At 37.4% G+C, this 106,397-nt stretch overlaps 8 protein-coding genes across 13 annotated transcripts; 3 read left to right on the top strand and 5 right to left on the bottom strand.

The window, feature by feature from the left end:
• Positions 1-415: 415 nt before the first annotated feature.
• Positions 416-7,039, top strand: pcgf6 (polycomb group ring finger 6). Its single transcript, XM_039672679.2, has 10 exons — positions 416-742; positions 1,014-1,113; positions 1,235-1,331; positions 1,605-1,660; positions 1,783-1,842; positions 1,949-2,069; positions 3,218-3,245; positions 3,470-3,568; positions 5,004-5,090; positions 6,371-7,039. The coding sequence occupies exons 1-10, from the start codon at positions 608-610 to the stop codon at positions 6,413-6,415; spliced, it is 828 nt and encodes a 275-aa protein (XP_039528613.2). The 5' UTR covers positions 416-607; the 3' UTR covers positions 6,416-7,039.
• A 2,139-nt stretch (positions 7,040-9,178) lies between these two features.
• inaa (internexin neuronal intermediate filament protein, alpha a) lies at positions 9,179-12,274 on the bottom strand. Its single transcript, XM_039672657.2, has 3 exons — positions 11,157-12,274; positions 9,998-10,122; positions 9,179-9,897 (listed from the first exon to the last, which is right to left on the bottom strand). Exons 1-3 carry the CDS (start codon positions 12,195-12,197, stop codon positions 9,654-9,656), a joined length of 1,410 nt encoding a protein of 469 aa, XP_039528591.2. The 5' UTR covers positions 12,198-12,274; the 3' UTR covers positions 9,179-9,653.
• Positions 12,275-15,586: 3,312 nt separating this feature from the next.
• On the top strand, positions 15,587-28,946 carry nt5c2a (5'-nucleotidase, cytosolic IIa). 4 transcript variants are annotated; one of them, XM_089117065.1, is made up of 19 exons: positions 15,587-15,620; positions 16,634-16,751; positions 17,728-17,766; positions 19,334-19,407; positions 21,211-21,328; positions 21,417-21,512; positions 21,775-21,866; positions 21,972-22,029; positions 22,113-22,206; positions 22,319-22,372; positions 22,504-22,587; positions 22,686-22,727; positions 23,849-23,956; positions 24,040-24,106; positions 24,197-24,367; positions 24,886-24,937; positions 25,192-25,252; positions 26,740-26,916; positions 27,013-28,946. In XM_089117065.1, exons 2-19 carry the CDS (start codon positions 16,651-16,653, stop codon positions 27,241-27,243), a joined length of 1,719 nt encoding a protein of 572 aa, XP_088973191.1. In that variant the 5' UTR covers positions 15,587-15,620; positions 16,634-16,650; the 3' UTR covers positions 27,244-28,946. The 4 variants fall into 4 exon arrangements, with proteins under 4 accessions (XP_088973191.1, XP_088973193.1, XP_088973192.1 ...); XM_089117067.1 differs by lacking the exon at positions 22,686-22,727; XM_089117066.1 differs by lacking the exon at positions 17,728-17,766 and having other exon boundaries at positions 15,593-15,620; positions 16,632-16,751.
• A 4,869-nt stretch (positions 28,947-33,815) lies between these two features.
• On the bottom strand, positions 33,816-50,155 carry cnnm2a (cyclin and CBS domain divalent metal cation transport mediator 2a). Of its 2 annotated transcripts, XM_039672649.2 has the most exons (8): positions 48,495-50,154; positions 40,862-41,005; positions 39,788-39,925; positions 39,493-39,662; positions 38,304-38,397; positions 37,916-37,978; positions 36,434-36,612; positions 33,816-35,218 (listed from the first exon to the last, which is right to left on the bottom strand). In XM_039672649.2, the coding sequence occupies exons 1-8, from the start codon at positions 49,942-49,944 to the stop codon at positions 35,021-35,023; spliced, it is 2,436 nt and encodes an 811-aa protein (XP_039528583.2). In that variant the 5' UTR covers positions 49,945-50,154; the 3' UTR covers positions 33,816-35,020. The 2 variants fall into 2 exon arrangements, with proteins under 2 accessions (XP_039528583.2, XP_039528584.2); XM_039672650.2 differs by lacking the exon at positions 37,916-37,978 and having other exon boundaries at positions 48,495-50,155.
• A 2,247-nt stretch (positions 50,156-52,402) lies between these two features.
• On the bottom strand, positions 52,403-53,951 carry borcs7 (BLOC-1 related complex subunit 7). Its single transcript, XM_039672680.2, has 5 exons — positions 53,788-53,951; positions 53,487-53,549; positions 53,351-53,394; positions 53,033-53,053; positions 52,403-52,949 (listed from the first exon to the last, which is right to left on the bottom strand). Exons 1-5 carry the CDS (start codon positions 53,917-53,919, stop codon positions 52,898-52,900), a joined length of 312 nt encoding a protein of 103 aa, XP_039528614.1. The 5' UTR covers positions 53,920-53,951; the 3' UTR covers positions 52,403-52,897.
• Positions 53,952-55,165: 1,214 nt separating this feature from the next.
• On the top strand, positions 55,166-58,763 carry cyp17a1 (cytochrome P450 family 17 subfamily A member 1). The gene is made up of 8 exons (XM_039672656.2): positions 55,166-55,594; positions 55,821-55,959; positions 56,056-56,285; positions 56,918-57,004; positions 57,255-57,464; positions 57,552-57,721; positions 58,192-58,295; positions 58,369-58,763. The coding sequence occupies exons 1-8, from the start codon at positions 55,202-55,204 to the stop codon at positions 58,650-58,652; spliced, it is 1,617 nt and encodes a 538-aa protein (XP_039528590.2). The 5' UTR covers positions 55,166-55,201; the 3' UTR covers positions 58,653-58,763.
• Positions 58,764-61,926: 3,163 nt separating this feature from the next.
• Positions 61,927-73,084, bottom strand: wbp1la (WW domain binding protein 1-like a). Of its 2 annotated transcripts, XM_089117064.1 has the most exons (5): positions 72,861-72,996; positions 68,197-68,281; positions 67,649-67,751; positions 64,661-64,822; positions 61,927-62,885 (listed from the first exon to the last, which is right to left on the bottom strand). In XM_089117064.1, exons 2-5 carry the CDS (start codon positions 68,221-68,223, stop codon positions 62,155-62,157), a joined length of 1,023 nt encoding a protein of 340 aa, XP_088973190.1. In that variant the 5' UTR covers positions 68,224-68,281; positions 72,861-72,996; the 3' UTR covers positions 61,927-62,154. The 2 variants fall into 2 exon arrangements, with proteins under 2 accessions (XP_088973190.1, XP_039528606.2); XM_039672672.2 differs by lacking the exon at positions 68,197-68,281 and having other exon boundaries at positions 72,861-73,084.
• A 6,484-nt stretch (positions 73,085-79,568) lies between these two features.
• Positions 79,569-105,353, bottom strand: fbxw4 (F-box and WD repeat domain containing 4). Its single transcript, XM_039672671.2, has 9 exons — positions 104,965-105,353; positions 103,807-103,902; positions 103,208-103,393; positions 102,507-102,639; positions 102,255-102,349; positions 90,443-90,508; positions 83,179-83,319; positions 80,176-80,317; positions 79,569-80,089 (listed from the first exon to the last, which is right to left on the bottom strand). The coding sequence occupies exons 1-9, from the start codon at positions 105,147-105,149 to the stop codon at positions 79,955-79,957; spliced, it is 1,179 nt and encodes a 392-aa protein (XP_039528605.1). The 5' UTR covers positions 105,150-105,353; the 3' UTR covers positions 79,569-79,954.
• Between the last annotated feature and the right edge of the window lie 1,044 nt (positions 105,354-106,397).

Here is a 106,397-nt window from a genome sequence, read left to right as displayed (position 1 = left end):
CTACCTAAATGTTTTAGCATTGTCCACTTGGTCGTGTGTGTATTTATTATATTTTATAATATTGTGTGTTGGTCATAGACAGTAAAAGGTGTTGATGCAGTTCATTAAAACACAGAGTAGATTTCGTTAAAGCTTTTCAAATTAAGTCAGTTTTTTAACACAACAACCGTAAACTTAAGTATTTTGTAAAGACTTTGTCAGTTGACCCTCAATCTCATAAAGCATTGTTTTGGTCTGGATGTGTGAAGTAGATGCGAACTATGAAAGAAAATATAATACTATTTTGTAGTAATAGTTTATAATATATTTGTTTATTTATTTATATTTTTTTTAATTGATACATTTATTTATTATTTATTTATTTTTTTCATTTGGGGACTTTTATTCTACCCTCATTAAATGACGTCACTGGAGTATTTTGCGCGCTGCCGCGCTCACCGTGAAGGTGTATGAGGTGCACAAGTGATCTGAAGTGAAACTTATATCTGAAATTAACTTCTTGTGGTTCATCTCGAATAAGTTCACTCAGCCCCTAAATATAGACCAGGCAGGCGTTTGTATTAGTTCTCCAGCAGTTGTTTTAGGGGCTTCACTCTTTGCGTGCTCTATGGACGGAACTGTGGACGGAGTTGTAACATTAGTGGAGGAGGAGGGATCCACGCGTGGGGGCTTTCAGACAGACGCTTCCCTCTGCGAAGAGGACGAGAGCCAGAGAGCTAATGAACAACATCGTGACGACGAGGTACAATGCTAAAGTAGCAAATTAGTCGTGTTTTTATTATGAAAGTCCTTTAACTTGTATGTAAGCTATTGTATTATTGCATATAAGAACTACTCACCTATTATAAATATGTTTGTTTTATATGTAAGTTATCCAAATAATATACTTAGGTTTTCATGCGTATATAAGTGTTTAAATTGCATATTTGAGTAAATACTGTATAATGTGCATTATTTACATCTAAATGTGTATAACAAATATAATAGTTTATATCTGTGTGTTTTGTTTATAGCGTTCCCTGCCTCTTAGGGATTTTTATCCCTATATTCGCTGTGCCCTCTGCAATGGGTTTTTCATTGATGCCACCACCATCACAGAGTGTCTTCACACTTGTAAGTTCACATTTCCTGCAACTGACCCACCAATGTAGATATCAAAGTTTTTTTGTTCATATAATCCATGACCTACAACACGCCCGTTTATTTAACTTTCACCCTTTTTCCTCCTCCTTAGTTTGTAAGAGCTGTATTGTCAAGCACTTTTTCTACAGCAACAGGTGTCCTAACTGCTCTATTGTCGTACACCAGACACAGCCACTGTACAGTATCAGGTAAATTTACTCTCATTCATTTGTTTCTTTATTATGTTTCTTGTCAATTTCATCCTTGGTGAATTATGTATTTAGGGTGTAGTTTTGTTTACCAGTTTTGGTCTGTCGCTAGAGATTTAGTCTAGCTATTATGTTCAGGACAATCCCTTGTGTCTAATTAGCAATAATAGCCTTACATATGTCCCAGGGTGTTTAGGGATTCGTATTAATCACTGGTCATGTTTTAACATGATTGCCAACCTCAGAGCCAAATTTCATCCCTTTTTCTTTTAGACCTGACCGACAATTACAAGACATTGTTTTTAAGATGGTTCCATATTTGGAAGGAGGTTAGTGAAGTTAGTTTTGAACTCTCTTCTGCTACACATTTGTTGGCCCAGTTTGTCATTCCAGATATGTGTGAGAAACATGATATTTCAGAAAATAAGTTGTTTGTGTTTTTCCTCTCAAGATGAAAGGTCACGTATATGTGAATTTTATAAACGAAGAGGACTTGACATTCCTAAACCAGGTTTGTTCAATGCAATCACTTTACTAGTGTATTATTTGAATATAAATGAGAAATATTAAGATTTGAATGTGCTTATGATTCCTTTTTGTATTTTTTTTCCACCTAGTGGCAGCTCCATCTACTTACCCAATGAAGCTGCATCACAGACAGAAGAAAGACATGCTGCCTCAGTCTGTTTTTACTATTCCCTCTGAGCTAGATGTGTCTCTGATGTTGGAGTTTGTGGGGTCAGTAATGTTGATTGTGATTTTGCTTATACAAGTGATTTTATTCTGTTTCTAGTGCTTTCAGTCAGTGCATCTCGAGTCTGTCGGAAATGCTGCAACTTAATTGCAAGATTATAGCATGACATGGCAATATTTAAGAACTGGAAAAGAAAGGAGACACTGACCTGTCAAAAGGATTCTAGTTCGAGCTTGACAGATAGAGACCGAGATATTCTCTCTGTCGGGAGTACGGCCCCACAACATCACCTCCATTCAAAATGTTTTACAAACACTCTTCTTGGTCGGGCTTCAGTTAGCAAATGTTGGGAATATTCTCCACGACAGAGCAAATTGCAACTCATGTCTCCATATCCGCGGTCGTTTTCGATTTCAACAATCTTAAACTCGGCGCTTAACGTCTGCGTCACAGCTCTCAGCCCGCCCTCTGTTCATTTGATTGGATCGTCTGTTTTCGGTTCGAAGGAAATCAAAGAGGCGAAATTAAATGGAGCTGAAGTATGAAGTCTGACGTCAGGCTAGTAAACTCTCGGACTAAATCTAAAACATCTTAATCTGTGTTCTGAAGATGAACGGAGGTCTTACGGGCTTGGAACGATATGAGGGTGAGGGAGAATTTTTGGGTGAACTAACCCTTTAAGAAAGTAAAAGGTTGGTTTCAATTAAAATTGCCTGAATGCCATGTAGGTTATGTTCACTAGATGGAGCTAAACTGTTTAAAATCAAAAGAGACTGTAAAACAGCAGTTCTCAACCTTTTTGACTCCAAGGCCCCCTACTGTCCAACATAATATTCAAAGTATATTGGCTAAGATATTTTCTCGGGTATTTCTGATATTTATAGTTGTTTTCAAGGTTTTTTTATTAACAGAAACTGAGAATATTGATGTAAAAATTAATTAATAGGGATTTATCTTGTGATTCCAGAATATTCTGTATGGTCTTCAATAAAAACAATAGATATTCCCAACTCCATGGTTGAGAGGCCATGTGTTGTTTTTTTTTTCTTGATTAAAAATGATCTGATTTTGCACAATTGTAAATGCTATATGATGTATTATTTATAAATTATATTTCATCTTATTACACAAGCACAAATGTGATTTGCAAATGTTTCAGCTAACATTTTTTGTGCATATCTTTGATTTATAGAGCTGAAGAGGGTGTTGAGAACTATAAGGTAATATTCAAAATTTTTCAGTTCTATTTTTGCTTCTAAAAAGAGTGGCACATTACTGGGATTTTTGTGGTGATGTTTTTCCTGTATCCACATGAGATAATGCATCTTATATTAAAATATTATTTGTTCTTATAAAATGTAAACAGATGAATCATTGCATAGAATTGGTCTGAAATTGTTGAAGGTCTTGCTGAATTTTTCATGATTATATTTTCACCCTCAAGCCTCTTGAGAGGAAGTACGTGCGTGTGTCAGGGGAAGCCACTGTCCGTCACGTGGAGCTTTTTATCAGGAGGAAGATGGAGCTGAGTCAAAACTGCATGGTTGAACAGCTAATTTTTTCCCTTTATATTTAATCTCCCCCACAGATTTTGAATGCAATGTATGTTTTTAATTATTAACCATACTCTGTATCAGGGTAAAGTCTTGTTCTTAAACAGCTTTCTTTTCATTAAATCCTGCCTCAGACAGTCTGCAATGTCAGAGGTCTGAAAGATATATGGGGTGAACATATATCATATATCCCCCCCAGCTGTGCCAGTCACTCAATCATTCATACTGACTGGATGGGAACTACCCTTCACACCGAGTAAAGCTATGCAGAGTCATTTAGTGCAAAAATTTCATTTTTTGCCTCCTTGCCTGACTAAATTCAGCAAAATGTTTGCTTGCCGTCTTTAGGGTTTCTACCATAGGTCATCGTATGAAAGTGTGGTTAAAGAAATTATGTTATTAGGGTGTTCCTTTTCACTCTTAACACTTCAGTGACTCTGTCACACTTAACAATCCTGCCACATTGTTGTTTAATTACTTTTCTTCTAACCCCAATTCTGGATAAGGATTTGAGTCCTTGAAAAGAACCACAGCTCAGTCAAGCATAGAAATGAGTGTCTGCCGTTGTGAATAACAGTGTTTCTGTTTGAAAAGAAAATCTAGAGCCGTGTTTTCATTATTCAGCTGCCACTGACAGAGCTGTCTCCAGTTTGAGATCCATATATTTCAACGTTAACACTATTTTACAGTGTCCTTGTTATAAGTTACAAGTACTTACTATGATAATAACAGGAAATTATGGCAACTAACCCTAAACCAAACACTTACCCCATAGTAAATAGTAAATGCATGTTTTGTTTTATTTTTTTTATTTTTAACATGTATTAATTAATTGTATGGTTTACAGTGCATCCCAAATAGTAGATTTATTACAGATCAAATAATACACAAGTTTTAATATTCAAATTATTGTGCTATTATAAAATTACAAGTTTTCCATTTCTGCTATTAAATGCTGCTCTGCTCACAAAGTCAGTTCTGAAAAAGGGATAAGTTGAAGTTTTATTTTTTGGTAATAAACATTAATTGCAATACATGCAGCAGTTGTTAGTGAAGGCTGCTTGCATGTTGCAAGGCTAATAGTTGTATCTGGATTACTGGCTTAAGGTTTTTTCCTGGCTAAATCTGATCTGGCCCGGCGTTGAACACCTCATAGTGCCAGGGATAGAGGTGAAAGAGGAAACAAGTGTTTTTGCTCCAGGACAGCCTGCTATGCTCTGCTCCACATATTAGACTCTAAAAATTGTCTAATCATTTTGGGGGTAGACTGAGGCTGTGTTGTATACACTATACATATGGTGAATTGAAGTTCATTTCCATCTGGCATTTTAGGGTCACTGAAAAAAAAAAACACTGTAGAGGAGAGGTGTGCTATTTTCCAAATTGATCAGATTTAAAGCATTTGCATTGTGGTTTATTTGGCAGGTTGATGTTGTGTGTGGTGATCATCTTCTTAAGCAATACCAGTCCTTGAGAGACATTTGTAACACCATGGGACAAAATGCATTACAGGTGAGTTTCTGATATAACATACCTTTTTCATATTTTTGCTTTTTGTGCTATTTTTGCCTATGAGTGCATACAATTAAATGTGGATAATGAAATATGGCCCGGCTCCTGGGATTTGCTCAAGTCTGTAGCGGTTTCACTGAGATGTTTTTAGAGAGATTGAGCCTGAAGTAAGCTGTTAATAAGTGTGAACTACAGGCGCCTTACACAGTTCCTGTCTTGCTCTTCACACAGAATTACATTAGAGCCTTACCTGCAGCTTGAAGTGCTGCTGCCTCTCAGAAAAGCATTTTACAGTAAACTGTTTTTGAAAACTGTATTTTTAGCAGTTTCAGTTGAATTAAGGATTTGTTTTTATCTTAGGGAATAAAAACACTTTTTTTGATACAGGAAACTTAAAATGTGTGGCTATCTCTTGCTTAGTTTTGTATGTGTTGTAGAGGCGTCATTAACAGTCATAAAGACATTTTACGCTTTCCATTGTGAATTAACATTCATCAAAAATATAGTACAAATTTTTATATTTTAAAATATATTATTGAAATTTAAAACACAGACTTTCTATTTTAATATATTTGAAAATTTAATAGAGTGGTGCAGGTCTGACGTGACTTTGTAGGCCAATCGGCAGTTAGTATCGTACTGGTTCCCTCAACAAAACCCCCACAGGGTTTTCCCATAAGTTTTCGGATTAGCTGCAAAAACAAGCTCTGTGATCAACAAAAGTTTATGATACTTCCTCATTTTGTCCATCGAGATAACCATCACAGATAAACACCAGTTTTATGAATTTTGAAGCCTAAACGTAGTCGCCAGAAGTAGAAAGCTAAAGGTAGGTTACAAATGAACTGCACCATAGTCCCACAACTTCAATGTCACTATCACTGAGCTTCTGACAACTCTTCAGTTTTTTATCTAAAAACATTTTCTCAGAACGTAAGAGTTAGAATAATTCACGAAAGCACAATTATAAGGCTGTGCAAGTGGACCAGAAGTGCTAAAATGCTAACTCGTGTCTGCGTTTTGTTCTACAAAGTGATGTCACACATACACCACTCTATATGCTGATTTGATGTTGTATCTTGTATTTTACATTTCTTCGTATTGTTTTCCATTTTTTTCTGCTTAATGTTTATGTATATTTTTTTGTATCAATCTAAATGTCTTTTTTGATCAATTTAATGCACACTTGTGGAATAAAAATAGCAATTTCTTACGGACTCAAAACATTACTGTATACGTTGTATTCCTTATTACACACATTTCTTATTCTCCCCTTTTAGGATGGCATGCTAGTTCTGCACTTCGGACTCGTTCTGCCTGCTTAGTAAAGAGGGAAGATACAGAAAGACCAACTACTGTGAAAATTGCAATGCACAGTAGTTTTATTTCAAGGGCTAACCTGAATTTTAACATACAACATTTATCTTGTGCTATGATTCTTTTCAATGAGTCTTCCTGGATGCCCTCTCCTCAAAAAGATTAAGAATATGATGGCATTCTCTCTGCCAAATGCATTAAGAAACATAAGCACTGATGAGTTATTATTTTCTGTAAATTCTTATTTCCACTGCCCGTAAGGTTTCTGTAGATGTTCTTTTATATGTTTGTTAGGAAAAAACAAAGTAATTTTTTACACCTTGACTCAGAGGATGTCATGAATTGACGTGAATGTAATTGCTTGGTTTTTGCATGTCATTTTGTGGTGAAATGTGTTGTGCATTAAAGTAAATTGATACTAAAGTACCTGGACAATACCTAAATTGTTAGAAGTATTTCTTTGCAAGAATGTTTTGTTTATTTCTGGTTGTTCTTTTTTTCTTTGTTAATATCATATGGAAATCTTTTTGTATTTGTTTTTAGCCATATTGTGTAATAACATGGAAAAATTACCTTTCAAATGTTTTTTCATTTTTGGAATATTAAAATTGAAATCTTTGTTGTTTTTAAAACAGCTTCACAACTGAATGTTAATCTGTGCATGACCACACAAGAACTTAATGCAGATAAATAATATGCAACTAATATACCCTGATTTTCATTCTGTCATCTTTTTAGTTTTGCAAAATATTTTGACCAATTCTAATTTGTTTTTATTTACACTTAACACGACATTAGAACATTAACTGTTAGGCTATTAGCCTAACTGTTATGAATCATCTTTCACCTCAGGTAATGCTAGTCACCTTTAGGAGATTCTTTGTTGAAACCATTAACAATAAATACTCTGGAAAGTCTCATGGAAGATGCTGCTGAGTGCTCACTAACCCTGTTGAAAATGGTTTCCAAGAGAACCGCCTCAAACAGCCTGCAGGATTTCGGTTCAGACATCATTTATCACTGTAGTGCTGTAGGAGTGCAGGTCCAAAACTGTTTTATCTGATATCGCTTTTTAATGTTATTATAACATTAACCATGATTTGATGATCTGATTTAGTGCATCCCTATCTCTTTTTTCCTCACTTGTGTAAATTTTAGATCCAGGGCTGTCTTTGTGATTATAATGGGAATTTACTGACTTTTTTAATAGGACAATGATTCATGAATGCATCTGCCATATTTTTCATTGATTGACAGTCCTTCCTAACAATGCAAAGCATAGCCTTTTCATGTGGAGGATATAGTCATTTCTTTAAATTCTCACTGTTGTGTGTGGAGAGAAAGAATCAATTAGCCTTTAATAGGACACCAGCTTTCTGCTATTGAACAGGCAAGTAAGCTATTTTAGTAAACATGTTGAGTCAATACACATTTTTTTAAATTAAAATACCTTTCTTCAATAAGGATTCTCAAAGAACCAGAGATTTGATTAACCCATACACCCAGAGGGTCATTTTTGGCCCAACGTTTTTTGAACTAGCTCAGAGTTGCTAATTTATCCAAAAATAATATAAAACGCACTTCTAGACATTCTGCAAGCTAATATTAAATAAATTAACAAAAAAATACACAATTTTGCCAACCTGACGTTTGCTGAGAAGACGATTTTGTTTGAAGGGTTTCCAGCTCAACAAAACAGCATGTGGTCAGCCATCTTGTAACTACCAATCTGACTGGCACTTGTGAGTTCAATATTCATCCACTGGGTGTCTCTATGCAGGGACCAGAAGTGGCACTCTAGGCTTTTGAGGTTAAATTCATAGAGGGTTAATTTTGACTTTATTTTATTTTTTTATTTTTTTTTTGGATAGCAGCAATTAACAGAGGCCAAATTTGACCCTGTGGGTTCTCCAGTTAATAGGGGATTATCACGCTGATACGTACTTCCGGATTCTCGGATCCCATGGCATTGATTCTGTATGTTCATTGAAATTCAAAATAAAAAAATAAAAAAAAATCTTTGTGCACTGCCACTTCCGTTGAATCACCGATCTCGCTGGCAAACTGATGAAGGACTACACTAAGGTTATTTATACAGCATTCCTGGTAAATTTGTCTGATTCACTAAAGTGCCGGCTGCAAACAAACGTGTCTAATCCGCGGGAATCCATGAAAACTGAAGTAGGGTTGGCGTTGTTGGTTAGATTTACAAAGTGTAACAGGGTAGTGACATAAATAGCATTCGTCTCAGGCATTGTTGAACTGCGTCGGAAGTGGACATGCACAAAGTTGACGATTTCTCAACCTAGAGGTCCAGCGGGGCTAGCTAAAGGGGCGGGACTTACCAGCTCTGGGTGAACATAACATAACACACTCAGAAATATGGCATGCCCTTTTTTTTTTTTTTTTTTTTTTTTTACATATTCCGGAGGGAGGGTTGATGCAAATGTGTGGGTTAGTGACGTCTAAAACTCAGCTGTAGTCCCACCAATCTAAAAAAAAAAAAGTCGTTTTTGTAGAAAAAATTAGTCATTTTAGTAGGCAATGCTTCCTGATTTTTAAAAGACAATATCTCTGCTTACACTCTTTCAGCACTGCAACTTTGCAGATACTGCTCATGCCCCAACAGCAACATTACACACCATTTAAAATGAAAAAAAGTGAAATCACAATCAACCCCCCTTTAAGCGCTGTAAAATTAACATTCAATGGGACAGAAACGATCAGTGATGTGAGTGATTTATGAATGAAAAGACATAACTGAACAAACATTTTAATTACTGACTTTATTGTAGTTAAGGCATTTGTTACAGTTAATTAAGTGGTTTGATCCCTTATTTGTAATATGCCATAGTGCTTTCAAACAAGATATAATTCCAACAATCATAAATAATTGTGCATTTGTCCATATTCGTTTGATCAGTGTTAATGCTGGCTATATCTTGGCCATCCTTCCATACTGAGGCTCATTTTTATAGTCCTAACATCATCAAAAGGACAAAAATACTCTCTGAAACTACAGTTAAGCAACACACAGTAAATATTTTAGGCCTATGTTCTGGAGTATTAAACTGTAGAGATGGTTTTTGAAACAACATATCAACATAACAATTTCTTAAAGTGTGTTACCAATTACCATAAACAACAAGTGGCAGTTTTCAGCTAATAGCAGTGATTGCTGTGCCAAACACTCAAAATACTGCTGGGAAAATTGCTATGAAAGCTAGATTTAACAACCATAATATTCTAGTTAGAGTTAACATCAACAACCTCACTCTTTTCAGCCTTCTTAATCACAGCGGATTCCTCTGTGTTTTCCTCCCGCTTGGCTGTTGCCTTGGATTTGCCGTGTACCTCCTCCTCTTTCTCTTTTTTGGGATTGCGTGTTGAGGCGAAAGCAGAGCGGCTCTGATACCCATAAGTGATGCTGGGTGTGCTTGAGAAAGTCACTCCAGAACTGAAGTGGGTTTCTTCACCCTCCAGTAACTTTCTATGAGGACATCGACAAAGACTCGTCAGTTATTATTCATTTTCATTCTCATGCATCAGTTCTTTCCATGTGCAATAACACTGAATCATTGGTGCTTTACCTGTACGCGGCAATTTCAATGTCTAAAGCCATCTTGACATTCAGAAGGTCCTGATACTCTCTGAGGTGACGGGCCATTTCACTCTTAGTATTTCTAAGGTCAATGTCCAGCTGCCCAATTGTTTCCTGGATAATTGGAATTGAAAAAAATACATATTAGCATATTAGCGATATTAGCATTAGGACAAAAATATTGTAATAAAATTACAAACGTAAGGATATGCATTACATGAAACCATCTTGCACTTTTCACATTTACATAACCATCTCACTGTTGAGTATTTAACTTAGCTCAGCACCTAAATTAGACCATCCTGCTTCTAAAAGCTGATTTGAACCTTTATCTCTTGACATTGACTTGCCATCTCGGCACAAAGTTCAGAGACGCTAATCTGATTTACTGTGGCACTTCTTTCACTCTTAGGAGAAGAAAGGTCATAGATCACATCTGGGAAAAACCTCACGTCACTATGTATTGGATAATTTATAAGGCAGAGTATTAACTAAAGATATCTTTCAGGTTTCTGTCGGCAAGTGAGCATGACCTTGCAGAAATCTCCCTTGCAAAATCCTCTTTATCAAGAGACTCCTCTTAGTGGAATTAACCTCGGCCACCTCTTGTGTGCGATTAGTTCAGCACCATGGACAGAGACTGGATAGTTGGCATGGTATTTCAAGCAGTTTCAGCCGTCTCATGTGGTATATTTCCTCTCAAACTATTTTAAACAACATTTTTTATTGAGCTCCTTACATTTGTCATGAGCTCATAATAATTAAATTACATATTTATATGTTAAACCTTTATGCGTCACACAGCAGGACCATTTAAATGAATTAGTGAAGGCAAAGGGGTTATTAAAAATGGTGCAAAAAAGTCACATCAACTAAAACATAAACTTTCCCTTATATATTTATAAGAAAATCATGTAAAATCTCAATGTTGTGTTTAAAAAAGGTTAATTATGTCAACAAACCTCCAGAAACCATTGAGTTAGTCTACATGACTCGATCACTTATTCAACTATGAGTTAGATTTAAATGTAAAAATACAAAAACTTAAATACATTGTTTGTTTGGATAGATAGATAGATAGATAGATAGATGTTTCTCAATACTATTATTAGCAAGTTGTTAACTTCAATATGAAATGTAATATTTACCTGATAACCTGCGACCTCGGCATTGTGCGCATCTTCCATCTCGCGGATCTGCCGCTCAAGAGATTCGTTTGTGCCGCGCAAGGTTTCAATTTCAATGGTTTTGGACTGTAGTTGTCGCCGGTAGTCGTTGATCTCCTCTCTGGTGGCTCTCATGGCCTCGTTGGTTCGAGTGGCTTGTTCATTGAGACTGGTAAACTTTGATTTGTACCATTCCTCGGCAGACTGAAGGTTCTTCGACGCGAGTGTTTCATACTGCCCACGGATCTCTTTGAGGGCCGAGGTCAGATCAGGCTTGGATAGCTCCACTTCCACAGATATCTGGGCTGCCTGGATCATATTAGTCAACTCCACCACCTCTTCATCATGCACCTTCCTCAGAAAATTGATCTCGTCCAGGAGGGACTCGACCTTTCTCTCCAGGTCCACGCGCACCATGGTGGCATCATCCACATCTTTCTTGTAGGATCTGAGCGTCTGCTCTGCCTCCTCTCGCGCTCGCATCTCATCCTCAAACTTCCCTCGAAGTTTCTGCAGTTCTTCCTCGATACAGTCTCGTTCAATGGTAATATGTGACTTTTCATTGTTTATCTCGTCCACCTGAGCTCGCAGATCGCGGATCTCCTGCTGATAGAGGTCCGCGAGTCTGGACGGCTCGTTCTGCCTCTGGCGCAGACTCACGAGCTCGGTCTCCAGCACTTTATTGTGCTGCTCCAGATTGCGCACTTTCTCGATAAACATCGCGAAACGGTCATTGAGACCCTGAAGTTGTTCTTTTTCATTGGTTCGGACGATTTTAAACTCGTTGTTTAGCACGGATGTTTGAGAGAAATCGACGCTGTCGAAATGGACCGGTGAGAATGAAGATGACCGGCCCGATCTCCTGTAGCCCGCGGGAGAGGCGCTGCTGCGGGATAAAGAGTGAGACCTGAAGCCGCTGGAAGACAAGGAGCTCATTCTAGAGGTGGAACCGGTAAAACGAGGGGTTTCCCCGAACATCTTTCTATAGGAAGAGGACATGTAGTGATCCGATCCGTAACTCATCTTCGTCACAACTAAAGGAGTCTAAAACGGGTGTGCTTGTCATTATATAGCCTACTCGGCGGCGGACTGTCCCATTCAACAGCCCTCATCATGTTCCCTCTGGTGGTGACAGTTAATATGAAAATAAACCTTTTTCGAGAGCATTACAACATTAATTTTGTTATGTTTTCAACAGGTTTGAAATTTGCACTTAAAAAGAATATTGTCTGGCCATTTAAAACAGTCTTGTGTGTGTGTGTGTGTGTGTGTGTGTGTGTGTGTGTGTGTGTGTGTGTGTGTGTGTCGATGGAACTGTCCAGGTTTGCGCAGTGCTGAATGGACCAGAAATTCAACAGTTAAACACATTTAGGGCCTAACCTTGAGATCTTGTTTTTATTTTTGGCTTAAATGTTTTGGATGGTCATGCCATTTCAGTCTGTGCATTACAAATAAATCACTTCACCCAAACTAAGGCTACGTTCACACTGCAGGCTGAAACGACTGTCATTTTGCCCCTATGCGACCTGTAGGCTATCTGATTTTTTCATGACAGTCTGAACGACACAGATCCGATCTTTTCAAATGCGACTTGGGTAGGCTATGTGGTCTAAAGCCGATATGAATCCGATCTTTTGAAATACGACTTCAATCTGAACGGCCAGGTCACATATATATATATCCGACCCGCACCGCACGTCATTGCACGCACCTGTAGCTAGCCAATACACGCTAAAACTCCAACGCGTTTCTGCACTGTTATGGGCCGCTGCAGACTTGTCTCTTCCTCAGAGTCGTGCCTGAACGCGTTCAATGAACGATAGCGCATGAACGCGTTCATATAGGCTACTGTATGATGAACATTACTGTGAACATGTTCATTCTGTGTCTGTGAACGTGCGCTCTCTGTCAGTTTAACTTCGTACAGTAGGGTGCCAGATTGATTTCTATAGAGCCTTCCAGGCGAAAACCTGGCGAAAACACATGTATACATGCCTTAAAATGTAGCGAAAAAACACCCAATCTGGCAACACCAGCCACCAGTGTCGCACCGCGGCCGCCGGTGACAAAGCAAGGAGCGCCGAGGACGCGCACTGTCAATTAAACGGGTTTTATGACGAGGTCGGTGAGGATCAGAAAAATCTTACATTTATGTGCAAACTTTGCCCGTCGATAAAATAATTGTTGTCTGTGTTATGGGCTGTGGCAATAATAATAATAATAATAATAAAACAAAAGCTCGCAACAATATGGGAAAAAAACAAACTATTCCGCAAACAACAAGTGACGTCGTTGACCGTTGCTTACTCTTCTGCGCATGCGGGTCACCTCTGGGTCATTACACGTTCACACAGGAGATCACAAAAGGTCGCATTTAATTGGAAATGTGAACGGCCTTGCAAAAAAATCGAATTTTTAAAAAAAATCGGAATTGAGCATTAAGGCCTGCAGTGTGAACGTAGCCTAAGGCTACTTTTAAGTAGCCGATCACTGTACTCTCTATTAAACTTAAGACCATGGTTTTAGATGGCTACATGGGAAACCGTCTTGACCATTAAACAGATCAGGCTGGGCAGCTGGGTTACAAATGAAATATTTCAGACGTTTTTACAATTGATTTTAATGAAGAAAAAAAAAACATTAAATGTAAATTGCCCTCAGTCCTCCACCTGCATGAATTCCTTCCCTCCACTGAATAAGGAAGAATGGTTGGTTTACGACGAATGTTAGACAACATTAAATGACACATTTCATAAAATGTTACACCTTTAAATATATTTTAGGATTAAAATTGTACAAAAAGGTTTTTTTTGTCATGTAGCTCTTGATTCCTGATAATGAATACTCCAAATCATATCAAAACTCTTCTTGTTTTATAAATCTAGCAACACGTCTAAAGTTGTGACCACCAGTAGATGGTGATATTTCTCTCCAAGCCAATCTTTTCTGTGATGAGTGTGCACCCAGCGGCAACCTCCCTTAGACAGTAAAATAACTATCTAACTGCATTACAACGTATTACTGTCAGTTACACTTTATACGCATTAAACGTATACACCTGTCTATACGCCTTTAACGCCCTAACTGGGCAAAGGAGGCCTATGCTTTCCTCCTCATTATGAACCGGTAGGGCATAACCTGGGCCCTGAATGGTGTGTTGAGGGATTTAGGCACATATCCGTGTCTTGGTTTGAGTATGACTTTTGAGTCATTAGGCCCAAATTCCAGACACGTTGCGCTTATGAGAATGCTAGTAGATCCCCTATGCATTTTACTGACACAAGAGCCAAGAAAGAGTCATTTTACTGACACAAGAGCCAGAAACACTGTTTTGAAAGACAAGTGTTTTATATCCGACGTCTGGATCGGCTCAAATGGGGCTCCTTTCAGGGCTTCTAGCACCATAAGTCCCACATGGGGATAGAGGGGGGTCAGGGAGGATTCATCCTCTTAGCTCCTTTTAGGAAACAAATGACCAGACCATTTTTCCCCTCATGTGACAGGCCAGGCGCAGGTTCTGTAAATGCAGTTATGGCCTTCACAGACTTTGAGCGTGGATGAGGACCTTCCCTTATCCAGTAGCTATTGAAGGAAGGAAAGTACTTCCGTTACCCCAGTGCTTGTGGGTGGAAAACCTCGGGTTTTGAGGCATAGAGACGTCTGGTACATCGATCCAGTAGCACCTCAATGCAGAACATGAGATCCACGGGGAGGAGTCGGATCACGATCCAAGGGATGGATCGTGATGGGTAGGATTAGGGTTGGGTTTAGGGATTAGGGTTGGGTTTAGAGATCAGGGGGCAGAGTTGGTTAGGTTTAGGTGTATGTAAGGTGGGAGGAGTTGGATCTGGATCCGACTCCTCCCCGTGGATTTCATGTTCCTCAGTGAGCAGTGCACCATCAGCGGCGGCCGGCTGTTGACCGTCACTGAGCGAGCTGAGAAGCTGGCGGGCGAACCGGCGAGCAACTGTGCTCGACTGTAGAATCCAATTTTTTGACATGTCAGCATGACAATCAGAAAAAGTCCTGTAATAAATTGTCTCTGCATCAGAGCATGTCGGACCGCACTCGGACACATTTAACCGGCATGCATATCGTTGTGATCACCGGTGATCAGTTCTACGCAGATTTTGCTCATCTCAGACTTAAACAAGCCTATTTTCAACCATGTGTCCATTTTTCAACCAACAAGCCTATTTTCAACCATGTTAAATGTGTCCTGTCAGAATGACAATTACTGTCCAGTGTCCACCTCTGCTTTTAGATTCATTTTTCGGTTTACATTAGATCATGCAATCTATTATTTGAATCATATCACTTACACACACTACCAACAATGAAGTGTTCATATAAATTGTATTTAAATGAGCTCATTGTTTTTAAATGCATCATCTGCGCATGCGCAGTTTGTAGATAGCGCAGAGCTGCAGCTGTTGGTGTCGAGAGGTAAGTAACGTACTGACTGTGTGCAGAGATATAATGCGTTTCAATAATTAGTAGTTCTGTGATTAAATCGTTGCACACTACTGTGTATATAAGTGTTATAGCGGCATTCGTAAAGCATTTACCTCCCTTTTATACAGTAGTATCCAGTTGATCAAAACTAAAGGAATGTTAGTTAACGTTAGCTAGCTGGTGTGCTAACTTTACCATCACGGAACTCCATGAACAAGAGGAAAGATCTGCTCACATTTATAGCTTAATATTCCTTAGTAATTTTTTACACTGAAGATTTAATATGGTCTTTATTTGGATGAAACGACAATGGCTTTGAATTCAAATAAATGCATGAGAACCGTTCATTGTCTCTTAGATAAGACAAAAATGCCTATAATGTGCACAATATATTTTTTAAAGTATGTCATATTTTATCATTTGTGCGTATTTCATAGGCGGTCCTCACTATTTGTAATTACAGCCAAAGATTAATGTAACGTTAGAGAATGAAATATCACACGACATTCATTTTGGTTTTTGAGGGGGGAAAAAATCATATTGTAGAATATTGTGTGGTTTCTGCGAAGCTGCCCCTCGGTGTTAAACTTAGAAAATAAAGATTAGTTCAGTTTATGGGGTATTGAAAGAAACATGAAGCTGGCACTTTGCAATGGATTTAAACATTGTTTCAGGCAGCTGTCTGTGGTTATATCTGTTCTTCCTGTTCACGACTGTCTATCTTTTAGACAGGAAATTATGTTACACTGACATTATACATGGAGCATTGAAATAGATTCCATTAACATTTTGAGATTCTGTTAAAAATGTTTCATATCATATCTTATCTGCAGGGCCAGACTGAGCTATTGTGCAACAATTTAATGTGGCAAACAAATTCACATTCATTCTATTGTCAAGTCTGCTTGCATTGCATTAGCCTATAGTTTATTACTATTATTATTATTTATTAAAAGGCCTATAACCATTATTTGCATTTTAGAAAGTGTTGGTATTGTTCTCAGATTTATAACGGTTAAAGATGACGACCTCTTGGAGTGATCGGCTCCAGGATTATGCAGACCTTCCAGCCAACATGGATGGTTTATCCATGAAGAAGTACAGAAGAGAGGTGCATCACAGGTATTAATACATTTCACTTATGCCTTCAGCTTTGAGGCCATTACCAATATATTGGTCAAATCAGATTATGTAGTCTCTTGTTGACTTGAAAACCAATCCATTGTGATACCTAAATTTACTAGTTTCAAGACAAAACAAGTAAATTCAGGCATTTGGTGAAATGACTTTAAATGACCTGCTGGTCTGCCTTCCAGTTTATTATTGTCCATAATGAAGAAAGACAAATTCACATTGAGATATTTTATGCTCACTATTGTTTTAAGTAAAAGAAAAATTGGTGTCCATCCAATAAATTTTTAGATTTGTAATTGTGTTTTAATTACAAAAACTAGAATAAAAAAGAGATACACACATGGATAGTAGCATGTTTAACTGTTGCCGTGCCTTTTAGCTGCTTCATGTGCAGACATGTCTGTCTGTCAAATTCTGTCAACTTCATTTTTGAAATGATGTCAGCTTGCGTGTTTTGTAAGAAAATATTTTAAATTGCAAGCTTTTTTCTGAATTGAAAGAATATAGCGTTTTCTGGTTGTGCTCACTTATTGAATATTTAAAGAAGTATTACAATTATTTATTTTAAAACAACCATTGTAATATTGTATATGCATGCACATTCCAATACTCATATCTCATATTTTAGTAGACTAAATTTAATTATGCCCTTTGGCAGTTTAATCTGTCCTGTCAGCATAATACTGGAAAGTTCCTAAAATACTGTGTTTGTCACGGCAAACAGTTGTTTCTTAAGAGCAATCCTTATTTATATGCAACATTAACATGCAGATTTTTGCAGAAAAAAAAAAAGACACGTCATGGAAGTCACAAAGTGCAATATTAAAAAAAATCACAATGAATCTAATGGTAAGAAGTCTTGAATTGTCAATATTAGCAATCTGGACACAGTTCATTATGTGGTGGTATTAGCTGGTTTTATTACTGTTATAATATGTAGTCCATGTATTCCTTTATTACAAAGCTTACCACAGGAACTGGCCCACTGTCATCCCTATATGAGGTATGCCAAAGTTTTGTCGTCGACCTGCAGTGCTGATTGATCATCTCTTGTAATTGATGGTTTTTTCACCAATGTACTCATCACAGCACAGCACTAAAACTGTAAGATGAACAAAACCATCAATGCTTTTGCACTGTGCTGTGACTGTATATAGGTGTCCATGGGAAGACCTGTGATGGGAATTTAATCTGTGAGATCATTCCTTCATTCTCCCTTCCTCTAGCTGTATCTCCCTCCTTCATGCTTTTAACACATAATTTCACATAATTTGTAACGTAACACCTCATTTGTTCCTAGTGTAAATGCAGCTTTATTTTTAATGTTTCACTTCAGATATAGTTGGTTAAAGATCAGGGGAACTAAAATAAAATGAATTGTAGTGCACTGCTTTTAACATAATTTAGAAAACAACTGACAATTGTACCGTTTTAAAATTTGAAAGACAATAACAGATATGTTTTATACTTAAAATACAGTATTATTTATCGAGGTGTAAATCTTTTTTATCTCTTAACATAATGAAATGTAAAAAAGCTTCTCAAATGCAGATATAAGAGCACATATTTTGCAAGTAATTGTGATGAATCATAAATTGGTATTATTCATATATCAGTCTAAAGCTACACTAATGAAATTTATTTTGAAAGAAATGAATACTTTAATTCAGCAAGGCTGCATGAAATGAATAAAAATATTTTCAAATAAATGCTGTTATTTCGAACTTTCTGTGAATCAAAAAATGCTCAAATTTATTATGCTTTCCACAAGAGAAATATTAAGCAACACAACTCTTTTAAAAACATTAATCAGAAATGTTTCTTGAGTACCAAATCAGTATATTAGATTGATTCAAAGGATCATGTGACTGGAGTAATGACTGCTAAAAATTCAGCTTTGCAGAAATAAATTCGAAAATAAAATTGAACACAGTTATTTTAAATATTTCAAATTATTACCGTTTTTGCATTATTTTTGATCAAATAAATGCAAATGGAAATATGAGACTTCTTTCATAAGCATAAAAAAATCCTATCGTCAAACTTTTTAAAAGGTATACTAGAGTTTATTCCCCAGATGAGTGGTGTCACTGTCATCAAAAAATAAAAAGGAAAACATGTTTTTCAGGTTTGTAAAACAGATTAAACAGCAGACTACAAGGATGTTTTCTCCTGATTTTATTGTATTTTATTTCAATCATTCTGTTTTTGGTGTGTCATGTTAAAACAGTGGCCAATCACCTGCTAATATCCACCTGGAATACTTGATTTAACTGGAAATCAAGGAATATTACCTTGCCATTTGCTCCACCTCATATTTTGCTGCTGTTGGCTGAACTAGGAATAGATATAAATTAACCGTAATGCATAAATTCAGATTTATTGCTTTCACAGGTCACACTATGTCAGTGTAAATCAATATCTACACTAACCTAAACTCCCTGAGAGCTGAACAGCTCACAGGTTAGACTCAAGCCAATAGTCTGTTGAATTTAACACTGTTTGCAAATAAGAGAATATTGAATATGCATGGCATTACTCTTAAATTGATTGTGTTTTTACGTCCACAGAGTTTTTGTCAATAGAAGTTTGGCAATGGAGAAGATAAAATGCTTTGGCTTTGATATGGACTACACTCTAGCAGGTAAGAAGTACTAGTCTTCTTTCTATGAACTACCTGTGTGACAGATGAGGTCTGCATCATGACTTGTTTTCATTTGTGTAATCAGTTCAAAAGGATTGCGAAATGGCAGTACCATTGGCTGGTACTGTAAGCTAATCCTTGATCTCATATATTTGGTGGTGTCATGGCTCTGCAAATAGCACCTCTGTGTCTGAGGACACGTGCTTGATTCCTTCCTCTTAAAGCTATAAACATCTTAGATGGATGGATGCACTGACATCCATGATATGAAATATGGTGCTTTTGATTGGTCAATTTCCTGATGGGTCTGTAATGATAAACAAGTGATAATGTTCACTGGAAAAATGTTTTAAGTTCTTTTCCAGCACGCAGCCTAATATTAACACCAAATGTGAGCTGCTTAGTCTGAAAGATCAATGCGTGTTTGCTGTGTAACTTCCTTCTAATTGCAGTGCAGTGAATTTGCTTAGTATGGCAAATGTTTCAACAGATAAAAAGTGAAGAGAAGTGTTTGTAGCCAGACTTTGATCTAACTTATCCATTTGAAGGGGTCACCAAATAGGTTTTATTGCACAACTATTTTGACTCCATGTTGGTTAGTTTCCAAGTGTCTTTAGTTAAAAGTAGTCTCTGATACTTGGTTGAACAATGAAAGCGTCATGATAGGACAGACAATTTGAGATATTCGTGAAGCTTGACCACAGAGGGTCGACTGTGTTTTATCAATGTTGACATTTACTTCCTCTCTTTCAAGCAGAAGTCTGTAATTTCTTTGGGAAAATGTTCATTTAGCTGATCTGGCTAATGTTGGGTTTTTTGAAAAATGGCACATATTAATGTCTGGGGCCTATACAAGTCCTGAAAAAGGTTCACTTAAACCTTTTTGTTTCTACAGAATATTAAGCAGTTCATTTGTCAACTTGAAGTCATTCACATAGCAGTCATTCCAAATCCATTTATAGATTCATCCTAATTGAAGATGGAAATAGTGTGCTGTGAAAACGGGCTTGGTTTAAAATAGGAAATGAGAGGCACCATGAGCTAAAACAGGGTTCCCAACCAAGAGTTTATTAAAAAAATGGCAAAGTCCTTCATGAGATTGATAGAAATGCTAATGATGATGATCTTTGTTGTAATATTTTAAGTTCATTTTGACATGGAAATTATAAATGGGTTCTAGAAATGTCTTATACTTTTACCAGCAAATGGAGCATTTGGCAACAATCATACCGTTTTTCAGTTGTTTTTTAATATATACACTACCGTTTACATGTTTGGGGTCAGTAAGTTTTTATTTTTTGAAAGAACTGAATACTTTTGTGACAGTAAAGACATTATAATAACACAAAAAAAGTATTTATTTCAAATAAATGCTGTTCTTTTGAACGTTTTATTCCTGAAATAATCCTGAAAAATAAATTACGGTTTCCACAATAATATTGAGCTAAAAAACTGTTTTCAACATTGAGACTAATAAGAAGAAAAATTTATTGAGCACCAAATCAGCAGCATATTAGAATGATTTCTGAAGGATCACGTGACACTGAAGGCTAAAGTAATGATGCTGAAAATTACAGGTAATGGAAAATGACATTGTAAATTGTAATACCGTATTATTAATACCGTATACTATAAAATAACTGTTAGTACTGTATTTTTGATCAATTAATGCAGGCAGCCTATGTGAGCATAAGACACAAAATATCTTGCCGATTTCACACATTTGAACAGAAGTGTATACGATAACATTTGTCATTTACTGCTTTCAGATAACCTTGCCTCTGTTCTCTCCTCTGTTAATAGTGTATAAGTCTCCAGAGTATGAATCTCTTGGCTTTGATCTGACTGTGGAGCGACTGGTTTCCATTGGTTACCCACAAGAGCTGTTAAATTTTGTCTATGACCCTGCATTTCCCACAAGGTGATTTGAAAGTTAATTTTCCCAACATGCTACTTTTCTGTATTTCAAGTGCGTGTTTTGATTCACACACATTTTTTACATCTTTCAGAGGCTTGGTGTTTGATACAATGTATGGAAACCTGTTGAAAGTAGATGCATATGGAAACATCCTTGTGTGCGCTCATGGTTTTAACTTCATGCGTGGGTGAGTCGGCACTCATGATTCAAGAGCTACTGATTAGTGAAGCGTGGTGCTTCCTTTGTTTGTGTTTATTTGTTGACAGATAATAAAATCTTAATTTTTATGATTTAGTTTTTATTAGAACCCCTTTTTATTTGCAAGAAAATGCACTTGTGCGTTATTCCCAATGTGCATTAAGCAAATTTATAGTGTAATTTCATGTAGACTTTTCTTGGTCTCACCTTCAGCAAATGTGTGTGTTGTGTATTTGTATTTTTTGTTTTAGTCCAGAGATAAGAGAGCTGTACCCAAACAAGTTCATTCAGCGTGGAGATACAGAGCGGTTCTACATCCTCAACACACTCTTCAACCTCCCAGGTCAAAATCTTTTATCAACTAATATCAAAAAGCAAAAGAATATATTGAAACTATAGCATATTATGTATAGTCAACAAGTTAAGTTTGGTTTTTTTGTGTTATTAGAGACATACCTCTTTGCCTGCCTGGTTGACTTCTTCACTAGTTGCTCCAGATATACAAGGTTTGTTTTTGTGCCCTCCTTTTAATGCTTCGGTTGAATATCTGAATTCCCATTTTATAAATAATTATTTTCTGCCTCCTCAGTTGTGAGATGGGCTTTAAAGATGGAGATCTTTTCATGTCCTACAAGAGCATGTTTCAAGATGTCAGAGATGCTGTGGATTGGGTCCATTTCAAGGTAAAGGCTATTTTTAGGTGTCAAAATATTCATTTATTTAAAAAAAGAAACCCCTTTCTGCACTCTATATGAATGTCATACTTTGAATAATCACTTTTGTGTGATATTTTAGGGCTCACTAAAGGTGAAAACGGTTGAAAACCTGGAGAAATATGTTGTAAAGGATGTAAGTCCTCTTGCAGGCCAGCATTTTTTGTTACCTTATGTAGATTTGTATGTTTTTTTATAATAAATTATAGTTTATAGTTTACTGGCGTAATGTTTTGCTTACATATCTTTTTTGTCTTCTTCATTTAGGCCAAATTGCCATTGCTTCTAAGCCGAATGAATGAAGTTTCCAAAGTGTTCCTTGTTACCAACAGTGACTACAAGTACACAGATGTGAGTTTATCAACCATCTGACATTCATCATTTAAGATGTGACCAAATATGTTGGACTTACATTAGAAATCATAATTTCTTCTCCTTTATTCTTTCAGAAAATCATGACATACTTGTTTGATTTTCCACATGGTCCAAAAGTAAGTGTTGTTTTTATTTATCATACTGGTACACTAGCATACCAGTGGTACTTTGTTCTTTTTATTTGTCTCAGATCCCCAATGAAAATGTCCGGCAGCGACAAAGAACCGTACACATTTCACATATCATTTGTGTAGCAAGCTGCCTTGTGTAGAAAACCCCCCTAAGGGTCAATTCGCCGGCTATTATGTGTCTATAACACCATCAGATTTTTCATTAAAAAATTTGCTATTAACAAATACTGGGAAAAGGAATATGAACATAAAGACAAGGAGTATCATAGCACAGGCCACATATGAACTCATTGTGTTGCGTTTGTACTGCATACACAAAGACAGTTAGGGCCAATCCCAATTCTACCACTTTCCCCTTCACTTTCCCCTTCCCCTCCGTGTTGCGCGTCCACGTGAAGGGGTAGGGTTGTCCCAATTCTCTTTTGGTTGGAGGGGGAGGGCCAGGGGGAAGGGCCAGATAGCCCTTCAAACAAAGATTTTTCGGGAGCACACTTTAAACGAAGGGGTATGAGAAGTGTCACTGCTAACCCAGGCTGGCTGCCCAAGCGACAAAGGAGACCCATAAATTTAAGTATTTGTGGCTTTAATAAGTATTGTAACGACAAATAATGATTTGCTTTATGGTACATTCAAAATTGTGTTCATATTTACGGTCAGTTTCTTCACAGAAACGTTTGTAAAAAAAAAAAAAAAAAAAAAAAAAAAAAAAAAAAAAATCGCTAAAATTACTGTAGTTTGCTAACGATAGTCCTGCAACATATTTTCGTCGTCTCCGTTGTTTCCTGCGAATTTCACAAGATAAATGCAAGAAAATAGCTGTAACCCACGCGACTGAGATGACTGCAGCTGTCGACGGCATCTTGGACGTTGTGATAAACATCAGCGCATCTCCTGTGACGTAGGCGCTAGCGACGACTTATAATGACGTTTAACGGAGGCGTAGTGGTGTCCCATTTCTTAGGGGAATATTTTCACCCCTACGCATTGCCACTCTGTTTCAAGGGTCAAGGGGAAGGCGAAGGGGTAGGGCTAGGGGAAACTGAAGGGGTAAGGGGTAGAATTGGGATTGGCCCTTACTGATTGAATGTATTATTTGTTTATTACAGGCAGGTACACCCCATCAGCCCTGGCAGTCCTACTTTGACCTTATTCTGGTGGATGCCAGGAAGCCAGTGTTTTTTGGAGAGGGCACAGTGCTCAGACAGGTGGACACGGTAAGCTCCGCTAGACTCACTTGAGTAGATTCCTGTGATGAACTTGTTCCTGTGATTGATTCAGCCACGTGTCTGTTCTGTAGACCACTGGGAGATTGAAGATCGGGACATACACTGGTCCTTTGCAGCATGGCATTGTGTATTCTGGTGGTAAGAGAAAAAATTAATGTCAGTTTTCATATTTTTTTAACAGTCTTTGTCTGAACTGCTTGATTAAATTTGTTTACTGTTCCTTCTCAGGTTCCTCAGATATAGTTTGTGACCTATTGGGAGCAAAAGGAAAAGAAATCTTGTACATCGGTGACCACATTTTCGGAGACATCCTGAAGTCTAAGAAGCGCCAGGGCTGGAGAACGTTCCTGGTCATTCCTGAGCTGGCTCAGGAGCTGCACGTGTGGACCGACAAGAGCTGTGAGTCATTATATTATAGTTAACTAAAACTAAAATCATTAAAAAAAAATGTTTCTACTTGAAATCAAATAAACGTTAATTAAAATGAAATAAGTTTCATTGTTTTATTTATTGGTTTATTTGCCAAAGCAACATTTTATTTTGTGTAACTTACTTGATGTACTAAAATAACTAAAACTGAAATTAAAAGATACAGACATTGTAATCTTTTGTAGTACTGTAAAATAAAATAATAATGATTACAATAATTATTAATATTGTTATTGTAAATAATAATAATAACAAATCTATTAATACTTTTCTGACAAAATAAATAGAATTATAATTATTATTGTTAATAATAAAAAATAAATTTCTTTATAACATATTACATTATAATATAATATATTATTATTAAACACTTTTTAATAGTACAGTAGTGTATTACTGCTATAGTGAGATTTCTTTATTATTTTAATGAAATAATAATTGGGGGTGGGGAAGTACATAGTTCACTGAGTTCTCTCTTTGTTTTGCAGCACTGTTTGAGGAACTACAGAGTCTGGACATTTTCCTGGCAGAGCTCTACAAGTAAGTATCATCCATGAACTGCCACCATCCAGTGCTCGTGTGTGCTGGCATTCATGGGACACGACACTGACACTCCCTCCCTGCTGTCTGCTCTGCAGCCATTTGACATGCAGAAAAAGGGGTGTATATTCTTTTCTATTTAAAGGCTAACAGTTCATGGCTTCAATTGCATTTAACTCCTTTGACACCATTCTCATCCTGCACCTCTCTGTTTCCCCTGCCATTTTCTCAATCCTGTCTTTTTTTGTTCACAGGCATTTGGACAGCAGTAGTAATGAAAGACCCGACATCAGCTCTCTTCAGAGGAGGATTAAGGTATATTTCTTTATACAAACGGAAGCAGTACGCTGTGCACTGACAATCCTGTCAGTAACATCGTGTTACTGTAGTGAAAAATCCATTTCCATGAGGAAAAGAAATTATAATGTGTATATAATGTGTAATAATTTATAAAGGCTTTCCACATTTATAATGTGCATGAAAGTTCCAAAGCATCCATTTTTAAAAAGATGCATGAAAGACAAATACTTTTAAAAACTTTATAAAAGCGGTATGTGTAGCAAAAAAAGAAGCACATCAAAGAATACAATTATTATTTATTTTGATGAAATGTTCTTTTTTGGATGCCAGATTTAGGTTTTATTGAAGTCCTAATGACACTAATCATATTTTAATTTTGAACAGAGAGTGAAATAATATATTATTATTTTTAGAAATATTCAGTAGAATGAGTGAATATTCAGTAAATATCAAAGTAATTAAAATAGCTGTTTTCTATTTTAGTAGATTTTTAAAATATGATTTATTCCAGTGATCGCAGAATTTTCAGCATCATTACTTCTGTGTCACACGATCCTTCTGGAATCATTCTAATATGCCGATTTGCTGCTCAAGAAACATTTTTATGATCAATGTTGTGATGATGATAATAATAAAAAACAGTCGTGCTGCTTAATATTTTTGTGGATGAACATTTTTTTCAGGAAAATTGACATTAAAAAAACATTTTTTGTCACATACATCAAACGTCTCCTCACTATCGGCTAGCGGCTTGTTCCCCTAAACACACTGTAAAAAAACGCGGCCTCTGTAGACACCACAGGCTCCACAAACGGCAACAAAAACAATCATGTCTCACCCGGACCACGAAACCTAACAAACAGTTTTCCAGCCAATCACTGGCAAGAAGTATTTGAGGGTGGGTCTGGGGGGTTAGTGCGCGTGCACATGAAGGGTGTGTGTGTGTGTGTGTGTGAAGGAGAGAGAAGCATAAGAGGGAAGTTTGAAAAATGGCCGAAACACGACCAAAGAGACGTCGTTCTGAGGAACAAATTAAAAAGAAGAAGGAGTCGGATAAAGAACGTGCGAAGTTCCGAATTTACATCGGTAGCAAAGCTTTTGAACGATGGCGAGAACTCCGGCGGCAGAAGGGCTTCCAGTCCGGGTAACGTTAAATTGTTTTTTTTCTTCTAAATTGACGCTTATGTTCGCCAAACCCACACAAGGATATAATTAGCTAGAAATGCACGTTCACAATTATTTCAGGAAGGACGGAAGGGAGGGGGAGGAGATGAGATGCGGAGGAGGGAGGGTCTAGCAAGCCTCCGATTTGTTTGAAAATATTCCGAACGTCAACACCCAGGATCGCTCAGAGAACCTTTAAATAGAAATAATATTATACATGTTTCTACTGTCGATTATGATCAATTTAATGCATCCTTGATTAATACAAGTTTTTTTTTAAAAAAGTCTTACTGACCATTACCTAAATCAAACTGTGTCTGTATCTCTAATTTTCTCAGAAAGTGACCCATGACATGGACATGTGCTATGGGATGATGGGAAGTCTTTTCCGCAGTGGCTCTCGTCAGACTCTGTTCGCGTCTCAAGTGATGCGTTACGCTGACCTGTACGCTGCGTCCTTCATCAATCTCCTGTACTACCCCTTCAGCTATCTGTTCAGAGCTGCCCACGTCCTGGTAAGCTCAACAAACACAATGTCTACAGTTGATACATTGGTCATAAAAGTCAAGAAACTTTTAGTTGACATTTTTTTGTCTGTGGTTTACAATCAGATGCCTCACGAGTCGACCGTGGAGCATGCTCACGTGGACATTAACGACACGGAGTCGCCCATGGCCACGCGCAACCGCCACTCCATCGACTTCAGAGACCTCGAGTGCAAGAGACACCAGCTGACCCGTTCCATAAGCGAGATCAACCCTCCACACCTCTTCCCTCAGACGCCACAGGAGATCACACACTGTCACGATGAGGATGATGATGAGGAAGAGGAGGAAGAATAAGCCTGTGACATTGCGTAGAAATGTGTCTATGGTTTAAACAAGTGTGAGCATTGCATTCACACTCAGCCATCTATTTTGTAGATATATAAGAGAGGATGATAATTTCTCACGAAACGTATTACTTTTTTAGAGTTAAAGGTTTGATGAGAGTCTGAAGCTAAAACTGGGTTTTGATACTGTAGTTCTAGCTTCTTATTTTTGAATGAGATTTACAGATGGCCTCATTTTAAAATGCATTGAAAAAAATTCAAACGGTAACAGGAAGAACAGATTCCTGTTTAAACTGAATTACAGAATCAGTTAAAATTATATTTGCATGATATTGAGGGAACGTTACAAGGTACGTCACTGATTTAAGCTTGATAAAATAGCATGGATATTTCATGACGTATTGTAGACTGCCTTCAAACTTTGGAGATGAGCCATGTAGCATGCTGGGAAATGCCACGCCAACAATACACCTTGCTCAGTATCTGTCTTACTGCCTATTCAAGCACTCTAACATTGCCATCTTCATTTCAAAACTGGTAGTATGCAAATTGCTGTCATATTATTCGGTAAAAAATGGAACACATGCAACCGTTGCCAATTTATGCAGAGTGAGATACAGGAACTGAAGTGTTATAACTGGAAAATGCAGACAACACTGAAACACTGACTAATGCACTTTCCATGATCACTGTGTTATCATTAAACCTTGAATCTAGAGCTTAGATTCGTTATTTACTATTTTTATATCCACTGATCCAGTTAATTCAACCAGATATATTTAAAACATTTTGCTTGATATTAGTGTAACGGTTAGCTTTTTGACAGTTGGCAGTGATTTAAGATTGTGAGTTGGTCTGAATGCATGGCACAAAGACTTGCGGGTGGCATTGGACCAAAAGGGGGCTCATCCATGGGTCACACTCTGACATAATGAACATTTGTAACCCATACAGTAACAGTCTAGATGGTGTTCTGATCAACATCAGAAGTTGTTTTGTCTTTTGTTATTTTTTTTTATTTTTTTTATCAAAAAGGGAATTTATGATGTGTCTGTGTTGCTTTGGAATACTTTAACATGTGCACTCCTATATTTACAACTGTATTGGTTTATTTTGAACAGTACTGTTGAATTTGGACTGAAAGGTGAGGGCCATCATGCCAATGTAATATGTGAATGGATGCTTTAACCAGTGTCTTTCATTTAAATTCTCAGTAGCTCTTGGAGATTATTGATTCTGTGACTGTATTGTGTAATAGTGACATTTGAGTTTGGTTTAATCTAATCAAACACCCCTCTGTTTATTTTTAGGCATTCTTATTCAGGTTAAATCTGCTGTAAAGTGGGGGTGGGATTTTTGATTCATCTGTGCCTTTTATCGTTTCAAATTTCTTGATTTGTTTGATTTTGTTTGTGCCCACGGCCTGTGAATCCCTGTTTTCAAAATAGTTTTCTTTTAATATTGCGTCATGTTTTTGCAGGATTTTTATGTTCGTTTAGTTTGCTATTATTTACTACAAAGCGAACTTTGTACTTCTAGAACTTTGTTGATATTAATGTAGTTTAAATATAGAAATACATCAAACCCCTTTTAACTCAGATGTCTTTAATTTTTAATGTTATGTTTTACATTGTTTGCCACAGACAGGATTGGTTTTCAGTGCGTTGGCTTGTTGCATATGAAAAAAAATAAAGATCCTGTCATGCAGCGCTCCCTGGTGGTCAATATCTGTATTTTGCACCTTCAAAAAACAACATGAAAAATTTTGTCCTCACTAAATAAACCCTGAAGATTTATTTAAATACTATCATCTCATACATATAACTACTGATAGGAAAACTCCTACAAATGCATAAATGAAAGAAGGTCAGTCGCAAAAATAACTGTCCATGCCTCTTCAGCGCAATTTTTTCACTTTGTGTCCTAGTAAATTATGATGTTTAAATCAATACTGGTTTTAGCACCTATAATATATGTGAACATTTTAGACCATTTTTACAATCACAATATAAATTCATATTTTTATACTAAGCATTATTAGAGAGCCCCCTCTGGCACCCTTAAGCTTTTGAATTATTGTTTTGCAGTGTTTTTTAAGGGGGGAGGGGGGGGGCTGCTTTTTTTCTTTGCATGATTGTGTTTATGGGGTGCAATATAATATGTATTCGTGGTTTCTCTTTTTTAAAAAGTCTTATTTTTCATAAACTTCACCTTTATTGTCAGCCGCGCTCTCCTCTGTTCCCTGAACGACCGGTCGACTTACTGATTCTATGAAACCACTCCCTCAGAAACAGGCAGTGGGCTCAGATTGGTTAGTTTGGGCCGGTGTGTGGTGATTGGCTAAACTGTCGCTCACGTTGTCCGGAACCTTTACGGGCGAAACGTGCCTGCACGAGGCAGATTTAGATTCAGACCGAGATAGCGGCGATTAAGAGAGTCCAACAGAACCTCATCACACACGGCTCTTACTAAACGTTTCTGAATGATATTTTGCTACATTTTTTTTTACTTTATACACATTTGTTTAACACAATAGCATCTGACTGGCAACAATAGCAACTGACTGGCTACTAATGTCATACTCAAACAGCGTGGCAATTAGTTTAAGTTCTTGATCAAATCGAAAATAACGTCATAAAAATATACATGAAAAATACGTTTAAAACATTAGTACTTATACAAAATTCAGGTCCATAATGTTTGCACCAGTCTATGGTTTGTATGCGTTTGTCGTGGACACAAAATAGCATAACTGCTAGCCTAGTGGCTATGAAGCCAGCGCTGGCATTTGAAAAAAATAAAACACAAGGTCTGGAATTATACATGCAAATACATTTAAAATGATTAAGTCTTAGCCTACTTACAGGTTGTGGCCCAACAACTGTTGCCTCTGGTTTTAAAGCTGGAGCTGCTTCGTGTTTTTTAGTAACAGTTTTATTGTTGAATTCGTGGAGATTCTGGAAGCTGTCTTCCGTAAATGCGCAGCACAGAGAGCTAGATTACGATCGTCATAGGAACATAATCAAACCTGAATCAAACACAAGTGAACTACTTGCACTGAGCTTCGCGACGCACTTCCGTTTGGAAACAATACAGATCACTTATTTCCGGTTACGTTTACTTTCAATGTAGGCTGGGCTACTGCGGTCTAGTCTCGCGTAGCCAGACACGTTTGCGTTAACACGCTCCATTGGAGAGATATCCAGATGTTTATTCGCCTCTGCCAGAGCCTGGCCTCTGCCATAACGACCTATTGGTTTTCATTAAACCGAGAAAATGGAATTTTGTTTTATTCACGATCACTGCAGAAATGTTCTATTATTTAAAATGCAAAAAAAAAAACTTGTATTATTTTCAAGGTGAAAATGATTCATTTGCATGGCTCCACGCCGAAGAAAAAGTCTAAATGTCACGTTTTTAATGAAGCAGCCTTGAGTAAAATGTCTATTTTTCCGGCGTCCCCCCAGCTCCTCGTTTAAGCAAAAGGTACGCTAAAAACAACGTATTATATCGACGTTAAACCACGTTAACCATAACCTTTTAAATACTCGACCTAGTTTCATTGCTTAGCAACGAGAAGAAACTCCTGTAACTTCAGTGCCCAACCCGTAACACGACAAGACGTGAAATAATCACGTTGGTCCACTTTGGAAAACGTGTAGATGTCACGGTTTAGTTTAAACTCAAAACCATAAATAGGGCTATACTGCCCTCTTGTGTCAAATTATATTTCTATATATTTTTTTTTTTCCAACAAATAAAACCAAACCTGCAATAAAACCCTGTCCAATACATCCTTGAACTCGACAGATGTAGTGGCTCAGTTGATAAAGCATTGGCCTTTAATCAAGAAGACCTGAGTTCAATTCCCTTACTTGTGTTGATTTGTTGTGATTATATCAAACAAAAGTGGCCTAAACAATATTTCTTTAACCCGGTATCGTGACAAGACGTGAAATAATCACTTTGGTGCACTTTTGAAAATGCGTAGATATCACCCCCTCAAACGTGAAACTTACACTTAAACTGAAACTACCTATTGGTTTTCATTAAACTGAGAAAAATGGAATTTTGTTTTATTGACGATCACTGAGAAATGGTCTAATATTTAAAATGCAAACAAAATGTATTATTTTCAAGGTGAAAAGGATTCATTTGCCTCGATCCACGCTGAAAAAAACGTCTAAATGCCACATTTTAATGAAGCAGCCTAATGAGTAAAATGTTTTTCCGGCGTCCCCCCAGCTCCTCGTTTAAGCAAAAGGCACGCTAAAACAACGTATTACATCGACGTTAAACCACGTTAACCGTGTTAATCATAACCTTTTAAATACTCAACCTAGTTCATTGCTTAGCAACGGGAAGAAACTCCTGTAACTTCAGTGCCCAACCCGTATCACGACAAGACTGGTCCAATTTGGAAAAAGTGTAGATGTCACGGTTTAACTCAAAACCATAAATAGGGCTATATTGCCCTCTTGTGTCAAATTATATTTCTATATTTATTTTTCCAACAAACAAAACCAAACCCGCAATAAAAGCCCATCCAATACACCCTTTAACTCTAACTTCCTCACCTTTGAATGTGTGTGACTGTGTGGTAATGTGGGCTGGTATGGTTACAGTGCCAGGGATGCCAGTCTGCCGCTACATTTAGGCCTGCAATATGCATTATTCTCTGTATCGAATCATGCTATCTTATTCCCCACCCCAGCCCCTGATGTTTCGGGTTCAGCCCCTGATGTTTTTGAAACCTAGAAACGCCCCTGCTATTTATTATTCAGAATCGAACAGTTAGAAAGAAAATATATTTATAGGAACATAGCAGGCTCAAGATAATTAATACAGAGATCGTTATTCATTGTTTTAATCAATTGGCATCCATAAAACGTAGTGATAATCTGCATTCTCATGTATGGACGTGCGATGAACACTCTAACCGGAAACTCCCGGTATGTAATAAGTAGAACGCGGAAGTAGTTGTGCAAGTAGTCCATTGTATCTATTGTTGACGAAGCATCCGTGGGAAGCCCGAACACAGAAGACCTGGCGGCTGGGTGAACACAACACACTCAACGAGCAGCAGAAATATGATCATGCCTTTTTTTTTGCATTTTCCAGAGGGAGGGTTGATGCAAATGTGTGGGTTAGTGACGTCTAAAACCCAGCTGTAGTCCCAATCGAGTCTTTTTTGTAGGCAATATACTTCCTGATTTTTAAAAGATGATATCTCTGCTTACACTAAACTTTCAGCGCTGCAACTTTGCAGATACTGTTCATGCACCAACAGCAACATTACACACTATTTAAAATGAAAAAAGTGAAATCGCAATCATTAACACGAGTTCATGTTAACACGACAGTTTCACACGTTTTGTCCCTTTTGTGTAACTTCACGTCTGCTGGATAGGTATAAACAGAATAGACAGGCTTTGGCATAAACAAACTGCTTTGGTGTGTCGTCATCATCGTCTTGCTGATTCCCTCCCTGTTCTGTGACTGGTTCCCTAGATGAGGCGAAAATTTGGTCCATAGTATCCAGACTTAGCTAGCAGCGTGAATAAAATTGCGCTGCGGCAAAGCAGTATGGGGAAACACACAGGCTAGCTGTTTTATTTGCCATCACTAAATATTAAACACATCAATCAGAGTTACATCTGCCGTAATCTAACCTTTAAAAAAATGCAAGCAGGTAGGCATAAAGTTGTCAAACTGTTTTATTATAGCAATTTCCATCTGCATTATATATATATATATATATATATATATATAATATGTATATTTAAATCTGATATAGCATTTTCTGGTTTATAGTATGTAAGCATACAATAGTACTCTCTGATTTATGACTGACTGTACAATATCTCTATACACATTCAAGATTGAAAATAGCAGCAGTGTATGACAGACTCAAACGGCATGTTAGAGCACCACATTTTTAAAGACATTTCCTCTTCTCTATGGCAGGCGATCCAATGTGAAAACACTGATCTGACCTGTAGGACATCACCAAATGCTTTAAGCGAAATGAAAGGGCGTTCCTCTTTAACACAGTGTGAACAAAATGGAATAAGTGTTTGATAAAGAAGAACAGGAATAAAGCCTTTGTTAGCGCTTAACAATCACTATTTTACATCTCAACAATAGTTATGTTACTCTAACAAACTTATTCTACCTCTCAGTCTCTTATTAAATTCTGCAAGTTTACTTTTGGTTATTTTGTCCTACCTGTGAGCTCATTAATTGGTCATGATTGTCCCTGCATAGCTGTTGCACTATTGCACTGAGAGGTTGCTACATAAAACACTTCAGATGTGAATGTCCTGATATCCAGCGGCTTTATGCTTCTGACGGAAGCGTCTCAGGAGGTTCTGATAATAAGAAAAGAAAAAAAAGAAAAAACACAGCGGATAAAAACATCATCCAGAGAATCGTTCCCCTATGTATCAAGAGTTAGTGTAAGCTTGTCATAATAAAACAAAAATAAATACATTAATGCTTAATTATTTTCCTTTTTCGTCGGTTTTAAAAATCTTTAACAATCCCATGGCATTGAGTCCTACATGAATAGCTTTTTCTCTAAAAAAATAATAAAAGTAAGATAAAAGAGCAATCTGAATCTGAAGACAAATATAGGTGTAAGTTCCTGAAATAGTCCTTTACATGTTTTCTTTTTTAGGTCATAAATGCAGCTTGAAACTATCTGAAGAAAGGTTGTTGTGACGTACAAAATATTTCTTTTAAAAATGAAGTTACACGATTACAACAAATGCACTGAAAATCAAAAAAGTATCGTTAATAGAGTGGTCCGACGTACATAAAAATGGAACCAGTCATGAGACATAATCTATTCACCTTAAAATAGGTGACGCTGTACCTCAGGCGCGCAATCAGGATTGATGTAAAAAAAAAAAATCTCTCTCTCTCTCTATATATATATACACACACACATATATAGATGAAAAAGGCCCTCATATGTAAACACATCTGATTTCTTTGTACTGCGAACGCTGTACAAAGCGCATCTGTACGTGACGTGGATTAACCCGGGCAGAAGAAATCACTGAATTTGTTGGTGTTATTTGGCACAGTCCAGGCAAATACTGTTTGCCTGCTAATGCGTGTCATATCCGAGGCTACTATTTTGTAACAAATTCTCTTGAACTTATTTTTCCCGTTATTTGCTGTCCTTGCCAAATGTCTTTGGTCGTGAGGACTCTCAGTTCTGCTCTGACAGGCTGAGACGTATCCTGGATTTTCTCGAAAGGCTTAGTGATATTGATCTCCATCGAGTGTTTCCAAGCCTCCTGGTCGCCGATATCTCCCCTTGTGGTTGCATCTACTCGGGCTTCCTGGATCGAATGGAAGATTTGGGAGAGCTCCGGCCCTCGGGGGCCTCTAGATCTCCTTTGTTGACCGTAACCGAGCGCTGTCTAAAGGCACCATTATTTCTTTGTCCTTCTTGTATCGTGTCTGGTCGAGGAGGTGTGGTGTGGGTCGTCACCTTGCACCTAAGTGAAAGCGTGTGAGTATGAACTTCAAGTGTGTAAGTCCTCGAGCGAGAATGATTTTGTGGTCCCTGACTGATCCGCTGCCTACAAAAAGTGTTAAGGTCATTAGTGCATGCATTGTGGGATATGCGGCCCTTCACATTGTAGTCTCTGCGTACGGTCCCCTTTGAAATCGACCGTGATACGAGTTATGTCAAATGGAAGCTGCACGGTGTACAAGAAGGCCTCTCTAATGGAGCCGAGCGCTCTCTCGCCATCTCTCTCCGCTGAGGGTGGTTAAATAGCCCCGTCGTTGTGGGCAGTGTGGTTGGGTCTGTGCGTATTGGCGGTCAAAAGAGTGGCCGACTCATCCAGTGGTCCATCCTGATGCTCTGTGAAGGTCAACTCGATCTTGGTGAACTCGCTGTCCGTGGACTGAGGTGTTTTGTCCATGCGAGACGCCATCAGGGCATTCTGATATTGCTGGCGGGTCACCTGAGAGAAGGGGGAACAAAAATTAATGAGCTGTAATTATTCTGGCCTATTTTGGACATTTTGTGATGTAGCACTGCTAATTCTGTAAATATTAAAAAAATTAATTCAAAGTTGCTTTGAATAGAAGCGTCAAGCTAATTCAAACTGAGATTTTCAGATTTTTAGAGCCAAGTGGGTTTCAATTTTTTGCCACATATTCTTTTGTTTTTGCAAAATGTATTTTTAAAAAGTTAAAATGTTTATTTAAAATATAAGATTTGTTTAACAATTCTACCAAACACATCTACCAAATGTAATGCTCTTATTGTTTCATACAGCTTTCTAAAGACGTAAATCTGCAGATTTATCTTCTTTGTTTACTTTTTTAAATGAAATTATTTGATTCTATCGACAGCTCTAGTTTTTCACAATAATTTAAAAAACTAAACCTGCTAATTCTCTCATGTTCTCCTTTGTGAAATATGTTCAGAAATCTTTCAGCTGTTAGATTCTGCTCTTGTTTATCTTGCTCAAACTGTAAAACTGCTTTGCATGGATTTTTGTGTGTGTAATAAATAAAAATAAATGATGTTTGTCTTTATATGGTAACGTTGTAAGATTCTGGATTCTAATATCTCTAAAACCTTAATACCAAGTAAATAATATATATATATATATATATATATATATATATATTAATTTTTTACTTGGTATTGAGGTTTTAGATATTAGACAAGTGCATATATATATTAAGAATTTAAGAATAAATGTGCATGCTTAAGAATAAATGTGCATGCTTATAGAATAAATGTGCATGCTTACTTACTTTTATTTAATCCTTTTTAGTTTTATTTTGGTGGGTTTGTAATTACAATATAAATAGCAAATGTTTAATTTTTAATAGCATAAAATATAGTTGTCTTTATATTACTGAAAGTGTGGTGTATCATATTTGAGGGTCCTTGGATTAAAATAAGGTTTGAAATCCTCCGCACTAAACAACAAAAGTACCAACGGACTAACGTTCAAGCTGCATGACGGCCCTGGCTTTGGATACAAGCTTATGCTAAAAATAAATGTAATACGACTGTCAGTTTTAGGCATAAAAATACATGATCACAAAGTGTCTCAAACTTCAGTTGAGGTTCTAGAAGGCTTTCAATTCTATGCAATCCAAATAAACTGGTCTGAGTTGAGATTCAGAAGGGCAATATAAATTCTTAGCAGCATTCAAACCTTGATGTAAAGCAGGTCAGAGGCGGCTCTCACGGTGTAGTCCGGCACATAGACCTGCAGGAAGGAGTTGAGCTGGTTGTTGCTGCTGCCCAGTGTGGGAGTGACCGCCTCCATCCGGTCACTCCTGTTCAGGGAGTCTGAGTGGTTGAGTCCGAACGGTCGCGGAGGTGACTTATTTTCTGTATAGCAAATAAAGGGTGACATGCAGGTCAGTGGTCAGCTGCTGTGATGTAAATAAACCAAAGAAAAGATGCTTGTCTGATGTTCCATTCATTTTGGAAGCCCTGACTCTTCTCATGAACCATGCTGTGGAATGCTTTGGTGTGTTTAGACTTCATTTATTTACAATCCAAATGTACAATGTGATAGCCATTTAATGTGACTTTGATTTTTCTCTGCAAGAAACCCAGTGAGGATTTGCTTTTGTAGCCTAATAAATCCACATAAATAAGGGACAACATTAGCCACTCGCTTCTAGCAGTCTTCTGTCACTACCTTTTGTACTGCTGATAAAACAATGTTTATAATCCACTGCATGTTTGCACATTTTTAAACTTTGTCAGAAAGTGACAATTAGGATTAGAACATCTGCTTAACTCACATGCAATTTAGAGTTTTTAATCAAAATAAGATTAGGTTCTCCACTTCTTAAAGAAAAGGTTCAAAGGGTGTCTGTGGGGAAGCAGTACAACAGTCATTTCACTGGAATGTATATAATCCCAGGGTCAGATGTCTAACTGTGTGGATTGTTTCATATTTAGAAAAATATACATGACAAATTTGCTAAATATGTGAATAAATGACATAAATAGATAGCAAGTACACTACCATTCATGAGTTTGGGGTCAGAAGATTTTTATTAAGAAGTGTAGAAGTAGTATTGTGAAATATTATTACATTTTAAAGTAACTGTTTTCAATTTAAATACATTTTAAAATTATTCATATGATGGCAAAGCTGAAATTTTAGCATGATCCTTCAGAAACACTTCTTATAGGCTGATTTTGTTCTTAATAAGAATGTATTATTATTACCAATGTTATAAAGTTGAGCTGCTTAAAATTTATGTGGTTTTTCAGGATTCTTTGATGAATGTTGCAAAAGATTTTTCATTTTCATTTAATGCATCTCTGCTGAATATAAGTATTAATTCCTTTTTAAAACCTTTGAATAGCTAAAGTGAATGGATAAAAGTGGATAAAGTGAACAAAAGCCGTTTTGACATTTGCAATTTTGCAAAAATATTTGTTTCAATTGATCGATCTTTTGGCTGAATAAAAGAAACATTCATCAAAAGGTTTTGAATGTCTCATTTGCTTATTGGCTCCCATTATGATGATCAGACCAATACTTTTTTTTACATTTAAACATTACATTTACTAACATTTACTTTTTTTCTGATAAAGAGGACCTTGTTCGCACCATTCAAATATTCAAATTCTGATGTGAAAAGATTATTCAGAGGAGAAACAAATGCAGTACCTGGAGATCCTGCCAGTGATTCTGCCCTGCTCACCACAAAGGTTCGAGACAAGGAGAGAGGAACTGGAGAACAAGAGAGAAGGAGGAAGAGACAGAAGGAAATCATAGGGAGGAAAAACATGATTTACACAGAATTCCACCAAGAATCAAACGAGTAATCATTTGCATAGTGTGCATTTGCATAATGTGATTGATTCAAGAGAGTATTCCACAAGCTCAAAGAAATCAAATAATAAATCTGATAGAAAAGAAAATCATGCATGATTTGGTGGAAAGAGTTGGATGAAATAAAGATATCAGCCATACAAAGTGTAAAAACTTCAGAGTTCATCAAAACCCTGACTTCTAGCGAGTTTGTGCAATAAGTGAGACTATGCATTGTTCAGACCTGGTGAGGAAGTTAGAGCCAGCACTCCATAATACGAGAAGGCACCAGCTTCAAACTTCATCCCCTCCTTTCCAGCCTCAACTTCCACCTTCCCCTGTGGGCCAACAGAGATACAGGTTTTTGAAAAGTGGTTGAGTTCATTTTCAGTACTGAATCAAATAAGTAGTCGACGATTTTTTTTTTCAGAAAGGTTGTCATTGATCGGCTAAAATGAAGTCTGCGTTGTTGCCAAGAATTTGTCAAAATTTGATTCTGAGTAGTTCACTTTAAAAAAAAAACTTTTGCTGATAATTTACTCACCCCCATGTCATCCAAGATATCCATGTCATTCTCGTTCATGACTCTCCTATTCAAACTCGTTCATCAAAATGAAGTAATATTTTCCAGAGTCAACTCGTTCATTTCGTTCGTTGAATGAACCAAATGACACGAAAAAAGATTCGTTCATTTTGATAAACGAGTTTGAACAGGGAAGTCACGAACGCGCATCACAGAACAGAGCAATGCGACCATTTGAGCTTATAAAACTTTTTTTTTTTTTTTAAATGAGCGATCGTGTCGCTTGATAAGACCCTTATTTTCCATTTGAAATCGTTTAAAGCCCTTTGAACAGTTTGTACTGAAAGCGTCTTTTGGACCTTGAACCGTTTGGTTCCCACTGAAGTGCATTATATGGAGAAAAATCCTGGAATGTTTTCATTAAAAACCTTAATTTCTTTTTGACTGAAGAAAGAATGACATGGACATCTTGGATGACATGGGGGTGAGTAAATTATCAGCAAAAGTTTTTTTTAAAACGAGAACAACTCCTTTAAAGGCAGGGTAGGCAATTTGTTCCAGAAACATTTTTTTGTTATGCTAGCATGCTATATATATCGTCTGTGGAAGGCATAGGATTCAATCATTGCATTCAGTTCAAATGCGATGGTACGATGTCCTATCTGCCTGTCAACGTATGTATTTTCATTCAAAGTGAAGAACGAAACAGAACTTTGGTGTGAGTATATTGGGGGCTTTAGTAGGTGGCCGACCCTCTGAGAGTCTTTGCTAGGCTGCTCACTATGTTGAGAGCTTCAAGATTTCAATCAAGGCCATGATGTTGCACATAGATCAAGGTCTGCAACGGTTGTGACCTTTCGCTCAAACAAAACTCATTACATTGAGATACAGCTGAGGATGTTCTTCTGACCTGCAGGATGAGGATGAAGTAGTCCACAGGCTTGTTGCGGTGAAAGAGGTAGTGCTCTGACATTTTCTTGTTCTTGTCATCATATTTGAGCTCCAAGATGACGTTAGGATGTTTCAGCAAGCGCAGGAGGATTTTCTCTGACATTTGAGCAGCACTAAAGGACTCCACCTCTGGAGGAGAAGAAAAAAAAACAAGGTTTAAGAACGCTTTAAGAGTGAGTTTGTGATTTTTTTTCTTATTATTTTTATGATTATGAATGCAGAGACACATGTAGTTACATGCAGGACATCAGTACCAGTTGCCAGGAAACGCAGTGTGGCCAAAAGAAGCTGCGGAGATATTTTCACCCTCAACTCGTTATCTGTCGGTTTGAAAGCGGAGAAATCTTGTTTCTTCTCCCTGTGAGCTATCTTCTTTTTCGTCTTGTTGTCAGCTTTCATTGGGAATAACAGAAGGACATGGTTAGATGTTTTGACCAGCATTGTGAGATCTAAAATATTGGGTAGGTTATGGGTTTCAATTCCCAGGATGCGGATGTAATGATAATGCATGGGGTCAATCAAAGATTTTAGAAAGGTGGTGCATTTGTATTACTATGAATGGGAGAAATTGAAACGTGCAGTCGAGCCAATCGGCGATTTGGTAAAGTCATTGAGTCACTGTTGCTGCTGTTAAAAGCTCTGGTTCCAATAGAAACAGTTAGTGTTCTTAGACGTGCGCTTAGGAATGTGCATTAACTTTGTCCAGCCTGAAAAATTCTTTTTTTTTGTCATGATTCAAGCGTTTAAAAACAAAATTTATCAAACCGATGTTGTCATATTTCAAATGTGAAATTTAATCATAAGCTTGGCAAACAGTTCGGAAAATTTTCATGTTTCCCCATTCAAAGAGATGGGAGCTGCACTTGACTGAAAAGCTGCCCAAAGGGCGTTTCAAAGATGGCCACCAAGTGAAATGACTTGTCTTAAAGGGACTTTGGGTCTGTGACATTAAAGAAAGGAAAAATCTTTTAAATGTCTAGTTTAAAACACTTGTTCCAAGTTCTCAGAAAACATAGTGTTTGTATTAGTGTCGATTCATGTGGTTTTGAATACATTTTATTCCATTTTCAAGTAAAGGTTCGATGTAATGAATCTTAAAAATGTCATGTGGTTCAATCAAAGTAAAAAAATTTACCTTGAAATTATGACAGAACACATTTTAATATTTATCAAGAAAAAGGTGCATTCAAGTCATTTTATGTATGAATTGGGCTTTAAATGTTTTTTTGAAATACATAATTGGAGTCTATTTATTCTAGGCATTGAATAAGTAGAATAAAAATAAAATACAAGTGTTTGCTTGGTTTGTAAATGTAAATGTTACTCACTGTATAAGTCTGTCTCATCAAGAATCTCAGATTTGATAATTTCTTCAATGACGTCCTCTAGCGTGACGATGCCCTGAACTTCATAGAATGGGTCACCCTCTCCTTCATTATTCACTCTTTGGACAATGGCCAGATGGGATTTACCTGCCAGCGCAAAAACAATAAATAGTTGAGGTTATGAGGCATCTCTCATTTCGGATCATATCAAACATGGTGGTCTGGTCTTCCTGAACCCTCTACAAATAAATGCACCATAGAATCTCAGTTCTGTTGGTTTATGATTAAAAAATGTCATGCATGCTTATCAAAATTTATGAGAGAGTTACTCTTTGACAATTGTGACTATTCAAACAAGAAGTTCTCCGAGTCAGACAATGATCTGTCGCGTTTTCTTAGCAAATCTCTCGTGGTTCCACATCTGTTTTCCCAGGACCTCCTTGATAAGCTGCTTAAAAAATTCCTGCCCAGCACTGTCAACCAAAATGTTAAAGAAAATTCTTTTCCTGTTTCTCAGCTAGTGATCATTTAAAAGGAATTTTCCAGAGCTTGAGCTAATATTAGATCTGAAATGAAGTTTCCATTCCACTTGGGCGATGCTCTCACCGGCGTGACAGTGTAGCAATCCATTATGTAGGGTGTCTGCATAAAACTTTTCCATGAATTCCACTATATACACCAGCAGAAAGAGAGAGAGAGAGAGAGAGAGAGAGAGAGAGAGAGAGAGAGAGAGAGAGAGAGAGAGAGAAGAGGTTTCTTTAAAAACTACTGGGCGGCCAGACCCGAGTTAATGACTGACCGATCTTGGTCCGATCTTGTCCGGGCCTGTTTCATGCCTGTTGGAATCAGTAAGCAGTGCACCAACACTTGCCTAAGGAAATTTAGGCTTATTTGCATTTAAAACCAGCATGACTTTGACAGCAGGAAAATAAGATTATTTTGTAAATAAACAGTTTAGACTGTAACAAAGAGGTGCTGTTAAACAGAGTTGGTTTTCAGAGGCCGCCCACATCCCTCACCCCTGATCTATCTGATCTTAGGAGAGTTTTAGACAGTCACTTCTCAACACATGAACCATTTAAGACCCAATAAATGATCGTTCATCAGTTCAGTGCAGTTTTAGCCAAACTGAGAACACAAATAGGTCCTACATCCAAAGAATCTAGAGAAGTGAAGTCATTGTTTTGAGCTTCCAAGAAATGCCCACACAGTGTCACAGAGGCTTTAACAGCAAATAATAGAAAATCGGGCTATTTAAGTTTGACCGTTTTGGGAAGTTCTTTCACAAGTCTAGTTTTTATGAGCTCTGAAGGGTGCAGTTATCCTGATAAAAATGACATTCAATGTTTGAAAAAAAGTCTCTTATGCTCACCAAGGCAATTTTGGTCTATTTGATCAAAAATACAGTAAAAACAGTGATATTGGTGAAATAAATAACTGTTTCTATTCGAATATACAATTTTCAGTGTCACATAATACGCTGAGACAATGCTACCATAGCATCAATTAGCAGTTCTCAAGGCATAAGAATATGACCTCTTGCATGTGAGAATAAGACACTAGCTTTCTGAGACATGGCTGTCGATCAGAAAACTTTTTTTTTTTTTTTTTTTTTTTACAAAAAAAAACTCCAAGATGAATTAGAGTGCCTAAACTTTTTGGATCAAGTAAGTAAACAGAACTTGACTCCAAGTGAACACATGCTTTCTAGACAACACATACAGCCACATTTTGTACATTCCCACCTTATTTATGGAATGAGGTTTTTCCTTAGATATTTTCCGTAATGGAATTTCCCTATAAATAGTTGGTGGGACTGTGGGTGGCACGTCTGTGATGCTTCACTGGAACATCTTACAAATAATGCAGGCACTTATCAAGGCAATGTTCCTTTTTATATAGTCCTTTTTTTAAACAGTACAATGACTGTAAGTGTAGGTTCCCAAGGAAAAGACTTACATCAGTCTTAATAATATTTCACCCCGGAGATGGAAATTTCAGTGCAGTAAATTAACCCCCAGTGTTTCTCCCCCATGGCAGGCCTATGACTCATCCATATAACAACAGTGCTTGCACAGTTATTTCAAACACAAAATCTGATCAACATTTACTTATTCAATAACAAAGAATCTCCTCAGACTTCAATATGTTAGGATATTTAAACATCCTGACAGACTGAACTAGGGCTGGACTATGATTCAATATTAATATATATCGCAATATAGAATTATAGCAGTGGTTTATTCCTTTTCTAATCTGACCGAGAGGACATGTAAACACTTGATCGGATTGAAAACAAACTGAAAGGACTGCATGTGTGTTGAAAAAGCGTATGACATGTGAACAAGCTGTTTTTCAGGGTTTCACCAACACTCAAAATGTCCCTCAGCAACATGTGTTTTTGTTATTTTGTTGTGGGGGGGTTTTCTGCAGCAACTGAAAATCTAAATCTATAAGAATAATATAATCCACCTATGTTAGCCAATAGTTTAAAGTTATTAATATTAATAATTTGAGTTATTTATTTGACGGTGATTTCACATTTCTTGTTTGTATGAAGGCTAAATACAAATTCAATATTAACAATCATTTATTTGTACTAATTGTATTTTTACATCTAAAATATTATATAGTTTTACAGGAGGAGGTTTCAGAGACTTCAGAGACAGAGAAGTTTGTACAGACATTCATTGTGGGCTTTTATACTGTTGATATCGATATCGGAATTACATCGTAGGCTATCGAATGAAATTAAGAAATATATTGTTACATGTTATATATACATGTAACAATATATACATTTAAATAAACACTTTAAATAAATTGTTAAAATATCCCTTTATCTATACATGGGGAGGCTTTTAATTTGAAAAATGCACATTTAACTGAGATAATTCCCTGAGAATCAGACTGAAATTGGTCAAAGTGAACCCAATTGAGGGCAGAGAAGAGCACTACAACCTATACATTATTAAAATGTGTGCTACAGAATAGGAGATTTGTAGTTGCAAAATGCAACAAGAAATGCAAATGTAAAATGCAAACAAGAAATTATAAATTAGCGCTGTCAAATTGATTAATCGCATCTAACATAAAAAAATGTAGTTTACATAATATATATATATCATATATATTATATATATATATATGTAAACAAAAACTTTTGTGTTAGATGTGATTAATCGCAATTAACTGATTTGACAGCACTAACAGAAATTAAAAATTAAAATTAATTTTTCTTAATTTGAAAAAAATATATATAATTAATTTGGCATAAGCTACATACATTAGTATTAAGTGTAACAAGGTCCTTCAGAAATCATTCTAATATGCTGATTAATATGAATATTTCTTATCATTTTCAATGTGGAAAACAGCTGTGTTGCTTAATATTTTTGAGGAAACTATGAAACATCCTTTTTTCAGGATTAATTGATGAACAGAAAGTTCAAAACACCAGCATTTATTTGATCAACTTAATGTTTCCTGAGAATTATTCATTTCTATAACAATATCTTACTGATCCCTATTGGGATTGGTTGTGTATATTATTCAAAATGTAGTATATTTTAACAAACAAAATTCATAACATACAATACATTTATAAATATATATTATTAAATCAAGACCTTTTCTTCCCATGGATATTTCCTTGTATTGCTTTACTGCTCAGTTGGAACTGTAACAACAGTGCAGAAATCTTAAAAGAGCCTTTACTGGAAACTAGAGGCTTCGTCTTGTTTACTACACGATTTATGTTTAAATCTGCCAAATGCGCATTGTATTATCAACAACATAAGCATCAATTAACCCTGTGAATTCCTGACCCTGCTTACAGGATTACACATTCCAACCCCACAACATTTTGAATGCAAATACCTCTCATTCCTGAGAAGAGTCATTTTATAAGACTAGAGAAGCCAAGGGAAAAAAAAACCCCAAAAAAAAACACACAATCAAAGCAGTTTACATAACAAGCAACAACTTGAAAGCAAGTGCACCCGAGTATAAAATGCGACAACAGCCAGATATAATTAGCCTGGGAATACAGTACAGATGAATAAGACCCAAGTGGAAAACAAAAATAAAGATATGAATAATATAGATACCGACAATAAGAGTCCAACAGCTTAATGGACACTTGCCCTTTGACACATCAGGTGACAACATGCTTTCACCATAACAGCATATCACTACTTTTATGTTGAGTAAACACAGTTTGAAAGGTAGCCTATGTCATAACAAAGAAATGGGGAGAAAGGCTTATGTGGGTGATACAGAGTCCTTTACACAGGAGATGTTGGGGTTTCTAAGATAGGCTTTGTTGATGGACTCAAGCTCAACACTGTACTACACATACCTCAACTGTTGCCCAAATCTGTTTAAGTCCATTTCCTGTTCAGATACAATTTGTGGAATGTCAGGCCATGGTCCTACTATGGTCTTTGTCCACAACTGCGTGACAGCATGTTTAAAAATGACACAACACCATCCAACATCGATACTTGCACTTACATTGAAACAACTGACTAAACCTATTTAGACACACTTTAAATAAAACAATATCATTTACGCATGTAAATACATTTCTGGCATGGTAATGGTGATATGTATGGAAGCTTGTTTCCGCCACTGAATATAAAAATAAAATAAATATTTGTGACTTTTTATCTCACAATTCTGTTTTTTTTCTTTCTCAGAATTGCGAGATAAAAAGTCCGAATTGCATCATATAAAGTCGCAATTGCGTGTTATAAAATCAGAATTGTGAGATATAAAGTCAGAATTGCGTGATACAAAGTCAGAATTGAGAGATATAAAGTCGCAATTCTGAGAAAAAAAGACAGAAGTGCGACTTTTTATCTCGCAATTCTGACTTTTTATCTCGCAATTCTGACTTTATATCTCGCATTTCTGACTTTATAACACGCAATTGGGACTTTATATCTAGTAATTCTGACTTTATATCTCGCAATTGCGACTATCTTGCAATTCTGACTTTATATATCTCGCAATTCTGACTTTATATCTCTCAATTCTGACTTTATATCTCGCAATTACGACATTATATCTAGCAATTCTGACTTTATAACTCGCTATTCTGACTTTATATCTCACAATTCTGACTTTATATCTCGCAATTGCAACATTATATGAAGAGTTCAGATGCAAAAGCCTCTAAATGCCATTTGAAATTTTCTTCTAAAATGACCATTTTTATCAAGCTTGTATATTTAAGTTCAGTAATTTCACTTAAATGACAATTAATAGGTAATCTTCATTGCCATTTAAGTGAAATTACTGAACTTAAATATGCAGTCTTGATAAAAATGATCATTTTAGAAGAAAATTTCAAATGGCACTTAGAGGCTTTTGCATCTGAACTCTTCATATATAGATATTCTGACTTTATAACTCGCTATTCTGACTTTATATCTCACAATTCTGACTTTATATCATGCAATTGCGACTTTATATCACGCAATACTGACTTTATATCTCGCATTTCTGACTTTCCATCTCGCAATTCTAAAAAATAATGTCAGAATTGCGAGAAGTAAACTCGCAATTGTGAGAAAAAAACGTCAGAATTGTGAGATAAAAAGTCGCAATTACCTTTTATATTTTTCATTACGAAGGAAACAAGCTTCCATAGATATGTTTGGTCATGGTGGAAAAGATCTTCTGCTGCTGCTTCAGAGCAAGCACGGGACTTACTACTGTCAATACATTAGTTCTGTCAAACGATTAATCGCGATTAATCACATCCAAAATAAAAGTTTGTGTTTACATACTCTATATATGTGGGTGCACTGTGTATAATTATTTTGTATACGTATGTATGTGTATATATATATATATTTAAATACACACACACATGCATGTATATGTATGAAAAAAGTTATTTATATATAAAATACATAATATAAATTATATAAAAATCTATAAACAGTATATACATGAAAATATTTCTTAAATATATACAAGCATGTGTGTGTATATTTATGTATATAAAATAATTATACACCGTGCACCCACATATATTATGTAAACACAAACTTTTATTTTGGATGTGATTAATCGTGATTAATCGCTTGACAGCCCTACAATACATACACGAAACGCTGCGGTGAGAAAGTAAGACATGCTGCTGTGCTGCTGGACAATAGCATACATGAATTACCTGCAGCAGATCTATACAGGTGGAGCTGGGGAAGGTGGAGGGTTTCTGAAAGCGCGCTGCACTGCTAAGGCAAATCCTAATCAAACATTTGAAGGTTGAGCAGCGAGCTTATTGGCTACAGATACAGCAGGCAGGAACCAATCGGCTGTGCCCTATAGAGAATGATGTAATTGCAAGCCCGCTTGAGTTAAGGCCATATTAGCCTGCGCCATCTACACTTTCATGACAGAACTTTGTATGTCACGACGACATTATTCTACAGTGCATTATGGCCCATAATAACCTCACCCACTCATATTGCAGTTTGGTATTTCTGTCAGAAAATAATTCACTGGTTCAGACATTATGTTCTGATTGGCCAGGGCAATGGGTGAAAAATCACAAGCCAGAGTGATCATTTCTCAGTGCCTGTTGAAAGAATGATTCCCTGAACAGCAATTGTAAAACAGCTTTATGGGATGACTGTGATGTTGTAAAATGAAAGCTTAAGCCTGATCATTCAACAACAGTCTTTTCATGAACTCCAAAAATCAATGTTATATCGGAGTCAGAGTCATCACTGACAGCGAAGTTTAATTAACTCCTCTTGAACCGTCTTCATTGAATCCCACACATCAAAAAGAACAGATAATCTGATCAACAAGGTACCATCTGCAAGTAACATCTTACAACCAATAATAACACTATTTACTGATGCTGAACATAATGAAATCGAACACTTCCAATAGTTCTCTATTTTGTATATGTTACTTTAGAGCAGTGGTTAAAACCTTTAAAGACCCAGGGACCCTCAAAACCAGACTTCACAATAATGATTGATCATTAAGGAATCAACTAACCACATTATAAAATGCTTAACAAATCATTAGTTACAATACTATAGAATAAAACTATGAACATTATTTTTTTTTTGTGAAAGGTGAAAAGAGGTTCATCCCCCACAATCGAACTGTCGCCCTAGCACAGTTTGCCAAATATCTTCTTTATGTGATGATATGTTAATGTAATAACGAACATTGATCAGTGGTAATAAACCAATAAATCTAATGGTAGGGATATTTTTTTATGGTTTTGCCAACCGTCTCATATGAGCGCTCTGGCAGTGTACTTTTCCTGTGGTTACCTCCTCAGGTGACTTCTGTTTCATGAGTCTCTAACTTTAGTGGTAACTGAAAGTCTGAAAATGTTGTTGAAACATTTACACATGTACTTTTATTATAATATAGTTGAATTATTATTTCAACATGTAATTAAAGATGTACCTTTATAATAAAACAATGAAAATGATATAGGCCTATACATCCCCCTTACATTTATAAACTCCTTAAGCATATTTTTATCATTATAGCTGAATTCTTTAACAATTAAATTAAGGGTGTAACTTAAAAAAACAAATACCTTTTTTTAACTAGAGCATACTTGTATTATTATCCAGTTGCATTATTTAATTACCTTTTTTAAACTCCTCGAGCATGGCATCCAGCTTTGTATCATTGAAGACAAAATGCAGAGGGTGGCTGTAGAACTTGGTGATGGTTTTCAATGGCGTGCAGTCATCAGGATCCACAAAGGCCAGGTCCTTGACAAACAGCAGGTCCACAATATGACATCTCTCGCCCTCATACACAGGAATGCGCGTGTAGCCGCTCTCCATGATCTCAGACATGGTGTTGAAGTCCAGGATGGCATCACCGGCGATCATGAAGCAGTCTCGCAAAGGTGTCATGACATCCTCCACAGTTTTAGTCCTGAGCTCCAGAGCACCCTGGATGATGTTGAGCTCCTCTTTCACCAGGTCATTATACGGATCTGTCACCCTGAGCATCTCCAGCAGCTTCTCCCTGTTGTACACAGTGCCTATCTCCTGCCCCAGCACGTGGTCCAGGAGTTTACTGACGGGATAAGATGCAGGGAAAGTGAGGATCATGAAAAATTTAGTCAGGAATATTGTGTTTGCACCCACGGCGAGCCCATGCCTGGAGCAGATGGCTTGTGGCACGATTTCTCCGAATATAACGATCCCTATGGTGGACACCACCACAGCGATCAGCCCCGATCCTGCGATGTCATCGAGCAGTATGGTCAAAGTGGTATTGACCAGAACATTTCCTAAAAGCAAAGAGCACAGAAGGTAGTTTCCTTGGCTTCGGACTGGCTCGATCTTCTTCGCGTAATTCTTCTCCTTCTCAGTCCCGCAGTTTTGGACAATCCGGAGCTCCATGGGATCCAGCGCCATCAGTCCCAGATTCAGCCCGCTGAACATGCCGGACAAACACAACAGCATGGCAATAAATATAACCTGCAGCCAGAAAGGCAGCAGGAACTTTTTCTCCTCCACCACGAGCACTTTAGTGTCATGCCCGTCATGATAGAACCAGGTGTTCTCGGACCACGAGTCCTGCGCGCCAGGTGTTGTGGCAGCGATGCACAGGTAATACAATTTACTCTTCTCTGTTTTTCGCAGAGGCTTCACATCTAGTTCAATAATCCCAGATGTCTTTCGGGTTACCTCCACGTTAGGAAGGATGATGATATCGGAGGATCGGATGCCGCAGGGATGAGAGGCAGGTGCGTCTCCGGGGCTCTGGCTCTCTGCAGGTGCGCTGCTGCTGTGTTCCGTGAAGGCGAGTTTGGACCACGTCTCGTTGTTGATGTTTTGCCCATAGACCCTTAACCTGACACGAGATCGCTCGCTGACGCGCAGAATGCCTCTCTCCATAAACGACACCTCGCCGGTGTCCTCGAGCCGGATGCCAATGATGACAGTCTCTTCTGGCGCGTCTTTGCCATCAGTGCTACTGATCAGACAACTGCTGACAATTAAGAACATAACAGTCAATGATCTAGCCCGGTTCAGCGCCGCCATATTAGAAGTGGGCACTGCGGTCCATTGCTCTGCCATGTTGACAATGGGCAGGCTTTAGTCAATGAATGTAGGATGCCACAGTCAGAGGGAATCCGCGTCCGCCTTCATCTTCTCTATGGCCGTCCTGACATCAAGCAACAAGGCCGGCATTACTCACCGCGTATCGATGCCTCTCTGCACCACGATGACACACCAACACGCTCTATGTGAACTGCTGTGAGTACAGATGCCTAGTGACGGACGTTCGTTCTGACCAACCCGGTAGCGTATGCAAATTGAGCCCGGGTGCATCCAATGACATGGCGCGAGATGTCGGGGGAGAGGCGGTGATATCGGCCTTAAACCCGGTAGTGGGTGTTTCCAAAGACAAATCAGCTGGTAAAATGAGCAGTACCTAAAAGGTGGGAGTGGTCACCGACGGCCAACTGTATCTCACGCTCACCATTGAAAGTCCTGGCCAAAACATCGCATTAACGTAGCTACTGAAATTTCGGGGTTTAACTTCATTCTGAAGAAGGTAGAGTGAGAGAAAACAGTTTGATGGTTTTACTAGTGTAAATCATACATTAGGAAATATACAATAAATTAACCGAACAGAGTAAAAAAAAAAATCTCCTTGTATTTGCTTGTAAGCGCGTGCGCGTCTCTGCCAGATAAACAAACTCGTAACGCCTCCATGCGTTCATTATGTCACATTCCAAAGTAAACAGTTTGTGATGTTTCAGAAAATGAAAAAAGGAGGAAAATGAAGAAAGAGGAAAATTGAATACTAATACATTAATATTTAGATTCCCCCCCCCTTACTTTGCCTTTATTAGCTGTCACCTTTTGGAAGACTTTAAATTGGATTTGAACAAAAACATCTACTATATTTTTAATAGCTACATTTAGAACTACATATTCACACACACACGCGCGCGCGCGCGCTATTTTAAATGTAAACATATCAAGTATTTTAATAAGTTTATTCACATGGAACAGAAACCAGACACAAAACAAAATAGAATTCCTTGCAGATGTGGAAATTAGCATTTACTACCATAATCATTATAATACATCGGGCACTGACTATACCACAATATAGGCAAACAAAATAAAATACATACATTATAACCAAATCCAGTTTAGTTATAATTAATTGTATTTTGTTTACCTATGTGGTGGTAAAGTCAGTGTCCGGGTATTATACTGATTACGGTAATAAGCCTGTAAATGAGTGCATGTGTATTCTTTTTGGTTTATTTTTATGAATATATTGAATATGTACAAAATAATATAGACTAAAAAATATTGAAAAACGATGTCGTAATTCCGTCATTACATCCTTATCACTATAGCCAACAAACCTGTAATCTCCCCAGACTATTTATTTGCTGTATAATAATTTGTTTGGCTGCTGTTTTGCCTATAGAGGGAGCCAAAAGCCCAACAATAACGCATTTTGACTAATCGACTTCCTTTTTCAAAATCAGTACCACCTGAACATGAATAACAGAGTAAAATGTGCAAGAGGATGTTGCAGATTTGAAGGGCACAACACGAATACAACCATGCTTAGCTCTGTAAATATTTCGAGTTTTCTTTATTATAGCCTACATTGTCATAGTTAGAATGAAAACTGTTTATTTGCATATATTGTTTAATTAATAAAGATAAAACTGATATGGAAATATTCTTAAATGGGCGATTATCACTGTGTGAAAAAGCACTCAATGTTGCTCTGAGCGATTTCAATGGACATTCCACATAAATCAAATTAAAGAATATTTTGTAAGCCTATTTATTAGCTCATAAGACATTATACTTTTGAAAAACTCATTCTAAATAGTAATGACTAAATCAAGACTTGCTTTTACACAAGTTCTTGGCAGGTGGCAAGACTACATTAATATGGACCTTGGTTACTGATAAGTTGAACTATGGGAGGTACAAAACATTCTTTCCAATTCAAGGTTGCATGATCCTGTGAGTATGAATGAGCAGATGTGCAAAGTGCAAGATCATTAACAAGGACTTAAAATTAACTTGTATTTATTATAACTGTTGACATTGCATTACCAACTATTTTTTTTCAACACTTTTAAAAGGTTTTTATAACTTTCTTGAATTACCCGTTTTATTAAAAAGTTACACAACTGTCAAGAGATTATAAATGCAATTGTGACAATACAACGTGTTACTATTTTGAAATCAGTATAGTTTTTGACCCTCACTAATATTTTGACTGAAATATATATATATATGTATATTATATTAAGTCTTGCAGATAAGAGTCAAAACTTTGTTGAAGTAGATAGTTATGCTCAAGGCCTCGCTCTAGGTCATGGACATCCATCTGCTTGCCCTTGCAAAGGGGGTGCTGATTTTGCATGTGGGATAAACGTTATCATTTACCCCCCTGTTGGACTTTCAACAAAGGACACATTTCATCAATTTGCCATAGTTTTCCACATAAAGTTGCTCCAAGATTACACACAATAAAGAATTAGCAAAATGTGAAGAAACAATTACTTGTGCCATTTTATACAACATATTCAAAGACACAATAACAAGACAATAGCAAATAACAAGCGCGACAATAACAAATAAATTAAGAAAATACAATTTGTACAGTTGGTGTATAATAAATTCAAGATCTAAAAGTCTAAAAGAAAATCTTCTTACACAAATGTATGCTTAAAAGATGAGACAAAAACAGTGCAACCTGTTTTGACATTGTACTATGATTTCAAAAAGACAAATATGAATACTGGAAGTAATCTTTCAAAGAAAATCCTTCACTTGATGTTCTAATGCATGTTTTGCATGAGTGTCAAGAAGCAGGCCATAAGAACAGAAGAGGATGATGACCTGTGCATGTGCTAAAAGAGCAATCTGCTATGAAATGAGCTATCATCTGCAGTCTCAAATTATGATGTGATCTAATGTTAAAAGTAAAAAAAAATCAGTGAAAGACCAGAGTATAGGCTATATCCACAGAAGAGCTCCATTACTTCATCAAGTGTCTTAGCTGGTCCTGCAGGTTTTTGGAGTGTTCTACACTGTGAAAGATATTAAAGATGAAGAGTTATTGAAAGTAATTTTGTATAGATTTCAATTATATAGGCTAAATATTATGACTTACTTCTTTTGAATGGCTTCTTGCCTGGATTTGAGAGGCAAAAAAAAAAATATATATATATATATATTAGACAGACTCTCTCGTATATTTAGGAATTTATTTGGGGATTTACATAGAGACAAAAAAATTGTAACAAACTTTATACTGAGGTCATCATTTACTAGTTTTACAATTATTTTACGCATTTACAGCCTTAGGATCTAAAGGTGTCTATTAAAAAAAAAAAAAAAAAAAAATCACAAGATACATAAGTGTGTCCAAACCTTTGACTGGTAGTATACATGATAATGAAGATAAATGCAGTATGCAACACACACTTACTGATATTGCAAGTGGGTCGTTATAATAGACATTTTCCGTAGACTCTGTAAGAATAAAGAAGAAGTTAAATGCTTTATTAAAGATTAAATAATAATAATAAACGAAAATTTAATAATTAAGCTTTTATATCACATACATCTTCAGAATGCAGAATGGCATCTTCTTGAATTACCATATTTCTCGCTGCCTGACTGAGTAGCTGTAAAGTAGAAGGGACCGTTACAAATATGAATAGCATTAATACGGAGCCTTGTCAGAGTGCGTCCTAAAACCCAGTTTCTAGACAGCATGTCTGAACATCATATAGCCTACCACCGAATATTTGGGCCTGTGCTATCGAAAAATGTTGTCTAGGCAGCGTAATAAGTTGAGGCTCTCCTAAGAGGGAAACAATTAACGTTACAGAAACAATATGGCGTAAGAAAACGTTTCGTTACTTCTTGGCTCCGGGATCCTTTCAACACTTGACGGGTTAGAGCGATTACATCTCCACTGCAAGAAGTGACTTTATCAGACAATAAACCTTTAACAGATTGACCGAAACGCGACTGTGTCTCGGAAGAAGCCATCACTGTTTACTACGGATCCTGGAGAGGGACAATTTAAAATGTGAACGCGAATGACACAGTCTTTAACGACACTGACGAGAGGTTTTTGAAATTATATCTAAAAAGAGAGCTCTTCCGATCAAGTCGAGTAAAGTCACGCATATCACAGTTTATTTGGCACATTTAGCCTATTTTTGTGTTGTGAAACCAATCGAATATAATACATTATTTAACATAAAAAATAATCTAGCATTAAACGTAGCAAATTTAAAAACATCCTATACTGTTACTCGAGTTATTGTGAGGAAAAAATATTATTTAAAGATTGTATTATTCATTCATACATTACGTTTATAAACCAACAAACAGACTAAACTATTTTAGTTATTTTTAGTTAGCCTACTCATTTTGCTCATTTTAATGCTTCTTTAATGTTATTGGCATAATTTTATTGAAAACCCTATAGAAAATGAACAAAAAACAAGACATCTTCAAGACAAGTCCATATAAAGTTTAGTTTCAGCTATGTTCATTTTCTAAAGTTTAACCACCTCCTTGCTTGACCATTTACAAAAATAAATAAATAAATAAAGGATTTTGTTCCATTTTGTTCTTGTTAATTTTTAATGAAAATAATGTCAGAGTCTGTTAGAATAAAATCAAATGTTTACAATTTATCATGTCCAGTAATTTTATAATCAGTTTAAAGGTGATCAAAACAAAACATCAAATGCTCTGGAATGCCCCTTGCTACATTTCATTAAACTTCTTTCACATAGAAACATGTGCTAACAATTATGGATATTTGCATTCAGAGGCTACCTTTTGGGGGTAGGAGACCATTTGTCCCCTTTTGCAGACCACATTCCTTTGTGTGCCAGTTTTATCTCTAAACTCCTAAAAACCTTACTACCTTTGGTTTGACTTATGGAAGTGACACTTGTGCAGTCGCACTGAGACATTTCACATGATACCAAACATGTATTAAAAAGTATAATTGTTCACATTAAAACCATATATTCGTGTGTGAGTACTGGTTATAGAACGAGTGGGGGATGAGGAGAAGAAAAGCAGGTTACTTTTGTCTCAAATGATTAGTTCAAATGATCATTTCCAACAAGGTCCTTTGTCTTCTTGAGGAGTGGTCGTTCCTCAAACAGTTCTCAGTCTTACAGATCCAATCAGCAGCTTTGTTGAAAACAGGCCAGCCCAGATGACACTTAGATAGAGGAAGCTAAACTATTTCAGGGTCAAGGAGGTGGCATTGAAGAGTTAGCATAAAAGTCTCCTTTGGCTTGCACACATGGGCAGTGCTGTTTTGGATATAGAGCTGGTGGACAACTTGGTTGAATGTATATTGACAATGTCTGAACCACTCATCCTACCATGGCTTCTCTGTTCATGTCTGTTATCTGCAGTAACTCTGGCTGCACTGTATCTCAAAAGGAAAATGAATGGATTTGTGCCAGGGAACAGATCTCCTCCAAGCCTCCCCTCGATGCCCATCATTGGGAGTCTCCTCAGCCTCGTGAGTGACAGTCCTCCACACATCTTCTTTCAGCAACTGCAGGAGAAATACGGAGATATTTATTCCCTCATGATGGGCTCCCACAAAGTCCTTATCGTGAACAACCACCATCATGCGAAAGAGGTTCTGATCAAAAAAGGAAAAATATTTGCAGGGAGGCCACGAACTGTAAGTAAACTGCTTTAAATCACTTTCATCAGCAATTGAATTATACTGCACTTTAAAAAAAAAGTTGTTTCAATTAAAAAAGTTAATGTCCATGCTGCCTTAAAGTTTGAAGTTTAGTCAACTCTACAATCAAAATTGTAATTTCACATTTCAAGTTGACTAAACTTAAATGTTTTAATTTTACAGATGAGTTTTTTTAATGAGGCTTTTTATAATTATATTAAAGGTTACAACAGACTTGTTAACTCGAGATGGGAAAGATATAGCATTTGCTGACTACAGTTCCACATGGAAGTTCCATCGGAAAATGGTTCATGGAGCTCTTTGTATGTTTGGTGAAGGTTCAGTTTCTATTGAGAAGATAAGTGAGTATCACTGCAGCCAGCATGTTATTAAATATGTAAAGAATATGTAAAATATGTATTTTTTACAGAACCTGCTACTCAATTCTTCTTCTAAAGTTTGCAGGGAGGCGAGCTCTATGTGTGAAGTGTTGACTGAAACCCAGAACAGCACTGTGGATCTGGCACCGGAGCTGACCCGTGCCGTCACAAACGTGGTGTGTGCTTTGTGTTTCAACTCCTCGTACAAACGTGGAGATGCTGAGTTTGAGTCCATGCTCCAGTACAGCCAGGGTATCGTGGATACAGTTGCTAAAGACAGCTTGGTGGATATTTTCCCATGGCTGCAGGTGAGATTTAATTCAATATGTGTCTTATAGAACAATTATCAATTTACACTGCAAAAGTTTGGGGTTGGAAAAGATTTTCTAGTCTTTTATACTCATGCATTTATTTGATCAAAAGGAAAACAGTAATATTTTGAAGTATTATTACAATTTAAAAAAAATGTTTTATATTTTAATATAATTGAATATAATTTACTCCTGTTATGGTAAAACTGATTTTCAGCATCATTAATCTCATTTTGGGTTCCCCAAACAAAAGTTCTTTAAAAAAACTTAAAAAAAAAAACAAGCATATTTTAATACAATACAATAAAATGTATATAATCTTAATATAACTAATCAGACTCCACTATAAAGAACCTTTTGTGGAATGGGAAGGTTCCATGGGTTTAAAAAGCTTTTCAGGGATGCTAATAAAGAGAGCTTTTATTTTTAAAAGTGTAGAAAGTTTAAACGAACAGCATTTATTTGAAATAAATCTTTTGTAATATTATAATGATTAATAAACATATTAATTTATTTAAACTTACTGACCCCAGACTTTTGAACAGTAGCGTGTGTATATTAAAGTTATGACTCTCAGATGTTGCAACTGGTTTGTTAACTAAAATTTAATATGTATTCCTTCCTTCAAGATATTCCCAAATAAAGAACTCGGAATCTTAAGACAGTGTGTTTCCATCAGAGACAATTTGCTTCAAAAGAAATATGAAGAACACAAGGTAAAAAATAATAATAATAATAAAAAAAAAAATATATATATATATATATATATACATGCCTATATTCTGTGTAGTATGTATCTAACATGATATCATAAAAGCTACATGAATAATGGTTATAACACCATTATTTTACCCTCAGAGTTTTAGATAAATGAAGTGCTGCAGCCTCTTAAAACAGCAGTTTTCATTCAAGTCCATTTAGAGAAAAAGCCTTTCTCAAATCCCTGGGATTTGTCTCCCTCTACAGGTGGATTACAGTGATAACGTCCAGCGGGACCTCTTGGACGCACTTCTGAGGGCCAAACGCAGTTCAGAGAATAACAACACCAGCTCTCACGATGTTGGTTTAACTGAAGACCACCTGCTCATGACTGTAGGGGACATCTTCGGAGCAGGGGTGGAAACCACGAGCACTGTACTGAAATGGTCAATAGCATACCTTGTCCATTTTCCACAGGTAAATAAAGCTGCTCTCAGCTGAGCTGGCTGTACTGAATTAATTTATATTTTCTTTCTTGTAATGAAATATTGCATTTGACATTAGGTGCAGAGAAAAATTCAGGAGGAGCTAGACAATAAGATTGGAAAAGACAGACACCCCCAGCTCAGTGATAGAGGGAATTTGCCTTATCTAGAGGCCACTATAAGAGAAGTTCTGAGGATCCGACCCGTCTCCCCACTCCTCATCCCTCATGTGGCGCTCCAAGACTCCAGGTAATAACACTAAGATTTAATAGTAATAATAATAATAATAATACTTTTATAATATAATGTTACAAAAGATTTTGAATAAAACTTTTGATGAATAGGAAGTTCAGAAGAATCCTGAGAAATTAAGTATTACGTTTTCCAACGCTGATTATAAGGAATGTTTATTGAGCTGCAAATCAGCATATTAGAATGATTTCTGAAGGATCACGTGACACTGAATATTTCTAACATGCAGTCAAACATGACACTCAACAAACCTAGAAAGTTCAGATATTTCATGTGTTCTAGCTCAAGCACACCTGGTGCAACTATAATGAAGCCCTTGATTTATTTACATTGGTGAAAACACCTGTTTTGAAGATCTGTGCCTCTGTGAGGGATTCTATCCAGGGGGTTGAATTAATATATGAATTAATTATATTTAATTAATATAATATAATAATAGTCCTGATTTATTCTCCGCTCACTTGTAGTGTGGGAGAATACGCTGTGCAGAAAGGAACCAGAGTCATTATTAATCTGTGGTCTTTACATCATGATGAGAAGGAATGGAAGAATCCTGAGCTATTTGACCCAGGTGAGAATCTGCAATGATTTCTAAAAGTCGTGTGTGTCTTTGAAAGTTACCAAAGCGGTGCATCTTCTGACAGGACGATTTCTGAACGACGAAGGTGATGGTTTGTGCTGCCCATCGGCCAGCTACCTGCCATTCGGTGCTGGGGTACGGGTTTGTCTCGGTGAGGCTCTGGCAAAGATGGAACTCTTCCTCTTCCTGTCATGGATTTTGCAAAGGTTTACGCTAGAGATGCCCGCTGGCAAGCCTCTGCCCGACCTCCAGGGCAAGTTTGGTGTGGTTCTTCAACCTCAGAAATACAAGGTTATTGCTAAACTGAGAGCAGACTGGGAAAAATCCCCACTAATGCAGCACTGCTGAGTAAATGAATGTATTTTAATATATTGGTTAAAAAAAAAAAAACATTGGTTAAAAAAATACATTGGTTAAATATGAAGCCTAATATCCAATAACACAAAAAGCATATCTTGAGACTAAATGAATTTTAACCCAATTTTGGGTAAAATATGGACAAACCCAGCCATGTAATCCAATGGCTGGGTTTGTCCATATTTTACCCAAAATTGGGTTAAAACAACCCAGCATTTTTAGAGTGTAATTGAAAAAAGTGCTGCAGATGGATTCTCGAAGTAAAAAAAAAAAAAATCACATTCATTTTCTCCAAAGGGGAATTGATTTTTAACACAAACCTAAAAACGTTTAAACACAGACCTACTATGAGTTGAGGTATGTTTTTCATTCAAGTCATCAATCTACATTATATCCATTTTTTTATATAATTGTGTATAATGTTGTAAGTTCAGGTGGAAAACTACATTATGATTCTGCATAGAAAGGTACACCAGAGTGAATCTCCCTACACTCTTACTTAAATAGGTGTGTGTATACTGTATATGCATGTATGCATTGTTTCTAAAACAAACAACTTTTTATATTTATCCACCATTTTTATTTTAATTATGCTGTTTATGCTTTCTCTCATTAAAGTGAGTCTTGTGCCTTATGTATTTTTGTCCAATTTTCAAATACTTTTTTTTGCATCAAATCAAAGTTTGTAATGTTTTGATTCACATTGTAGCTGGTTGGCTTGTTAGACTTTTTAAAATTCCTATGGGAAAAAAGAATGGCAAAAAATACTAATTGAACGAAGGCTACAAAAAACAAACTAAACTAAATCACTCGCAGAAATTCTTTGGCTTTAATAACTTTTTTATTTATTTATTTGGAACATTCTTTGATACTCTTTATTTTGGTTGAGTCTTCTTATAAAATGCAGAAAATACAGTTTTATATAAAAAGAAAGTGACTACAGATACAAAACTAAAACGTAGTACCAGGCTTAAATCAAAGCTTAAGAAACAGAAAAACCCAATTGGCTTGCGAAGCCTTCGTCACCTTCAAGCACTCACGCACTCACCGCTCAGTGTCAAAACAGTGCAATGACAACTTATTTAGGCAAAATCAACACATCTCATTCACAGTGAGCTATCCAACATATTACTCAGATTTCCACTTTTATTCATATACCTTTGGTCTCAAACATCAAAGGACGAGAAGAAACAATGGAGACTAAAGCTACAGAAAGAACGACGAGCATCGTCGCCGCCACAGATGACTTGAAATCCTCACTGAACTGACTTCATAACCTTAAGATTTCCCATAATCGGTCAAATATTTTGATAAATGCTTTAACTATGATGATATAACTGGTCTAAATAGTTGAGAACACTCAATATTTGGATTACTGGTACATGCATGTTTTTGAAGGCATCATGTCTGTGTTGGAATCTGCCTCCCAAAACCAGTTTTTCCAGCTAACAAATTAGGAACCTAATTTATCAGTTACGTCACGTTTTAAAGAAAATTAGCCACCATTTACACAGGAACACTCTGATCTGGAGATCAACAGGGTCGAAAAGCCATCTGTGCTCAAGCTAAGACTCTATTAAAGGACACCTAACTGCTAATCCAAACCAAAAGGTCAAACAAACACATTGGCCTGAAGAACGATCCACTTAAAGGAATCCACAATGACACACTCTCTCAACACACACACGCAGTCTAGAGAATGCAGTGGAGCAGCTTTGGACAGTCTCACCACCACAGAAAAACAAATCCTAATCTCATCATGAACCCGACATAAGTGCTACACTAGCATGACAGTAACCTTACCTGATCTGCTACAATAAAACGCACGTTAAAAGATTATTTTATGTAATAAGGCCTATACATAAGTTACTGTTAGTGGTGCAAGAGTTCCCTTACAGTGTTAGGATACAAAAATAATTGTAAAGTACTATGGGAGAGTACAGAAAAAAGAAATTAAGGCAAACAACAAACATATCTATGGAAGGCTAATCAAGTGATCCTTTTCAAACAAGAAGTTTCCATCATATCATACTGGCCCTTAATAGTTTTCTGCAGAAATTCTATTACACACACATACGGTTCTCTTTAAGGCATATGAAAACTACTTGAATCAACAAAGGCACCTATTGTAAATGTACAAGCTGGGTTCAATCTATATACAAAGGTATTTTCAGCCTTCATTTGAAGAGTCTTTGCATAATGAACTTAAAAATGTATTACTATATAGTATGTGGATGAAGTCAGTTTTTGTTTGAGGATCTACTGAGTTTCTGCAAATAATCATGCAACATATTGGATAGAGCCCAAGACCATGTACAATGATGAAACAAAATGGCAACCATACCCTGAATTATTATTAATATAATAATAATATTATAATAATTATTTTCCTTCATTTTTCTGAATAGCATCATGCAGATACTCCAGATAAAAACTTTTTTTTTAAGGACACGTAATAAAGACAAAAAAAAAAAACAACAACAACTGAATATTAAAGCTCTAAAGTGTTAGCAGACTGCTCAGTGACTGTCTTTTCCATTTTTTTGTGCACAAAATAATCTTTTAAGTGTACAATATAAACAAATTAAGATTAATGAAATCTAAAAAATGTAAGTCCCTCCACTGAAATTCCACCTCCATTTTTAGGATCATAAAAAGATATTAAAATAAATCCATATGAATCAAGCGGTTTAATCCAAGTCTTCTGAAGAGACACCATTTAAAATGATAAACATATCTAATTTAGGCTTTTATTCTCTTATAAACATTGATCAACAAACATACAGTAACAGAAGTTCAAGTGTACTTGCTTGACACATAAGAAACCTCATTGGTTCTTGCTGAAGCTTGATTGGTTGTCACATACCAAGCAAGTACGTTTTAGCTTCCGTTTACCATATTTGATGTGCTCCATGTACGTGCTAAAGGAAATATAATTGTATTAACTTTTTAAAGCGACACGGTTTTGGTGGAATGTTTATTGGCGAAATCTCTTAGGCTTCATTAAAAATATCTTCATTTGTTTCAAAGATGAAGGTAACTAATGACAGAACTTTCATTTTAGGGTAAACCATCCCTTAAAGTATTTAAAAAAATATTATAAGTACGAATTCAGGAGCAAAAACCAGCACAAATCAATATCCCCAGAGCTTCATCTCAGGAGGCAATCAGCCCCCAAAAAACTGACAAAAAGCCTTAAATCTACAGGGATGACACCCAAAGCTCGATAAGGCGGGAGAATTTCCCCTGTGGTTTTGATCGCGACCTCTCTGTGAGGCAACAGACCTATTAACGTCTTTAATAGCTCACCCTATTAATCCATTAAACCGTGAGGACTCACACATTAACGCCCTTTTAAAACTCTCTCACATGCATACACACACACGCACACACGAGAAGTACACCCAAAGTGACATAGCTGACAGTACAAACTGATGTATCTTAAGAAAGTAAAGGGAGACAGCAGTCTAAAGTAAGTCTCTGCTGGTTGTGCTCAACTCTGGGAGTCCGTGTTGTTGCCGGGATGTGGACCGTCCTGTTCGTTGATAGTGTGCAGATGGAGGCAGACTGGAGGCCGCTGAGGCTCTCTGTGCTCCAGAGGCATGTCTGAGGCAGCGAGGCCCTGCTCCTCATCCCCGGGACCCAGAGGAGGGCTGTTGCCGCGGGGGTTGCAGCTATCACAGAAGTCCTGCTCCTCAAGCTCCCCTCCATCCATATGCCCCACAAGATCTTTCATCTCCTCCTCTTCCTCTCCGTCTTTCCCCTGGCTGCACACGCATACCTCAATCCCAGAGTCGCCCGTAAAGCGCCGGTGGCGCCCTGGAGTCTTGTCTTGGGTTTCGGGAGAACAGTCTTCTACGGGTTCGGTCAGGTCCTCGCTGGAGCTGCCCTGTTTGACTGGGCTGTGTGAGGTAGCGCATGCCACCTGTTGGAGCTGCCTGTCCTCTAGGCTGAGGTACTGTGGTTTGTGGACATCTCTGTCAGGGCGGTGTGCGGTGGGAGAATGTGGCTGCTCTACACAGGGTCCCGGGGAACAGTTCTCAGATGCAGGCGGGGCAGTGGGGCTGCACTGCAATGGAGGACAGTGCTCATCTGGCTGTTCAGAGCACAGGGGCTCCGAGCTGGTGGACTGGGCTGGCTGAGAGGCACTGTATGGAGGCGGGGGTGTCGGAGGTCTGTTTTCGACTTCCTCGTATGCGGGTAAGAGGTAGCCAGACAGGAACCCTGGAGAAGAGGAAAAGAAGATTCGGTTCAGAGTAAAAGCTGATCCACACAAACTATTGAAGTAACATATTTCAAACAGCCAAGTAACCATTTTTTCAAACTTGTAATGAGAAGCGCTCATCAACAAAAGGAGTAGATTTAAAGGCTGCCTGCTAGGTTTGTTGTGGTAGCCAGCCATACACTGATACATTACTTGCCCTCGGCGGCGTAGTCAGCCATATACAATAAATTAATTTCCCACGCGGCACCACCCCCGTTGGAGTTTGGTTTTTACATTTAGTTCAGTTGGACAACAGATGCAGCAATTATGAACTGAAATCGTCTGCTGTGCTCCATACAGCATGAGCTGCAGAGTAACAGCACACTGACCAGACAACGTTGGACGATTTAGTGCACAACAGATCCAGAGAATCATTGACAAATCTTGTAAATGTGTGGTCAGTATCGCCACTCACTATACATAGAGTATGCCTGAGATCACGAATTCGAAAGTGAAATTCAAATATTGAAATATTATTCGAAGTTTCAATACTCTGCATATAGATAGCAGCACCCTGATACTCACAAATTACAGGCCTATTGTATACGCATGATTGCAAATTAAATTTACAATCATCTAATAAATGATTTGACAGAACTAGTAGACAAAGTAACGCTGGATTTAGATGCATACAGGACAAGCAACTTTAAAAATCATTCATTTTAAACTTTGCTGAGCTATATGCAGTTGGTCACGGTCATATTCACAGTGCTATATGTAAAATTAGTGTTGCATGTTTTTTTGTTAAGAAAATAGGACACATAATGCGCATACTTAGTATTTACTTCCTTTTTATGTTGTTTTTTTCTTCTTCTTTGTGAAATATACAATAATAGGATTACAGAAGCAATAAGTTGCTATCTAAAGTTTAAACAGTCACACTAGATTAAGGTCCAATTCTCACTATTAAGTATGACTTTCAAAGTATGACTCATTAATAGTTTGGTAGTTGTTAAAGGGATACTCCACTTTTTTTTGGAAATACGCTCATTTTACAACTCCCCCAGAGTTTTACCTTTTTTGAATCCATTCAGCCGATCTCCGGTTCTGGCGGTACCACTTTTACCATAGCTTAGCATACATCATTGAAGTGCACAAGCCCATTAGCATTTCTCCCAAAAAAATTACCAAAGTGTTTCGATATTTTTCCTATTTAAAACTTGACTCTTATATAGTTACATTGTGCACTAAGACAGACGCAAAATGTAAAGTTGCGATTTTCTAGGCTGATATGACTAGGAACTATACTCTCATTACTGCGTAATAATCAGGAAACTTCACTGTCGTGCCATGAGTGCAGCAGATGTAATGTTATGACGCACCGTCTTGTGCACTTCAATGATGTATGCTAAGCTATGGTAAAAGTGGTACTGCCAGAACCAGAGATCGGCTGAATGGATTCAAAAAAGGTAAAACTCAACAGTTTAACTCTGGGGGAGTTGTAAAATGAGTGTATTTCCAAAAAAAAGTGGAGTATCCCTTTAGGCTTAGGTATTGGGTAGGATTAAGGGATGTAGATTATGGTCATGCAGAATATGGCATTAATATGTGCTTTATAAGTACTAATAAACAGCCAATATCCTAGTAAGATGCATGCTAATAAGCAACTAGTAAATAGTGCGAATTGGACCCTAAACTAAAGAGAAATCGTTTAAATCTCTTTATTTATTTTTAAATTCAAATTGTATGTTATTGATTAGAGGGAGAATGACAAGGGAATAAAGAGGGTACTGACTGAAGTAGAAGGGTAGAGAGGAGTAGTTATGGGCTTCTCTGTAAGCGATGAGATTGATCTCGTGCTGCCGCTGCTGTTGCTGTAGTCTGTGTTTGGCTCGGCGGTGGTGACACACACAGCAGCAGCCCAGAATGATAATGAGCGTCAGGACCAACCAAAACCCTGATGAAAGAGCACAAAACACAATACTGAGTGAACATCTTCCATGTTATTTGGTGTGGTGTGGTGATGGCGCAGAGGATAAGACAAATGCCTTTGGTGTGAGAGACCCAGGTCCAAATCCGCTGTGATGTGTCCCTGAGCAAGTTGCTCGAGAGGCATGCGACCTCTGACATATATATAGCAATTGTAAGTTGCTTTGGATAAAAGAGCCAGCTAAATGTATGAATGTAAATGTAATTTTGAGTTGTCAACAGTGCTGCCTGACAAGATGCGTTATAAGTTGCTTGGTTTCTTTTTTGAATGCATCTTGTCTGGCTCCTCCACCCAGAGTGACCTTTTTTAGGCCGGATTCTTTAATTGGCTGCAAGCTGTATACACATATCATTCAAACGTTTGGGGTCAGTACTATTTTCTAAAATGCTTGTCTCTAAGATGCTCATCGACTAAATTTTCTTGATGTTATATTGTGAAATATTTTTAATAGGTTAAATTAACTTTTGTATTTTTCTTGTGATGGCAAAGGCTTATGATCCTTCGGAAATCATTTTAATATGCTGACTTGGTGCTTATGAAACATTTCCTATTATTATCAATGTTATTTTTTTTTTTTTGTGGAAATCTTAATAAGTGTTTTTAGGATTCTTTGATTAATAGAAATCAAAGAAATCTCTTCCAAGCTTTATAATAGGAGTGAATAGTAAATGAGATTTTGAAGCCCAAAAGCTAGAGATTGTAGTTTATAAAGTTATAATTACATATTTTTGTCTTACAAAAAATTCATCGCTTCGGTTTAGAAGGCCTTCATTGACCCTATGGTGCCGTATGGATTACTTTTATGATGGATGGATGGATGGATGGATGGATGGATGGATGCGTTTTTTTTGGGGCTTCAAAATCTCAGTTACATTCACTGCCATTATAAAGCTTGGAAGAGCCAGAATATATGTATTTTTTATATAACTCTGATTGTGTTATGTGTTAAAAAGTAATATGCACCTAGGATGGCTTGAGGGTGAGTAAATCTTGTGATAATTTTCATTTTTGGGTGAACTAACCCTTTTAATATCATTTATAAAAAATCTACAAAATGCAACCATAATGGTACAAAAATGCAAAATGTCTTGCAAAACAACCTAACAATCTGGCACCAGATCCCAGGAGAAGAATGTACTGGACATTAGGGTGGGATGCTCACCACTCAACAGTAAGAGCCATGCAGGTCCATGTCATGCGAGACAAGTGTGTGAAACTTGGCCCGAAATAAAGCAGGGACCTTTTCTGGTAGAAGGGGAAGGGGGTTAAGAAATTTAAGGCAGCTGTTTACGGGATCTGGTCTGATCCGGTTACACTGGATTTGTGTCTGCCCGGGTCACATGTATTTGGCATGATGTACAAAACCCAAAGAGCAGCCCCTTGACTCAGCAGACGATGTGCTACAATTACCGTGAAGATGAGGTTAGTCTTTAGTTATTAAAATAGATGGTACACCAGAGGGAGAGGGGTAATTTGATCGCAGAAACACTGCCAACAGACGTGAACAGGGCAGAACAACAACTAGATCAGGGCCAGCCAATGACACAAAAGTTAAAAGCAACACACAAAAATCAGACCCACTATTAAAAAACTGAGAAAGATGCTTAAAAAGAATTCTGGCATATCCATTGTACTGTAAGCTCAATTACATATGTGCTTGATATTACTGCAAATCTGATTCCAGTCAGTGACTCCAGGCGTGATTGAATACCTAAATCGAATTACTATTTATGGTAACAAAACAATTACAGTGTCAATCATGAGCCGTGCCTTGGGTGTCTTTTCCCAAGGCATGTCGCCTCTTGTCCAACCCATTGCTGGCATCATAAGCTTGGGCTGCTTACTGCAAACACAAATGCAGGTGGCATGTCACACTCCTAAATGCTACTACAACCATATTTCAATGCTGAATCAGATGTAATCTGCCTTTTGCATCTGAGTTTACAGTGTTCTGGAATTGGGACCCCATCCAGGCCGATAAGTGCACAATATAGTATATACAAACCAATTCAGACTAGACATGTGCTGATATACGGTAAAACAATATATCACGATAGTGAACATGCACGGTATTGTGGTCACTTTAAAATACCATGAATAATTATTTATTACAAATTATTCAAAGTTTTAGAATGCATTTTAATAATACTTTTCAATCAACCGGTTTAAATGTACAACAAAGTGGCATGCACACACTCGCATGTAAACAAGCACAAAACAGAAAAAAAGAAGCTCATGGCAGAATGAGTGAAGGAGACGAGCTGAATGAAAATGCACATTCACTCACTGACAGCAGATGGCGCTGATGGAACAGCAGAAATGCAGCCATTACACTGGTAACAGCAGTGCAACTTTCTGTTTCTGAACAATATTTTAAACAGCCATTCAGATTTTGGTATTCGCAATGGTGTTTGTCACAGCACATAAATAGTTAATGCATTAACAAAGGTTAACTAATGAGACCTTTGGTGAACGATTACCTACTGTTCTTTATAAATCTTTTGCACTTTAATCTGTTTGAAACATTTGTTTACTTTATACATTCATGTATTGTTTTATGGTATTTAAATGTTCAGTTTTTTTGTTATAAGAAAAAAGTTTAACATTTTTTTTGCCACTTATTGCAATATGATAAAAGCTTCAGTATTCAATTATCGCAACATGAAAGTTTGATTCAGTCACATGGCTAATACAGAGCAACTGGATGTTTCAGACACTACAGAGAACAGCATTTACACCATGGACTGACCTGATCTTACAGCATGTATCGGCAGCAGGGACTCAGATACTTACACCACACCTCGTAGTAATAGCTGCAACACTGAGATTCTCCACAGCAGTGGCCTGAATCACAGAAGTAGCTCTGGTTGTTCAATCCCACACAAAGCAGCCGGTTCTGCAAAGCCAAAAGAAAATATAAGCATATAATCAGCACAAATATCAGGAGCTTTATGCACCAAAAACTTTTTTCACGGCACACACAAAAAGTACTTTCAATGCAAAATAGGGCCAAAAGAATAGATTATGTTGTAGTTCTTTATTCTTTTGGACATATCTGACATATTTTGCATTGCGAATTACCGCTCAATTGTATTAAAGTGCTTTTTATTATCACATGTATGTAAACACATCCTGATGTCACTGTGTTATAATAAGTAAATAAACGTCAACAAAACAGAGACATCAGGCTGTCTTTACTACAGGTGAGGTGATAATAAAAAGCACTTTAATACAATTCAGCGTAAACCCTAGAGTGTTCAGACTACATTATGTGGAATGCAATTCAAGTAACATTTGCTAATTCAATGAATAAAATGCTGATTCCTGTGGTATCGTTTTACCTGTCTAAACCCCAGGAGAAAAGGCATGATAGGCGTCTGATAGGAAAATCAACACAGCAGAGACAGAGTTTTGTTACACAGAGGGCTGCAAAGACCAAGAGAGAGACAGAGATAAGGCCGGGCTCGGGCCACCCACCACCCACACATGGTACAGTGCGACATGAACTGCCCCCTTTATTAGCCGGAGGGTCTCGTTTTAAACACACATACATACACAGCCTCCCTCATGGCATTTCAGACCCAGCGAGCGCTGCCAGGGAATGCAAGTAAACAGGATGAACAGACAAGCGGGTCTGTGCCTCACTCCCTCTCACATACACAAAGCAATGATGACAACTGCTGGCCTGACAGTTGTCTCAAGCGTCGTGCTAGATAGATACAAATGAAAGAAACACTGAAATCTTGCCTGAGGAACAATAATCTTTACTCCTGTAAAAATGCCATATAGGCGCCGATCCCATGGGTGCTCAAGCCAGTTCTCTAGTTATTTTAGAGTTAAGTGCTTATTTTGAATAGGAAACAGCTAATCATCAGGTAAGCCTATAGGCTATCATGGAGAGAATGCACTTTTATTTGGTTGATAAAATGTATTTGCAGTGTATAATAATTTAGCCCAGTTATCATTTGCTCATGGAAACATAGGTGAATAAAGATGTGTTTTATATTTGGTTGCTGGTTGGTAATTTATTTGCATGTTTGTTTCTCAACACGTTGGGCTGAGATAATGATTAAAGGGATACTTCACCTCTGAAAAGATGAATGTGTATTTAAAATGGGTCATTTATGTAGAAGAAATGTGAAATTATTTTTGAATTTGGAGCTTTCTACTGAGAAAAGCCAGAAAATTTGTTTTTGGCTTATGTCATGTGGATGAAATACAAAAACTCCCAGAATGCACTTGCTTCAATGCAGGACGCCACACCTATCAGTAACAGAGCGCAGTAGTTAAACAAGTCTAGGCTACTAGTGAGCCTCCGTGATGAGTCTGCCCCGGATTTCGAGATCACCCAAAATGTCCAGGATTCGGCTTTTGCGTTCTACAGTCACCATTCATTATGATTACTGTGGTGAGCAGGACGAGACTAGCAGTGTTAAAACGCACATCAACCAATCATTTGTTTAGCGTTCATGTAAACACTACATTCAGATTCACCAATCGGAATGAATTCAGTTAGAATGAAACAAAAGGTGTGCATGTAAACAATGAATGGCGACTGCAGAAAGCAAAAGCTGAATCCCGGACATTTTGTACAATCTCAACGGCTGGACATGACCGGGAAAAAGAGGATGGTAACCCAATACTATTCAGCTTTCTCCTACTAAGTTACTCAGCTTTCTCCACAGAACAGAGCCTGCTAGCTTAGCTTCCAAAAAAAAAAAAAAAAGATGGCTGACACAATGTGTACATATCGTACATTCTGTGAGTGAGACCCTCTATGGGAAGGTTGAAAACATGCGGGACAGCTCCTACTACTGTCTGTAGTCTTTAGCCTCTGGTTAAAAAATCCTCCGATGACGCCAAATGACGATTTTTGCGCCATCTGAGGATTTTTCCAGACAAAAAATGAACATAAATCAGGGGGATATGAGGGTGGAAAGCACAGTAATTTGAAAGTACTACAGGTTTCCTACTAATACAAATACTACTAATACTAATACTAATAAATCCTGAAGTATGCCTTTAATGATAAGAAGCTGAAAGCTAAAGACTGAGTATTCAGGGCTGCAAACCTGTGTAAGGACGGACATAGTACCAAAAAGTTCATAGAAGGAATAGCAACTGGCAGCAAACAGCTGCGTTGAAGGTTAATTAGTTAATTATTACACATTCCTAGTCAGAGAGAGAGCAACAGTAGTGTTCCAAATAATATTTTTAGCGATAATTTGTAAAGCATTCAACCAATGAACCATAAGTATGCAGAGAATTTAAGATTGAATTCCAGACATCAGATGCCATTCATGTCTAACAAAGGTATACACATTTGATAAGCTTTTCCATTTGGGTGTTGCCAGAACTAATGCTCTACGTCCGTAACTACAGACACACCACTTTTGAAATAAGGGCTTGTATGGGTGTTGCTGCAGTTAGTCCACATTATGGTACATTTGCGGTTTACAGAGCTTCAAGAGATAACCTAGTTCCTCCAAAAATTAAAATTCCATCATCATTTACACACACTTATGTCGTTTCAAACCTCTATGACCTAGATCTTCTGTGGTAGATATTTTGAAAAATGTATTTGGTGACCATTGACTTTAATTGCATTGATATAAAAACAGACCTTTCTCAAAAAAATATATTTTGTTGTGCAGAAAAATTAAAGTCATAAAGGTTTAGAACAAAATGAGAGTGATTAAAAGATTTTCATTTTTGGCAATCTTCTAAATGACATAGGGCTTTCTCCTTGTCTCTTTTCCCCCATATTTATGGTTCAATATCTCTACCTACGAGATTTAAAAAAAAAAAAACCTGTATGTAGAAAATGAATGGGAAAAAAAATTGTGGAACCAAGTCATTGAAAATGTAGGGGATCACTTTCACACTGTACTGATCATGGTATTAAAAAAATAAAATGTGCAAAATTTTATTTATTTATTTTTTTAAAGTTTGGTGTTGTATCTCTAATATGTATAGGCTACTACAACTATTCAAAGGTTTGGCTTAATAATTTTTTCTTGTTTTACTTTTGAGTAATGACACATTAAATTGGTCAAAGTTGACAGTAAACACATTTATAACACAAAAGGTACAAGAAAAAAAAATCTCATGTGACACTGGACTGGAGTAATGGCTGTTAAAATTCAGCTTTGAACAGGAATGAATTACATTTTAAAATAAACTGAAATGGAAAACAGTTATTTTAAATTGTAATAATATTTTATAACATTAGTGTTGTATAGTATTTTTAATAAATGCAGCCTTGGTAAACATAAGATAAAAATGTTTTGTACTGATCCAACTTGTGAACAGTAGTTTGTCTGTGTCATTGAAAATGTGGGAATCATGTGAAAAAAGGTTGTGATGTACAGATTGTTTTTCATCATCTAATATAATCACGTCCCAGTCTAAATTTTCAACATTTCACAGGCATAAAGCATGTGGTTTCAGTCATGTTAGCAGATCTGAGATCAGCCTATCTTTCAGGCACCTACATTCCCTCAGAGATAACACCTGTGGAGAGCAAACAGCTCACTCCCTGACCTTGATCTACCACCTGTCACAACAGAGAGAAGAAGAGCATCTTCAAACATACACGACTTTCACAGTCAAGGCCAGAATGAGAACAGTCAAAACAGCCTCAGCCCATCATCAGCAAAATCTTTAAATATGTGCTTTTTTTAGACAGACAATTTTAAAGAGTTAATCACAGTCAACTGTACAATTCGAAATGTCACTAAACAATTAGTTTGATGCAGAACGATCACAATTCACAACCATACAGATAAAACATGGCTCTGCATTAAAAATCCCTTATTGTACACCCTTACTACATCAGCAGCAGTAATAATAGACAAGCCTTTTTAATCAGGTACCGAATATCATTTAGAAAGAATAACATAAGGGATGAGACAAAGCGTTATGAATCATACATCTGGTTGTGAATTTACCAGTAATCCCAGCCAGATTGAAATTGAACAAACTGGCCAAAGAATTGCATTCTATTTACAGATGAATATTTCTTGACGTTTTTGAATTGGTCTAAAGAATTGCTGACTTTAAAAAATACTTTAAAACTTTTTTTTATTAATTGTAATCCAGTGAGATTATTGTATGCTCAAGAAGTCTGAGAACAGCCGGTATGATCCACAGAGATCTGTTCTCACCATCATTGAGCCTATCTGTGATTACATGAAGAAACAAAAAACTGAGACAGCCTTTAAACAAAAGAACTGTAGCAACATCTCCAAGACGCTTGAAGAAAACTTCCTGCAATGCTACAGTACTGTGAAAGTATTAGACACTTAAAATGCTGTAAATGTGAGGATGCTTTCAAAAAAATAATGTCATAAATGGCTTTTAGTTATCAATTAATTTCAATTAACTACATCAAATCAATATATGGTGTGACCACACTTTGCGTTTTTTTGTTTGAGGTACACTTGCACATATTTTTCAGTTTCCTTTGCAGGAAGGTTTCATTTTTGCACAGTACAGTATATAAAAGTAAATATATGTATGAGTACAATGTAAACACATGTTGTACACAATAAGTGCATTGCATCATTTTTTTGTTTTAATTAAAATGTTAGTATAGTAACTTAGCTGACAACTTGAGCCATATCAACAACATAAGTAAAGCTGTTCAGATCAGACCTCCAGGCTGTCAACTTCCAATCCTTTGTGTTAAATAAACACTGAATCATTTTGTTTAGAAAAGAACGAAAAAGATCAAGTATGAACCATGTAAAATTTGTTTGTGGCATGACAGACTCAAAAGTCTAAGTTATCTTTGTTGTCACCGCTGTGGACACAAGTACACAGGCTGTGCCTCGAAACCCAACGAGCTGACTAACGTTGATTAGACAGCATTCTGGGCACCATTACAGCGTTTGACGCACTTAAGATACATAACAATGCTGTCTAACTAGGAAGCACACTAGGTTTGGAGACACAGCCACAGTCTACCGGCTAGGCTAAATTATGATGCTAACAGTGTCTTTACCTCGGTCAACGCTGCCTCCACTGACACCGAACCGACTGGTCCAATAACCGCGTTACTTACAAACAACCCCATGCCCAGTTTTATATATACAACCCCCCACATTCCGCCCTTTCCCGTGGCTTTCGACACATCTGCGACACGGCAGTACATTCAGCTAGCCTGCGAGCTAGCTTCAGTTACGTCTCTTTCTTCTTTCTTTCAACTCTCTCACAAACTCCGAAAGTCTCATCAAGGCCCGCCCCCTGCTGCCATTGGTCCGTTCAAGCAAACACTTCCTGCTTTGACAAATAAACGTAGGCACGATTGGTTGATTTATCTGTCTTTTAAAAACAACCAAAGCTACGGTAGGGCGTGACTTTGTTGTTCTTTACCAGCTGAGAACAAGAAATCAGCTGACATTGAATTTAAAGGGGCAGGATATGACATATTTCCGTATGCAAAAATTAAAGCAAGCAAGCAAGCAAGGACTAAATTAATAAAATATTACTTTTCATTAATTTTCTAAAATTAATTCAATAATTCTTGTATTAATGAATGAATATAAGTATGGGTAATAATAATTAAATTTTAGAATAGCTACTGACTGAAGTTTAACCAATTTTTTTTTCTTGGAGGATACCATCCAGTAATACATATAGAATATTAAGAATATTAGAAACAGTCCAGAACAATTTATTAATTACTAAAAGTGTGGAACAGAGATGCTGAAAGTATCTAAAGGGTTTCGCTTAAGTCAAACAAAAAGCTACTGCCTGCCTTGCTGGCAAGTCTGGCAACATTTCAAGCAAACAAATAATAACTAAGCTAATTATTTATTGTTTGAAATAGTTAGGAACGTTTTTAAAATTATTTTTCATCTTTTCTCAACTTCAGCAGATGCCAATCTATGCAGGGTGCATCTATACTGCCCTCAAAATGTCAGCAAATGAAGGCATGATGTTAGATAGGACGTTGTGAAAACACTGGTTTCTACAGTTTCTGGTCTATACCTTCAGATTCTGCCTGCGAAAGCAGCATGCATGGTTCAGGTTTCGGACACAGCAAGAGTATCATCGAGAAAGTGACAACCACTGATCCCTGCAAATACAATGTAATCTCTCTCAAGTAAACATGTTTGTTCTGTGCTATAAGTGATTTTGACAGCCATAGCTAAGGGCTCCTATACTTGCTTTAATCCTGCGACATATCTTTTTCCGACTTGGGACTGCGGCTTCTTAGGTGAGACTCTTTGAACTGAGCCAAGTTAAAAGGAACAAAAGCAAACAAATCACATTGTTCTTTCAGGAATTTTTCTTGTTCACTGGCTTTCATTTTTTCTCTTTTTTAGGCACTTCTCTCATTCAGAACAGTGAAGTCAATGGATCCTTACATCCCAGCTTGACAAGTTAGGAGGATACAAGCTAATCCCCTAATCTGTCTATTCTCCCGTGCAGTGCCAAAGGGGGAGAGGTACCCAGCACAAGTAATCCTATAGAAAAAACAATAGGATTAGACCCCAGCTCTTGGAGTGACAATCAGATATCTACTGACTGATTTGCAAAGTAGGGTCGAGTTTCTTCAAATTAGCTTTTTTTCCCTCCTCTGGGGAAAAGGTGCCTTTCATTAACTGCTGGTGGGATTCCTTTAGGACAGATGCTGGAGGTCTGCATGAAAGGCATGTATTCTTCGCTTCCAGCACACAAGTCCTGCTTCTCCCACAGCAGAGGCTGAAAGGTGGGGACGGACCATTGGCCTGGACAACCCCTCCACCTCTTTACCCTCTGTCAACTCCTTTATGATTCGAACTCTAATGCCTTTAAAAAGTGTTTGACAGATGGATCAGATTCCACTGAGGATACATGTAGCAGATCAACAAGACTAAATGTGAGATACAAAGGCAATGTGAGATATGCTGCCTGTTTGCAGTCATGCAACATGTTTTTTATTTTTATTTATTTTTTCACTTAATGAGATTAAAGTTTTGGGCAGTTTTTGCTTGTTGATTTTTTTTTATATAAAACCTTGAAAACTGGCTAAGCCAGCTAATTAAGTGTATAGCCACTAAAAATAAAGTTTCCAAATTAGGGTTTCGCAGTGATGCCATTGAAGAACCATTTAGGGTTCCCCAAAGCCAAAGAACCCATAGAGAACAGTTCTTAAAAATTCCATTTTTAAGAATTTTTCCATATTGATTTTTCAAAGCTGGTTTTGTCAATATTTTGAATCAAGCATTACATTATATTAAATTATGTAATTTATATATATTTAAAGATATACTTTAAAAATATATTTGGGGTATTATTCAAATATTTTATTGTTATATAATGGTCCAGATGCCCATCATTTTGGGCTGTGAAATAATATTGCAAGTACAATAGATGTGTCTTCCTTTTGACCTTTAGATGGCACCATTGGTGTAAAATTACCCCAGAATCCTCTGAGATGTCTGTGTGGTTTGAAGCTTATTCTTGGGTGTGTGATTAGCCACTGTGACACTTGATACTTAACCACAAGCTAATGCAGCTTGGGAAAGGCATCATCCTGTAGGAAACAAGGGTCACCTGCGCTGAAAAGGAAGTCCTTGATTCCATTTAAGTCCAGTGAACTTGGCCAAGCAAAACATGATGTGACTCTTAACTTCATCTCACATTACTTTTCCAATCCGGTCCATAAATAAAGAGAACACTTGTGGATAATTGTGCAAGTGAATAATGTGTGAAATTCAGCTAAACCTAGGCCTACTATGTCATTTTGAGGCAGAGTAGTCATTCTCATATTAATCAAAGTCAAGACAACCCTGAGAAATGTGAATGGAGGATGTGAAACTATGAAGTTCTTGTTCATGTATCTACAAAATATAAAACATGATAAGAATTGAATGACTAAAGGCTCTCACCCTCCTAAAATCTAAGGTAACATGATGGATACTGTTTCACCTGCTAAACACTTTGCTCTCCCTGCCAAATAGCTTGGCTTCCCACTATTCTTCCAACATCTGCCGGGAGAATCACGGTGTAATTGAGGCTTTAAAAAGGCATGCCAGAAAGCTCACCAGATGCATCATTACTGTGTTCGGCCTGTCTTTTGAAAGCTAAATTTACGAAGCGGTCTTTGCTCAGGTCTCTTTCGGTGGTTTGCACTCTTTACTCTGAATGCTGTTGAGATGCTAGAGCATGTGTCCAGCATGGGAAAAGATGCTGTACAAACAAACAAAACAACTGGAGCTATGAATTAAAACAAATTAGATCATAATGCTTTCAAAAATGTCATTAGCGGTTTCTCGTGACTCCTTCTTTCCGTCCAGATGTTTCTTCAGAGATCAAAGCAGGAATGTGCTCTAATGGTGTAAACGTATTTGTTGTGTAATACTGGTGGATAATGTAAACCCTGGTGCAGGAAAAGTAGACCTTTTGTCCTCAAATTGCCAGTATGATTTTACAGTGATTTGTGCAGGTGCAAAGCGTGTAAAGTGGTTTTAATCCCATGTCTTTGTAATCATTGCCTTTTTATATGCCATCATTTCCAATCTGTGCTGCGTGTACAGGCAAGTGTAAAGATAAAGTGTAAATAATCATGTTATGCCTGACGTGACATTGCTTGGTCTGTGGACAATGTTTGTGTGTGTTCCTTTGTGTGCTGTAGGTTCTGAAAACGTAATCCTCAAATCCCCTTCCCATAAGTCGCCTCCAACCCCTCCTCTGAACTCGGAAGGTCTTCATACCTTTGTCAGAAACTGTGAGCTTGTGGCTCACCCACAGTTCCCCAGAGGGCTTTTAGTAATGACCTTGCGCCAGCTAGCTAGATAGATAGATATACAAACATGATAGATATATAGACAGATAGATGATAGTTAGATAGAAACATGAGAGATAGAAAGACAGACAGACATATGGACATGATAGATAGATAGATAGATAGATAGATAGATAGATAGATAGATAGATAGATAGATAGATAGATAGATAGATAGATAGATAGATAGATAGACAGATAGATAGATAGAAAAAAACATGATAGATATATATATAATGACAGACGGACTGACAGACATGATAGACAGACAGACAGACAGAGAGACAGACAGACAGAGAGAGACATGATAGATTGATAGATAGAGAGGCAGACATGATAGATTGATAGATAGATAGACAGACATCATAGATAGATAGATAGATAGATAGATAGATAGACAGACAGACAGATATAGATAGACAGACAGACAGACAGACAGATACAGACAGACAGACAGACATGATAGATAGATAGATAGATAGATAGACAGACAGAGAGACAGATATGATAGATAGATTGATAGATAGACAGACAGACATGATAGATTGATAGATAGATAGACAGACATCATAGATAGATAGATAGATAGATAGATAGATAGATACAGTAGACAGATAGATAGATAGATAGATAGATAGATAGATAGATAGATAGATAGATAGATAGACAGACAGATAGATAGACAGACAGACAGACAGACAGATAGATAGACAGACAGAGACAGACATGATAGATAGATAGATAGATAGATAGATAGACAGATAGACAAACAAACATACGGACAGACAGACATGATAGATAGATAGATAGATAGATAGACAGACAGACAGACAGACAGACAGACAGACAGACATGATAGAAGATAGATAGATGGATGGACAGAAAGATAGATAGACTTCAGAAAGATCTTGCACTCTTAACGTCTATTATTTATCAGACAACATTATGAAATCTGGAAAATAAAAATCAAGAAAGAAAACTAATGCATAGAGTACATATTGTATAATGGCAATTATCTAATTTTACATGCTTTTACAGAAGCCACAAAGTGTAAAATTCCCTGACTTCATTCTAGGAACATCCACAATGTCATCCTCAATATGAGTGAGTGCCCATTTCCTGCTGAGCTCCAAACCTATGTATTAATATTTATTGAAGTGACCACGTCTTTCAGTCCCATGAGGCCATATTTCCTGCATGATTGTACAATATCTGCACGGAGGTGTAGGCATTCCTTTTATCCTCAGTGACAAAATCAGCTAATGGATTGTCCCACATTGCATATGATCTAATTTATTCCGTGATTGACCATAAATCACATCAAGCCCAACATAAGCCCCACCTTTTAAGAATTACATTGAGCAGCAAATGTGCATTGTCTCGGGTTGATTAACGTTTCTTCTCAGCAGTTTAAAAACAAAGTATGGTGAGTATATGTTTTGATAGATGTGCATTATGTTGATTTAAAGAGCTGAAAAAACGTCCCTCATATATGTTATGACATGGCTTCTGAAGATAATATGTCATTTCATGTAATTTTGAAGCTTGACAGCCCCCAGTCTAATTCTTACATTGTAAAGAAAAAAGTGGCCAGGGTATTCCTGAATGAAATAAGGGTAAATAAATACGTACAGTAGGCCTACAAAATCTTCATTATTTGGTCAACTATTCCATTATCTCCCACAAATCCAAAATGTATTTAAAATATGTCAAATGAATGTTTTATTTAGTGCAGTTTAAGGAAATGTATATTAGCAGTATAATGTTTGCATATTTAATTGTTGTATATTTTAAATATACTTAAAAATATTTGAAAAAAATATCAAGTATGTCTATGGCAGATTTTATTTGTTTTTCTTTGACACAACTGAGATGTTTAGGATAACATGGCAAAATTCCTATGAGTTATCACAGAGGAATCCCAAAGGAAAACAAGGCAGCCTAGAGGGTGACAGGACAATACCTTTGCATTGTCATCCTGTGACTACACCAAATCCAAGAGGGCTTTAACATCAGAAGCATGAGGTATTTGGTTTGGGATTAACCATGTCAGCGAAGACCTCCGCTAGCTCTGGATGCTAATGCGCTCAGCTACTTCTATGCTGCTTTGGTTGTTCTGTTACCCTCTTTACAGATGTCTGCTCCAGCACAGACCCATCAGCCACCCATAGCTTTTAAAGCCTAACCTCTGACCTTAGATTTCTCACTTTACGGTGTATAACACTAGTCGAAAACACTTACAGGGTCACCAAACATCTTTCTTGCCACTTTAGGAACACCAGGGAAACGATTAAAACACATGTAACAGAAATGTATTCTTAACAGAGATTTATAAACCAACCAAAAGTCACTTATTTTCAATGACAGTTGAAGAAAACATTGACAGTTGGCAATGGAATGTTGTAGAGTCTAGTGATTTGACAAGAGTATGCGCTTATGTAAATGAGCAACACAACGACAACCAATAGGAGTGAAGACACTGGCGCTCATGTGATCAGTCTCTTCTGAGATACTGAAGTGAAGTGTCAGTAAGATGCAGTGCTACGACGTGCGTTTGATCACAAAAAAATGATGCATGGTTAACTGTCAAAAATGGTCAGAGTTTGATTCATGCATTGATGATGATACATTATGCACGAGTGTAATTTATATACAAACACTTTCCCCTCCAGGCTGTTCATTTGTAATGGTAAGAAAACTGATTCCTTGTCATGATAGAATGACAACCCATTTATGATCTGATTTTTTTAATACTAAGGCCAGTTACGATAATACTATAGCAGCAGGAACGCCCACTGGACCAATTGCAAGCGATAAAATGCTGTATGCGTGAGCAAGGCATTACTGAGGTTTTATGGGATCAATATAAACAGCAACAGACCAAGAAATTCAGTGCAATGCAAGCCTCTGCACACTAAGAACAAAAAAGACAATGCACAAAGGAAACAAAACTTGTTTAATTGGCTCATTGTTGGAAAAATATACTTTCAGTTTCAATATATCTATTATCTTATGTGCTGTGGTTTAGCATATATCCCCACAGTGGGTGTTGGCAGCTCTAAACAGTGTTTGTTTTAGACATCCCAGAGGTCGCTGGCAATGTGTTAAGTCCGTTAAGACTCGGACCACAGAAGGTCGTGAACCCTGCTTGCTTTCAGGAGCATGTGACAGGGGAAATATCCACCAGGTGATAACGTGACTGTATCATTAGTGGCACTGATTATCCAAAAGGAAAGATGGCTACTTGCCCGTCTGAGGTCTGAGACTATCACTAAGGGCTTGGAGGAGATGAAGCACGAGTCTCAAGTAAAATGACAGGATGGTTATTTCCAGGACTGGGACCCAGCAGTTCTGAAGTCAAGGGAGTAAAGGACGGAGGCCAGGGCAGCGTAGAGGTGAGTGTTGTTGAAGCACAGACTGTACACTGGGCTACTGGTGGTGGGCGCCAACTGGAACATCTATTAACCGAATATTGCAAAGATGAACTTCACTACAGTAATATAAAATGCCGAAAGGTACTGAAACATGCAATGCTCACAGTTACCTGTAAACAGCGTGTTTGCCGTTTGTCCCAAAGACGCACCACTCCATAGTATGACGAGCCACTGGCAATCATGTGATTCTTGTCAGACTTTATACAGTAAAGGGCGCTGTCATGAGGCTCCTCCCACTCCATCACACACTTTCTGTAAGAAAGGGAAATTCAATGTACAGATATACAAACATGTTATTTTACATGGCAGTTTAGTCAATATTGTCATCAAGTTTGCCAAATTATTCAATATGCAGAAGTGCAAATGTGATTTGAGAATTACAGAAGGGGAATATTTACAGGGAGTATGTCTTAGAGTGAGTTGTATAGACTACCTTTAACATGGTTTTATTGTCTTTTTTATTGTGCTTTTACTGTATAGAAATGAGCAGCGTGACATTCTTCAAAATATCTGTGGAAAATATTTTATGTTCCACAGAAAAAAAGTGTTTAGTATCATTGAGATACAATTATAGTTTTACTAATATTTTGAATTAGATTTTATTTTATATTTTCATTTTCAATTTAGGTGTTTTTGCCATTTACATTTGTTATTTTAGTAAGTTAAAATAAATAAAAATAAGAAATTTTGGAGGCAAATTGAATAAAATAAAATAAACCTAACCTAAACCTAATAAAATAACTGAATTTAATTTTGTTTATTTTATTTCAAGTAACAAAAAATATTTTTTATGGTTTTAGTTTTAGTTAACTAATAATGTTGGAAGAGAGAAAGACACGCAAGTTTTTAATGAAAAGAGGGTTTCTGATAAAACATTTCTTTTGGTCCTTTTAAACAACAATGGGGTAGTAATTCCCCCTTATAATTATAGCTTGAATTATTTTAATGCAAAAAACAAACAAACAAATATCACACAAAAAATAATCATTCAAATTACGAACTGCAATGAATATATAATGCACAGTTATGCTGTGCATTGTGTCCAAATGCATAGTCCAGAAGTTCCAAAGTTCCTAGTTACTCCAGCAATTCGCACATTGTATTAGATCAATCCTAAAAAACAGCCAAGCCACCATGGCTAGCTCTCCCTGCGTGGCTTAAGGGCGAGCGTCTTATTTGCGCTGGCAGGCCACAAGGGTGAAACCTCATCCCTTGTTTACGGAAAGGGGCTTTCTTGTTTTAGAGCAGGTCGGTGAAAAAAAGAGGGAAGGACAGGGCAAGTGTCTGTGCATGAGCTGAGCCAATGGAGATCAATTCTCCATTAATGGTGTGCTGAATAAATCATGGTGAGGGAGTGTGGCTGGGCCACGTTGCAGACAGCAGGGCAGCAGGAGCGTGAGGGACATGTCTGGATTGGATCTTTCTTTGCTGCATATGTGTACACACATTCACTTACACAGAGGAACAAAAACAAGCTGGTTCATTCCTCTCACGTCGTAAAATTGCATCACAATCTGTCTCAACGTAATACACTGTCAAAATGTGCAAAATTATTATTTTAGGGGTTTATCACTGGCAGTAGCCATAAAGGGACCTCTTTGTATGTTATCTACCCCTAAAAGGTGCATATTAGTACCTTAGAGTAGTAATATGTTCCCACTACTATGAGTATGAACCTTTTAGGGGACAAGTTGTTGAACCCTTAAAGGTACAATTGTTGCACTGGAAAAAATATTAAATTCAATATTAAAAAATAAATAAAATCATATTCTTTTATCACAAATAAGTGAAAATGATTGTGAATTAAAAACAAATGAATTTATAATTAGAATTCCAATTATATCTTAATTTTCTTTTTTAAAGAATACTTGGTTATCAATTAAAACAATTTTATAATATAAATGTCTTCAATATATGCCAATATGTCATACAGTAGTATCTAAAGACATAATCCTCCAGGCAATTATATTACTGTGACAAGTATCATGTGTATTATCAAAGAATTGTATGAATGTGATGTTTTGTTGTTGTTAGCTGGTTTGTTTTATACATCCTGATTGATAAAAGTACAAAAATGAGCATGACAATAAGAAAACTTTAACATAATATTAAATATTATAGTATAATAGTCAAAATTAACTTAGTCGTTTAAGCTAATTCTCAATCCCTCAAAGAGCAAAGGCCAAAGTTAGTTACTTCCATCATAGGAAACCCGTTCATTTTTGTGTCATGAAAATAAAGTTCAAATTAGTTTGATTAAAAGTACACACGCACATATAACTCTCATATATATATATATTCAACATGTCTTGCAAGGTTCTGAGGAATCGAATTCAAATGAAAAGACCAGCACAGATCCTTCTCAATTATTCACAATTATTCTAAAATTAGTTTCACACAGTTACCCATCATGATCAGTTTACTCTACAACTGAATTAAAGTGCCCTCTTTTTATAGACGATGACGACTTTCAGATGACTAGCCGCTTTAAATCAAGACGTACCACATATTGAGTCTTGACTGGTCTTACTGTGAATTATTGATATCTTAAGAGGGGACATTTGCCCCTCCCCAAACTCTCCAGGGCCCTCTTTCAATCACCTCTGATTTGTGTTACTTGACTGCCCATATGCGATTGTGAGGGTCCCCCTCCCCAAAGCCCTACATAGAGCCCCAGTCCACCCCACAAGCAGCTCGCTGATCCCCAGCACCCGCCCTGTTGCCCCGGAGACTCGGCGCACCACATCAATATGGCCACCAACCGGTGTGGACTTGGGTGGGTGAGAGTCCCGGTGCAAGAGCCTCTCTCGACAAGGGGGTCCTTTTCAATCTCTCAGAGGAACAATTGTGTCCACAGACCCAAGAGGAGGCTCAAGTCTGGCCTCTTTTTTATCTAAACGGTACTCTATGCACAGGAGGGCTTATTAGATTAACAGAGAACACTAATCTTCCTCACAGGCTCTCCGAGACGTACAGGCTAACTTTATTAGTCTCTGTAGACAAGGCCAAATCTGCTGACAGCACAGGTCAATGTAAGCGCTAAGCCTAACTCAACACCACAACACCACAACACCAATCGTAACGGCAAGGTGCTGAAGGTTCCCAGCCTGTACCTGGAGCAGACGCGCAAATCCCAGCAGCGGATGAAGGTGTCGTATCCGCAGGTGAGGAGCTGGAAGGGGGACTCGTAGATGATGTCCAACACACCTGCTCCGCGGCGGAACTCTGTACCGAGACACGACACCAGGTGACACCTGGGAGGAGGAGAAAACAGAAGAAGCTTGCAGATTATACCTTGTCAAACCTCATTGGAGAAGATTAACACATTAATAAAAACACAGACAGCTACTTAAAAAGCAGCCGAGAGAATTACGCAAACTTGCTGGAGGCCGATCATTCCAGAGCGCGAGTTGAAAGCGACTGGACAAGTGAGGTCACCTGCATCTCGTCGTCTGAGTATCAGTCTTATCAAAGCGATTCCTTGACTGGCAGGCCATAAAAACAGGTCGTGTTTACATGCTGTTGAGATTGGAACGTCTCCCAGTCTTCACATCTCGGAGTCAATAAAGATCTAATTTCAAACCAAATGCCTTCATTTGCTCACTTAATCTCTTATTACCATTAAATCCCACTATGTCCACGGACCACAGAAAAGCTAAATTAAGTCTTAGGATGAGGAGAAAAAAGTAAACACCTTTCGGAGTTTGAATGGGCCGCTAAAGCAGCTTAGTTTGGTTGTAAGGTACGTTCCCATATATGCGAGATAACCGAGAGGACTGGAAGAAAGGAGATCGTGGGTGGAAAGGGGGTGTCGGGCCAAGCACCACGCTCCTATGATCACAGACCCAACGGGTCTGCGGCGCCCTCTGCCCCCACCCGCTCCGCAGAGGCCAGATTATTGTAGAATCACAATTTCTTTGTTGCTATTTAATTCCCTCCATGACCGTGACTGTGTGCGACTTGTGGACCTTTGATACCTGGTCCCTAGCAACCATTTAGGGGAGCCCAATGGCCATAGCGACCACCCCCCACGTTCGAGGTCTCCTGTGAGCTTGTTCACCGAGGGCAGACTGGTAATCCCCAACCTTCGCTCTGGGGGAGACGAGGGGGGTCTTTCTTAGACACAGGCTCTTTAAAAGATAGTCCTGCAGAACCAAAGGCCAAGACCCTGGTGGGGCTAAAGACAAACTCTCTTGTAGCCCCTCGGGCATCTGCATACCCATAATTTACCCCTTGCTGCTAAAATAACACGCTGGCAACAACTTGAACTGATGGCAGTGCTTAACAATGGGGACAATCAATTAAATGATGCAAAACATTTGTTTGCAAAACATGCAATTTGCATCAGATATTTCTTTCCTAAGTGCTTTAGGAAATTGTGTAAACTGGAGAGAGAGAGAGAGAGAGAGAGAATGTCTGGCGTCTGCTCGGGACCTTGCAAATGTCGAAGCGCGAAGTGAGAAAAACAAGCATCGTAAAAGAAGTCCTCGCATCTGTGCTCTAATTTTAAAGCCAGTAATAGCACTGTTCCAAGTACAACAGCAAACACCCGAGATTCTTAAATTGTTAGGTCACAGGTTTTTTTTATGCGTCCCATGTTTTTTCTCCCGTTTTAGAGAGAACCTGTGAAGATTACAGGATGGAGGATAACCATATAATCTTTTAAATTACTGCATCTGCATGGCAGGCGACCTTGTTCTTGCAGCGTCTGATCTGTTTGGGAACGTGCGGCGAGACTGTCCCTTCTCCAAAGGCTGTCTGATCACGGCTTGTTCGGCGAGAGATTTTGATTGAGTGGAAAAGGGTTAGAGAGCTGCTAAGGAAAAATTGATCTTCGATTTAAACTCAGAGTACAGGAGTCATTTAGCAGAGTGACGGCACATGTTTTATTAAGGTCAGAAGGTGAAATGAACAGATTAATTAAGACATGAGAGCGACTGTCCCAGTGGAGTAATACATATACAGTGAATCTGCCAGCACTCCCTCTCAAACGTGCGTTCAAAGGCAGCCAAAGAATGGTGGTTTGTCTTCGCCTTTAAGCAAGCAAAACTAGAAATTACATAACAATAAGGGAGGCCCTATCGTGGCTTTTTTCACAGCTCTTGCCGAATGAGATGTATAATGTTCATACATGTGGAAGCTGAGAGGTCACTAACAGACATGTCGAGGGCAACCGTGATATTTGCAATCTGCTAAAGTGATCACATGAACAATGTAGCCACCAAATATAGACAGACAAACTAGAGGGAAAAAGCTTTATTTTCTACATCCTTTTAAAGCGCTCCTCAAAGAGCAAATGACCTCAACCTAATCCTCTTTGACCCCTGAATATGTTTAAGCTCAAGCAAAAACAACACTCAGTACTTACGATACTTAGCCACACACCCAGATAGAATTTGTAGGGTTTTTTTCTGCACTGATTTTACTAGAAAATATGCATAATATTTAAATTAATTTAAGTATAAGAAAACGGAGTTAAAGGCACAATGAAATAATATTTAATAAACTATAAATTACATTAAAAAATATTAATCATATGTATGTATATATATTTTAAATATAATTTATAAATAATTCAAATATAATTAATTTGTGAAAAAACTAACAAACTTTCTAACTGCCCTGAAAACAGTTGCAAATAAATGTCCTCTTTTTATGTTCTGATATTGTAAGAGTTTTTAAATCCCTATTCTGGACTATAAAGAATGGCATGTGTTCGTAATTAGTTGTGGGTTATGGTCTCAGGGCCATCAAAAAATGGTGGGGCTGGCCTCCCTATAGTCCTCTCTCTCTGTTTGACCATTTGGGCCACACACACACACACACACTTTATAAAAGGGAACTTTAATGAATTGATGGATTTTGAAAAAGGGCAATGCTGAGGACATTTCTTTGGGTGTTAGATCTACAAGAAAAGGTCATTTTGAGCTAACGTTCTTGTAAGGTTAAGTGTAGAGGGTAAACTGGCACAGGGAAGCTATGGGAAACAGTCAGTGCCCTGAAAGGATGTGAGACAGGTACATAAAGAGCCCTGCTGAGGTTTTCAGGGCCTAAAACAAACAGAAATCGCATTGCTTCGGCTGCATGTCAGCCAATTTAGCCCAGAGTCGAAATAACCACCAGCAAAGAAGAAAGAAGAACAAAAAATGCCTTGGACCAGGACAATGGAGACTTTTAAATGTCACACGCGTTCTCTTAAAAACAATGAGATTGCAATTTGTATAAAGCAGCTCTTGGTAGGATCCAGGCATTTAACCCTTTTCTTTGAGAGAAAAAAATGTTAAGAATTTCGGGGCAATTGTGAGATTCTTTGATGGCAAGAGCCCCATGAAAAGTTAGGGGTCCTTTTAAAGCACCACTTGTGTGTCCCTGACTAAGGCTGATCATAGACTTTTTCAGTTTTAAGAGGAGAAAAACATTAAAGAAAGAACGCAATTGCCATGTCCAGGTCCAAGTCGGAAACGTTTTCCGATTTTCATTAAAATGAAAGATTAATTGAAGCTTAACGCATACTTAGGGTCCAAAATTAACTTTTTGCCTCATCTGTCAAATTGAGAGTATTTAACAGTCATTGCTTTGTTTTCATGAAACTGTAATCTTTTTTTTAATTAAAAACAGGATAAGATAATGGGCTTATTTACTGACATTTGGTGCTTGGATTTATTTTACCCTCAGCATACTATTCATAAACATTTATCCTTAGATTAATTATTGCTTATTCAATTAAATATTAATAACATTAAAGCAATATTCATGTCTATGTTGCCAAAGCAATAAAAAAAAAACTTGTTTGGTGTCTGGGTATCATCTGTCTTCAGCTTAATCATTATCAAGTATCTTTTTCAAGCGCTTGACTTAAAAGACATGATCGAAAACAACATGCTGCTAATGTGTTGGCTAACAGTAGCAAAATCTCCATGTCCCTCATACTCAAAACTCTTTTCTTTCCTTCCCTTATAGTACCGTGATTAGTTCAAGCAGCAGGTCAGCTGGTACTCAGAGACATGAGGGTCTGACTGATCTTGGCCTGTACATGTCCTCTCTATTATTCCTCCACCCAGTCAACAGGCCTTGCTGAAAATATACTCAGATCTTTCAAGAACATGTTAAAAAGTCAGTGGCTCTCGCCGGTTGCACTTCAAGTAGCCGGCTGAAGAAAAAAATCTCTTTCTTAGGTGATCTGGTGTTGTTGAAGATCTTCCACTATCTAGTGAATTTCATTAGGATGGAAATGAAGTAAAGTAAATATAATTTCAATTTATTTTAGAACTGTGGGTGGTTAATTTGCTGAGCATTTCATGCAGAAAGATAATCTGATATGGAAAAATAAAGGCATCCAAATTGTTCCGTTGGTGTTTACATCAACAGTAGCCCATTTCAGAAGATATGTCAAATGCTTTTGGTTTTGTCATAGCCAATGTATCTAAATTTACAGCCATGTCAGAGTGGAGGCACAGTGTGCAACGCTTCATCTCAGCTCAAGTTGCTAGGTCTATCTTTTATAAAAAATAAAAATAAAAAAAGCTATAAAATATTTATACACAGAGACTGACAGATATGTAAGAATTCCACTATCATTTAAACGTGGGGTCAGTAAGACTTAAAAAAAAGAAAAAGAAGAAATTCATGCTTATTCATTTTTAACAATTCAGCAAAGATGCACTTAATTGGTCAAAACTAAAAATAAACATTTATTATGTTACAAAGAAAATTCAGCTGTGTCATCACAAGAATAACTTACATTTTTAAAAACGATATTTAAATTAAAATAACTGATATTTGAAATTGAAATAATATTTCATAATATTTGTTTTACTGTATTTTTGAATGAATATATCTGGCTGTACCCTAAAGTAGTATGGGAAATTTAACAAATTAAAGGACAAGTAGTTTTGTACTAAACACAAAACTAGGCCAATCTTTAATCAGGCAGACAAAAAAAACAAAACAAAAAAAAACAAAACAACAACATTACAGAGCATCTCAGTTCTGGCAAAAAGGCTGGATGTTTGTGCTAATGTCATCTACGATCGAAGATAAATGTGTCCTCTCTAATACGTCTCATGTTTGTGCTGGTCATATAAGGGTTATGCTGGTGGCCTGTCTGGGAAAAGTTAAAAAGGGAGACATAGGAACACACACACATCCACACAGCCCCCATTCCCTGTCACCCCCCAGCCCCTCCACTCATCAGTCGGTTTCTCAGCCCCCTGTGACTGGCGGCTTTGTGCTCCTCACACAAGGTGCACCTGATTACTAGACGGGAACACATTATGGCAGGATACAACTGACCCTAGTGCAGTCAAACAAAGACAGGAGGAAAGACAACACGACTTACTCCAGGACAGGTCACTGAACGCTCCTGAGACACTTAACACTCAGGTAATGCTCTCGGTGTTAAAACGCACCTGTTTTGCACATTAAACTACGCTAATAACGAGTGTTCCAAAAATCATCTGAAACCTCCTTACCCGAGCAAGCACAACAAAAGGTGATAAAATATTAGCTAAAGCTAATATTAATTACTATCAAGGGGGGTGGCTGATGACTAATAAATATGCATGTATGGAAAATCTATATATGTTTGCATGTGAAAATATACATAAATGTTTTAAAATATATATTTAAGATGTTTTTCTTTCAAAAATGATGCATTCATTTGATCAATAATTATATTAAAGACATATTGTTCTTTTGAACTATCTATTCATAGAAGAATCCTGAACAAAAAAGTATCTCAGTTTCCACAAAAATATTAAGCAGCACAACATTTATAACACTAAGATATGTTACATGATCACCAAATCAGCATATTAGAATGATTTCTGAAGGATTGTGAGACTGAATATTCAGCTTTGCCATCACAGGAATAAATTGCCTTTTAAATATATTCAAATAGAAAACAGTTATTTTATATTGAAATAATATTTCACAATACTAACATTTTTTATCCAATAAATGCATTATTGGTGAGTATAAGAGAATTCTTTAAAAATTTAAAAAATATTACCGGCCCAAAAGAAAGAAAAAGCTGCGTGTAACATAAAAGCAACAAGGATTCTAATGCAAGTAGACTTTTGGCTGTTCACTGACTGTCACACCTCTTTGTAACCTTAACTGGTTCTTAGTTTAACAGGTTTGTAGTGAGTCTAACTTGATTCAATGGCCTGTTTACCTGTGCGTGCATCTGCATTCTGATAGCCGGCCAGCCCACGTGTCCATCAAGCCGACACTGGCTACCCGCGCCTCACAGATCAAACGGCATGGCGCATCGGTGGGTCACATTAATCTTCGCTCAACTTTTGTGTTCCGGTGTTCTATGGAACATGTGATTCCCATGGAAATCTGTCTGGAATTGCCTCTACTCCTTCTCCGCAATTTTTCCCGTCTCAAATTTCCTTGTCATTTGGTGCCGGAACTCACGGCCTCCCCCCACACCACCCCCACCTCCTCCTCTTTTACTTTCCTTAGACTGACAACATGCAAGAAGGCTGAATTCAGCAGGTAAAGCTGGGGAATTATGGAAACCAGTCAGGTTGTATCAGGTTTAAGCCTGGCCTTTCATGACAGGAATTTTTAAGTCAGCTTTGAACTTCCCAAAGAGAAAAGACTGAGCTGAAGGGATAATGGGGCAGCTTCTATCACTATGATAAGGTTCTACTTTCACTTTGTGTTTCAAATAGTAACATATCGGAGTACATACATTTATGGTGTTTTTTTTTTTATTTACTTCAAAAAGTAGCATATTTCTATGTAAAATATGCTTATTTTTATGTTTTATTTTTTACATATCATTTTTTAAAATATCATATCAATAAGTTCTTAGAGCTAAAACCTAAAGATGAAGTGACTTTGCGGAGTTTTTTCCCATTCATTTCTATGGGTGCCCATTTTTGACCCAAATACAAAATTAAGGAGTTTTTTTTCACCCACTTAACATTGTAAAATTGAGTCAAAAAAAAAAAGTTGTGTGTGTTCAGGAGGCAAACTTAGGAAAAGTAGCCAAGCCTTGTACAGCTCAGATCAAGGGAAGTATTTTTTAAAAATAAATCAAAACTATTTTGCCCACATTTGTCCAGAATAAGGTTTTAGGGTTAAAATCGAATGGTACTAATTTTCGATAGGAAGTAAAAAAAAAAATACTACACAATTTTAGGGCTATCAATGTGATATGTAATTTCAATAAATGTTAATAAACAATATTCATATTTTTAAACTGTGCACAGTGTCTTTAAATAAAAAGGCAGATGTTTTGTGTGAACTGCCGCTGTTACAGACTCCTAGTTGTAAAATGGATTGCTTGGGAAAGTAGGCCAGTGACGGGTTCAACAAGACAAATAAATATCACTATAATTATATATTTAAAATATGTAGTACCTTTCTGTGTCCCAGATTCGAAGAGGAGCAAAATTCTCACAGCAGGCTGTTCCTGTCACAAAGGTGCTGCAAAGATATAAAGATCTTTAGTAATGATTGCAAAATTCATTTGAAGCAACTTAGCTAATGTCAGCATTTTATAGGCAAATATTACAATTAACATAAGCAGTAAAGTAGTAGCAGCAGCAGCAGTAGTAGTTTGATTGTAATTATTTAATATAAATAAACCTTTACGAAATCCGTACAAATCTGTGATTAGGAGTTTTCAGTGCTTTTCAGAAAATTTGCTTAATCTTTGTTCCAGCGTTTAATGTTTTTAGCATTTAAATACTGAGCAGGTGACGTAACAGTGGAGGTCATATTTTGGCTCCTGGGGAGAATACACACAGAGCATTAAAAACAAATTTTGAAAAGTGAATGGAGCGTAGCGAGGTGTAAAGAGTGGCTGAAGGGTATGTTGAGACAGCGGATTTGTTCACAGATGTGTTTTCGTTCAAGAGATATCTAGGGGGAAAAAAGGAGGAACGTGGTGAAAAAGGAAAAAGAAACAAAAACACTCGGATGCCCCCTTCTTAGCTGGGTGACAGGTTGAAATTAGTTGAGCAGGTACGGGTGGGCGGGTGTGTGACCGCAGTAGTTTTGACCTGCGTGATAGTCAGGGATTAGAGCCCTCCTGGACAGCTGGGATTGGCGGGCGAGGCTCAAGGCTCTCCTGCTCCCTGCATTGTGTTCGGAGGTGAGCTGAACAATAGGGCCCTCACACTAGTGAACACACAGGAATGTGCCTGTTTTAGCACTCAGGTATTCCTACAATGCCCTGCTGGGATGGTCTCTTTCATTGACGGAATACTTTCTCGGTCTCTGTGCCAACTATGTAAAACGTGTGTGGCGACAACGTGCCACGCAGCGAATGCTTACTGACGCACCACGCGAGAGGCACGTAAAACTACACAAATCACAAAGCATCTTCCTCTCTCACATACTTTCATACCTCTAGAGAAAACCCAGAGAAAGAGCAGGGGGTTCTTTGCCCTCCCACTAACATCAACCAAAGAAATGGGCTTCACAATGGAATACCAGTGTGGCCTCAAATTAACAACCAGCCCGTGTGAATAAGCTCTGTAGCGCCTGGTGTCCAACTCTAAACCCCCGGCACAAAAACAGAGAGGGACAGTGACCCTTCATTTTGCTTACGCAGAAGATGCACATGGACAGTCGATTAGACTCGAATGAAAAGGTGTGCGTGAATTTTAACATTTGATGAGGTAAATAAAAACATATAAGTAGACAACCCAAACAACAACTCAATAAGTCTTTGAAGAGGTGTCGAGACTCTGAGACACATAAGCAAATGAAGCCATTTTTGGTGTGAAAATGGAGAAAAAAAGACTTACAGAAAGATAGACAGGGCGCGAGTAAACTTGAGGGAACATGCGTACTCGTCTGTGATGGCTTCAGTTGGTTTGTTCATTGAGGACCCAAGCATATTGGCAAAGACAGCCATGGCAGCTGTCAACCCAGTTAGCGGTGGCCCATCAACCATATTCAGCTCGCCTGGCCAGTGCTGGCATTTTAATTACTGTTGGGTAAACTCATTTGCCCCAATGAAGGCTGTGCGCCCTAATAGAATATGCAGTCTGCCTGACCTTTGAACCCGTGTGACACAAGATACAATAGGGGCAAGGCCAAAGCTCTCTCTTCCCAGCCCTTATTACTCTCTATTACTTCAATTACTTATCCCTCAGTGAGTCCGATTGTGAAAAAACACAAGGGAGGGAGAGAAAAGGAGAAAAATAGAACACCACAATTAAATACATTTTTGTCTCCCGGACAAGTTCTGATTGATCTGAAAGGGACTCCTAGTGATATTATAGCTGTAAAAGGTCAAAGCCTCTCTCTCGCCTAATGTGCCTCCACCTTCCCTCGACCTTATGCCCCCCTCTCTAAACCGAAGAGCACAGACAATCTCCCTCCGAAGCCCCCGGCCCACGCTGCCCACCCCGAACCCCAACTCCTCTGCCCCAAAAAACCCAGCACGCCTCAGGATCATTAGAACATGTCAGGGGTTCACTGCCAACACAACCATTTTGGTAACCTAATCAGCTGACATCATTATTCGAGGAACTGTGCAGCATGAAATTAGTGCCGGGGTCACACAAACTTTAATTCAACCCCTGCTGGGAGAAGAACTCCACAGTAACAACATTGTTAGGGCCAAACCAACACAAGCAACCACACGTATTGGGTCAAGACCACCGCAAGCGCTTTTCATACCAAACTGCACACATCACTGAAAATGTGCTGAGTGTACCACAGAGATATGATGGGCTGTTTTTTTTTAAATAAAAATAAAACTGTTACATATTTTTGTTGTTGGTAATACTTGTATGTAGAACGCAAACTAAAATATACACTTTCATTCAAAGTTTGGGGTCAGTAAGGCTTTTAAAAAAGAGAGAAATTATACTTTCCTGCACTCCAAAACAACACATTAGACTGATTTCTGAAGGATCATGTCATGTGACACTGAAGACTGGAACGGCTGCTCAAAATTCAGCATTGTCATCAAAGGAATGAATTACATTATATGATCAAAGACAAAATAGTTATTTTAAATTGAGATAATACTTTACAATATTACTGTTAAAAGATAACATAAAATATCAAATCTTACTGACCCCGACAGTAGTGTATAAAGAAAGTAAAAGTTGTATAAACACTTTTTAACATTCACAGAAATACACATGACAATAACAACAGTAAAAACAAAAGACAGCTTTAAGAATAAATGAATCAAAACTAGAGATGCTGCTTACATGCGTGATGAAGTGTAGTGCTATAAAATGCTCTATAGCTTATATGTCACATTATATTGTGTACACAGCTTTACAACTGAGCAAGATGAAGAAAACCAAACCAGGTCAAATAATCAAGCTGTTTTTTTTCAAACATGGTAGCTGGTCCATGGTGGTCTACCAGCTCTGACCAGCCAGCCCGATCTCATGAAAGTTCGTGTCTATGGCACGAATGTAATTTCTCGTGGCATTTATACGCCAAAAACAGTTTTTGCGTGTATTTGGCACGCGATTTTCGCGTACATATGATACGCACTTTTTTGCGTATAATACGCACGAACTCCCCACCCCCCTCCCCCCTAAACCTAACCCAGGGTTTTTTAGTGCGTACCATATACACGAAAAAAACACTTTTGGCGTATAAATGCCACGAGAAATGACACTCGTGGTATAGATACGCATCTTCATGAGACTGTGTTGGACCAGCTTAAACAACCAGCTTGTACCAAAAAAAGAGAGAAAAAAATAGCTATTTATAACAGATTTAAATCATAAAAATATGATTTGTTGGTATAAATGAATGTATTCAGATTGATTCAGTGATTTTAAATAATACTGACTTGAATAAAACCAGTTAATTTACCATTTTGGGTTGTTTTAATAAATATGTTAATTTTTTAGTTTAACTTTTTCAGAAAACAATTGTTCCTTTTTTTTAATTAAAATATATATTTAGTAAAACACTGCCTTTTATCACCTTTTATGTTTTTGATTCAGGGAACTAGTTATTCCCCAATTATCTCCCCAAAAAGAGCACACAACAACATGACCACAACAGCAAAAGACATAAAAAAAGACTAACCCGAATACAAATTTACATATTTCAGCTAACATATAAATAAGAAAAGGTGTTACAAAATTTTAACTCCATTTTTATCTAATGATAAATAGAAAGAATCAATCTTAAATTAGAAATATGACATTTAAATTGTCATTAATTGTGTAATGACTATAATGAATGAGGAAAATATTTTAAACAGTGAAATAAACCTATTGAACCCAAATGCATCTCATTCTGTCCTAAAAGCCTATGGGTAAAGACAGGGTTCAAAGGGAGTTTAACCCCCCGTGCATCGGCCTTGCAGTGGATGTTGTTCATTTGTTATAGTTGACCCCTGGCTTTGTTCAAGGGGATGTTAGATTGCTTTCATCTTAGTCCCTAAATATGTTTGAATTGAAAAGGGTTATGATGTATTTATATTGGCTGGAGGAACACAATAGACAGGGTCTTTCTCTTTCCCTCTCTGTGTTGAACCTCCTGCCCCGTTATCCAGCCCAGCTCCCCCAAGCCCCCCTCCCGCCCCCCCTGTTCAGCTCACACCCGAGTTCACAGACCTTTTGGCTTTCTGTTCATGTCCCCTGCATCTGAGGTCAGAGGAACATTCCATGCACCACCTTTTGCTTTTACCACATCAATTTAGACCAAAAAAATACATAAAAATACACACAAAAAAAAGCCAGCAGCCAGTCTACCCAGATCTCATCTGATTAACACTTACATGCCAATAAATGACAAGTAATTTTATCAGTGCCTCAGATTAACAAAATGACATGATAGTCTTAAAAGCATTTTTAAAATAAACATTTGGGAGTCAAATTTAGTTACAGTTAACTGACAAAATAGTTCAAATAAACATGACACAACTGTCAAAAAAGGTTAATTATGGCTGCAAAATGTCATATAACTTATCATTTTAGGGCATGTTGACAAAAAGGATGATAACTAACTATAATGATAACTTTGGAGTTAATAACCATTCTACTTTTATGACTATAAGGAACTCTGCATAGGTATAACAACAGATAGAAACAATCCTCTTTGAATCACACATTTTTCCACCTAATGAATGATAAAAACATTTTATCAGAATCCACCTGGCTTTTAAAGAACTTGAGTATTTAAAGTGTCAGACAACAAAACTTCAGTGTACACTTATAATCAACAGAATGCTACTATCCGTTGGTGTGGACACTAATATAGTTACCATTATAGTTTTTTTATATTCTACAGGTCTTTACTGTAAAACAAAGATTCCCTTTATCGCTTCATTACATTTTAACGTCACAATGCTAAATAATGACCAATATATTATTGTAACAATGTATATTTTTAGAGATTCACGGTTCATTAGAATGACTTGCTAGGAATCAGTTGTGAACCCTGTAATAACTCTGAACGATTCACTGACTGAGTGACTGAGTCTGATTCAAATTGCAAACTTGAGTTCGAGATAGTGAATTTTTGTGACTGACTCATTAAAAAAAGTACCCGAGTAAATTGTTTGCGAATCGTACATCATGGCTCACGTTTGATTCTCCATACGAGAATCACTAACGCATGCTTTAACGAGATATCTGCCGAAATTGCATATGGACGCTTTGTTTACTTGACTTTCTTTCCGCCTAGATTTTCAATTATTGTCACATTTTTGGTCACAGTGGGTTGCATAGCAAAATTACGCTTTCTGACGGAGAATTAAAATTTTCAGACACATTGTTACAATGAACTTATTTTCATTTTATGTCAACAGTCTAACTCTATCTGGTTAAGAGACGCACAGACGGTCATGCATTACACCACAGCCACAGAGTTAAACTCCCCAGCAAACTTCTGAGCAAAAATGCTTTTTTAGGGAATAACAAAAGTTTCCATCTCAAATGCGCCTGGGGAACACCTGTATGTGGCATGTGTGTAATGATCTGCTTGTGCAAAGCCTGCATAGAAGGGGCATATTGACTGCAATTATTCAGGACACCACCTGCAGTCAGAGGCTATAGCTCCCATGCTGTGCTTTCAGTAGTAAGCGCCCTGTATTTAACGTGTGGGAACGCACATTCTGTCCGTTATCGCTTTATTGTTGCAGACTCTTTCTTTTCTTGCTTTCTTTCTTGTTTTTTCCCCTTTTTTAACTAATTGAATTCTTGACTCCTAAGACACGGCTCGCCCTCCCAGCCTTATAAGAGAGAGAGAGAGAGAGAGAGAGAGAGAGAGATGAGAAGCAAAATGAATGACATGAATTTCACTCTTTTTTTTCCCTTCTCTCTCTTTCTCTTTTTGCTTGAATGAGGTGGAGCAAAGGGGGTGAAATTAGGGCGGGTGAGCTTAGGGTGGTATAGAGGGGTACATCTCGCTGTACTTTCATGCAAAGGGTCATAGGTCACGCTCCCTCCGTTTGCCAGAGAGTGGCGTTTTGGGGGCGGTTTATCCAACAATCATTTTCTTTGGAAAATTTCAAAGGCAGTACCCCTGCAACATCTTTGTAGTTGTGCTTGACCAACTCTAAACAAAACAGGCCTCCCCAAAAAGAAGCCTTTCTCACTTCTCCTTGGGGTTGCTTCTCTTTTGGACGCTTGCGCCCTGTTCCTTTTCATCCCCCCTGCCTGGTCGCTGTGGGCTCATTGCGACTACTGAGGTAGTGTGTACTGCGCTCTTTGAGGCAGTTAGAAGGAACGCTTCTGTCCGTAGTGCCATGGCCTATCCCATCACAACATATAAGAAGCACAAAATCTGCTCTCTGTGTTTACGTTCTCTGCATAAGACACTGATTAGCCATGTTTAAAAACTCTCTGGGCGATAAACAGACACAAATGTATATGCAGAATTTGCATCGGCCAATGAGGACAAGCACATTTGATCTTCCAAGTGAGGCCTCTTTGTCTAAACTGTAATTAAACAATGTCTAAAAAGCTAAACGAATGTAATTCTCTCAAGATCTGAGATGTGCATGGTATTAACAAAACTAAATTACACATTTCAGGCAATAAGACATGTGGTTCTTCTACCTTTCTCTGCAAGTGAAGTGCTGACATCAAACTGAAAACAGACAAACCCAAACCTCACTTTATATCAAACAAGCTTAACGAACTAGCTGACAGGCTCTGTGGTGTGTGTGTGTGTGTGTGTGTGTGTGATATGCAAGAGGATGAGTGGCCGATGTACCCTACACAAACTCTGGCTAGAGTTACCCAGGTCTGCATGGATTCTTCCAGACTTAACAAGTCTCATCTTGCCAGTTAAAATCTGTCATGTCTGACACTACAGGAAACTATTTATCACACAAGGCGCTCCCTACTAATTCTACATCTACTGGTAAAAAGGGAACAACAGAAAATTTTCAATGGGATGGGTCAGACAGACAGATGGATGAAAGACAGAAAGACAGATCAGACAGAAAGATGACATGTCCAAAGGAAATTAGGTGATGTCCAATATCAAGTGCCAGCAATTTTTAAGTGAAATGGTTTAGTTACAGTATAATCCATTAAAACTGTATAAGAATACTATAGCAAGTAGACATTTAAAATGATAAACAATAATATTAAAAATATACACTTCCATTCAAAAGTTTGGGGCCGAAATGTATAATATTATTAGTTTACAATCACAATATTAGAAATGGTTAGAAATAGGAGGACAATTTCAATTGTAATATATTTTAAAAAGTAATTTGTTCCTGTGGCGGCAAAACTGAATTTTCAGTATCAGTATTCAGAAATAATGCTAAGCTGATTTGGTGCCTTAAGAAACATATGTTATTATTACCAAGTATATAACAGCTGTGCTGCTTAATATTTTTGTGGAAAGAAAGCATGATGCAACTTTTCAGGATTACTTGATGAATAGAAAGTCGACGAGAACAGTATTTATTTGAAAGATAAATAATTAGTAGCATTAATAGCATTAATTTACTGCATCCTTGCTAAATAAAAGGGATAATGTCTTTCAATCGTACAGACGCCAAACTTTTAAATTATTTTCTTGAAAGACAATAAGTTGATTGTTTAAAAATTAAACAATTAAATTGAGGGGAAAAGTCATTTGTTTGACATTGCACTGCCTTCATCCATTTCTTACACATTGTATATGTAAATATACACTTGAAAATGGGAGCATCTCTAAATGGAATAAGAAACGTAAACACTTTTTTTAAACATTAATTTTTCTAATTATCCATAATACAGATAATTAGTAGCTCTAGCTTATTCCTGAATCGCATGGTTTGCTAGCAAGTCTATATGCTGTGGTTATGGAAGAGAGTATACAGGTCTTGATAAATCGCAATGTAAACCCGTTACCAATTTTAGCTGCAAAAAGCAACTGAAAGACTTGAAACGAGTACTTTTCTCCTTTGAGAGCCACATTACCAACTGAACGAGTCATTCCAGGTCCTAAAACAGTGTCTTCAAGATAAAATGTATGCTAATCAGAGGCCATTAGTAGCAATCAGGGCTTGTCCTTGCACAGGAGCAGATGAATCAACATTTGGGTGAGAATCTGAAGTCTGACATGGCAGACAAAGACTAGACTGAGATTTGGGGGGTGGGGGTTACTGAGGGGGGATGAACCAGTCAAGCTCACGGGTTACAGATCAAGAATCAGGAATCATTTGGGCTGCTGTGAATGGCGTTTTTTTTTTTTCTTCAATATGGCTGCTGCTGTCTCTTTGATATGAGATTGTAAATGGAATTCAGAACAGAAGAGCAACCCACTGGAGTGAAATGAGAACAATGCAGGGAGCCAGAGTGCCCATTACCTTCGCAATGGGAGAGGGGGCAGTTTTTTTTTGGATTGGTCTCATAGTTAAGGCTGGGACCGCTAGCCATATGACACCATTTAGGGAATTTCAGAGCTAGCGTTCACATTGCAACATCAGCTGTGAAAGTCATGAAGTCACCATGGAGTTCTTCAAGTCTGCACAGGACCTGTCCTGCCCATCGCCTACATTATGCTCTGATATAACTACTGAACAACCTGAGAAGATGGTCCAATATAAAAGAAATAAAATGCAGTGGAAAAACTCAAAAGCCTAAAATTGTAAAAAGCAATCTCAGAAATAGGACTAGGGCTACGGTTAGGATCAGTGACTACAAAAAGATAGACGACAGTCAGCCTTGGCATTTCGCTCCAGCCGGAATATCCCACTGACAGACCTTGAGATAACGTTCCTTGGAAAATGCGACGGCAAAAAGGGAGGGAGGGAGGGTTATGGAACAAGTGAGGAGGGAGGTTAAAATGAATGAAATCAAAATCAGAGCCTGAGCAAATGGTGGCGGGAAAAAAGAGAAGGGCTATATTTTCTTATGCTGTTCTTTTGTTATATACACAAGTGTGATTCTGCATTGGGTTGGAACAATACAGCCCCTAACACCTGAGTGTCAGAGGCGACCATATGCACACTCTTTCGACATCTTTCTCTCTGTTCTTTCTCCCTTCTTTGTCCCTCACCCCTTCCCTCAGACCCGTTGCTCACTGCAGCGTCTCCTCTCTTGCTCCTTGTCCTTTAGATACCTCAAGCGTGAAGCTGGAACAATTACATTTGCAACACAAGGGCTTCCCATCTAGTTCTTCAGGTTTCCAAATTAAAACACACTGTGCAATCCCTATTTTGAAACCCTGTCCATCTACAGTTTCAGCTCCTGACTGTTGTAGGAGTGAAAGCAGAACATACTCTCAATTAGAGGACATCTGTTGCTCTTTTTAATTGGTGGAGCTCACACTTTTATTTGATGGAAAATACACTTTTTAACAAAAACTAAGCAGTCTCAAAAATACCAGCCTTGGTATGTTATATAAAATTAAATAATGGAAGTCAAAATAATTTTTTCCTATGAGTTTGTACTTTAATTTTCTTCTTAAAAATAGTTGTGCAGCTTAATATCTTGGTGGAAACTGATATACTTTTGTTCAATATTCTTTCATGAATAGAAAGTTCAATGGAACCAAATTTACTTGAAATAGAATTTTTTTTTTGTAAAATTACAAATGTCTTTAACGTCATTTTTGATTAAGAGATTATTTTTGTGGAAAATTTGATCAATTAAAGGATTCTTTTATGAATAGAAAGTAAAAAAGAAGCTTTGTAACATTATACATGTCTTTTTTTATACATAAAATATAGCAGTCTATATATTTTAGGAACAGATTCTGTGAAAAAGCATAAAAAAAGTGTAAAAACCCCCAAGCTTAGTTGACGCCTTTATTTCAAGTCAACTTTACTTCATCAACTTTGACTTGACTCCCACCGTCAATACATGTAAAGAAGTGTGGTCCATTATCTGGGTCCAGCAGTCTTTTTTTGGAGGCCTGCTATTTCAGCCATCAAATTGGAGAATTAATGATGTGTATAATCGTCTCTTATTTTGAAATCTAAATTCTTGGCTGTGTAGACGGGGCAGTGGGGATTAATAACTCGGCTGAGTGACTAAAACTGCGTTGAACCATTGCATCTGCTCAAGTAGCAGTGGCTTTCTTCCGTAACACGCTGGCCTTGTCATGACAAAAGATGAGAGCGGTCAGTGTCCTCTAGTGTCTTCCAGCGCACAATGTTTCCATTCCTTCAACAGTGCTGTGAAGGTGCGTTTGACGGATCAGGGGCAGGTGGAGGCTCTGCGCTAGTGTTACAGCTTCATGTGCCTGCGTGTCATTAAGCGTGTGGGAGTATACATGGCCGAGCAATCAAAGGCAGCAGGAGCAAAGGCAACTCCGCTTTGCCATAATATCCTGCACAGTTTTTTTTTTCTCTTTCCCTCTTCGCCTGTCTCACTCCATCCCACACTTGTTTAAACAGCTCATCACATTGGGAAACTTCCCAGATGTATCGGGGGAGAAACGGTTAACCAGTTGTAGACTGAAACAGCTCTCAAAAATTCAAAAGTCTGTAACAATTTCTCAAATGGAAGGTTCAACACATTTCAGTGTTTAAAAAGTCAAGAAACACAAAGAAACATTCAATGATGCATCACCCCAGTCCTAGTGAGAGTTAAGAAGCGAGGAAAAGAGCGTAGGTTACATTGGAGCATTTTCAGACCATGAAAAGGGTCTTTTTCCACACTATGAGGAGGCAAAATTCTGCTTTCTAAGGCTTTAGGGGCCGGGATCACATTCTTCTGCATCTGCATTTCAGAGGTGTGAGCTAATTGACTTCAAAGCAATGGCATGGCAATAAATTGAAGAGTATGTATTAAAAAAGGGTCTTGCCACCTGCATTGGGTTGCCCTTTCTATGACCACTTCACCTCACGAGCCGTAACGATGCCACCACCCCCACCCCACTCTTTTAAACCCACTGATACATTCATTATTTGAAAGATCTCAAATTCTCTTTGATGAAAGCAAAGGTTGATGTTCAGGTCTGTTGGTGATTCATATGGTGAGAAGAACAGAGGAAACCAGTGAGTATGAAGTATGTAGCGGAATCAAACACATAATGTCTAATGAGTGAGACGGTCTGAAACTGGAAGAGCATCATGGATGCAGAAGACGGAATTACAGTGTCCAAAAGACTGAGGCCTCTAGTCTAGACTAACAATTTAAGTGACAAGTTCAATTCAAATATTTTTGCATTTAAACGTTTTGCATTTTGAGTATCTTGTGCTTCAATTGAAGCAAGAAAATCTAAGAAGTTGGCATGGTCAATGCCACAAATATGCATATGCTTGCTTATTTAGTGACATAGAAATAGTCCAAAAGCATAAATATTTCCCGTTTCAATTTTCATCATAATGTTTCTTGTTCGAATTGATTCAAAATTCATTTCCAGGTTTAAATTAGATCAGATTTTGAAGGCTTTTGGGTCCTACTCTATATTTGCGGCCATATATATAAAGAGAGTTTTCAAAAATAAACTTTTAGTTTAAAAGAATAGTTCAACCAAAAATGAAAATTCAGTCATCATTTACTCTCATGACGTTCCAAACATGCATGACTTTCTTCTGTGGAACATAAATGAGAAAATTCTTCAAAATATCTTCTTTTGAGTTCCATAGACAAAAGTCAGTCTTGGAATAACATAATTTTAGCCAATATCTTTTAAATTATATCAAAAATCAAGGACTGACAGCATCAAATTCATCAAACACTGGAACAAAAGTCTTTGGTAGAGTACATGTTATCTTCATGGTTAGACTATAACCACAAAGACTAGACAAATCTCAAATAAATCATGAGACCAGGCTTACCATACAGATGGACTGATGGCCACCGACCACACTCTGTCATACATGGGAATTGTATGTAAGCACTGTCCAAATCGATCAGGAGTCAGAGCCCAAATCTGAAATCAAATTCCAAACAGTACAAAAACTACAAGTCATTTGGACAATAACTTGCACAACTCAAAATCAATTGAATGCCAGAGTAAGTGGATACAATACAATGGAAGACACCTAGTCATGTCCAAAATGAAAGCAGAGCAACACACAGTCACTAACCTTTGCGGTCTTGTCTCTGGAGCCACTGACTATCACACCACCTTTACAGTCAATGCAGTTCACCTCCTGATTGTGACCATAATACTCCACAGAGTAATCACTTCCTTTGTCATGAAGAATTATTTTACCATCTCTGAGGAAAAAAAGACAGTAAAGACAGTAACAATATTAAATTCAAGAGTGTTGTAGCAAATAAATAAATAGAACAACAAAAAACTTTTCTGTTCAGGATTATGTGATTTAAAGAGCAAACTATCCCAAACAATCAAACCACAAGGTGTGGACTCACTGAATGGCTGAACAACTGCAGTTAATATTTTACTGTTTAAATTTAGGACTCTTGGCATTGGCAAAATAATAAAAATGAGGGAAAACAGCACATTCCTGTTTCACATTTCAACAGAAGAATACTGGTGGCTGCAAGACTTTTTTTTAAAGGTCTAGACATCAAACTAAACCTTCATTGCATGTGTAGCAAAGGAAATCACATCAGTTTCTCATTGAAAAAAAAAAGAAAAAAATTATTGTTTTTTAAATTTTATTATAATAAACAAGTCAGCTACAACCAGATAAGATTAGACGAGGAAGTGATACCTCATCAAATATGTTAATATAGTTGCTGACTTAAAATAAAATATCTTATATATTCTTAAATATTCTTGAATGACAATAAGATCTATAAGTAGTGATCATGGATTTACCCTCCTGCACTGATAAGGTGTGTGTCTGTCAGAGTGAATCTGCACACGTCCTCTTGGTGTCCCGTGAACAGGGCCACTTGATTGTTCTGTAACTTCCCCCTCCCAGCTCTCAGATGGTACGCACTGATGTTTGCTGCCTGAGAGAGATACAGCACATCACAGTCCAGCTGTATCCACGGCAACAAGCTGTGGGCGAACAATCAAGGAATGGAAATTACTCCTACACATGTTTTTTCTGTAGTTCAATCTGTATCTTGGGGCTTAAGGTGACGAGGAGGCTAATAAAAAAAACACAATAATGTCTTGTCCATATTGGCAAGGTCAGTACACACCCTAAGTCAGAGGATAAACGTCTGAAAAATATGTATTTTGGGGTTGGACAGTGAAAGTATGACATCTTCCTACTTGCTTTTAAATTCTTTTTTTCCCCTTCTCCCTTTCGAAGTAAGGGGTGCGTCACATTATAACCATTTTATTTCACTACTAGTTTGGGCGATTGTATTTCTGCATCTGTATGCCTAGTTATTTTATACATACAATTCAAGTTATTTATGCATCCAATTTTGATGCAGTGCAAGTTAAAATATAAAATAACTCACTTAATTTTCCATTTTAAAAGAACTTCTTTACGACAGACTCCATGGATCCAGTTGTGGGACACCCTCACTCTGTCCTTAAGAGGAATGGAAGGACATCTGAAAAAGGAAGGTTAGGGGATTAATGGTTTACCTTATTTGATTTCATTTTAGATAATTGGCTAAATAAAGCAATTGCTCTATTCTTGCTCTCCTTTATAATCATCTGAGAGGATTCTGATATGACATGCTGGTTCTTTATCATTCCCTTCCAGCTGACAGTGAAGACGGATCTGTCAACCTATTTGTTGTGTGCCATGTGTGATTACAATACAGTATGCAAATAATAGACAATAACTTTGGCTGGTGTAAGTGAGTTTGACTTTGCACAAACAGGATACCACATAGTACCTGAAACTCATACATTTTTTTAAAACCTTTTTTGACAAATGGTCATTATAATGATATGCTTAACCATCAGGAAATGTTGACCGACAACCTCAAGGAGTCAAACTAAACAGATTTTTGATTCATTCTGTGGGGTTTGAAATCTTCGCAACCCTGGGCTTTGAAAATGTTCTGGCACATCAGAGTTCGTATAGACCATTTTGCAACATGTAAACAACACTTGTCCAGAAACACTTCCTGTTTCAGTTTGTAACTGTTTTCTTTATTTCAAATGTAAAGAAAACATCTTAAAGATATTTGTTTAACTTTTTGATTCAGTTGTATATGTTCTGTTGGTAGTATTTTATCAACATGTAGTGTTAAAAAATGAAACAGGAAGTGCTTCTGGACCAGTGTTGTTTACATCTCGCAAAATGGTCTATATGTGGAAAGTGACTGAGGGACTACTTCAACTTGTTCTAATATAAACAATTATATGAACAAAACCTGGGTATTTTATCTAATATCCTGTTAATCTACTTGCATAGTTCTTCCACAGCACAGTTCTGTTGTCTTAAGGTCCGTCTCACATGCAGGTTACACATGTAAACAAAACCATCATGACTAAGACTATTAGCGTAAGAAATGAACTGAATCACAAGATACGCTGTTTGTATTACGTCACGACGGCTACGAATGCCCGTTGTTCTACGCAGTCTACGTAGTTTTGTTATTCTATGCGTAGGCCGAGAACTATTAGCTAGCAACACAGCTAGTGAATCTCAAAATTCTTACGAATCTATTCCTTGTCGTGTCAAGCCAGTATTTATAATGCCTTTAGCTATTTTCCTCCAAACAACGTCTCTGGAGATGAACTGGTAGCTTCTCTTGCACGCTTGAGAGAGGCGACAGAGCGATCTGGGATCCAGGAAGGACAGAACGAGGAAGAGCACATCCTCGGGTAAATGAAACAGAAGCATCGCTACTCCTTTTCCAAATCAGCGCCTCTTTTCTTTTCTTTGTCACGTTGTGTCTGCCTCCACTATTATGAAGGGCTTTACTGAGAGGACATTCGTCGTTTTGACGCAGAAATGTGCAGAAGCCCATGTTTTTTTCTCAAAGCGTGTAGACACAGCAAGCGAAGGAAGCCATCACAACCAGAAGAGTCACGTGATCCGCGCCGTGCGCAGTGTAGTGACTGACCAGAGCCAGTGACTCAAATTCTGTTTGCTATGGTAGGAAATCTTTTCATTCAGGCTAAATATATGACCAGTTGCTGGAGCTTCTGTTGTTGTTGTTGTTGTTTTGTTGATGATTATTTGATGATGTCTTTTTTTTTTAATGGAATCAATTAAAATGTGCACATGATTAAAGGTGGTTGATAAGTAAAGATTACTTCAGAAATATATTATTGGCATACTAAATAACATTCTGAAAAGACATCCCCCCCCCCCCCCCAAAGCAAATTAGTATGTTGTAAGGCTTTCGCAATAAAATTTTATAGTTTAATTTTTTGTTCTTAAAGGCATATGTAGGTTTTTTCGCCACAAGAGGGCGCAGTTTCCAACAATAATAAAGTCGTAGGTTGATGACGCAGTGATGAGCTGAATGACGGGACTTGCTGTCAAGCTGATCGATCTAATAATGTTTATGGATGAGTGCAAACATTCAGGTTTTTAACATTACAGTGAAGCAGGTCGCGATAGCTAGAGACAGATATCACACGCGAGTCCCGCGGATATAAAGGAATAAGGACACTGAATGAACCCGCAAGTGCTGGATTACTCACACAGGTCAGTTTATTAGACGAATTAAACTTATAATGATTTTTTCATTGACAAGGATGATACTGAGATATTATAAATGAGTAATTATGACACCCAATGTGAGTCTTATTGTGAGTCTTACCCAATGTGAGTCTCAGTTGAGCTGAGATGTGTTGAAAAAAAAAACTCTGTTACTTAAAAATAAAATAAAAAAGCTTTTCTTGAATTTTTATTTAGTCCCAAATTGCATTATGTTGAAAACAAGCCTGGTTCCAGTACAATATGGCATTTCGAACTCATTTCTCATTAAAAAAAAAAAAAAAAAAACACTTAAAAAATAGGGAAACATCTCAAAATGGACAAATATAGTCAGACTAGTTATTAAAACTCTTCTTCGGAATAAGCTATATGTACAACAACAAAAAAAGAGAGAGAGAGACCTATTAAAAACATTATTGTGTA

The sequence above is a fragment of the Pimephales promelas genome, chromosome 11 (genome assembly GCF_988280905.1).
Source record: "Pimephales promelas chromosome 11, fPimPro1.hap1.1, whole genome shotgun sequence".
NCBI classification, from domain to species: domain Eukaryota; kingdom Metazoa; phylum Chordata; class Actinopteri; order Cypriniformes; family Leuciscidae; genus Pimephales; species Pimephales promelas.
This window is presented reverse-complemented; position numbering and strand designations above follow the sequence as displayed.

What these genes read in the sequence shown, in the direction of transcription:
- cnnm2a (XM_039672649.2), bottom strand. Translation starts at nt 49,944, where the DNA reads ATGGCAGAGCAATGGACCGCAGTGCCCACTTCTAATATGGCGGCGCTG. An exon ending in GCTCGAGGAGTTTAAAAAAG is followed by an intron (nt 41,006 to 48,494) that starts GTAATTAAATAA and finishes TTGCGCTGGCAG; the next exon opens with GTAAATCCCATCTGGCCATT. An exon ending in ACTGCGTTTCCTGGCAACTG is followed by an intron (nt 39,663 to 39,787) that starts GTACTGATGTCC and finishes CTTCTCCTCCAG; the next exon opens with AGGTGGAGTCCTTTAGTGCT.
- borcs7 (XM_039672680.2), bottom strand. Translation starts at nt 53,919, where the DNA reads ATGGCTTCTTCCGAGACACAGTCGCGTTTCGGTCAATCTGTTAAAGGT. An exon ending in CCATTCTGCATTCTGAAGAT is followed by an intron (nt 53,395 to 53,486) that starts GTATGTGATATA and finishes TTATTCTTACAG; the next exon opens with AGTCTACGGAAAATGTCTAT. An exon ending in ACGACCCACTTGCAATATCA is followed by an intron (nt 53,054 to 53,350) that starts GTAAGTGTGTGT and finishes TCTCAAATCCAG; the next exon opens with GCAAGAAGCCATTCAAAAGA.
- inaa (XM_039672657.2), bottom strand. Translation starts at nt 12,197, where the DNA reads ATGAGTTACGGATCGGATCACTACATGTCCTCTTCCTATAGAAAGATG. An exon ending in CCGAGGTCGCAGGTTATCAG is followed by an intron (nt 10,123 to 11,156) that starts GTAAATATTACA and finishes CCAATTATCCAG; the next exon opens with GAAACAATTGGGCAGCTGGA. An exon ending in ATTGAAATTGCCGCGTACAG is followed by an intron (nt 9,898 to 9,997) that starts GTAAAGCACCAA and finishes ATGTCCTCATAG; the next exon opens with AAAGTTACTGGAGGGTGAAG.
- cyp17a1 (XM_039672656.2), top strand. Translation starts at nt 55,202, where the DNA reads ATGGGCAGTGCTGTTTTGGATATAGAGCTGGTGGACAACTTGGTTGAA. An exon ending in AGTTTCTATTGAGAAGATAA is followed by an intron (nt 55,960 to 56,055) that starts GTGAGTATCACT and finishes CTTCTTCTAAAG; the next exon opens with TTTGCAGGGAGGCGAGCTCT. An exon ending in AGAAATATGAAGAACACAAG is followed by an intron (nt 57,005 to 57,254) that starts GTAAAAAATAAT and finishes CTCCCTCTACAG; the next exon opens with GTGGATTACAGTGATAACGT.
- pcgf6 (XM_039672679.2), top strand. Translation starts at nt 608, where the DNA reads ATGGACGGAACTGTGGACGGAGTTGTAACATTAGTGGAGGAGGAGGGA. An exon ending in ACTTGACATTCCTAAACCAG is followed by an intron (nt 1,843 to 1,948) that starts GTTTGTTCAATG and finishes TTTTCCACCTAG; the next exon opens with TGGCAGCTCCATCTACTTAC. An exon ending in AGCTGAGTCAAAACTGCATG is followed by an intron (nt 3,569 to 5,003) that starts GTTGAACAGCTA and finishes TTTATTTGGCAG; the next exon opens with GTTGATGTTGTGTGTGGTGA.
- fbxw4 (XM_039672671.2), bottom strand. Translation starts at nt 105,149, where the DNA reads ATGCTTCTGTTTCATTTACCCGAGGATGTGCTCTTCCTCGTTCTGTCC. An exon ending in ACACGACAAGGAATAGATTC is followed by an intron (nt 103,903 to 104,964) that starts GTAAGAATTTTG and finishes TTCCTTTTTCAG; the next exon opens with ATGTCCTTCCATTCCTCTTA. An exon ending in GGCAAACACGCTGTTTACAG is followed by an intron (nt 80,090 to 80,175) that starts GTAACTGTGAGC and finishes TTCGGTTAATAG; the next exon opens with ATGTTCCAGTTGGCGCCCAC.
- nt5c2a (XM_089117065.1), top strand. Translation starts at nt 16,651, where the DNA reads ATGACGACCTCTTGGAGTGATCGGCTCCAGGATTATGCAGACCTTCCA. An exon ending in TGGCATTGTGTATTCTGGTG is followed by an intron (nt 24,107 to 24,196) that starts GTAAGAGAAAAA and finishes GTTCCTTCTCAG; the next exon opens with GTTCCTCAGATATAGTTTGT. An exon ending in CGTGTGGACCGACAAGAGCT is followed by an intron (nt 24,368 to 24,885) that starts GTGAGTCATTAT and finishes TTTGTTTTGCAG; the next exon opens with CACTGTTTGAGGAACTACAG.
- wbp1la (XM_039672672.2), bottom strand. Translation starts at nt 73,010, where the DNA reads ATGTACTGCCGTGTCGCAGATGTGTCGAAAGCCACGGGAAAGGGCGGA. An exon ending in CTATTACTACGAGGTGTGGT is followed by an intron (nt 64,823 to 67,648) that starts GTAAGTATCTGA and finishes CTCTTTCATCAG; the next exon opens with GGTTTTGGTTGGTCCTGACG. An exon ending in CTCTCTACCCTTCTACTTCA is followed by an intron (nt 62,886 to 64,660) that starts GTCAGTACCCTC and finishes CCTCTTCTCCAG; the next exon opens with GGTTCCTGTCTGGCTACCTC.